This window comes from Nothobranchius furzeri, chromosome 6, assembly GCF_043380555.1.
Source record: "Nothobranchius furzeri strain GRZ-AD chromosome 6, NfurGRZ-RIMD1, whole genome shotgun sequence".
In the NCBI taxonomy this organism is placed as follows: Eukaryota; Metazoa; Chordata; class Actinopteri; order Cyprinodontiformes; family Nothobranchiidae; genus Nothobranchius; species Nothobranchius furzeri.
In genome coordinates this window covers 58086394-58230572 of record NC_091746.1, presented here as the reverse complement: position 1 = coordinate 58230572, position 144179 = coordinate 58086394, and the positions used below count along the sequence as shown (strand labels likewise).

Genomic DNA, 144179 nt, shown 5'->3' with positions numbered 1-144179 from the left:
AGTCACTTACCCAGCCGTGGCAGACACTCTGCTTTTTGGGTTTTTGTTTTCTTTTATTGGAGGGACAGGGCATTTAAGAGTTGTGAGAAAGCATTTGAGCTGAGATTTGAAGATTACCGGAAAACTAGCGGACTTTGGGCAGAAGGTTGGGTTTCTTTCTCTTTGAAAAAACTGCTTCTGCATCAGTGCAGGAAGGACATGATGCCAGTCCCCCCCCCCCCCCCCCCCACCCCCCCACCCCGTCTCCCTCTCCCTCTCTCTCTCTCTCTCTCTCATATTAACTAAGTGGTTCAGACATTGAAAACCATGACTGCAGGGGCTGGTGGTGATATCTAGGTCTCCTCTCCTCTTCAGCCTGTCACTGTTAACTTCTCGTGTGTGTTTACGTTGAATCGTCGGAAGATTTTGAGTCTATACCGACCCAGAACGGGGACATCTGGCCTCATTATTCACTCTGCTAATACTCTCATCTGGTCAGACGGCATACAGTACGACTACAGTGGTAGGAACGGCTATGCGCTGCTGCTCCGTGCGAATGTTTCTCTGTTTAGTTATGTGTTGTTGTGCTTCAATAAAGGTGCGGCACTCCCTGGTACATCATTAGTGGCGCTCTTGTAATTATAGGTTTGAATTTATGGGTGTGTACTACTTTTTTATGAGAAATGGAGCAGCCAGAATGTATGACTTTGTTTGTTTTATAGAGGGGGAGGAGTCAAATGTTTATATTTATGTGCTCATGCTTTTCCCTCTGTGTTCCTGGCTGTTCATGAGTGGTGCGGGTACAGCACACTTTGGCAACTATGGCCGGTATGATTGTAGATGTGAAGAATTGTAGTTGGTTCTGGTGACAATTAGTCATGATGGCAAACAAAGTCTCCCAAGGCTGTCTGCATGAGCACAACTGGCACGAAATCTGACACAGCTGAAATAAGAGAGCTGACAAATACAACACTTATAATTTATTTACAAAAATGTTTATTTAAATAGTTTAAACCAGTACTTCTGTTGTGGTAAAACTTACTGTGCAAGGTCAAGTCATTAGGGCGGTAGCAACACTTCGCAGTTTCTCACAGGGGAGATAGAATCCACCTCCAGCAGTCACTGGGTTAAGAGGCAGGGGACAGCCTGGGCAATACAAACGCACGCACGCACGCACGCACGCACGCACGCACGCACGCACACACACACACACACACACACACACACACACACACACACACACACCTATAGGCAAAACCCAGAATTTAGATGCGAGTTTTTGGTCTGAGGGAGGAAACCAGAGAAAACCCTCAGATCCATAAGGAGGACATGCTAACGGCTCAGAAAGGTGGTGCAAACCTGCAACCTTCAACAACGGCGCTACCAGCTGCCTCATTGTGTAGCCTTTCCGCGGCAAATGTGACCCAAATGTTGAAACTGTAGCCCTTTTGAGTAGCGTTTTTTAGTAGAATTAATAAATGATTACAATCTTACCCTTTTTAATTAGCTTCCTGAACAACTTTTGAGAAATAGTTTACATCCTACAAGACTGATGAGCTAACGGCTAGTCTGAGCACAGTGAACAGCAACGTGCATTTTTTTAAACTAACCTTTACAACAGCATCAGTTAAGCATGCTATGGTTATTTGCATGAAATTCTGTTTAAAAGCACAAATATTAAGCAGCAGCAGCAGCAACATGCAGCCCCTGGTGTACCAAACTGACATCAGTTGGACCCAGCTTCTGTTGTCAAATTAAAACAGCTTCACTCTGCTAAATTTCACTGATTCGTGTTAACTTTTTTTATTAACATTTTCTCATTTTAAAATATCTCTAAAAATTCACACTAAGTTGTGTTTGATGTCGACATCTTCAGCCTGGTGCTGGGTGCTGCGAAACGTTTGTTTGGTAATTCAGGTTAGCATTTGTTTGTTGTTTTGTTTACTTAAGTCACAAAAAACAACAAGAATCACAAGCGTAATATTAACTTCCCAGGACCCTGGAAAGGCTCTTTGCACATTACTGGGTCCTGTTCCAGTTAGTCCTGCTTTTATTTCTTACATCTGGTTTCTGCCCACAGATCAGATCTTACATTTGTGAGAGTTCCTGTTCAGACTCAGTGTGTGAATTTACAAGAACCCAGTTGTTTTGTTGGGTTTACTTTCACATAACGACCAAACACATTTGTTATCATCATATAAATTATATTTTTGTCATTATTTTCTATTTGAATACCACGGGCGAGGGCTTAAATGATGAATTTTGAGCCATTGTGAGGCTGGTTTAATAAAACGGCATGAAATTTACATTAAACAGATGTTTTTGCAGCAGGAGCACATCCACACACTCATTATGTAAGTGTAATTTAAACACACTGAGAAGATGTGGAGAAATACGATGCAAACTAAATTATCCGTAAGCATAAAGTCATGTGGTGCATAATTTCTGCACAAAGGGAACGAACATTCCTCAAAGTCATCTATCACATTTATGTTGAATGTCAGAGATGTAAAAATGTATTCTCATGAACTTAATGAGGTTGAATTTGATGTTATTAGCCTCTTTTGATGTTGGGGTGCAGGTCCTGAATATTGCTTCAAAGCTGCATTTGTAGACGAGCACATTAAAGTAGTGGTTCAGCTCGTTTGGAGTGGGTTTCTGTGGGAAGGTTGAGAACAATTAATATCCCCTCCTCTCAGGAAACAAACATTTGTTCTGGCCAGATTGATACGCTAAAGGCTAGTAACAGTGAGGCTAATTAGAATGTGGATTCCAGCCCCTTCTATTTATTTTTCTTTCTTTTAGAAAATATTTTTGTTTGCTTGTGAAGCCTTTTGTGATTTTTATTTTGAAAGGTATTATACAAAGAACCTTCTTCTTCTTCGTCGTCTTCTTCTTGTAACGACTCAGATACTGCACTGCAAAACTCATTTCAAATAGAGTAAAAAAGACATTTAATCTTATTTTCAGTCTAAAAATAAAATAAATTCTTCTCTAGTAAAATAAATTTATTTAAAATAAGGGAAACATTCTTAAATTGTTCGTATGTTTTCCTCCACTTATCCGGCTCCGGGATGCAAACAAGACATCCCAGACAGCCCTCTCTCCAGCCACCTCCACCAGGTCCTCCAGCAGGACTCCAAGGCGTTCCCGGGCCAGATTGGAGATGTACTTGCTCCAATGTGCGGGGGGTGCTTCCATCAGCACTTTAGGATTAATTTAGCTCGGCTTAGCTTGTTCGACGTTACTTGTTAGCTTGCTAGTGAAGCGATATCTACAAATTTAATGCTGATTATGTAAACATCCACCAGAAGGTGTTTGAGACCTGGGTTTTGAACAAAAATACATTTTAGGTTAAAGGTAATGTTTATGCAAACCTCTGCTAGCTTTAGTCTGAGCTTGTTTAAAGAGTTATTTAACAGGCAACATTTTATTTTTCCACAGAAACCTCCTTCAAATTATAAGAACTGTCTATTCCTTTAAAGATTTGCTTTAGATTACCTTTTATCCTGCTTGATAACTTGGAAATCTCAAATTTGCAGGTGTAGTGAAAAAGATCATGGCTCAATAACAAATTAGATTTCATATTTTTGTCTACAACATTAGATTAGCAAAGCTTTGCCTGACAAAGACAGCATATTTAGTACAGATTGACTCTGGTTATATTAACCAAAACACCGCCCTCACACAGGAAGTGTCTTTTAATTGAAAATGTGCAGCACGTCACTCTTACCTGTCCTGTTGCTTTCAGATGAAATGTTATAGACGCTTTACTGACCTGAAAATTGCTTTTGAAAGTAAATGTGCATCTTTTATCAGCTTTAGAGCCAGAGGGCCTTAATTACTCAGGACTCAACTAACCAAGGATGTGTGTGTTAATGTTAGTTGAGAGGAGGTTAAAATAGTTAAAGGAGAACAAGGATGCTTTCTTCACTCTGCTCAGCGTCCGCACGGGAGAAAAGCAGTGTGGGAAATGCTTTAGTCATTTAGGGAGTCTGAAAGAACACCAGCGGATCTACACCGGAGAAAAGCTGTTTCTCTCCAAGTAGTGCTCGCTGCAGAGCCACGAAGGCAGAGCTGCACCAGAAGGTGGAGCTGCAGAGTCGGCCCCGCCCATTCACGCAAACTCAGCCTAGACCACTGAGTTCTTTGTTTTTTGTTTTTTAGCTTTATCACAAACTAACCTGACCCACATGAATCGCGGCTGTTACTAGTTTACGATTGTTAATGTTATGTTCTATGTTCCAATTAAGCAAGGTAAATATAATTTGCTACATGACAAAGCCTGAATATATCCCGAAATGAAACGGTTTCTTTCAGCAAACCTCTGCCCACAGCCGCTCCAACAAAAGGCGTCTACAACAGCATTTTAACATTATTGTGGCAAGGTGGAGAAACGAGGGCCGGGGCGGGATTCAATCCCCAGACTCCCGGATGAGGGTCACACACGCTAACCAGTCAGCCAATGGGACATCCCCTTGGCCAAGTAGCCAGGGCGTGTGATCAATCAGGACACTCACTCTGTCACATCTTCCTCCCTCTTTCCACAAGCACGTCCCCGTGCATCACCAGAGGGAAAAACTACATTTAAGTCAGATCGTCATGCTACTGGACCACCAGAGCTCACATTAAAATAATGTTAAAATGCTGTTGTAGACGCCTTTTGCTGGAGCGGCTGTGGGCAGAGATTTGCTGAAAGAAACCGTTTCATTTCAGGATATATTCAGGCTTTGTCATGTAGCAAATTATATTTATCTTACTTAATTGGAACATAGAACATAACATTAACAATTGTAAACTAGTAACAGCCGCGATTCATGTGGGCCAGGTTAGTTTGCGATAAAGTTAAAAAAGAAAAACAGAAGAACTCAGTGGGCTAGGCTGAGTTTGCGTGAATGGGCGGGGCCGACTCTGGTGAAGCTCCACCTTTGTGGTGCAGCTTCGCACCAGAACCAATTCGATTTTATACAAGAAAACAGAATAGGCACACACACACACACACACACACACACACACACACACACACACACACACACACACACACACACACACACACACACACACACACACACACGTATGGCTACATTGTGATTTCTTAATAAATATTTTATCTAGTAAGAGATAAGCTTTACTATGTTTATCTTAGTGAATCCATAATTAATTAAACAGGTAAACTAGTAGTAGCACATTCTATGTCAAAGAGAGTGAAATGTTATTTTCAGGAGAGGGAGAATGTTTAAGTGGTTAGCAGCAGTGTGCAAGCCAATGGCCACCCCCTCCATTAGTGTACCACAGCTCAGCAGAACACCATTGTAACTTCTTCTGAGGAGAAAAAATACAGTTAACAGCTGATAGATGATACAGCAAGAAGAGAAGTTTCATTTTTTGTTTAACCACAAACACACACAGAATTAATAATGGAAACTAGGGGGTGCAAAAAGCAAGTTAAACAGCCAAATGTGTCTTCAAATGCATTGTTGTCCACAATAAATCTAATCCCAAAACATCCAGGGCATAGATAAACATAATTTCTTAATTTTCATTTGAAAATACATATTTTCAGGAAAGGCACTTGAGCCATTGTTCCGCCTTCTTCTCTAAATTCCCATTCAGCAATGGATTGTGGGTAATATCCATAGCCGAAGTCTACGTCGATGTGGACTTGGGTGAAGTGTGGCTCAAGGGAGCAAAAGGGGCATGGTCACCTTCCGTACTTGAGAATTGGGACACCCCACACACTTTCACCCTTTTGGGATTTGGCCTAAATGTGCTGGGATTGGTGATCACAGGGGAACAGGTGTGTTGTTTATCAGATGAGGTGCAGGTGTGTGAATCTGAGTGCCTGGTGAGCTGTGGAAAGGATAAAGACAAAGGGCGCAAGAAACGAATTAACAAAGCAAAAGATGACATGAGAGTAAAAGCTAATGATGTGTTTAGATTTAAGGAAAAGGAAAATACAACCAGAATAATGTCAATAAATCTAAGATGAACAGAATGAAATGCAGCTCAGGAATCCAACACCATGAAGTTAGCAGATCAAATATGTGCTGAATTTGTAAATGTAGTCTAAATATTGTTTGTCACAAAAACTGGACTCATTGTTGTTTTATTTACTTCAACACTAATTTCTCTGCACTGGAAAATAAATTTAAGGTAAAATTCCTAAAATAAACTGATTTGGTGCTTAGAAAAACCTCAATTCTGTATTCGTGACTCGTCCCCAAGCAGCAGACAGGACTGGAGCACAACTGGCAGCCCACTGATAGTGTGCGTGTGTGTGTGTGCGTGTGTGTGTGTGAGAGAGCCTCTAAAGTAGCCCCTGTTGCACACTCATGGCACCCTGATTCGATTATATAGAGCCAGTGCTTTGCCTGAATATTAATCTGGGGGCCCAAACTTAATTTGTCTGGTCATGGGGGGTGGGGGGGGTGGAATGAAGAATCATAAGCATGCACGTGTGTTCATGCGTGTGTGTGTGCGTGCGTGTGACGGGGGTGGGGTGGGGGTGGGGGGTTTGCAGTTGGATTGTGAGACAAAGAGGGACCTGTCTCCCTGCTCTGAGGAAGACAGATCTGATTGTGAGAGGCAGACAGTTACCACAGACTGGTTCATAGTGAAAAGTAGGAAAAGTTCCAGAAAGTTCGTCTGCAGTTACTATCGGTTTTAGGTTTTGAAGCAGCGATGAGAACGAAGACAGCAAAAGTCTCCTTCGCGTGTGATTCAGAATCTATTTTTTTAGATAATTTGAACTTTCCTACACAGTTTTAGACACCATCATGTCTCACAGGCTCAGTCATTGTGAGTACCCAGCTGCTTGTGCGTAGATGAACATCCACGACCTCACCCCGCGAGGTCAAGTCAGCACCCCTCCTCCCCAATGTCACATGGCCTGCAGTCCTTTGGGACGGAGGCAGCGCGCCCTGGGGCATGAATGCAACCTCCCCTTGACCCCTACTGTGTGCGAGTGACCTTTCTCTGACGTGTGAGGTTGGCTTTTATACTGCTGCTGAGGTCAAAGGCAGTGACTGAGAGAATGGTGGTGGAGGGGGGGTGGGTGGGGGCTGAAACAGACAAATAGATAGGAGCCAGGCCTGTTTTTATTTGAAGGAGCCAAATGGGGGCGGCTGCAGGAAGCTACCAGGAAATCCAACGTGTCTCACATTTACAGCCTGGTTTGTTATTGCTCTTCTTGCTTTAGCTGCCTAAAGAGGAGAGGAAGCAAATGGAAACACAAACACACCTCAGTGGGTGTATCACATGACATGTTAGTCTTCCCTTACGAAAAAGAAGTATACTTTAAGTATCTAATTTCAAGTATACTTAAGTGTACAGAAGTTTATTTGCATACTTGTTCTTAAAGTTTACTTAGAAGTATACTCCTTGGGACTAAATTGGGCCACTAAAAGTATACTTGAAGTATACTACAAGTATACTTCAAAGTAATAACTTAAGTTTATTTGTAGTGTACTTCTGATATAATTGAGTATACTTTTCTCTTTGAAAGTATACTTAAAGTAACCACACAAGTGTACTTCAGATATAATTGAGTATACTTTTCTCCTTGAAAGTATACTTAAAAGTAACAATATAAGTTTACTTGTAGTGTACTCCTGATATAGTTGAGTATACTTTTCTCCTTGAAAGTATACTTATAAGTTTACTTGTAGTGTACTTCTGATATAATTGAGTATACTTTTCTCCTTGGAAGTATACTTAAAAGTAACAATATAAGTTTACTTGTAGTGTACTCCTGATATAGTTGAGTATACTTTTCTCCTTGGAAGTATACTTAAAAGTAACAATATAAGTTTACTTGTAGTGTACTCCTGATATAGTTGAGTATACTTTTCTCCTTGGAAGTATACTTAAAAGTAACAATATAAGTTTACTTGTAGTGTACTCCTGATATAATTGAGTATACTTTTCTCCTTGGAAGTATACTTAAAAGTAACAATATAAGTTTACTTGTAGTGTACTCCTGATATAGTTGAGTATACTTTTCTCCTTGAAAGTATACTTATAAGTTTACTTGTAGTGTACTTCTGATATAATTGAGTATACTTTTCTCCTTGGAAGTATACTTACAAGTTTACTTGTAGTGTACTTCTGATATAATTGAGTATACTTTTCTCCTTGGAAGTATACTTAAAAGTAACAATATAAGTTTACTTGTAGTGTACTCCTGATATAGTTGAGTATACTTTTCTCATTGAAAGTATACTTAAAAGTAACAGTATAAGGTTTACTTCTAATAAAATTGAGTAAACTTTTGCCCTTGAAAGTATACTTAAAAATAAACTTTAAGTAGCATTATAAGTTTACTTGTAGTGTACTTCTGAAATAATTGAGTATACTTTTCTCTTTGAATGTATACTTAAAATTATACTTAAAGTAATAATATATGTTTACTTGTAGTGTACTTCTTATATAATTGAGTATACTTACAGTTTTGAAAGTACACTTTACAGTAAACTTGACGTAATATTCTTTTAGTACATTTAAGTATCTCTATTTTTTCTATAAACACATACTGCAAGTAACATTTAACATCTGCTATTTGCTTACTACCAATACATTTAATTTCCACTATTTACTGATACTTTGTCTTTATGCAGAGAAAAAAAAGTAAATAAAATAGCTAAGTCATTTTGTTTAAATTTATTAAACAGAGAGAATTAGAACAGAACAAAAACAGACCTGTTTGCCAGGATTAATCAAAGATGAGAACGCAAACTGTTCTGAACATGACGCGTTAATTCTGTCCTTTTTGAAAGACTTTTTAAAAATGCCTTTAAAAAATCAGTCAATTTTATGGATCCACTTGCTTGGTTGTTGATGCCTTTTTGAAGTTTTCATTGTTGCATTTCTTTCATGTTATTTTTCTTACATCTTGAACGCGCAGAGATGGAAACTTCAACTGAGCATGCCCTGTGAACACACAAAGCAAATAAATGAACACTTGAACTGTTAGGTGAACTCTGACACCACAAAATCTTTACAGTTCGTACACTGTAAACCCGAATAAGTAGGCAGAACTCAAAAAATGTAAGGCAATCACCCCCAAATTCCACTACCTCCGCTCCGCTCCGCTCCGACACGAACGCCGGAGCAAAATCGGTCCCGTTGTAGTCAATCAGAGTAATTCCACTACTGCGGCCGTGCTCCGGCAGTGCGGCGCCGTGCGCCGCCCTCTGTTCCGGCAAAAATAGAATCGATCCTATTTTCGCCGGACGCCGGAGCACCTCCGCAGTAAATGGACAGAAATCACAACGGCCCAACAGGAAAAGGAGCAAGCACAATTTCCGTATTTCACAATAAATCGATAAACAAAAGGCGTTTTTTGTTTCATATGCACAGATTTAACAACTTTTAACCACTATCAATGGCGGCTGAAGTTTAAATGCACAAAATTAAGCCATAAATACAGTTTCCACTATCAAAGTAGTCACACTTTGTTGATCCAAACACTGCTGATCTCTCAACACAAATGATGGGCAGATTAAACAGCTCATTTCGATGCTTCTCCCACACAACGGGTGTTTGGATCTAACTTCCGCGTTTATTGCTCGGACTGTATCGCAAGATCTCGAAAGTCCCACGCATGCCTGTTTGCCCCCCTCAGGTCTCCGCACCGGAGCGGAGCCGTTGTAGAGCGGGTACCAGTAAAAATTGAGTTCGGAAGCGAGCGGCTGCGGAGGGCGGGGGCGGACCGGAGCGGAGGTAGTGGAATTTGGGGGTTAGTTGCCTCATATTTTCTGAGTTTATAAACTCATATATTTGAGTATATCAGACCATAAATAAACTTAAATATTTGGAGTTTATATTAAATATATTTTCAAATTATGATCAAATTAAAGTTACCGATTAAGCCAACTCAAACAGAAAATAAAACAAAATTTGAAAGAAACAATTACAAACTCACACTTTTGAAAACTGGACAACAGCAGTGTGTAGTCTTTCTTTGAGTAGGTGGTTTAAAGCAACATCAGGATGCACATCAATTCAACATTAACAAAATATGAATTACACCAACCACTATCAAGTAAGTCAGTGAGTACTTTATGCCATTTGGCATAAAACCAGTTGAGTATTGAATCGGATTAGCCTATGGGCTAATCCGATTCAATTATTCACGCTAAAGTAAAGCCACAAATGGAGTTGCCAGACTCAGAACGGCTGGACGAACAGAGGAAAGGTAAAACTCAACTGTTCCTCCCACTGTCTTTATGGGTGACCCCGCGAGGAAAGTTGACCATTGAGCAGGGTTGATGGTTTATCCCTTGAGGTCCACGTGGCAGGGGGGAGGTGGTGCTCACTCCTCACCTCTGCCACGTAGACCCAAAGGATGAACCATCAACCCTGCTCAATGGTCAACTTTCCTCGCGGGGTCCTACCCATTAGGACAGTGGGAGGGTTAACTCAAGGAGAAGTGGAAAATGAACATATTTGCCCAAATGGTGGTGTGTTACTTTAACATCAACAATTAAAGAGCAGACAAATAGTAAATTACATTGTGGATGTGGACAATGCTCTAACAGAGTGAGCCATCTGAATCCACCACTCTTTCAGATTTTGAGTTACACATCAGGTCATTTTTGACTCTGCAGCGTGGGTGATAGTTTAGACTCATCAAGACCAAGTAAGATTTTCTGCGTGAAATCAAATGTGTTGGTCAGTCCCTTCGGATAATCTAGATGTAAGGCATAGATGAGGCCGAACATTACCAGGAAGGCATCAGGAAGGCTGGAGAGGTTGACAATCACATCACCCTCGAGGATAACAGATTCTCACTGGGTCGTACGTAACCGGACTCTCGGCATCATCTGTGATGGTTGTCAGGAGGACAACTGCTGCATCCCTGAGGTCCGGCTCATTGGTATCATCCTTACAAAAATGAAAGGGAGATCATACACTAATCACATTTGAACTGAAACTCTGACTGTGGCCATTTTTACTTCAGTAGATTTTCATGTAAATAACAATAAATGCAGTCTGATAGACTCCTGTTTAGGGCTGGGCAACATGTCAAAGATTTATCGTTATCCAAGTTCTTGTCTCTCATCCAGATAATTTTTCCCATGTCAATAAATTTGATAATAAAAAAGTAAAAAGATGTGTAAGTTGGCCACATTTATGTCCCTTTAAGAAGCTGTAGCACCTTGAGTCATGTAAAATTTTAGTCAATGTAATACATGAGACAGCCCCATCTAGTGGACAAATATTGTTGCTACGCATTCCTGTAGTTATCGCCTACTTATCGTTATCGAGGTGAGATCTTCAATATATCGTGATATTGATTTTAGGCCATATCGCCCAGCCCTACTCCCGTTCATTCTGTTGCTTTGTGCTCTCATTTACGAATAAAGTGAGATGGCTTCCATGTGTGCCAGTGTTATGCTAATGAAAGCTACTTGAATTCTTTGCAGTGATTGTTGATTTTTCTCAGTGCCTCAAAGCCTGCCACACATGAGGGCCATCTGCTGAGCAAACGGCCTCGAATGACCGCTTGCTCAGCAGATACCTCGCCATGTGCGCCTGATTTTCACAGAGTTTTCTGCCTCACGAGACACTGAGGTGAATATCTGACCAGTTAAGATATTTTCCGCCTCACAGGGGTAAAAACTCGCCGTGTGTGCATTACCGAGCTGCTGGTTGAGCTGAAATATTCTAGTGGCCAACCAAAGCACGTTCTCCGCTCACATGACCCCAAGATGGCAGCCCCCTGTCTGCATGTCAGAAAAGAAACAACACAGAGACAGAGCTGGAAATGGAGGAAATGCCTATCCTTTTTTGTTGATGAAACGTCGCCACCACCGGCATTTGAAGGATAGGAAAATATGGGTACAGTAGCTGGAAAGATGGACCAGGCAAGGAGTTTATGCCAATTTACTCCAAGAGATGCACCTGGAAGACCCAGAATCCTTCCGAAAGGGTAATGCAACAGTGGGCCCATCGATCCACAAGGTATCGTTTTGTTTATTTTTCAGACACGCAGACAGGGTAAGGGGCTGCATCTGCATACATCTTGGGGTCATGTGAGCGGAGAAAGTGCTTTGATTGGCCACTAGAATATTTCAGCTGAGTAGTGCACACACAGCGAGTTTTTACCCCTGTGAGGAGCAAAATATCTAACTGGTCAGATAATCACCTCAGCGTCTCGTGAGGCAGAAAACTCTGTGAAAATCAGGCGCACATGGCGAGCAATCTGCTGAGCAAACAGTCATTCGAGGCCGTTTGCTCAGCTGATTGCTCTCGTGTGTGGCAGGCTTAAACATCTTGCCAAAGGTTTGTAGTTGAAACAATGGCACATTTTCCAAAATGTTCATGTGTGTTGTCCTTGTGTTGTCTTTATGCATAAATAAATAGAATGATTTGTTCAAATTTACAATACTGGGACTTACCACACATGTCCTCAAAAACCCAGAGGTTTCCTCACGTAGATATACAGGAAGGGCATGGAGAACAGTGGTACGCCTTGTGTGGACATCATGTAATTCCTAAGAAGATTAAGAGTGTAAATACTGTCAAGTATACTAATCAAACTTAATGCCAAACTGCTCTGACCAATTTTCCAAGACAGTGATATCTGCATCTAAATCCAATGATAAACTGCTGAATTCAAAAGTTAATTTGAATTGTTTAACATTACATAATACGGAGGGGTATTAGGGCCACTGAAGAAAAAATTCTGAAAATAAATAAAGTCAGAATTCTGACATTTATCTCAGTATTCAATTGTTTCCTTCAGTGGCCCTAATACTGCCTTATTGCCTAAGAGTATTAGAGTCACTGAAGAAAAAGAAAAGAATTGAGAAAAAAAAAGTCAGATAATTTCAAAATTCTGGGATTAAAGTCAGAATTCTGACTTTTTTCATGAACCTAAAACCAAACAAACAAAAAACTATTCAGGATTTTTTTTTGTTAAAAAAAATCAAAACAAACAAACAAAAAAAGCCTGAATTTTAAGATTTAAGTCAGAATTCTGATCCCCCCTCATAATCTTCCCCAATTTCCCTTTTTTTTTGTTTTAGGTACCAGTCAGAACTCTGAGATTAAACTCAGATTTATGACTTATTTTCTCAGAATTCTATATTTTTTTCCATCGGTGGTTCTAATACTCATAGCATAAAGGCATTACCTGTAAATTGTATACTCACCAGTTTTAAAAGGCAAATCTGTATACATATATACATACATACATATATAGTCATGTTATTTAGGATGTGCCATCAAAAATGCAGATTGTGAGAATTACTCACCAGTGGTCTCACTTGTATGAATCTCTTGGGGGTCAACAGCAGCATGCCATCAATCTTGTGTGCAGAGAGTGGGGTTGGATCATTGAAGTCTGACTGCAGATTCATAGACAGGCTTCCCGGTGTGGCTGACAGCTCATAGGAACGCAGATGCTCTACATTTACACATCTACACCAGGAAGCATAATCAGTAGAGAAAAAAAACATTGTGAATCACAAGGTAGATCTGTGTTAGTCTGCAAAATTTAGGCAGTCCTCCACTATATATGAAGCTAAATCGTTAATCATCTAAATTGTGTGTGTGTGTGTGTGTGTGTGTGTGTGTGTGTGTGTGTGTGTGTGTGTGTGCGAGGAGATTCAAGTGTAATTTGACTTATCCACACAAAGCTAAAAACATAACATTTAAGAATCTGGAGTAACAGTGTACAGTAAGTACAAAATTACAACACTAAAATACTGTGAAATTAATAGAAACAGCGTTCTGTGGTTCAAGATATGTGCAACTGAGCACTATTTAAAAAAACTATGGAGGGGACAAAAATGGAGGGAAGGAGGGAACATAGCATCGAGATACAGCACTGCTTCATCTCTTGCGGTCACAATCCTCTTCTACGGTTAAAAAAAGCAGGCTGCTTGCAAAGCTATCGCACGGGTGCTACGGGGGAAATAGTTTACAACACAGACTAATTTTTTTTATCGCTGTACAAGAGACCACTGCTCATTTGCTTTTAATAAATGGACGTTTAAGTTTGACTTGGTGGCGCTGAGCTCCCGCTTTTATTTTTTTCTAAGAACGTCACGTTTAAAAAATTATGATGGAGGGGACAAAAATGGAGGGAATAAGTCTCTAGAAGTCTAATAAAAAAGTATCTAAAGTAATGCTAACCTTTAATAATGAGATAGCGCTGCTCATTTCATTTAATAAACGGACTTTAGTCACACACAAAGTTAATAACACAGCTAACTCATGCAATGACTTAGCATATTAGCTTGCTACGTGGCCAACATTACTCACCATGTCCGTCTTAAAAACATTTAAAACATTTAAGCAACTTTTATGGCGGCTACTTACGTTTAGCTCAGTGGTGCAGAACCAGTGACTGTCAAGTGCAGATGCAGAACAGAAGCGCGACTTCCGACGGTTAATGCACCTCCAACCCTTGCTCTTCTTCTTGGTCTGCTGAGAAGCTTCTAGAGCTGACTGAGCAAATGTTACAAAATAAAAGCACTTCCTGTGCGTGTAATTTCACAATAATTCGTAATTTCATGCTTAATATGTTATTTAGGACAGACAGACAGAGTAGTTATTTCAAAATAAGGCAAAGTTTCAAGCAAGGATAAACTTAATATGGAGGAAGTGATTATGTTAAACAGAAAGGACATGTCAAAAAGGACTGATTTCAAAATATATAAAGCTTTACAACAGGATTTGATTGTTAAGAATATAGATATTAAAGAAAAATGGGAACTGGAAGTGAACATAATGATAACAGATGAGGAATGGGAGGAAATACTTGAAGCAGGCCATGAACTAACTAATAGTCCGTCTTGGAGGGAATTTGAATGGAAGGTGAAGATGCATGCTTTAAAACTCCACTTATCATGTCTAAATAGTAATGTTTCAAATTTATGTTGGAGAAAATGCGGGCTAGTGGGAGACTTTTCACATATACTTTTGGACTGCCCTAAATTCATACCATTCTGGGAAGGTGTTAGGGAGAAATTGAAAGAACCTTGAAGGTGAAATTACAATTTAAGTTAAAATGGTTTGTACTGGGAATGCTGTACCAAAAATCATACACACATAATGGAGACATACGTAATCAGAATTCTGCTTATGACTGCCAAGAAGTGTATTACAGTTTTATGGCTGGACACAGAACCCCCAAGGGTGGCACAGTGGAGAGACAGAGTTAGACAGGTCTACAAAATGGAACAAATTAATGCAAGACTATGACTGGGACTAGGGAAATTTGAAAAAATTTGGGAACCAATAAAACAAATGTTAGAAAGATAGTACTCTCATGTGAAAATTATTATTATTAATTTTTAATTTTTTTATTTATGTATTTTTGTCTTTTGGGTGAGTTATTTAGCTAGATCAAAGTAAAATGTAGAATGTAGTAGAGAGCAGATAAGATGAATACAGAGAAAGCTTGTCAGAACTATATGTACTGATTGGTGATTTGGTTAAGTTGGATAGATCTTATGGCCACAAGGAAATTCGAACTTTGTTCAGGGAAACACTGCCCTGGAGAAGGGAAGAAGAAACTCAAATGCATCTCCATGTAAATGTTATTGTTCTAATTGAAAAATGAAAAGTTCCAAATATATATATACTTATATATAATATATAAGTATACAGTATATACTTATATATAATATATAAGTATACAGTATATATATATATATACATATATATATATATATATATACTAATATATATAATATATACATATATATATATATATATACTAATATATATAATATATACATGTATATATATATATATATACTTATATATTATATATAAGTATATATATATTATATATATATATATACATACTTAGATATATATTATATTATATAAGTATATATATATTAAGCATACTTATACATTACTTGGTGAAATATACTTCTGATAGAGTCAAGTACAAGTATAGTCTAAATGTAAGTAAACTTTAATGTAAGTATGTATTAAAGTATACTTAGTAGTATTAAAAAAATGTACTCGGATAACTATACTTCTAATAAGTACATTGAAAGTAAACTTGGAAGTATACTGTAATCATTTTTAGTATACTTCAAGTATACTTCAGTGTACTTCTTTTTGGTAAGGGTTGTCTCAATCTATTTAATTAAACAACTGCCAGAACCTCCCTGGGCAACAGATTTGAGTTCGCTAAAGAGTTCCTGCAATGTCTCGAAATATTTGCAAGGATTCCTAATTTTCTTGCTTGCATCTCAGGACCTGAAGGTGTTAAAAAACACGTGGGCAAACAAACTCACTCTGAAAATAGTCAAAAGTACAATGATTACAGTCACCCAAAACCAAGCTTTTCACAACTAAGTTTCTATGAGTCAGAAAGTGCGTGGAATGTGTGGTTGGAGACAAGATGAGACCTGATGAAGCTACGAATCATATTAATGCCCCACATGACCCATCCACATAGACAGCCTTTGGCTAAAGTGTCGAATGCACATTTGCTCAGTAGTTGCAGCTCGGTGAGATGTCTGCTTTAGATGATAGGATGTTTTTTTTTTTTTGTTCAGTATTGTCATAAATATTGTTAATCACAAATTTCAAGGCTAAACAAAGAGAACTACTTTGTTTTTTATGGTTTTTAGTAAATGCAGAAAGACCCAGCCCAAATCATCGTGTTTAGTTCTTATATATTCATAATTATCGGCTTCCTGTTCGTGAGTTTTTCATGAACTTGTTGTAATTTTTATTATTTTTAAAATATCGTTTGTTCTTTTGACTGTGTGTGTGTGTGTGTGTGTTGTTGTTGTTGTTGTTGTTGGTGGGCTAAAAGCACCACTCTACATTAACTAGCTAGCATACTAAATTGCCGTACAGCTCCGTAGATGCGCTATAGGAGTTATGGCAGAAAGGAACGATGAGAACAGAAACATAAGATAACGTGAATGTTTGACAGGATCTGTTGCATCCAGGCAGTGTTTTACCATTTTCTGTGGCCATGGGACTCTGTGAGTCTGCGCAGGAGCCTGATAAAGGGAGTTGAACCTTTGAGTTCTCTTATTTTTCAAAACGTCGACTCCACCTTTAAGAGGTGAAAACAGTTTTATGATCAGTGTGATGATCACTGTTTGTTTGATAATGCACTAATTAACATTAGTGCATTATCAAACATATATAAACTATTAAATAAAGTATTAACAACAGCTTAACTCATTCACTGCCAATCAGTGCGTTTACATGCAGCCAGTAACCCTTTTAAAACCCGTATATTCGCAATAACCCGGTTCCGCAGGTCCTTGTAAACACCGCCAAAAACCCGGATATGCTCATAACCGGGTTTTTAAAAACCCGGTTACTACACCTGGGGTAACCCTTTTCTAACCCGAATGTTTGGTTGTGTAAACGCATATCGGGCTATCCCCATCAAAGCGTGTGTTCTGCGCATGCTCTGTTCGCAAGGAATCTTGGTCTTTTGAGTAGGGAGACGTCGTGTATGCGCCAGAACACCGGAAGTAAACAACAAGTTGGGAGCAACATGGCAAGTCGCGGCACAGCTCCACACTTTTAGAGTGACGAGGAAACTAAAGCGCAAACGTGGTCGCTATCTCTTCCGAACTGGGAAACATGCTGTTGTTTTCATGGATACAGGAACAAGAAGAACCGGGAATGATGCATATTGCGTCTGGACTTAGTCCATACGTCGTGATGCTACCCCAACGTCCGCATTTAAATCGGGTTATGCAAGTTAGAGGTAACTCTTTCTATTTATGCTTGTAAACGGGTTATTCTGATCAACTCAGAAACCCGAATACCGACCTTAACCCGATCATATCCCGGATATTGGCTGCATGTAAACGTACTCAATGAATGTTTGAGCATCGGAACGAGCCCCCGCACTGAGAGAATAAACATTTCAGCCCTGAAGCCGATCTTCAGCCGTATACGTCACACGTCACGTGATCAGGAAGCAGAACATCCATGTGTTAGGAGATCGTTTTGGGCCATTCTTGTAAAAAACAGTGAGGCGCGAACCGGAAAAGCATCTGCCGATCACAATTCGACAACGGATTATGAAAGAACGGATAACGCTCGAAACACGTGGATTCTTCCTAATGTAAGAGGTGAGTCTCCTCTTTGTTTTAGTTGTTTTGGCGTCAACATCATCCTAGCGTGCAACGTTCTGTGACTCTTAAAAAAACAGTAAAAACGGTGAGAAACGCTGGCAGCGAAGGCCGTTAGCAATCAGGAAACGGCTGGCAGCGAATGAGTTAATGTAAATGTTAAAGCGGCTGTGTGTGATTTCCTGGCACTAAGGGCCAATACATAAATTTCAGGGTAGTTTTACACCATATCACCATGACCGTCGCTAGTTTAAACAAACGTTATGGTAAATGTTGTTACCTGTGGAGCAGAAAGCATGCGACCTCTGCGTGACTCCTCAGAATTTGATGGTCCTTCAGTTAACTCCACTGAGAGAATGCAATGCTGATGCTAGTTTTCTGCTGCTGTAGTTTCCAGATCTGCTCGGGGTCCTGCACCTACCGATGAAATCATCATACTACGGCAATACCACTCGGCCAAAATACATTGCATGCATCTCTTTTTAAATTCTGTTCTTTCACACATGTTTTGGAAAGGGTTTAGCAGTTTTGTCATTAAATTTGTGTTTTTTGCTACCTAAATGTAAGTTGTACGTCCAGCCATCATCTAGTGTGATGTCATCAACAGACGCAGGACCCCAAGCCGACCAGAAGGAAACATAGCATCCATTATGGTGTTCCCCAAACAGGCTAGACCTTCGTCTTCGTCTTCGTCTTCCTCCGCTTATCCGGGTCCGGGTCGCGGGGGCAGCATCCCAACTAGGGAGCTCCAGGCCGTCCTCTCCCCGGCCTTGTCCACCAGCTCCTCCGGCAGGACCCCAAGGCGTTCCCGGACCAGATTGGAGATGTAACCTCTCCAACGTGTCCTGGGTCGACCCGGGGGCCTTCTGCCGGCAGGACATGCCCGAAACACCTCCCCGGGGAGGCGTCCAGGAGGCATCCTGACCAGGTTGCCCAAACCACCTCAACTGGCTCCTTTCGATCCGGAGGAGCAGCGGTTCTACTCCGAGTCCCTCCCGAATGTCCGAGCTCCTCACCCTATCTCTAAGGCTGAGCCCGGCCACCCTACAGAGGAAACTCATTTCGGCCGCTTGTATCCGCGATCTCGTTCTTTCGGTCATTACCCAAAGCTCATGACCATAGGTGAGGATTGGGACGTAGATCGACCGGTAAATCGAGAGCCTGGCTTTCTGGCTCAGCTCCCTCTTCCCCACGACAGATCGGCTCAGCGTCCGCATCACTGCAGACGCCGAACCAATCCGCCTGTTGATCTCCCGATCCCTCCTACCCTCACTCGTGAACAAGACCCCGAGATACTTAAACTCCTCCACTTGAGGTAGGACCTCTCCCCTGACCCGGAGGTGGCAAGCCACCCTTTTCCGGTCGAGAACCATGGTCTCAGATTTGGAGGTGCTGATCCTCATCCCAGCCGCTTCACATTCGGCCGCGAACCTACCCAGCAAGAGCTGAAGGTCAGAGCTGGATGAAGCTAGACCTGCACCCCATATACTTTAGACCAGATTTTTATGGTTATATGGTACAAGCCACCAATATTTTTTAAACAACTGGACATGATTTTATTCATTTTCAACAACATTTCAATGGATAGTTCCAGAGATTGAAGGTAAAAATACACATTGTCCATTTACATAATGCATTACTAAGCAGACAGTCCCCTAGCCCTTTGTCCTAACCTTAATAGTTAACAAAACAATAACAGTAACGTTAATAAGGGGGCCCTTTGTTTATTAATGCTTAACAATGCACTAAGTAACATTAATACAAAGACCCTTATTGTAAAGGGTTACCATAACTTTTACATTGGAACAAAATGGAACCATTAACACAGTTTTTATTCTATATTTGACAAAGCATGAAAACATATATTAACCTCAAATCATTACATTTGCAACTAATATTATATATTTTTCCATTTAGTCAAATTGAAAGTGCTATTTAGATAACTCGTTCCTTACACTGAATTTAACAGTTTAGGTGTAAAGCAGCAAAATAAAATAAATAAAAGAATGTTTTGTAAGTAAATGTATATCCAGTTGAGTCCGAGCACCTGTGCGAGTAAATCGACTTGCTTTTTAAACAGGTGGTGAAGTGCTTTTCATTTAGGGCGAAGCAAAACAAACCGTGTTGATATTACTCTAAAAGGTTTCCAAATGCAAACTGAAACGGACCTTCACCCGTGTGGGTTAGCGGGCGGTGTAGGTCTGAGTGTGAACGTGGGTTTATCAGGCAGGCCTGTGGTTGTGTAAAATCCAGGAGCCAAACAGCTTTTTACACCTGCCTGTTCATTCTGACACTTCAGTGTTTCCCTTGGCTCTGACGGGAGTGTTAAGACAAACTGGAGCTTAATTTGCTGGCCTGGCAGTCCCTCCCAAACTCTGAACGCTCAGTAAATAAACACAGGATGTCCAGAACTTTAACCCGAAGAGTGCAAACTCTTTGTTTAAATCATAATTACAGCAGCGTTAAAAATATTTTGGGATTAAATTGATGCCAGAGGAAATGTTGGTGACCGATCGATAACTTAAACAGTCTGTCTGGGAGAGTCGTAAATGATGATGTGCAATTATATCCAATAATGTCTTACCATTAGCAAAACAGCTTGATGGATAAAACACAAATCAATTAAAAAATCAATCAAGCTTCTCTCGTTGTTTAAAAGATTCACCAATAACTCGGATTTGAGTTTGAGCCGTTCCTCATATTTGTGATTAAAGTTTTTCAGTCGATCAACGTCCGCTGATCGATATTTTATAACCAGATTGGACACAGTTTGCTTGTGCTGTTTGCACCAGGTCACAAGCAAACAACCTTTAAAAAAAACAAACAAACAACAAAGAAACCACGACCAGCGTTTTGTGAGCTGAAAAAAAAAAGCCTGTGAAAGAGTAGGGAGTCTTCACCCGCAAACCATATTCTAACTGGGAGTTTGTGTCAGAAGGAAGGTGTGAACTAATCTCACCTTGAATTAGATGGAGGAGGAGGAGGGGGATGCTGTTTCCATGACAACATATCTCTAAACAGCATCTTGGCCAGGACTGCTGAACACTTTCATAACAGCAATGCCTTACTTTGTTTTGGTGCCGGCTTTTGTGTGTGTGTGTGTGTGTGAGAGAGAGAGAGTTAGCATTCAAAGCTGGAGCTTGTTTATTTTTTTTTATCTCCCAGACGAGTGGTGCCATCGTGCAGACACCAAATAATGTGTCTATTGTGGTGCCCGGTGCCGCCAATCTCCATGTCAGCCCCCAGTGTCTCCAAGAGGAGCCCCGCTATGGGCTGAATGGGCCCATAAATGCTCCTTTGTTCCCAGGGCTCGTGTCTGAAGTGCAGCCAGGGAAGTCCTGATACACACAACAAACACACACAGTGTTGTAGCTTCTTGTTGTCTACTTTCAGGGCAGGGTGTACATTACGTCTTAGTGTCATACAGATCACATTACACTATAGGAGTCTACCGGCATGTGCACGCACACACAGGAGATCTAGATAATGAATGACTTTAAATAGGTTCTGCAGCCCACACATTGTAATTATCATATATACTGTATTGGCATACAAGTCAGGGCTAAAAATAAAGCACATATAATGAAAGCATGAATCTTGGACATGGAGTCTGGGACCACGTAAGGATCATCGTGCATCATTAAGTATGGTATTATGGTGATAAAGAATCAGTAACATATACAGTGCTACCTCAGGGAGCCGTAAGGATGCGTTGCCATGCGCATCTCATTTTAATGAGAGCACAACCAGATTTAAAGTCCAAAGAAGATCTTGGTACGCTTTAGTTAAAGCTCAGAGCCTGACATCAAACAGAAAAATATTAGAAGAAGGTTAAAGCTAAAGCGAAGGAGTAAAAGGCTATGTTGTTGTGATCCTAGGTGTGAATGAAGGCATCTGGATTTATTTGGTTCCTCATCCGAGAAGCTTTGTCATCTTCCAAGAACCAGAGAAGTCCAGTTGTCTTCATCTAAACCCACCATGACCTGGAGGACCGAGGACCTTCACCAGCATCTGTTGTTGGACCAGTACACAAAAATAGATGGTGGAAGATCAGTAGTCTGGTGTTTTTCCCTTTTGGATTATTTAGGGTAAGACAGTTAAACCAATTCTTCAAAACAGAAAAAAAAACAACCAATTCTTACTAATAATTGTTACTCATGACATGTCTTGACATGACAAGCCTTTTCAACAGCCTCTATTTGTTAACTCAGTTTAAGTGCAATGACCTGCAACCCTCCCAAACCGTCACGCCGTTTCTGCCTCTACTTCGGTAGACTTACGGTGTGATGATGAGATGAGAGTTTCATCATTTGGTTTAATACCGCTGTCCCTCATTTCAAACCTCTGCAGGGAACACACACGCCATTTTTACACTCCAGAGATTCAGTTCAGATTTCGGTCCAGAATTTTTGGTGCTCCTTCCTTCTCACACATAACCTTCAAAGCAAGTCGCTCCCGGCATGAGATGTGTTCTCACAGCTGGTGATTTTCTCTGACTGATGCCTCAATAGAGAGCAAACAGGGGAAGACATGATGCAAAACGTATGGGGTGGACATCACAGAGCTTTGGTGTGATCTTCAAGTCACAAGAATATGAGTTAAAACAGAAAACAAACACAAGAACCAGATCTTCTTTCCATTAGATGTTTTCTTTCAACAAGGTCAGAGAAAATTTGATGCCTTGTTGAGAATTGTTTGCTTTGATCTATTTTAAAGCCCCAGTGTGTAATATTTTTGCTTGTTTACTACCAAACTCTGTGTATCCAGTGCACAAACTTGCCCTTTTTCATTAATATTCCTCTCAGCTTTAAATTTGACATTTTTAAATGCATGAACTGTGGTCAACGCTCCATGCATGGACGTAATTTTTTTTTGGGCGGGGGAGACATGTCCCCCCCCCCCACTTTTTCCAAAGTCAAGTTTTGACCCCCGCACTTTTTACCATCCAAAAACAATATTACTTTAGATTAAATTGACACTGGTTGAGCTCTAGGACCAAGCGGAAAACAACCGTTTGTGTTGAAGCCTGTTTCCCATTAGAACATACTGTAAAGATCCCACAGAAGTGTCCCCTGCATTTCTAAAGTGAAAATTACGTCCATGGCTCCATGGTCATCCACCACTGTTCTGCGTGTGGTTTTTTTGTACAATTCCAAACTCGAAAAGGATAAACTCACGTGGGAAAAATGGTCTCACGCTCCTGTATCAGGAGGTAGAACTTATCCGGAGCAGAAGAACGCAGAACTTGGAGTCTTATTTCCTGATATTCAAACTGGGGCAGCAGTTGCTCAGGAGGTAGAATGGGTTGTCTAGTAATTAGAAGGTTGCAGGTTCGATATCGGCTCCTGCCAGAGAATGCTTCGGTTGTGTTCTTGGGCAAGATGCCTAGGCCACCATGCTGCTGGTGGCGGTCGGAGAGAACGGTGGCGCCTGTACTCGGCAGCCTCACCTCTGTCAGGGCAGCTGTGGCTACATTATAGCTCATCACTATCAGTGTGTGAATGGGTGGATGACTGATTGTGTTGTGAAGCGCCTTGGGGGGTTGTAGAACCCCAAGAAGGTGCTCTGCAAATGCCGGCCTACATCTCGCCTCTGATTGGCTAACAGCAATGCAACTCTACCACGGACTCTGTTCGTAATGCAGCGTTGATTTTTTTATGTGTTGGGGTCCTTTGAGTCCTTTCTTCAGTCTAGTAGTGGCAGTAGTTGGCCACACAGGTGCCTGATTTATTCATTTATTTTTTATTGGCTTTCAAAAATTATTTCTGCCGATGGTTGATATAGAAAAAAATGAATATATCGGTCAGCCTCAAGTTTGGAGATGCAGATCCATCCATCCACCCATTTTCATTCGCTTATCCGCAGTCGGGTCGCGGGGGCAGTAGCCTAAGTCGAGGAAATGCAGATATGCTGTAAAAATTCAGCAAAACTCCCTGTAAGTTCCGACAGTGGAAACGGGCCTAAAGATGCACTCACAGCTCAACGAAGAGGAAGCATAATAAAACGAGCAGAGTTTGATTCATTAATCTCAGCAACATTGTTGCTGGTTTACTTTTAGTAGCTGAGCTTTGAAGTTTGTGAACAAACAAACAAATAAAAGTAGATTCATAAACAGAAGATTGGGGCGAGTGCAAATGAAATGTTGTTTCTGTTTCGTTCCATTCCTGCAGCTTGGCTTCATAAAAAATAATCTTTCATCTCACTTTTGAACACAGAAAAAAATAATCTTTCTTCTTTTTCCTCTTTTGTCTACCCCAGCTGTTTCTTTCTCTTTAAACTTCTGTTTCTTTTTGTGTAGTTCTTAATTATGGCAAACCCTCTTGGCACCTTCGAGTACACAATGGGAACACATGGTCATTCAGAACAGTAGGCGTCTTTATACTTGTAGTCTTCTAGTTCCCTAGTAACCAAAGTTGGTGCAAAAGAGTTCCTGTCTGCAGCTCCATCTGTCTGAGGCTCTGCTCACAACGCCGTGAACAAATCTAGATATTAACATGACAACCTGGGCTGATGCTTAAAGTGTGTGTGTGTGTGTGTCGACCAAATTAACTGGATGTAAAAGGTAGGACTACCCTCGTCATGCCACTGACTCCTTAAAACGAAGGTGGTGAGAGTAAAATTATTCAAAATTTTCACAAGTCAGCATAAAATGAGACAATTTTCAAATTTCTAGGATTTTAATTAAAGTGTAAAAGATGTCTAAAATCAGGGACGTCCAAACTTTTTAAGCCAAGGGCCAAAATCGCTAACGGGACACTTTACAACTTTTTCGTATTTTTAAATAACTTTCTTGAGCCAGTACGAGCTAAGATGACCCTTTACATGGTTAATAAAAGGCCACCCAGCCATGGTCAGAATATTCCACTTCCAACTTCAGAGCTGCTGGGCCGGTCTGTTGGATTTCGGAAAAAATAGAGCTGACATACCTGGCGCTGCAGTCTAGTTCCAGCTCATTTCCTGCATGTTTTAGATCATAAACACAGCTGGTTTGTTTAATTTAAAGATGAATCACTCCTGTAGACACTAAAGAAGCCTGAAGAGGCATTTCAGCTGTTAGATTAATTAAGATGTTAAAAAGATGAACGCACAGCGAGGAGATAAATTTTGCTTTTGGTTCTTAAACAGACACTAGGGGGTGCTAAAAGCAAGCCAAAACTGTCTCCCTTTAAGTTAAAAGTCCTGCTGAGCCTCAAAAGTGCGACCTTTTTTTAATACTAGAAAAGTCAAATTTATTTTATAATATCTAATTGCCCTACTCAAACATCTTAATAATGAACATTAACCTAAACGTGTCAATCTACATCAATGGCAGCTGTGTGGTGCCCTGGTCATGCCCTTAGACATGAATGCATTAGATGAAAATAAAAACAACAACGTATGGAAAACCAGCTTCTGCAGATTGAGAAAAAAGAGCAAATATATTAACAAAATAAAGCGCGCTAGTAATTTGGAGTTGCAGTTGCATAAATGTAACAATGATCCACACGGTTTTCCGTTGTGGCTTCTGTCTTTTCTGGTAAACATTTTTCAAATGGATGGATGATTCAGAGCGAATAATAAAGAGTTACACTGCTAAAACAAAGTTGTGTAGAAACGTTGCAGTGAAAAGATGTTTTGACCATTTGACTCAAATTGTCTGATCAGAGAAATGACGTCCTAAATGAGCCCAGACATTGCTGTCATCTTAAAGCTTGGTTTATGCTTGACGCATTCACTTTCCGCGCGGTGATGCGGCTCGCGGCTGGAACGCGCTTCACAACTCGCAGCGTTTATGGTTTGTGCGGCTTGTCTCTGCGGTGAGCCAATATTCTCCCAAACTGTAGGGGGCAGCATGGAGCTCTACGGCATGCATCCAACACTACACCATAGTAGAAGTAGAAATTACTGTTTACAACACGGCATTTCAGCATTTTTAACAGCATCCTCGTCTTTTCCGACAGTGCGAGCTATTTCTCTCCAAGAATTATTAACAACATGTTGATCACGGTGATCTCTGAGAGCTGAATCATACAAATGTCTGTATTTACGAACCTCTGCCGTGCCGGTCCGCCATGTTTTTCCGCGTCCGACCGTCCGCGTGGTTAGAAATTTTCTGAGGTGCGCGTTGCGGAAATCTTGGGCCGTGCGGAGACGCGGTGGAGGGGCGTGGTTGTTAAAATGACGCAAAATGACGCAACTTTTCCGCGCGGAGCCATGCGGACCTCGCGGACGCGTCAAGCATAAACCAACCTTTATGCAGCTCCTAAATACCACAGCTGTCCATGCTAACTTCATTCTATTGAACTAAACATTGACAATGCACTGTTATTAAAGCAGAAATGTTAAACACAGAGTTCACAATTTTGCAGGTGCCTCTAGTATAAATGAATGCCTTACGAGTTGATCTCTGTGGGGAAAAAAGCTCTCGTGCTCCTGTATCAGGAGGTAGAACTTATCTGGAGCAGAAGAACGCAGAACTTGGAGTCTTATTTCCTGATATTCAAACTAAAGGAGCAGTTGCTCGGGAGGTAGAATGGGTTGTCTAGTTATTGGAAGGTTGCAGGTTCGATTCCCGCTCCTGCCAGAGAATGCTTTGGTTGTGTCCTTAGGCAAGATGCCTAGGCCACCCTGCTGCTGGTGGCGGTCAGAGAGAACGGTGGCGCCTGTACTCGGCAGCCTCACCTCTGTCAGGGCAGCTGTGGCTACATTATAGCTCATCACTATCAGTGTGTGAATGGGTGGATGACTGATTGTGTTGTGAAGCGCCTTGGGGGGTTGTAGAACCCCAAGAAGGTGCTATGCAAATGCCGGCCTACATCTCGCCTCTGATTGGCTAACACCAATGCAACTCTACCTCGGACTCTGTTCGTAATGCAGCGTTGATTTTTTTATCTCCACAAATAACACAAGCTGGAGGAGGTCTGCCGTGCTCTGGAGTTGCTAATGCTAATGCTAGCTTTTACTAGAGTGCTCTGTTCTCTCCTGGATGCTAAATCAACTACAGCATTCCCAGTTTTGAGTCAAGATGGGCGAGTCCATGAATGCAGTGTTAAGTGGATCTAACTGGCGTTTTTAATCCCTTCAGGAAATATTGGTAGAAGTTTTCACGCTCTGTCTTCATGTGGAACTCAGTGATTAAGCTTTATTTCAAAAATAACAAAAGTTTCTCAGGGAACTTGGTCTTTATGAAATTTCTACCTTCTTCGCTGCTGGCGATATTTACGCTCACAAACCCCAGCAAACTGAACAATTGTGTAAACTGTGTTTATAATAATTACTATGAAACTTTGAAGATTAGAGCTCTAATTTACAGATAAATCACAACGATTATATCTACTATTTGAGTTCACTCAATATGCTAAAATTCTGCTTACAGCAGTGACCAGCACAGAACCCAACTAATGCTGCTACAATATAAATGCTGCTACTCTGTGTATATATTAGTAAATATTACTGCTGAATTTACATCTATATTATTTCTGGGGTTTGCTGTGTTCTTTTACATTTTGCATCAAAGGGAGTGGCACTCCAATGTCTCTGTACCCGGTACAATGATAATAAATGCTATTCTATTCTCTTCTATTCTACGCAGCATCTTTATTCAGTTTCATTCTGAGGCCAGATGAGTGGATGAGTCATTATCAGTTTAATGTGTTAGCAGTTTGCTAGTTTGATATTTTTTAAGGCAAAGTTGTGGTTTGTGATGATATAATTGACTCAGCTCGACTTACCGTTGGCATGTGTGTTTAATCAGAACCAGGGGAGGCCGTGGGAGGGTCTGCATGTTCACAGACAGAGCGGTACCTTGTACCAGAGTTCATGTGATCCCCTCGACGTGCTCTGAGCTCTTTTATGTGCGCGTTTACACACACAGTATGCTAAGAACACGCCTTGCGCAGTATGCCGCCTCACAAATCAAAGGACTGCTGGCATGCAGGGGAGAAGGTCTGTGAAAACAGGAGAGGGCAGACAGCTGCAGCGGTTTGAAGACGTGTTGGAGTTGAAATGTCAGTTCAGGCTGATGCTGCCCTTATCTTCCTCTTTTTCCTCTCCTCCTCATAAAGGGTTGAGTCCAGCACTTGAATCTTTTATTTCCAGTTGCTATCGCGCTGTAGAACTTTCCTGCTATGTGTCAAAGAAGTTGGGTTGCCTGGCAACAAGGTCATGCTTGTCACAGCACGTTTCCACTTTGACAGTCGTGAGGCGGGAGTCAGGCAACAAAGACATCAGGTGTTGCTTCTCACCGATTGTTTGCAAACGCTTCTGTCCACCTCCAACGGCTGCTGTCCCTCAGTGTGTGTGTGTGTGTTTGCTGCTTGAGTGGTCGGTCACTGAGTGCAACTCTCTGCGGAAGCTTTGCTCACGTCGTATTGTCAGACACAAAGAAAGACACACTTCTGGGTGGCTGGTCTGGTTAGGCTAGGAAATCTTACACACACACACACACACACACACGCACGCACGCACGCACGCACGCACACACGCTTCTAAATTACAGTGTGTAGATGTGATGAACCCTGAGAGGGAGGCAGATTAAAAGAGACCATGAGGCAGTGATCTAATGATTTGTCTCCATGCATTTGTTCAGCTCCACTGGTTATTTTTGTCTCCAGGTTCTTCCATTTTCAAAGATTTTCTCCTCTGTTTCACCTTCGCTCTCCTCTCCCTTTTTCTGATTGTTGACATTGGCAGTGTGAGTGTGTGTGTGCTGCTGGCACCAGCTAAGTGAGAGCAGCACACTGCAGCCCACTTTTCAGTCCAGGCCACTGCAAGGGCACGCATGCTTCATAGCAGCAATGACATCATGCATCCTCGCCTAAAAGCAGGCAGCTGTAAGACCTTGCAATAGTTCATGTTAAAGTGTGCAATTCACAAAACTTTTCCTTCAAACATCCACATAGCAGTTTAGATTATGTACTGGTTGACCAGTTTGTCATTAACATCTAAACAGAGGCACATTAAATCAGTGACACATGCATTTTACTGATCAGTAACCTAAATGATACACAGCTGCAGAATATTGATCTGATTATCGTCTCAGCTGGTCCTCCAGTTGTCTTCCACTGGAGGCCAGGGAGTCTGCACCAACTGGTCCCATTTTTCACCAAAGTGTTTATTATTTTACATTAAAAATGATCTATTTTCCTTTATTAATTTTAGAGTACCAGGTTAATCCTGTTAAAGGACATTTTTTTGTGCTAATTCTCCTAAAAGCTTCTCGTCTTTTCATTTGCTAGAGTTTATATTAACCTTATCAAATGTGATTACCCATCTCAGTAAGTGACGGTACAAATTAGGTAATGATGTCACTCACCGCCACTCAAACTAAATACATTGGCTAATTTGCTGACTCGGTGACTAAAAAGAGCTACAGAGGTAGTTCATACAGGAAGTGAACAGGTCATGACATCATTTCCTTAATTGCTTGCCTGGACAGGAAGTGTGCTGACAGTTATTTTTAGTTTCCACTGAGTTAACTTGTTAAAATATTAATGTTTTTTAGTTTATTCATATTTTAATGAGTCTGCTGACTTTTTCTCATCAAGGTTCATGTTTTCTATCCTGCCATTTGTGTTATTGTTGCTATGGTAACTCTTTAATTTCCATGTTAAGAAGACATATTTTTACATTTTTATTCATTAGAGGCATTAAGTTTAGGCTGATAAAATATTACTTAGGGTAATAATGATTTTTTTATCTACTAATTTTAGCTCAATTCTGAGATGTGAAGAATATCAGAGGAACTAATCACTTTCTGATGATTATAACTTTGATTTTTGGTTTTTACACCACATCTTTAACCTTGAAAGTTCATAAAGCTTTATTGAAATAAGAATGTCTCATGATGATGCGGCTCTCTGTCAGATTTACATTTGATTCTAGAATCTCTAAAAAGCAAAATCCAGCTGAAATGTCTGACTCCAAATATAGCAGAGATAGTGATTTTTTTTTTGGCTAATGGTGAAAACTGCAGCGCAGTAGCTGCTGAGATGGAAAGGTCAAGAGAGCAAGCTAAAACCACTCCATAGCCCACAGTTATTGATTTCTTCCACAGTAAAGCTTTGCTGAAGAAAAACATCTGGGGACGCTTCTGTGTGTTTTAACTCTACTTTGTTTTACACAATATCTGGCCTGTGTGCCCCTCAGAATAAACTGCATACATTTAAAAGGGCTCAGTTTGCTGCTGCGCTCAAACACACACATGGTGCAATCAAATGCTTGAATTCAGGATGCTTGCATTGTTTGTTTGTGTGTGTGTGTGTGTGTGTGTGTGTGTGTGTGTGTGTGTGTGTGTGTGTGTGTGTGTGTGTGAGCCTTTATCTTAATGTGAGCCATCAGTGGTACCACTGACTCGGATTTGGTTAGGGTTAGGGTCTGAGTGGCTGTAATTACCTCTGTAGTTATTATCAGGGTGGTGTAATGATTATATTTACACATTATTTAATGATCCATAAGATGTGAGATTCCATAGGAAATATGATCAATCTTAGGGATCTTTGGATAACTTAAACCAGAAGATTGGAACTTTTCATTGCAGGGATTATGTAACCACTTCATATTAACTCAGAGACAAAAGAGTCAAGTTTTAAAAGTTTAAAGATTTATTACTAAACATATTTAAACTAGACTAACTTTAAACACTAAATGTATGGTGTAACTAAGGTGAAGTGAGACGGAGAATGGTGTAGTGTGGAATGTTGTTCAGAACCAGCAAATCCAGAGAAACGATGGGAGTGAAGATGATGCTTCACACTAAGCTTTGGTTTGGAGATTTATAACACACATTGAGATGCCATTCTGCTGGCCTACGTACCCTTTGCGGAAGTCCCCATTAGATCAGGAATGTCGAGGTCCAGCTTGACCTTCTCTGGAACCGAAGCCGGTAGGAAAAGCAGCGGTTGCCGACCAGACCAGTCTTGAGATACTTCCGAGTCACGACAGTTTTATTGGCATCTAGCAAGACCCAAAAAGGGGTCGTGATGGTTCAGCTTTTATTCTGAAAGGAACCGTTGCAGCAGGTGGAACATGCAACAGATTTATCCAGCTTGTCGTTAGGTTATTTCGGCTGAAGAGGAAAGTTAGGGGTTGGCCACTCCGACAACTTCTCTAGAAAGCTTTGAACTGAAGTTTAAGGTGACGTGGGCATAGTTTTATAATTTGGATGTTTTGATTTACGGCCGAATCAAAAAGGGACAGATTTACCAAGCACCAACAAAACCACACCTCCATCAGATCTGGAAGATTCTGATTGGATCAGAAAAGGAAATGTGTCACGTGACTTAACCTCACGTGTGATCAGTCTCTAGTGGAAACATTTAAAGTTATATTACTTATAACTACTGATTATAAACATTTTCATTTCACAGATTGGTTCACATTTTATTATTTGGCTAACACTTTGTTTGATTAGCTTTATTAAAAATAGTTCTTCTGATTTATTAAAAAGAAAGAGTTTGTCTTGTTTCTTCTCTTGAGCTGGAAAGGAAACAGTTTTAGAAACAAATGCATGACCTTGAGGCAGTCTCTTGCAGATTAGTTCTTCTTGAAGAGAGGGAAATAACCTTCAGTGGAATAGCTCCTTCATCACGTTACAGTGGAAACTAATGATTGTTGGTATAATAATCAATCTACCACCTGCTTATTTCTACTAGAACAACTTTGTCTAGAGGAATGTGTATTTTTTTAAATATAAAATCAGTCAGCTACACACACAAACATTTTCTCTGATTAGATTCATTTTGGCTGAAGTAAACACTTTGAGCACAAAACTAATCATCCATTGGCTGATATCTGTAATACGCAGCTAGCCACTTCCTTTGGAAACATTCTGTAAGAATAATTCTGTCACTCCACACGTCAGAACCTTTTGTATAACAAAGACGACCAGCGCAGATAACTCGCTTCTATAAAGAAATTGGGCGTTCCAGGAGCAAGTGCTCACTGTGTAAACACTCCTGTAACTTCTATTAGACCAGATGGATGAATGAGCTCCAGCCCAAGGACATCGACAGCCATGAAGGAAGGTGGTGGTCCATCCTCCCAGCAGCAGTTAGAATAGATCCATCACAGCTCCCAACAAAACCAGTCAACCCTTTTGCATCCCTGCTGCTTTTGTTGTTCTAGTTGTATTCTCATCACCTCGTCTCCATCATGCCTTCCTTCATCTGCATTTTCTAATAAAGGGGTTTACTATTAACTCTGAATAGTGTTTCATGTCCTTGGGTGATGAGCTAATGACCGTTTGAAAGCAGATCTTATTGTGAAAACTATTTCATGAGAATATTCAGGCCTGGAGGATGATGTGGATCAATGTGGATGAAGGCCGAAGGACACCTTCAAGGTTTTTGAGGAGGGGGCGATGGACTCAGAGGGGAGGTGGGCCCCACGGAGACACCCACAGCCCCAGGCATGTGTCAGGGCTCACCAAAGGCAAAAAACTGTCCAAGGACGCTGTGCAGCCGTCGCAGGCATCAACACACACCGGGTGGTTAGAACTCTTGAAGCGTGGGCTGCCTAACGCGTGACCATGTAAAGCAGAAGGCATGTAAATGAGGAGCTCCACTGCACACACATTTTTGAATAGTTCACTTAATGACCGACTGCGGTGCAGCGATTAGCCACGCGGCCGGCGTGCTAACGGCCGAGGCGACCACGTGTCCATTATTGTGATGAGTGAGTACATCTGACTCCCGCCTCTCTGCAGCAGACAGAAAACACACACCACACTCTGTTCCGTTACATATCTTATTCACTTTATTAGTTTATTTTTGCGGCAGCTTTGCAAAACAAACCCAAGAACACAGCGGATCCAATCGCTGCCTCCTTTTTCTATATTCATGAGGATTTTGCAAATGACGGCGGGCCTCATTCAGTTGTCGGGTGAGTCATGTGACCAGAGCAGAAGGGTCTAAGGGCACGTGGGTGGGGGATCCACACCTGCTCCAATCTGCTGAGAGGGAGCTGCTTTTTGCATAACAGACACTGACTGATGGGCTTTTTAAAAAAAAAAAACTCCTTTCACCAAATAAAACAGAACACACTTTGCAGCTGCTTAAACGCTCCTATAAACCCACCAGAGGACACACTTCTTTATATATAAATGAGTTAGATATAATTTAAATGACACATGTACACATGATGATTATTTAGCTCCTGCAAAAATAAACAATAACAAAAAAGATTTTAAAAGACTGTTGTCACCCCACTAATCTGCTGGGCTGTGCTTCTACCACACAGGATCTTTATTCTTGATGCAAGACTTCAAAAATGATATTACAAAAAGCTAATATTAATAACATGAATGAACATGCATGAATGCATGTGACTACTCCCAAGTCCATTCCTGACAGAAATGTGTGAAGAAGGCAAGTTTCCAACCGCTCGGCTGTTCCTTCTCTCAACATCTAGAACCAAAAAGGAAAAGATCAAACACACTGCAAAGAAGGATTTGACCTTTGTGCCATGCTTTTTCATATTTTTGTCTTTAATGTATTCTCCTGCGATGGAGTTCATCTGGTTCCAACTGGGAAAAACAGGAAACTCCTATAAAAAGGAATAACTGACAAGGCCACTAGTCAATTTGAACATCCTAGAACCCCCGTTCCAGGAGCGTCTTCGTCTCACTTTGTTTAAATTATAAAGCAAACTGCATCACTGCAATGCAAAAGGGATCAAAGCTGTGCAATAAGGCCTACTGCTAGATTATCTAGGTCTGACCATAAAGATGAGGTTTCAAAACCAACTGTCGATGATAAAAACAACAAATGATTCAAATGAATTCTTACATCAATGATGTGGTTAAAAATTCATGCTGAACAGAGGAGAATCATTCCTCTGCAAGACAAAAACAAAGGAATTATCAGACAGCAGTGTCTGCTTCAATTTACTAATGCACCCCACTCCTACTGCTGGGGGGTGGGGTGGGGGGTGCTGAAAGCTGGGGTGCCTGTGGGGGTGTGTCGGGACCCTGGAGCAGCCATCTGCCACCCTGCTCCAGCCAGCCTGATCCTTATTCTCAGTCCGGCCCGGCCCAGCAGGCCCGCTGTCTCGTCCCCCCAGAGGGGCTCCTGCTGGGGGGGTTTTACAGTGAGGGAAGGGGGGAGGAGATGTGGAGCTCTACTGAGGCCCTTTGACCTGGTCCCTGGCCCGGCAGGGCAGACGTCCCAGACAGACAGCATCGTGTCTACACCCCGCCGCCTCTCCCGCCTCCTTTATCAGCCTTTCAGACCCCAGGGGCTGATGGGGAGACAGAGGAAGGGGGGTCAGGATGGGGGGTTTGGCAAATGAACACAATGAAGAGACTGACCCCCCCCCCCATTCAGCTTTGGGCACAGATCTCTTTATGGACAAGGCTGACCCCCCCTCCCCCAAAATCCCTCAGCAGCTACAGCTGGTGGAGCTCACAGACTGTGTGTGACCAGTCACGCCAAAAACAGCAGATAGTTTTCAGACACGTCCTATGTTATGTTTTCTGCTGGATACCCTTGTGGCTGCCCCCAGCAGGTGTGGCGTTTAGTCGTCTTCACGAATAATTAAACTCGGGGCATCAGCAGGGTGTGTGTGTAGGGTAGTCTAGGCAGTAGTGGTTAGCTTTTGGATGGTACGGTTGTAGTACTGGGTGGTGAGAGCCTCCAGAGGGCTCCAGTGGTGCGCGTGCAGCTCGATGACCTCCATGAGCAGAGAGCGAGTCAGCTGAGACTCGACCGGACTCAGCATCTTGTCCCTCACGGCCGCTAAGAGCTCCGTCATCATCTCAGGGAGCTGCTCCTCCAGGAGGCGCCCCGTACTTTGCAGCTAGAGGAGGAAGAGGAAAACTGGGATAAAGGATGGGTAGAAGTTACGAAGATAGAGACAGAAGGACTCTCTCCCTCTTCCTCTCACACACCCTCAGGACATGAAGCTGTGTTTTTAACATCTAGGAACTGTTTGTGATTCAGCACTCGACTACCTTCCCTCTCTCTATCCCCAAGGCCTTCCTCTGCTTCTAAAGAAGAAACCCAGTTTATTTGAATTTGCTGCTTCCTGTTGGTCTGGTTCTATACGGTTTGTAAACAGTATGACGTCAGCGAGAATGCGCGCGCATCTTGGCAACAAAGAATGGCGTCGTTTCAGGCTTTATCAAGCTACGCTGCGGGGTTATTTGTGTTTATTCACTTAGCAGATGCTTTTATCCAAAGCGACTTACAATTTATAACCTATAGGGCATGTTGTGAGCTGTGAGGGAAACCGGAGTACCCGGAGGAAACCCACGCATGCATGGGGAGAACACGAAACTCCACACAGAAAGGCCGCAGCCGAGTTTTGAACCTGCAACCTTTGTGCTGCGAGGCAACAGTGCTAACCACTGTTATCACCGACAAATCTTGACAGTTATATTATTAAACTCACTTTAACGAATGGCAACAGACTCCCGGATCCCTGTGGCATTACGGAATGGGTGGAAGATGTAGGTGCGTGGCCAGATATCACCCAGTGGCCCAATATATATACGTTTTTAGTGGAGAGGCCCAGTAAGTACCCTCGTGAGAAGCAACGGGCATACAAATCGTTAGATGCATACAACTATGTTGTCTGTGGCCACGTACAGAAAGTAAAATATCACGACATAGACTCTGAGTTTTGCGTCTTGAAGGCAGAAGTCCTTCCTAGCCAAAGACAAGGACACAAGACTGCTATGTACGAGGCTTGGGTCATAGTAAACAAACCAGAGAACTAAGTCTTCACAGCCAACTGTACCTGTGTGGCAGGGTGAGTACTTTAATAGGTTTCTTTTTTAGCGTGCTCAGAGCCCTTGACTGCTTTATTTGACACTACACTCAGGGAGCTCTCACCACAGGAATTAAATATAAAATGTGAAGAAACACTTCAAAGACTAAAAACTACAACGCAGCATCATCAACTAGAAAAACTACAAGGCAGCAGTCAAAGTCACATGACTGGTATATCCATAGGGCTGGTAGGATCACAAGTACTAAATTTCACCATGTGGCCACAACAGACAAACACAGCAAAAATTACATAATGGACATAATGCAGTACAATGAGACCACATTAAATGTCCCATCTGTTATCTGGGGTGAAAATATGGAGCAAACCGCTAGACAACAGTATAGTGATTTTATGGCAAAAACATCACCAAGGACCCCTGGTCAGCACCTGTGTTTTAGTTGTTCAGCCATCCGAGCCACACCTAGGATCATCCCCAGATGGGATTGTTACACGTGCCTGCTGTGGTAAAGGAGTGGTGGCGATCAAATGTCGTACCGAGAGTCTTCAGGGAAGTACAGAAGACCCCAGGTTCTGCCTGACAACTTGTTAGTGTTGAAGCCCTCACACCCATACTACTACCAGATTCAGCTCCACATGTTTGTGTGTGATGTAAACTACTGTGACTTTGTGGTGTGGACAAAGAAAGAGTTCATTGTGCAGCGTGTTGATAAAGACCACAAACTTCTGCGGGACACTTTGCCTAAAGCTCAGGAGGCCTTCATTTCCCACGCGTTGCCAGAGCTCCTAACGAGAAGATTCGATCCTGCATTGCAATCACAGAGAGCATGCTAATTCTGTGGAAGGCCGGATTTTGCCAAAACAGGAATGTAATAAATGCAGCAGTCGCTTTCATTACAGCCGTGTAAACATCAGACGCAAACCAACAATGTGGTTATGTCTGGACTGTGCTGAGTCTTGATCTTTCCAAGTTAATTTAAAACAAGCCTTCTGGCTAATTCTTGGATTTAAAAGAATGGTATTGATGCTCAAATAAATTTCAAATAAACAATTCTTTAGGATTCAACGATGTTTGTATGTGTATTTTAGTTTGCATCTAATGTTGAAACCACAAAGATTTAATTTGTGCACAATCAAAATGTTTCACACAAAGGAAATGTAAAATTGTTTATTTAGTACAAAAAAACCATAGCAGCAGCTTTACATTTTTTCTTACAGTAATTCAAAATCAGTTTTACATATTCTAGCAAATGACAGTAGCACTGTTTATAGTCTGCATGGGATCATAGAACTGGATATTATTGGTGTTTTTTTCTTTTTGGGAACAACACTCTTACAGAGGTTTGTTAGAGCAGCACACACAATCACAATGTCATCTAGAACATTGAGCTGTGGCACAGGAATTACGGTTAGCAAATTCTTACAGTTCTTCCAGCGTCCTATTACTCGTTCAACGTGTATCCTGACATGAGACAGTTGTCTTGATGAGTCTACCTCCTGAGCAGAGAGATGCTTTTTCCCTTCTGTGAAATGACGTATACGGCGAGTGGCTCCAGAAGCGGCAAGTTCATCTCAGATTTGAAATCCTCTATCAGCTAGAATCTCAGCATTGCGTTCTAAAAGATATAAAAGCCTTTTGTTATTTGTTTGTCTGAAACCCTTCCACCCCATCCAGGTGACAGAAAGGAAATTGCTCCAGCTGGGGTGATGCCAATCAAATATTTAATTGTGTTGCTGTGTTTGTGATTTCACCATGTCTGGGCCCTAGCAGTTAGATTGCTAGGTCTAGCAATGAACATTTCTGTACAGTCTATTATGCACCGACATCGTTTGAAATTCCGTCTGAAAACTTTGGGCATGTTCTTTAGTACGGCTCCCTTACTTGGCCATTTAATGAGTGGTTTAAGGATTACAGACATGGCAGGTATCCAGCTTCGACAAATATTTGATATAGTTGTTTTAGAAACATTAAATCTGTACGCCAAATCCGTGTTGCTTAGACCCAGTCTTAATTTCATTAGCACAACCAATAGATGATCATGAGCTGTGAGTTTTTGGCAAATAATCTCCACACTGTCTGTTATTTTTATTAGCAGCCAATCAAAGACAAAAGTTGTAAGTCCTGTGAAAAAAAAATCAGTGCTCCCCTGTTGCACCTAATATTTGCATAGGAAAACGCTGCATTTTTCAGCTCCTCATTAAGTTTACAATTTCCTGCCTTAAGTTATTCAAACTCCAGCTGCAGGTTGACATGGTTTTTATGAAGCCCAGCATATCTTTGTTGTAGGCCATCATATTCCCTCCTTGGAACAGGGAGGTCCTCTTCAGCTTTAACACAGAAATGTGAAAAGTTAGCAAATGCAGCAACAAGTCCACACAAATATTTTTATTGTAAAAGAAAATACAAAATCCTTACCGGCATGGTGAGCCAATGATGGTTGCTGATCTGTATTCTCTGAAGCAGCCAGCTGATCTGATGGCGTGCAAGACATTTCATCTCTTCTCCTTTTCCGTTGACACCTTAATGTAACAGGTCTGAATTACTTAAGAGTTACACAAATCAAGAGTCATGATATAATAACACTGAACATCATGAATAGCAAGAATTTCTAAATATTTAATATATCTGTGATGGGAAGGTGTAAACATTACCTGTCCATCTTTGCACGGGGGTTTTGACTTCGCTTTGTGTACGTAAACGCAGAAGGCACAAAATCAGGACTCGAGGAGTCCAATGACGCCTCGCCTGTAAATAAATAGACTGCTTAAAAGCAAACCAGCAAACACAACTTACTTTATTTAATGGAACACACGTTAACCAGCTTTCTGCTGTAATCTTAGTACATAATTACCTTACCTGATATAAAATGGGCGCTACAAACTCGAGCATTTCAGATGGTGTTTTCAGTCCAGTTTTCATCAACCCTTTTGATGGCCTGCAGCCACAGACGCCTCCGATTTTGTTGAAATGGATGTGCTCCCTTCGGAATTCTGTAAAATTTCAGTCCACTGCTTGAAGAGAAGCGATTCTGGCATCCACACACGGAACAACCCGACATTTTTCATGTGCTCAGAACTTAGAAACAAAGGGTTTAAAACGCTGTTTTAGTGTCGAGTGTGAACGAGGAAGCGCTTCATTCTCGTCACCAGGGTGCACGCACAACTTTTGATGAAGTGGGTAGTAAAAGGGTCTATAGGTGGAGATGACTTTTCACTGAGACGAGTGTCCGCCACATAAACTTCTGTCTTTATTAGACTGACTTCTGTTTTTTGTGTGTGTGTAAAAATCAGATCAAGTATATATAATGGGAAAATAAAAAGCTTACCTAAAGGCCTCAGTTCAGAAAAAGAGTATATGTACTTTAGGACTGATAGGCTAACAGCTAGTCTGAGTACAGCCAAGACCAGGATGGATTGGTGCCGTCTTAAATGCCTCTAATCTCCAGAATTTAATAACATCTGATATTAAATGACTTATAAACCTTAACTGAGGACATTTCTGCAGAACTTGACCTCTGGACACCTCAGAAGGTCAATATTTTACTGCTGACATTAACAACTGTAAATAACCTCGTCATGCTAAACTGTCATGATGCTGTTCAGGAAGCTATTGAAGAGAGTAATTATTTATAACGTTACACAGAAAAACACCTTAAAATAGATCAAATGTTAAGTTTCCCAGGTAAGAGCTTGTTGTTGTTGTTGCTTGTTTTACACAAAAACATTTCCTAGAATCTTAATGAAAACAATACCAGAAACAAAACGCAGCTAGTTCCTATCTAAAAATAAACTAACCGTTAAAGACTTTTTATTTATAACCTAGAGAATGGCACAGGTTAGCAGAATAACACAAGCTGTAACCCCTCTCCTGGTTTTATTTCAGCTCTATTATATCACAAGTTGTGTTCTTTGGAAGGACCAACTGGACTTCTGTGGGACATTTCTGCAAACTTGTCAGAGGGCTGGTTGAAGGTTAAGACCTTTAGGTTGTGTGTGTGTGTGTGTGGTCCATACCTCCATGGAGCAACAAAGGACCGCATCTTCTTTAACATCTGTTGACTCGAGGAGCTGCAAAGAACAACAAACACTCCATGACTATCCAAGTGGGAAAATGCCACACAAACTCGAGTAGAACAGCAGCCACCTAAATGTGGCGACATCAGGGGCGCAGATAGGATTTTCAAACTGGGGGGGGGGGGGGGGGGGGCAAAGTTCCAATGTACCCTCCCCCAAAAACATACACACACACACACACACGCACATTCACATATACAAACTATTGCAAGAGCCTTAACTAGAGCTCAGTCAGTATGTGTAATTTCATCCAATGGTTTACGACAAAACTAACTATTATATATGTGTTTGAAGCCATTGTGTACAGTGGCCCTGAAGTGCAAACCACAAAAACAAATCACTTAACGCAACAACAAATTGAAACACGCAACAACAAATCACTTAATGCAAAAACAAATCACAAAACGCACAACAAATTGAAGAGCGCAAAAACAAATTCACTAAATGCAACAACAAATCACTTAGCGCAAAAAATCCTGCCATGTGAATTCATGGATTTTTTTTTCACATTCTGTCTCTCACAGTTGGTGTACCTATGATGAAAATTACTGACCTCTGTCATCATTTTAAGTGGGAGAACTTGCACAATCGGTGGCTGACTAAATACTTTTTTGCCCCACTGTATGTATTCGGATATATGTATGTCGATGATTCGGACACTGTTGTATACTCATTGTTTGTTAAATAAAGTAAAAAAAATAAAAAATAAAAACACGTTTGGCAGAACAACTTCCGGTTCAAAAGGCCAACGGATCCATCATCCAATCAGTGATGCCTGTTGTTGCAGCATTGGTACCTACCTTTTCCGGTTTGTGTTTTGTTGTTGCGCTTTTCAATTTGTTGTGCGTTTAGTGATTTGTTAGGCTTTTCAATTTGTTGTGAGTTTAGTGATTTGTATTTGCGCTTAGTGATTGTTTGTTGCATTTACTGAATTTGTTTTTGCGCTTTTCAATTTGTTGTGCATTTAGTGATTTGTTGTTGCATTTAGTGAATTTGTTTTTGCGCTTTTCAATTTGTTGTGCGTTTTGTGATTTGTTTTTGCATTAAGTGATTAGTTGTTGCGTGTTTAAATTTGTTGTTGCGTTAAGTGATTTGTTTTTGTGGTTTGCACTTCAGGGCCACCGTAATTGTGCAATGGAACGCTGCCAACAAAGCTCTGCCTGATCAACACTATCCAAGTCAGTCATTTGTTATTCTCCCAATCAATTACTAAGCAAAACCTCATGCTTTTATGCAAGACATTAAATGATTTTCAGCAGAAAACATAAAAGCCCTAAAAAACTGCACATAAAATATATTTAAAAACAATATTCACTTATAGGGTTGGCCATTGTTTGATTTTGAACGATTCCAATTCCTTGTTTCAATTCCGGTTCCTATCGATTCCCGATTCTGATTCTTTCAAGACATGACATGTGTTACGTGATCCAGCTAACCACAGGTCCTACTTGATGAAATAATCTTAACTTCAACATGAATTTTTATTCTATGAACAATAACATCACCTTCATTTAGACAAACACATGTTTTGGAGAAAAAAAGAAAAAGACTTGCAGCACAACCAGTGTGTTTGTTTCTGACCACAACCAAAGTCTGGAAGAAGCCTCTAGGATGAGAGGCTAAATGTCTCCAACACATCCAGAAACGTCCAGCTGTTTTCAGCTAAAACTCTCAGGATGATCATGTCCAGGATGACTGAGAACTACACCCCCATGCTGCAGCAGCATTCGGTCAGAACAGGAAGTGAAACTTAAATGTAGCTGCTGTCAGTAACAATCCAACAGATTTTAAACATTAAAACTCTCAACAGAAATAGTTCAAAAATGAAATAATTTTATTTATTTATTATTATTATAATTATTTATTGTGGCAGAAGCTGGTGTGGTCCACCACAGACAAAGCTGCTCTAGCATGATGACTTTATTCTACAGGTTATTGTTCAGCCTTCTGACGCACACACACACACACACACACACACACACACACACACACACACACACACACACACACACACACACACACACACACACACACACACACAAACGAGTGTTGGTGAGCGGCTGCGTCTGACTGCTGATGCTCCGTGTGTTTTTATTTCTGCAGTGAGACAAACTCACCTCACACCGTCCAGAGTTAGTTCTTTAAAGCTTCTATTAAATCCACCGTGTTGGCGTATTTTAACACGTTTCCTCTAAGCTGCAGGAGTTACAATTTACATTACGGAGTAAAAGTTCAGCAGACATGTTTGTTTATATCTGGGTGGGGGAGGGGTACTTGTGCTGCACACAGACACCTGGTGTGATCAGCTCTGAAAAGCGTTGATCACAATCTGCTCGCCGGCCACATCAGTTGGGTGCATCACCGGAGGACAAAGTGATGCGCCTCATTCCACAGCAGCGAAAAGCATCAGGCACAAATAGAAGACAGAAAAACATAAAAGGAAATGAGCCGACATGAACGATCAAGTGTTAAATTAGTTTTTGAGATGGCGACACCTAATTTGATAATGTTACTGTGGCCGTGCTCAGGACGCAGATGTCTGGAGCGCGTCAACAATCAGAGCTTTGCATGTGAAAGCTGGTTAAGGTTAGGATGGGGTGAGGGGAATGTTAAATTGCAAGAGGGTAAATGTCACAATTTGGTTAAATGTCCGTTTTACGGCGGGTGTCAGTACCAACGCTCTGGCACAGCGCGTTGCCCCCCCGACGCGCAGGAGATTGTCACCTGCTGACAGCAGGCTGCTGTCTTTTCCGAGGGCTGCATCTTGCCGGTCATTGTCATGTGACAGCGACTAGTCGATGACAGGCATAAAAAGTCACTATAGTGAAGTCGACTAGTTCATACAACCCCTATTGCTCCTCAGTGTTCTGCAGCATAATCAGCACGTTCTCTTTGAACTTGATATCAAATTTTCGCCTCCTCTTCGTCTCCGCAACTGCCATGGTTAAAGTTACCCTCGTGGCCTGTCACTGGCAAATCAAAAGTGAGACGGATGACACAACCGCCGGCTTCTTCAGTTCTAAGGTCAAATGGTGGAGAGTCCCAGATTTAAACCCAGTGGGAGTTTCCCCCCGAAGAGGGAACAAAAGACCCCCTGATGATCTTCTACATAAACACATTGAGGGTGGGTGTGGGTCCTATTCAGCCAGAGTTTCGGGTGAGCTCATTGTGAAGCCTGGCCCCACCCTATCATGTGAATTCCTGAGGTCAGATGGCCCAGGATATGCGTGGGCGTTGATGCATCTGGGAAGGGATCTCAAAACTGGATTATAGATGGCAGACAGTTAGTGTCGTAAACCACCGCCTCTGTTCAAAGATGGTTGCTCACAGTGGACATAAATGGCTTTCTTTACTCCTCTTTCAAACCATCTGTCCTCTCTGTCCAAAATGTGAACGTTGGCATCCTCGAAAGAGTGACCTTTGTCCTTTAGATGCAAATTAACTGCTGAGTCCTGTCCCGTGGAGGTGGCTCTTCTATGTTGTGCCATGCGCTTGTGAAGTGGCTGTTTGGTTTCTCCGATGTAGAGGTCTGGGCATTCCTCGCTGCACTGTACAGCATACACCACATTGTTCAGTTTGTGTTTAGGAGTTTTGTCTTTCGGGTGAACCAGTTTCTGTCTGAGTGTGTTGCTGGGCCTGAAGTACACTGGTATGTTGTGTTTGGAGAAAACCCTCCTGAGTTTCTTTGATACACCAGCTACATAGGGGATGACAAGGTTGTTGCGTCTGTCTTTCTCGTCCTCCCTCGCTGGTGTCTGGTCTTCTTTTCTGTGCATCTTTGCTGACCTTATAAACGCCCAATTAGGATAGCCACATGTTTTAAGTGATTCCTTTACATGTGTGTGTTCCTTCTTTTTCCATTCCGGCTTAGAGGGAACATGTTCTGCCCGGTGGTGTAGGGTCTTGATTACTCCAAGTTTGTGTTCCAGAGGGTGATGTGAGTCGAAGAGGAGGTACTGATCAGTGTGTGTGGGCTTCCAGTACACTTCAATTTTGAGGTTGCCATTTTCTTCAAGGTGCACAGCGCAGTCCAGGAAAGGCAAGCAGTTGTCCTTTATGCTTTCCCTGGTGAACTTGATGTTTTTGTCCACAGCGTTGATGTGCGTAGTGAAGGATTCCACTTCTTGTGTTTTGATTTTGACCCAGGTGTCATCCACATATCTGTACCAGTGGCTGGGTGCTCTCCCTTTAAAAGAGCCAAGAGCCTTTCTTTCCACTTCCTCCATGTAAAGGTTGGCTACAATAGGTGACACGGGGAAGCCCATGGCGCAGCCATGTTTTTGTCTGTAGAAAGCTTCGTTGTATTTGAAATATGTAGTGGTGAGGCAGAGGTCTAACAGTGTGCAAATCTGATCGGGTGTGAAGTTGGTCCTGTCCTTCAAGGTGCTGTCTTCTTGTAGTCGTTTTCTGACTACATTACGTTCTTCATGTTGCTTGTATCTCCTCCTCTTCCCAACTGGGAGCCTCTCGGCGGGAGGCATTTTTCAAACTCTAAAAACTCCAAAACTTTGCTCAGCCTGAAGGATACGCATCTCCACTATCTTCTGATGTAAAGCAGTAACTTCTTGAGGGATCATTTTGTATTTGTAGATGAGACTTGTTAAAGTCAGCAATGAGGCTTTGGCGCTTATAACAAGTCCCAACACTGACAACAATGTACTGAATCTATAACCAACATGCATAAACAGACAGATCGGTCCCGTCTACTTACACTGTTGGTCTTTTTTAAATACGCAGTAATCGTTGCTTGCCTTTTTTGCTTCATCCTACATCCTAGCAGCAACCACTTTGGCGCCTCTGGAGTCAGTGTTTGTTTACGTCACGCTGCATTCAATGTAATTGGAAAAAGGAGCTTTCAAGCACTTAACCTCTGATTTTGTTTTCTTTCTGGCCTTAGTGCAGGGGACGGATCGGGGTCGATCTGAATCTGGGGGGACATATCCCCCCCGTCCCCCACCCTAACAGTGCGCCTGGGCGACATGAATGAGCAGAGCAGAGCAAACACAAGGCCAGAGGATGTCATGTATAAATACACTACATATGCGTGTTTGGATTCAGACCAAATGGGAAACACGAGTGTTTGTGAACATTAATCACCTCACGGGAGGAGAGAAAGACGACATAATCCCAGCTGTGAACTTATTCTGTATTAACATTTGAAATTCTGAAATACAACAGAGCGTCCTTTTGGGCTGACGAATCAGCAAACATGACACGTCAACGCCTGCCTCATGTCCGTGGAACGAACACACACACACACACACACACACACACACACACACACACACACACACACACACACACACACACACACACACACACAGCAACCAAAGACAAGCAGAGGGAATGGTATGAATGGAAGTTTGAAATGTAAATGTCAGCATCTAATGTCAGATTAATGCAGAGATTATTTGAAGACCCAGCATTTTAAAATAAAGATCATCTCATGTTGAGAAATGAAATAAAAATTTATTGTGTTATCCATTGCCACTTAAAGGAGTGTTTTGGACAACCCTTGGTTACTATGACAACATAATTTACCTCACTACCTGTGAAACTACTTTGAGTTATAATCAGCCATGGCTGTTGTTCACGTTCCACAGTGATGCAGGCGTTGTGCGGCCTGTCCTGATGAAGAGAGAGCTCACCTATGGTCACGAGCTTTAGGTAGTGACCAAAAGAATGAGATCGCAGATACAAGTGGTCAAAATGAGTTTTCTCCGCAGGGTGGCTGGGCTCTCCCTTAAAGCTTCTTTCTGGAGTATTTCTCTTATCTGATGACACCATCTAGTGGCTGACAAGCATCTCACGCAAAAAGTCTATTCCTCTTGTTTGTTTAAGATGGCGACTTCACGTTTCTGTTTACAAATGTGCTTCTTAGCCGACAAACGGAGCTAAAATACATTGTTTTACGAGTAATATTCTCATGTCATGTTGTGTTTTCATATATTTATATTTTAGAGACTTACTTGTTTGTGAAAAGTTCATCAACTCCGCAACAGCCGAGGTATTCCTTAAATTTGAAGCAAATCAGCGGTAGTCTAACGCTATTGGTTAACTCTGGTCGGCGCTCAGTTCCCTATTGAATGGAGCTCTGCGGGATGGGGGCGTGCTTAGCATAAAAAAAGACGTATTGCTTACATTTTATCACAGTACATGATGAGATAATCACTTTTACGGATTTCTGAAAAATCATACATCATTTCTGAAAGGGGAAAACTCTGGAAAGCTGCTTTACGCCGGGCATTCACTGTACGAATTGTTTTTGCACTCTTTGCGCTGAGCGTTGTGTAGTATACAGGGGGTTACGAGAGGCGATTAACACCACGTGACCAGCTACCAATCATCAATCGTGAGCTTGCACAAAATTCTGGTGAATTTTGATGTTTTTGTCATCCTTCATGTTGGCATCCCACTGTCAAGTGATGCTGCAAGCAGCTGCGACGCAAAAAGTACCAGAACCGCTCACGGCGCATGCACAAACATGCGTCAACACGGCTCACCAGCTGTTTCCCTACTAACACACGTCGGTTGTTAATATTTATACACTATTTCTGCACACAGTGACAAAGATTTGTCAAGAAAGCATGTTTAAGTGAAATTAAACAGATAAACACAGATTCACTTTCTTCCACCTCCAACCATGTAAATCCCTGTGTGTAATCCTACAGAACTCCCGAAGGACAACAGACATCAATAACAACACAAAAAAAGTCAGACGTATTGTGTAAAAACTGCTATTTTTAGCATATTTGTAGGTCTGACGTGTGGCTACCAGACGTACAGCGTGAGCACAAGACTTGTGAGATTTGCTCTGCCAGGAAGTCGTACAGTTTGAGCTGAATGCTATGAGTGGAAAAGTCGCGTAGTGTCTGCCCAGCTTAAGGGATAGGGTGAGAAGCTCTGTCATTCAGGAGGGGATCAGAGTAGATCCGCTGCTCCTCCACATTGAGAGGATCCAGTTGAGGTGGCTGGGGCATCTAGTTAGGATGTATCCTGGACGCCTCCCTGGTGAGGTTTTCCAGGCACGTCCAACCGGGAGGAGACATAAAGGAAGACTCAGGACACGTTGGAGGGACTATGTCTCTCACCTGGCCAGGGAACACCTTGGGATTCCCCTGGAGGAGCTGGCTCAGGTGGCTGGGAAGAGGGAAATCTTGGCCTCTCTGCTTAGGCTGCTGCCCCTGCGACCTGACCCCGGATAAGTGGAAGAAAATTGTTTGTATATATATATATATATATATATATATATATATATATATATATATATATATATATATATATATACACACACACTCACCTAAAGGATTATTAGGAACACCATACTAATACAGTGTTTGACCCCCTTTCGCCTTCAGAACTGCTTTAATTTTATGTGGCATTGATTCAACAAGGTGTTGAGAGCATTCTTTAGAAATGTATGAGGTGGTCATGAAGGGATGGACAATGCTCAGGTAGCCTGTGGTATTTAAACGATGCCCAATTGGCACTGAGAGGCCTAAAGTGTATCAAGAAAACATCCCCCACACCATTACACCACCAGCAGCCTGCACAGTGGTAACAAGGCATGATGGATCCATGTTCTCATTCTGTTTACACCAAATTCTGACTCTACCATTTGAATGTCTCAACAGAAATCTTCAGACCAGGCAACATTTTTCCAGTCTTCAACTGTCCAATTTTGGTGAGCTCGTGCAAATTGTAGCCTCTTCTTCCTATTTGTAGCGGAGATGAGTGGTACCTGGTGAGGTCTTCTGCTGTTGTAGCCCATCCGCCTCAAGGTTGTGCGTGTTGTGGCTTCACAAATGCTTTGCTGCATTCTTCGGTTGTAACAAGTGGTTATTTCAGTCAAAGTTGCTCTTCTATCAGCTTGAATCAGTCGGCCCATTCTCCTCTGACCTCTAGCATCAACAAGGCATTTTCCCCCACAGGACTGCTGCATACTGGATGTTTTTCCCTTTTCACACCATTCTTTGTAAACCCTAGAAGGGGTTGTTAGTGAAAATCCCAGTAACTGAGCAGATTGTGAAATACTCAGACCAGCCTGTCTGGCACCAACAACCACGCCATGCTCAGAATAGCTTAAATCACCTTTCTTTCCCATTATGACATTCAGTTTGGAGTTCAGGAGATTGTCTTGACCAGGACCACACCCCTAAATGACCCCGTTGTAAGTCGCTTTGGATAAAAGTGTCTGCTAAATAAATAAACATAAACATAAATGCATTGAAGCAACTGCCATGTGACTGGTTGATTGCATTAAGGAGAAGTTGAACAGGTGTTCCTAATAATTCTTTATATAAGTATGTGAAGTAATTATGCTTTTACTTTGGTAGATGTTTGCAGTATTCAGTAATTTAACTGAAGTCTACATCGTTTTGATGCTAAAAGAATAAACAGATGCTTAAAGAAAAAGAAGTGCCCTGACAAAAGAGACCGGCACCACTCTCTGATTGGGTGTTGTACATCCAGGATGAGCTGGCCTCTTCCTTCCACGCTGTAAGCTTCTTGGTATTTCACCTCTCATTCAGGCTCGGCGGTCCCACACACGTCAGCTCCTCAGTGCGCTGAGACAGGCGTGGCGACAGAGAGGCTGTTTGAAGTGAGAGCTCAAGTCCCGGCATTTCCAGAGAAGGAAAACTATCTGACGAGCTGGATTACCTCATAATGAGTTCTCCAGGGAGCTGAGGACGAGGTTCAGTTCAGTGCTTTTAAAACGGTTTGAATCTGTGTCTTCACAAACTTTCCTACTCTCTTGTTTTTGGTGAAACAAGCATTTTCCTCTCTGTTGTTACATCATAATCTACATCCACTGCTGCACACAACCTTCTTATGATGGAAAATTATTCTGTGAATGGATGACACACCACTCATATTAGTGAAAATTACTGGACATTTTTTTTCCTTTTTTTAACTACCAGGAACCGAATTTCTGAAAACCTCAAGAAGTTTGAACTATAAAGAATCACAGACCCTTAAAAACCTATTTACTCAAACAGATCAGCCTAAGTTGAGACTTGCCGACATATTGTACCAACCAGAGAAAGATTAGGCTGAAATTAAACTTTAACCATCTTTCCAGTTGTTGCATAGCAACAGCAGCTTGAGGATTAGCTCCACTGGTAGTTCCATTATTTATCGTCACATTTTTTCTGTTAAACTGTTTCTGACTGCTGAACAAACCAAGCTAAAAGTGGAGATTTTACAGTGAAATACCACACCCCCATATCGATAACAGCTGACGTTGCTGATGCGTTCTGCAGTGTGCCGCTGCAAACCAACAACCCGCGACACGTTAGATTAAATATGCTCCGTAATCCCAACACCAGGCTGCTGTAACCAGTTCTGTCCAGGTGGATTTTGTGTTTAGTTGTGTGCATTTTGCACATGTTTATTTGCTAAGAGGTAAAAGACAGGTAAATAATAACAAAACACCTCATGAAGGACAGGACAGATTTAAAGGAAACTCTTGGAAAGTAATCACTGATAGTTTATTTAACTTTTGGAGTGAAATCTATTCAAGATGATCAACACAACAAACTTGATTTTAGCAAATGCAGAAATGTTGAAAATCCAGTCAATTAGAAAATGATTGTGTTGGAATCTGATGTTGCTGTACCTGAGAGTCATTAACAAAACAAACTTGAGTGCTAGCAGAATTCGACAACTCCGTATTTTCAGAAAATGTCGATGATTTAAAACTGATGGTGGGTGATACGCATTTGTTTAAGAAGTGGAGGGCCCCCATTTCTGCTTCTGGCTGCTAACAAGACGGCACCTGTGCATGGCTCTGCTGCAGTAACACGCCAACGCTGCAAAGTTTTCATTATTAAAAAAAAATTGTGCTTGGGAAGCACATTGTGATGTTCCACTTCATCTTAAATGTATTTGCATAATGCCTGTAAGTGAGTCACTTGGTAGGTAATGGTGTAAAACAACAAAGTTTATGAATGGCCAGTTTTGTAGCCATTTGTTACAAATCAGTAAATGCATTTTGTCCTCACAGGCTTCCGTAGAAGCAAACATGGTGTCTAATCTGGCGTCACCCACAGACTTAGACCCGCTCCCATGTATTTTAGACCCAATATTTATGGTTAAATGTTACAAAGCCACTAATACTTTTTTTAACAACTGGGCATCATTTCATTAATTTTCAACATTTTGATGGATATTTCTAGAGATTAACGGTTAAAAACTACATACTGTCTCTTTAAGAAGATAAAAAGAAAGGTAATTTTACACAGCACCTTACGAGATAGAAATTACAAGGTGCTTCACAAGCACAATAAAAATAAATATGACTAAAAAGAACATAAAAAAATATAAATCAAATTGCTGAACAATATGTTGTAACCTGTTGCTACATGCTTTTGTAAAAAAAACGCTGAAACTGCAGCTACCTCAATAAGAAAGACAACTTTTGCTACAGAAATGTTCAAAAATCTGCAAAATCCAATAACGAGATCTTCTGGAAATGTTCAACTAAAAATTTTGTGTTAATTGACAATTGTGTAAATTATGTGTAAGCTTAAAGTTATTGGTGAACGTTTCTACATGTGTTAATAGGGATGGATGGGTCAGGCGTCATCATTTTTATGTATGAGTGTGCATAGGCATGTATGTGAGAATCTATGTATCTGTGTATGTATGGGAATGTATGTGTGCAGATGTGTGTGTGTGTGTATATACATGAGTATAAGTGAATGTACGTTTGGAAGTATGAATGTGTGTTTGTATGCTTGTATGTGTAAGTATGATTCTATGTACAGATACAGATGTGTATATATGGGTATTTATGGGTCATTTACAGATAAGCAAACATCTATTTGCACCAACATGGACTCATGCTGTCTGAGCTGGGATAACTGCACTTTTAATCTGAACAGAAAGGGGTGGGATCTAATAAGATGCTGCTTCATCCTACTTCCTGTTTGAGCTTTGTATAATTTACACGGAATACAGTTTCCTGTTTGTGAAAGCACACATGTTTGAATGAACTTAAACTTATGTAGTTTTTATTCCACATATTGAGGAAAGACTGAAGAAAACAGGTGATCTTGTGCGGGTAAGTGTTACCAACACACCATGATGGGTTATGTGAGACAATCAGAAAATTTGGTGTCAACAAAATTAATAACTAAGATTACAGCTCATTCATTTTCTCCCTTAGCAAACCCATCTGCCATTTATTCTCAAACACCCTAACCTTTGTTTTTCTCCCATTTTTAAAATGCATTGATATTTTTATTTTCTGACCAAAACAACTTGGCACGCATTAGGGATGTGCTTGATACACACACACACACACACACACACACACACACACACACACACACACACACACACACACACACACACACACACACACACACACACACACACACACACACACACACACACACACACTAATATGACTTGAGGCGACTGTTTTTTGTAAATATCAATTATTCTAAGCTTAATTTTTAATTTAGAGACAGAAAGTGATGCAATTAGATATTTTTTGCTGCTTTCCTAGAAAAGGGGCAACACCTGCTTCAAGTTCAAAGATCTCTGACTCAAAGTTCTCAGAGCGGATTTGTTCACCGCCTCTGTCAGAGACGTACGCAGGAAGACGTCTGATTGTAACCGCTGGATCCTGACAGCCACAGTAGAGAAATGAGCATAAAGGTGATGGTTCTCACAAACTGACTGTCAACAGAATGTGTGGAGGCTCACAGAAAAACAGTTTACCGATGAACCGTTTGAATTTGTACAGGTATGTTAGGATTTCTGAGGAAGATGCTGCAACGATGCAAGAAAATGTTTCTGGTGGGTTACAGCACCACAATGCCGAGATGATGCCCTGGGCTTCCCCTCAGACAGTGGCTGTGTTTGTAAAAGAGACAGCAGGTATGCATTCAGTTCCAGGCTGGTGGAGAGGTGTGAGTGTGGGTGGGTAAACCTAACACAATATTCCTCATTTTAGTCAAAAGACGCATTAAAAACAGCATTCCTACCCAGATACTGCTGCCTTATCTCCCTTTGCCTTCTACCTGACGTGACGCAGGTAAACTGTCAACCTGACCACTGTCTCCCGCGTTTCCTCCTTCCCACTCACTTACTTCCCCTTTCAGTACTCCATCTGTCATTAACCACTTCTGTATTGTGGTGTGTCTGCTGCGGCTATCTTATATGGTTTCCATGGTGACAGGGAGCGGACAACCGGTTGATGAGAACTGAAGCTGGGGTCACGTTTTTTCCTGGAACTGAGAGTGTCCTGGCTGTTTGCACTACAAACCAAACCCAGTTGTGGTGTCTGCAGTCTAGACTTTTTGTGGTGAAAAACAGGAAACCAGATTGCAAAGACAAGATAAACAAACTGCTGACTGTTTGTGGATGACTGGAACAAGTAAGGCTGATTGATTGGCTGTAAGGATAAGGATGCAGCATGGGCGGTTTGTTCACTGGGGTGATGTCCTGCTCAAGAAGAAAGATAAACTACTTTTTATCCTATCTAGTCCCTCAGCACACAACTGTGACCATTCGGAGACATTTGTCCCTCAACTACATCATCGCCCAATCAGCATAAGAGCCTGCTCAGACAAGTACCATGAGTACAAAGATAAGTTTCAACTTTCTTACCGTGAAGAACTCTAAATAAACTCTTTTGGTTTTGAATCATCGATTGCACTTTTCTTTAGGAGCGATAACTTATTAACTCACCCAATTCTACGGCATTTGAGATAATCCAGTGGCACCCATCCAGTAGGTGATACTGTTATACGTCTCGTTCTGCTGACTTTATGTGGTTTATGCAGATAAATATCACAACTCCAACCAGAAAAAAAAAAAAACAACCAGCATCGCCACTGGGATACTAACCTCTCGTAAACACGTGTAGATGGGACACACCAGAACCCTGAAGGGCTCACCGGAGCTGCTCCTCATGGTGCCAAACACCTCACACAGGAAGGTGATGTAACCCAACCACTGCTCCACATCTGCCTGCTGCAGGTCCTCGCGGCGGGAAAAATCCCTCTGATCAGGTGAAGAGAGAAAGGAAAAGGTTCTTCATTTGGGGAAAAACACAGAACATGTCCTGTGTGACCAGCTACAAACCCACAATGGTCTCTGAAATTACTCAAAAATGAGTAATGTCTTCTTGCATAACAGCAAGGGGGGGCACCCTAGACAGATCACCAGTCCGTCAAAGGGTACGCACTCACACATTTAACAACAATAGTCAACAATAGGGGTGTGTATTGGCAACAACCTGGTGGTGTGATATGTATCACCATATAGGCGAGATGATATATCGTGATACTAAAGGCCAGACGACATTCGCAATTTTTAAGAAAACTCAAGTGAGACGCTTCCATGTCAGATCCAGTTTTATAGGGAGCCTAAGTCCCTTCCGGACCATGGGTCTCTGGAAGAACGAAAAATGCACGTCAATGGGGCTAAAAATGCTATTTTCTAATTCAGCTTGTTTTGTGCCATGGATTTCACATATGATGTCCGTGAAATTTCAAGACACATTTTGATACCAAGAACGTGCTTATTTTCTAACCGGGGGTGGGGTGGGGGGTGGGGGGGGCACACGGTACGTTAGGTTTTGTGTGAAAATAAGTCCAAGACTACAAATGCGCTTCACGAAAGTGACGTCATCGAACCAGACACGGAGAAAACTGAGGGAAAAGGGCTGTAAGTTCAGCAAACTTCCCACAGGAGGAAAGAACCACCACAAATCTGGCCATTTGGTAAGTAGCAGCTACTTTGGGGGAGAGATGATTATGTGGTGACGTCACATATGCGACGTGCCAATTTCTAGTTTGTAGTCATGTTAATTACGAACTTTTACAAGCTGATAAATCTCAAAGTACGGAACTGGAGTGGTCGAAACACCCATCATTACTTTTCATTTAAGTTCCAGTACAACACGTGCGACCCAGGGCTTAAGGCAAAGCGATTAGAAAACAGAGTTTTTAGCCCCGTTGACTTGCATTCATTTTTTCGTTCTCCCAGGGACCCATGATGAGGAAGTGACCCATGATGAGGAAGTGACCCATGATGAGGAAGTGACTATAGGTTCCCTATTGCAAGATCTCGTTGTTCCGTCAGAATGAAGGTGGTAAAAGCTGCTGCCACATAGCAGTCAGAGTTTGAACTACACCACACAAAAGAAATACAGCAAGTGTTTGTATGTAAATTCTCAATAAAAAAGTCAATACTCTTTCAAATATAAAGTCAGTCAGCAATGAACATAAAATGCATGTTCCTGGTCTGTGGGATGAAATCACATTAGTTTTAGTAGAAGTTATTTCAGTGACAGCTGTGGGTTTCTCTTTCTTTAACAGGAATATCAATATCATGGTCAAAACACGTAACCAGCAGGAGTCCATCTTTCCTAGTTCACTCATTAAACATCTTTGTAATCTCTCGAATGTGAGTTTTGACAGGTGGTGCAAAAATTTAACTCCAGCCTTAAAGCTGGTTGGTTCAAAATGAGGCCCTGGGAATGATTCTATGCCTTCTTCCCACTGCACAGAGGATTTTAACATTTTTATTGATGTATTTATTTTTGAGCAGTACCCCAAAAAATTATCACCATAAACATTTTTTTTTGCTTCATCTTTTTAATGAGAAAAAAAAAACAGCCCCATTGTTAATTTTGCTCTAACCTTGAAAGGTTTGGACGCCTCTGCCGTAAAACGCGAGCCAAAACTTAAAACTAAATTTCTTTTGTTTTCCCGAAGGAGAGTTTGCTTAGTGTCAGAGTGACACCAGCGAACGGTGTTGTTGTGAAGCGTCGGCGTTAATGCTCTCATAAAGGTACTTTTCAGCAGGCTAGACAGAAACTTTATTAACAGCTGGTGCAACTGCTTCTTGTATTTTTCTCTTCAATGTGGTTTATTTTAATACAAAAATAAATATTACTGATTCTTATTTAAGAGACAAAAAGAAGACTCATCCCACTACACAGGTAACAAAAATGATGAGTAAAGCGTGAGAGGAACACTTGCTTAAAACGATCTTAAGCTCTCTTCAGTTATGCTACAAACAGCCGTTAACGAGTAAAACGGTGGCGCTGGGTAGCAAACAAACCCTCATTAGCCTCTTTAAAACGGCACAGCAGTTAAAATAATTGCCCCCATATTGAGATCTGGAGTCTAATGGCGACATACTTAATAAAAGCCTTCATGAGGTGATTGTGACATTTAAAGAATGTTTTATAGTGAAAAAAGCTAAAATGTCAAAAACAAGTAGGGGGTTCATGCTGGCTGGGAAGTAGAGATTAAAGTGAGAAATAAAAGAGGAGAAGCGACCGCACAGCTGTGATCCGGGAGGGAGTAAAAGATGGAAGCTGTTGGGTTTAGGAGAAAAAAAATCTCTAATTTATTAAAACAAAGATTTTTTTTTATTGAAGAAGAAAATATGTGACAGACTTAGGAAGGAAAATAGTTCAATTAAAATCCAAATTTTATTTATTATCTGGTGACATATCTTATTTTCCAGGCTTCTGGTTTGTTCATCCGCTCTTGTCCAGCCCTCAGCACGGACATGAAGACTGGAAAGAAGGAGCAGGACACAGAAACTGTAGCAGGAGAAGCTGCAAGGCACTGGTCCGTGTTGTAATGGGTGAGAGGAGGTGATAAGACGTGGAAACATGGGAATAGAGAGCTCATGAGGGACGAGGAGGGCGAGCGGAAAGGAGGTAGTGAAGTATGTAACGACTCGGAGGATGTTTTCATCGAGGGTGCAATGCTGGAACATGCAGTGAAGTGAAGGGATGGAAGACGGAGGGGGAAGCAGGTCTTCCTGCCCCCGGGGAGTTCAGATTAGCAATTTCATCAAAAGACTTATGTTTCACAGTCGGTCGGCCTCCACCTGGAGGCCCTCAGCCTGAATCAAGCCACTGAAGTTAGGTTGGGGCTTTGCAAACGTAACACAAACCATGAAATAAAACCTCAATAAATGATCAGGTTTGACTAAAAATACTGGGTTATTAATTATTAAGCCATTATACAGTTTAAAACTCTTCAACCTGCTGCAGTTTTTTGTTTCATCCACAGAGAGAAAAACTTTATTTTAACAAGCAACCCGTTTGTCACCTGCAGCATGTTGAGTAGCAGCGATCTGAACTTGGTTCCCTCCACCATGAACATCGCCATCTTGTCACAGAGCTTTGCTGCCGTCGAGGCGAAGCTCCTGTCCGAAACGGCCTTGGAGTAGATGGTGCCGACCACCTGAGTCAGCGCCTCCTCGGACCGCGCCGAGCACTGCGCCTCCTCCATGAACGAGGCCAGCTGCTGCTCCACCCCGCTGCTGTTGCTCCTCATGCTGTTGAGAAGATCCACCAGCCGGTCCATGTTCGGTGGTCCCATCTGTGACTTTTCCACAAGAGTCTCCTCCTGAAGGAGAAGAAAGGTCGAGTTAATAAACGCTGGTTAACTTACTTCACTCTCCTGGACCAGCTGGGTTAGATCCACTATTTCCTCTCAGGATATTTTCTAATTCTCAGCTGCCTTCCTCTTGAGGAAGGAAGCTCAGGGCAGTAACTCATCAGTTCAACACACAGCGGAGAACATCAGAAACTGTTAATCTAATGCTTCTTCTGTCTTCACCTCCTCAGTGAGAACACGTGCTCCCCTCCCGTGTGAACGCTGAACAAACACGCAGACAAATTAATCATGCCGGGCGCTCAGACACAAGTGTGTATGAGCCTCTGTGTGTGAAGTTGCTGCCTGCTTGTGTTTTTAATGTAATAAAGGCAATTATGAAGCCAAATGTTGGCGTGTGTGTGTACAGATCGAGCCACTGCTCTAATACTGACTAACGGGCGCTAAGCAGCTTTTCGGTACCTTGTCTTTTAGCCTCCTCCTCAGCCTCTCCTTTGACGACTGCAGAAGGCTGATTTTTGGCTCCTCCACCTGGCCTTCGCCTGCTTCTCCACTTGGTGGTGGCTTGGGACTTTTCTTATTAATTGTCAGATCTGTGGGGACATCAGTCCTGGGCGTTGGGTCAGTTTTGGGTGATTCATTTGGACACTTACTGCCGGGTTCTTGAGGTGGTCTGATGTGCTCATCGCCCACTCTCACACCCTCAGTCTCCTCGTCTTTGGCTGTTCTTAGAGGTCCTTCTTTATCACCTGTAGGGGGTGTGTGTCCGTGCCCCTGGCCTTTCTGACTGTGGTGCCAGCGCCGGTTCTGGCTGTATCCATGGTGCGGGGGTCCTCCTTGGTTCTGACGTGGTGGTCGACCCGCATTGTGGTTTTTGCTATCTCCCCGTTCTGTTAAGTCGGACTCCTGTTGGTTTGGAGACAGCTGCAGGGTTTGATCCCTCTGCTGCTGTTGCTGTGGTGACTGTTGAACCTGCTGAGGGTGGTTCTTGCCACCTCCTCCTCCTTGAGGTCGCTGCTGTCTCCTGAAATCAAAGCAAGGTTAGTTAGCATCTTCAGCTGTACGCTGTCCTCAACCTGCAACCTTTCTAATGTTGTCCAACTAATATTGCAGCAAGAACCCATTACCTAAAACGAACCTTGGAATCTCTCATCTTCAACACATTTATAACCGACTGAACTAGAAACTAAAAGCTTACTCTGCACACATTTGGCTGTCTGTGTGTCGTCTGTAAGCCCAGCCTGCTGCTGACATATGGTTCAACGGATTAGCCACCTTCACACTGAGGAAGCAACCTATCATCTGCCTGAGCTCATGAACTTACATGAACCCAGCTAGCAGCAGCCATCTCACCTTTATTTAATATAAAACTGACTCAGCACATGAGTCAGCACCTCCCATATTCCTGATTTCAACTAAATAAAATGTAGGCTTTTATTCTCTAAAATAATACAACCACTCGGGTGTGTAGGTGCCTAACAACAACAGGTGCAAGGGTGCAGAAGACTTCCTATAATAAATATTAAATCCTGAAAAGGGTGTCAAAGCTGTAGCTCATTCCTCTGTACAGCATATAAAAGCCAAATGAAGCAAATTTGAAAAGCTAAGCTTTATACCCAAAATATTGATTCCTTCATTCAACACTCCTCCAGGCAGCTGCCTTTTACTAAACTACCTGCTAAAAAACTGAAGAAAATAAAACATTTTAGGTAACTGTAGGGAACATAAAACGTGGGGGTTAAGTTAAGGTTTTGAAAGAAAATGTAAAACATCGTGGGTTAAAAAGGAATAGTTTCATGCTTTCATCTCCGAGCACCAACACAGATGAACCCATCTCACACATAACACATCATGAAGCTTTAACCAATGTAAATTTAATCCCCCACATCAGCAGAGATTAAATAATAACATAGAAAAAGGCTGTTTGTACTATAATGTGTTTGAATAAACAAATAACTGTACTTTAATAGTAATCATATAAAACAGTACACAAAACAGTACAAACTCCTCTGAAGCTCCTAAAGTTAGCAGATTTTTTTTACGTTCAGACAAACATTAAAAGTCATTAATGTGAACTGACATTTGACATGTTTAATCACACATAAAATGTTCATTCTTGAAGACGTAGTTCATTTATTACACTCTACTTTAGCTTGAGCATTTCTGTGACTAGCTGTTAGCTTGTCAATCTGGTCAGAGCAGATCTGTTTTGCTTGAAACTGAGGTGGTTCAAAGGGCTATAAGATAACTCTTAAGATATAAGAGATAACCTGTATGTGTGTGTGTGTGTATCTGTGTGTGTGTGTGTGTGTGTGTGTGTGGGGGGGGGGGTGCAATAGCATTAGATCTTGTTCTAAACAAGTGCTCTTTTAGCCACTAATGAACTTTTTTGTAACTTTAGAATCAGATCTGATTCAGACGTTTTTAACCATCCAATCAGATCAGACATGACATGACTCAAGCTGATATCAGTGATTTATGTTGCACGACAGGTTGCAAAACCTTAATAAATCTAATTTTCAACACACAATCTTCTTAATTGGGGCAGCAGTAGCTCAGGTGGTAGAGCGAGTTGCCTCATGATCAGAGGGTCATGGGTTCGATTCCAGCTCCCGCCATGGGTATCCTGCTGTTGTGTCCTTGGGCAAGACACTTCACCCAACTTGCAGGTGTTAGTGGTGGTCAGAGGGGCCGACGGCGCCAAATGGCAGCCTCGCCTCTGTCAGACCTCCCCAGGGCGTCTGTGGCTACAAGCAGCTTACCATCACTAGCAGTGTGTGAATGTGAGAGTGTGTGAAAGCGTCTTTGGGTGTCTAGAAAAGCGCTATATAAGTTCAATGCATTATTATTATTATTATTATTATTATTAAACATCTTTTGTACGTTCATTCTGTGTTTCTTTTCCCAACTGCATTACTTGCTTCTTTTTCCAACACAGCAAAAGTTGCTTTACATTGTTTTTTGCGGACGTTTCAGCTAACACTGTAGCCGAAACTCGTTTCTATTGATCATGTGTTGAGTTGGTGTCCGGTTTCTCCGATGTATGTTTTCTTGCATAGTTTGCATGGTATATGTGTGTATGAAATGCCATAGATCAAAACAAAATAAAATATTAAGTCATGAATTCTTAATGATCTTAAAACAGAAATAGATTAACATCAGAAAAATAAAGTAAAAACATTATTAAATGCCAAAACAAATGAAAGATGTTTACAAATTTGAGTAAAAAATAAGAAAACTAAAGATTTATGTAAAAGCAGCTATGTAAGTGTCCAGACTGTCAATCCTACATAAGGATAAAGGAAGATCATTCCAAAGTCGGGGTGCAACGAGTCAGCTCCTTGGTATGCCACACCTGTGAGGTGGGATGGATTATCTTGGTAAAGGAAAAGTGCTCACTAACACACATGTAGACAGATTTCAGAACAATATTTGAGAGTCATGGGTGTTTTGTGCATGTAGAAAAAGTTTAAGATGTTTGAGTTCAGCTCATGAAAAATGGGAGCAAAAAGAAAAGTGTTGCGTTTATATTTTTGTTCTGTGAATCTGGTCTTTGGAACTTTTAGAAAGTGACGCCAACAACAGCGGCGAGCTCTGAGGAAACGTCAGCAAAAACAAGGTCAAACAGCACTTTTTCTGTAATGGAAAAAGAACCAAGTAATGCAGTTAGAAAAAAAAACACAATCTTCTCATTTTGAACTTTCTGAAGATTTAATAGGAACAAATAAATAACGGATAACCATTAGAAATGTTGTTGAGAAGAATAAATCAAATGCAATGTGTGCCATTTTTGATCAAACGTGAAATGTAGCCAGGCTGACTTGATTCGTCAGGATCGTGCTTGTTGTCACTAACCTGGCTGAGACTTGCCGTTTCTCCCCCGGGCCAGAAGGCAGAAGTATGGTTAACTGGTCTCGCGTGTTGTGATCAAATGCTCTACAAGCAGGAATGCCAACATGCAGGTGGGTGGAAGGATGGAGAGATTGAGGGCAGATGAAATAGTGGAGAAAGGAGTGGAGGGGCCATTTAGTGGGGAAAAAAATGGGAATTTTTATAAATGACATAAAAGAGAAAATAAAAGATCAAAGAGAGAAAAAAGCAAAGCACAAAAAAAGAAAAAAATAACTACAGGTTCATATCACAAAAAACAGGAAGTCTAAAGAACACTACAATGTCAAAAAAAAGCTGAAGTTAATGGACAGACTTGATCATGGGAGGGGAGGATAAGAATGATTAATCATGAAATTATCTGTGTGCGAGTGGAGGGTTCGTGGAACTATTGGTTGACCCAGACAAAAGAATCGATCGACCTGAGGGGAAGAGAAGCCTGCAGGCCAGACAGTCAATACCCTGGCTAAAGCTTTACACAGGCCACAACACACTGACTTAATGCACTGTGGGGAGACGGGTTTCAGCCGCCTGACTGAGCATCTGCATTATTAAATCTTTGGAGTCAAAAATCAAAACTCGGAGCCGCACTAATTTGTGTGTGCATCCAGGCATGTAGAACTCTAATCGATTCCTCCTAAATATCTTCAAGGAGTTGTTGTCAGAAGTTGTTTGTGGAAAAGCAGGCACTTCAGTCTAGGTGCAGACAGAGTCGGACCTGTTGTCTAGAAAACACAGAGGCCTGTGTGCTCCAGGGCAGCTGTGGGTACAGTGTAGCTCATCACTATCAGTGTGTGACTGCTTGTAGTGTAAAGTGCTCTGGAGTCCGTGCATTATACAGGTGCAGATCATTTACAATCTGAAAAATCGTTTTTAACCTGGGCTCATGCTGCTCGTCAGAGGCAGGGGGCATGCTGGGTTTCTCGTCTTTGTCTCCATGATGGCTAAAGGTGGGCTACTCTGATGAAATGATCATTTAATAGACTTTATACATGTACAAGAATGAAATTTGGAATTACACAACAAAAAAAATCAAGAAAAACTCACATAAACTTGTGTTTCTAAGCAACCACATACACAAGTCCAACCAAACGGTAGTGTGTGTGTGTGTGTGGTTGTCTATATTTATAAAAAAAAGAGGTGGTCCACAGTGTTTTTGGCTAGTTATAAAGTGAAGGAGTGGAAATAAGACCTGAGCACATCCATTCAGTCCCCATGTGATTTATGACAGAAACAGCCAGGCGCCTGTGAAGCCTCATAAAGACAAAGAATGCATGTGCAAATTTCTGTGCATGAAAGCATTTTTACATCTATGCCAAGTATCGTGCACATATCCCTGTTACTGTCCCTTGATCACAAACATGCAGGCACAAATTTATGAATGATGCTTAAATTCTTCAGCTGTGATGACAACACCAAGTAACATAAAAGACAAAATAAGGCCAAACTCCAAGAAGCGCTTCAATATTTGGAAAAGTGTGAAGGAAGAGCTGACACGCTCCTTCTTTGCCCTTCTTCTGTTCTGAAAGCAGTAACCAGCACATTCCAGTAAATCACAACTAATTTCAGCCCTGCTTGACGTGCCTACTAAAGTAGAAACACATGCACAGCCTCCCCTTCCCTTTTCCATTCTGCGGCGGCCAGCCTACACTTTTCCTTCCCTCAGTCTCACAGTCTCCTTCTGGTCCTTTCTTCTGCTTTGTTCAATACACAACTCTCATGTTTCAAACACCAACTGATCAGTAAGATCCTTTTTCTTTTTCATCTAGTGGGGTTTAATCATCTGATGATAAAACACACAATACAATGGCTTGTGTTTTGAGTATGAACAATAAGTTGAAGTTGCATGTTGGATTGACTATTCCAGTTCATGCATTTGATGCACATAAGACTTTCATGCAGTTATGAAAAGCCTGGCCACTCTGATTGCACAGCATTCCTCACATTTACAAGTGCTAGGGTGCGTGGCTGATAAATATGTCGATACACTGCCAACAGTCCACTTCAATAAACACGATACGTGAGCAGCTAAAACCAACGTGACACTTGCTTCTAGAGTACATGGCTGTTTGTCCTCCACCAGAGAGAAGCACCTTTTACCAGTGACCTTACACGACATGATGCAATGCTATTCAACAAGTTTGATTCAACACAAAACTACTGGTGCATTTCCATTAGTACCAACTCAGCTGGGCTGAACTGGTCTCGGTAGGATTTCAAACCATTTCCATTGGTATTGGGTCTGTGGTTACCGCCTCTTCATAGTAATTATTTCAAAGTGGTTCCAGGTGTACCGAGCCGGGCCTAATATGCAACGTCAGAGACTTCGGGATGGAGTAGCTGGTTACTTCAGTGTCCCGCCTGCTGCCTGCAGCCTTTTCAAGGTTCAGAGTCTGACAAAATGCAAGTGACTAAGCAGAATGCTTAACATCACAGCCATGTTTGTGTCACATACAGATCGTACAGATAACCCTGCACTCATGGACCACAAAACTGCAGGATCCGACCTACCTAGTCCACGTTAGCTGATGTGGGTAGCAGATATCAGGTCCTTTGCTGATGGGGAAGACCGGAAGTAAACAGCTGTGGCACTGGATGGACTAGCCTTCAGATTTATTCCTGCATTTACCTTGGTGTAAGTCCTGTTTCCCAGCAACCGTGACAATGATAAACAGCTGTTCAAAAGTTTTAACTTAGCAGCAATAAAGGAGCCGCCATACGAGCTACCTCTGTTCTTAGCAAAATGTTATTTTCTACATCTGGAGACATCAAACCTTCCAACAGATCTGTCCTTTAAGCAAATTTATATTTTTAGCCAAAAATAGGGATGATCTGATCCAATCACGTGATTGGAAATTGGGCCAGATCATGTGATTTTCAAATGATCAGAAATGGGTGAAAAATATCAGATTTGACCTTAAAACAACAAACATGACTTTTTAAATTATCCTTGAGGTAGAGATTTTTCAAACAGAATAACAATGTCTTAGTTTAAATTTCAAATATTTCCTCGACATCAATATTCTTTCTTTCTTGAACAAAAACAACACCGTATCATCTTACAATTTACAGCAGGCGGGATTCAGACACCATAACTTGTAGCTGTTAGCTAGTAGGCTAATGCAGAGCTAACATGTCGCCTCAGGAGAGCGAAAATGTCTGGAGATTTGTGGTATTTTAAACCGGACAGCGAAGGCAGTGTTGTAATGTGGGCATACTCATCATTCAACATGGTGGAAAAGACAGATGCATGATACGCAGCCTTAGAAACAAAATAATTGATTTGGTCTTTTGGTTTTTCCCTTCAGGATTGCCAAAGCGAATCACTTATCTCCATCAAGTTCCAGTTTGCCACTTAACAGTCCTGGATCACTGCGGCAACTCAGACAAAAACATGGAGCCAGCCAATCTTGAAAGATACACTAATATGTGGGGCAGCAGTAGCTCAGGTGGTAGAGTGGGTTGCCTCATGATCGGAGGGTCATGGGTTCGATTCCAGCTTCCGCCACGGGTATCCTGCTGTTGTGTCCTTGGGCAAGACACCTCACCCAACTTGCCTGTGTTAGTGGTGGTCAGAGGGGCCGACGGTGCCAAATGGCAGCCTCGCCTCTGTCAGACTTCCCCAGGGCGGCTGTGGCTACAAGTAGCTTACCATCACTAGCAGTGTGTGAATGTGAGAGTGTGTGGAAAGCGTCTTTGGGTGTCTAGAAAAGCGCTATATAAGTTCAATGCATTATTATTATTAATAAACAAAGAGAAATTTTTGACTGAGTGCAAAACATTAGGGTTTCTCAAGCCCTTTTTAGAAGACACACGATGCCGGCAAATCCGTGTAATACTGCTTCTACAGCGTGTCTTATGAAAGTGCTGTGGCGGCATGGCGTTGCGGGAATTATGAAAACTCAAATTCAAAATCTCATACTATTAAAATATTACATGAAATCAATAAAACAAGAATTTTTAAATGGAGAAATGTCAGACCTCTGGAAACAATCATGCATATGTACTCAGCACTTGGTTTGGGCCCCTTTAGCTTTTACTCATATATTTGCACAATATCTCACCTGTATATAAAAATGTAACTTGAAGTTGAATAGATCTTTGTTTTATTTGTGCAAAGATGCGATGAGGGAGGAACGTTTTTAATAAATGACCTGATTTTAGATTGTAATCTTCACTGTCTGCTTTTAACAGAAACATGGCTGAGTTCAGATGCACCTGTTGTTCTCACAGAGGCCTCTCCGTCAGATTTTAATTTTAATTTTTCAACGAGGAGTAGCAAAAGGGGAGGCGGTACTGCTTTTATTAGTTCATCAATACTTTCTGCCAAACCAGTTTTATTTGATCATTTTACCACTTTTGAATATACAGTGGCAGTTTTTAGCTCTCCTCAGATTTTATGTGTCGCAGTTTATCGGCCTCCTAAGCAGAGTGCCATTTTTATTCAAGAATTTTCAAAGTTTTTATCAATCCTTCACAACTCCTTTGAAAGGATCATTTTAGCCGGTGATTTTAATTTACATATAGATAATCCTTCTGATCCTTTTTCAAAGGAGTTTTAAATATTCTGAGTTATATGGATTTTAGTCAACATGTCACACAGCCAACTCACAACAGAGGACACACCCTGGACTTGGTCATCACGTATGGCCTGTCCACCAGTGTGTCCTCTGTTATTGATTTGGCTGTATCTGATCACTACTGTGTATTTTTTAGCATCACCAGTTTTATCCAGCTGGAACCCTCTGTGAGAACTGTAAGGAAGCGTCATCTCACCCCTGAAGTGGCTGCAGGTTTTCTTGAAGTTTTTAGAAAGATCCCTCCCACTCCGGTAACTGCCTCTTGTGATTTTACTGTCAATGATTTTAACAATAGACTGAAATCCGCTCTCGACCTGGTCGCTCCACTTAAAATAAAAAGTTTTTATTCAAAACGTGCTTCACCGTGGAGAAATGAAAATCTAAAGAAACTAAAGAGAAATTGCAGGGTTGCAGAGCGGAGATGGAGAAAGAACAAAACAACTATAAATCATCAAATATATACAGAGCTTCTCAAATCATATAATAACGCAGTGAGAAATTCAAGACATTCATACCTTTCCAAACTCATTCTAGACAATAAACACAATCCCAGAATACTTTTTTCCACCATAAACAACATTTTAAACCGTACCTCCAATTCACTTCAGAAAACACCCTCAAATGCACTCTGTGAGGAGTTTGCAGCCCACTTCAAAGGGAAGGTAGACACCATCAGACGGAATATTTTATCCTCCATAAGTAATAAGGTTTTAGATAAATCTGAATGTGTGTCTATACCAGAGGAAACACTGGACAGCTTTGTCCTGGTAGAAGCTGAGACTCTTAACAAAGTTTTCTCCTCAGCGAGACCCACCACATGTGTTCTGGACCCAATTCCAACTTCGTTCTTTAAACAATTTTATGGATCTTTTAGTGATGAGATTTTAACCACGATGAATTGCTCACTTCAGACGGGGGTCTTTCCTGCTGCCTTTAAAAGGGCGGTGGTGAGGCCCCTGTTGAAGAAGAGCAATTTAGATTTTAATGAATTAAACAATTATTGACCGGTATCCAACTTACCATTTTTAAGCAAAATTTTAGAAAAGTTGGTTTTAAATCAACTAAATGATTTTATAAATACTAATAATGTCCTAGAGAAATTTCAGTCTGGTTTTAGGGTGAACCACAGCACCGAGACAGCCCTTCTGAAGATTTTAAATGATTTTAGAGTAAATTATGATAAACAGAAGTTGACAGTGTTGGTTCTACTGGATCTAAGTGCTGCCTTCGATACAGTAGACCACACTATTCTTTTAACTCGTTTACAACAGATCGGCCTCTCTGGTGCTGTACATAGATGGTTCACATCCTACCTCACAGACAGGACTTTCATGGTGAGTTTGGATACCTGTTCCTCTAGAGTCCATGGGATTACATGTGGTGTGCCCCAGGGTTCAATTTTAGGCCCAGTGCTTTTTAATCTTTATATGCTTCCTCTTGGCGGAGTCATCAGGAGACACGGGGTTAACTTTCACAGTTATGCTGATGATACACAGTTGTACATCTCCGTGTCTCCGGATGACTCTCGGTCAATGGATGCACTTTTTAACTGCATTTTAGACATCGAATCCTGGATGGCAGAGAACTTTCTCCAGCTCAACCAGGACAAAACTGAAGTTTTAGTCATTGGTCCTGAGGCCCAGAGAGAGAAGCTTTTACCGAAATTACAATCTCTGTCTTTTAATCCATCTGAACAAGTGAAGAACCTGGGTGTGATTTTTGACTCTGAGCTGACTTTTATTCCACACATTAAAAATATCACAAAAATTGGTTTTTATCATCTAAAGAACATCGCCAGAGTCCGCCCCATTCTCTCTCGGGCCAATACGGAGATGCTGATGCATGCTTTTATCACCAGTAGAATAGACTACTGCAATGCCCTGCTTTCTGGTCTTCCCAAAAAAGAGCATCTCAGGCTTACAACTCCTACAAAATTCGGCAGCACGTGTCCTGATGAAGACCAGGAGGCGGGAGCACATGACACCGGTTTTAGAATCATTGCATTGGCTCCCCGTATGTTTCAGGATCAATTTTAAGGTTCTTCTAATGGTTTTTAAGTGTCTTAACGGTCTTGGGCCTTCTTATCTATCAGAACTGCTTTTACAATATGAACCCTCGCGGCCTCTGCGCTCCTCTGGCAGGCGTCTCCTGGTCATCCCTAAAGTCAGGACACAAACTCACGGCGAGGCGTCCTTCCAGTGTTATGGCCCTCGCCTCTGGAACGAGCTGCCAGAGGACCTCAGGGCCGCAGAGAACGTTCATGTTTTTAAGTCAAGACTCAAGACCCACCTTTTTAGGTTAGCTTTTATCTAAATATTTTCTACAGTTTTATTTCTCGTTTTACATGATTATATTTTATTACTTGTTTTGCATGTTCTATATAATTATATTTTAGCACAGTTTTATTATTAAATTATTATTTTACTGTCTATATCATTTTATTTATTACTTATTTTCTAATTTTTGTCATTTATATTAGCTCTTTTATTACATTTTTACTCATTTTAATCCAGTGTTTCCTCTGTGGGGGCCCTCTGGCCCGGGAGCGGTGGTCGACTGTAGCTTCCTGGGCGCTCTATAGGTGGGGGTCTATGCTCCCCCTCCACTGAGCGCCCTGACTTAGTGTGGAAGACCTGATGCTGCCGGGGCAGACGGCTCCTCTGATGGCGTTTCCTTGCGTTACCATACTTGGCACATCTGGACTCAGCCTAATATAATTTTTACTTGTGTGTGTGTGTGTGTGTGAGTCTGTGTGTGCGTGTGCTTGCATATGCTTGTAAATGTTTTTAACCTGTTATGGGAATCTGGGGTCATTTTGTAAAGCACTTTGAATAACACTTTGTTTGAAAAGCGCTTTAGAAATAAAATTTGATTGATTGATTAATTGAGGAAAGGTAGCAAAATTTAGTTCCAAACAGCATTGTGAACCATAGAAAGTTACAGTTATTCTACAAACCCCTACCAGGTAATAAGCTGGTCTTCTTGTATAGATTTTTATTCCCAGCCCCAGTTATGTCATCTTTCTTCATCTTATGCCTCATCCTGCCTTAGATAAATTTTTCTACTTTACCTTACATTTTTGTAAAACAAGTCATTTGATCTCTCGACTTTTATGTTCTTCAAATGATAATTAGGAAACTAGTTTGAGAGACTGTTGTAGGAAAAGTCACGCATCAGCGGAGGGAAAAACAAAATTTAAGTCAGATCGTCATGCTACTGGACCAACAGAGCTCACATTCAAATAATCTTAAAATGCTGTTGTAGACGCCTTTTGTTGGAGCGGCTGTGGGCAGAGATTTGCTGAAATAAACCGTTTCATTTCAGGATATATTCAGGCTTTGTCATGTAGCAAATTATATTTATCTTGCCTAATTGGAACATAGAACATAACATTAACAATTGTAAACTAGTAACAGCCGCGATTCATGTGGGCCAGGTTAGTTTGCGATAAAGTTAAAGAAAAACAGAAGAACTCAGTGGGCTAGGCTGAGTTTGTGTGAATGGACGGGGCCGACTCTGGTGAAGCTCCACCTTTGTGGTGCAGCTTCGCACCAGAACCAATTCGATTTTATACAATAAAACAGAGCAGGCACACACACACACACACACACACACAAGCACACACACACTTGTACTTTAAGTGAAAACGGTATACAATAAAAGCAGCAGCAAGAGAAAACAGGATGGCCTCTTGGTAACACTGAAAAGTTTCTAAAACAAATCAACTGAAACTTAAGCAAACTGCTGCTGGTCCAAGTTGATATTTCTTGTTTTTCTCTTTTGTTAGGCTTGGGCTTTGCCTATTGTACAAAAACATATCAGCTGCAGAGAGACATTATTATTCTCTGTACTTAAAAACAGGAATGAAATTGCTTTTGTCCATTTGGTTTAGATACAATTTCCTTTTTTTTTTCTCAAAGAAAAACCACAAATACAACCAAAATATTTTCTCTTTGCTTGTCTCTTAGCAACTGAAAAACAGTTTTCCAGTGACATCAGAGCAGGGAGCGAGAGATTTATTTCTCTCTCTCTCTTTAAAGCATAGTTTCACTGAAGTCAGACTCTTGTGGAATGAGATTTTACAGAATACACAATCAGAGCGGACGTGTGCAGTGGAAATGTAATTTAGACTCCTGGATCAGGATGCATGTAGCAAAGCAGAACAAATAAAAGGATCAGAAAATAAGCTGAACGTGTAGTCTAACACAACTGACTGGAAAAATTGGTTTCTTTTTATCTGTTGTGATTTGTGGAGCCAGCATTACTGTCTCCAACTTGCTTTGGCCGCAAAGAAATGTTCAGGTTCTGGTTCTGGCAGTGCAATTACAACAATAACAACAACAACAAAAATGAACAGACTATCTGAGGCAGACCTCAGAATTGTAGGACATGCATGTAAGACTGGAATGTATTTTTACCGTCGGTCATTCCTCCTGCGTCTGAAGAGCTTTTTGGTGTGTGCAATCTCAGACTCATTAGCAAGTGGTGGGAAGACCTGAAAGATAAATCATAGTATAAAAGTAAGCTGCTGTCAATCAAAACAGCCATTATTTATCATTCTGTAGCAACGTTTGAACATTTAAACTGGTGTTTATACCCCAAACTTAAAGTAGACTTTAAGGCATTGTTTATAGTGGAATGTATAAACACACTTCCAAGTCTAAAATGCATAATTTCCAACTATAGCTGTAATCATTCCCATGGTAACAGCTGACCCACACACTGACAAAGAAAACAGAGATTCAAAAAAGGCCTTCTCTTCAGGAATGAGGCAAAGATGGACCAGTCGATCTACACCGTCATCATGATCATCACAAATTGTCATTACAAGGGCAGTAGCCTCTAAATCCTGACGACTGCTCAAACGTCAGATTTGTGCCAGAAAATGTACAAATTTCACTCACTATGATAGAAACTAGGGATGTGAATCTTAGAGCAACTCATGATTTGAATCGATTCTCAATTTAAATCGATTCACAATCAGTATTAACAAAGAGTGTCAGCTCCAGGATAAACTACTTTGTTGTGCAAGTTAGTTAAAGTTATGGGAAACTTTTAATTGACTTTAAACCGGTCTCCAAAAATGCAAATTTACTATGTAAAATAAAGTGATTCTAAAACTGTAAACAGAAGCAATCTTTTGACGAAAAGACAACATTTATTTTTGCTTACCTTGTAAAATTAGTTACCTAACAGTAGCTTTGAAAATAATACAGTCAAATACTTTTCAAGTATGTGTAGAAACAAGTTACATGAGTAATCCTGAGTACTCATTTATCAACTTAGAAAATAAATATGAGAATATCTCAAATTTCTGAGTATGGAAAAAATTACATTCAAGTGCCCTCTTATCAGCAGATTCAAACAGAAATCATTTCAATTTATGGGACCACAAAAGTAAACGGAGTACTGACTCTCTTAACAAAGATCAAAAAAGTGCATCTCAAACCTGTAACATGCGAAATATTTGAGTTATTGGAATCGATCGATTCTGAACCTCTGTGAATCGATTCTGAATCTTTACAAATTAATTAATTCCCCCATGGGGACCAATAAAGTTTTCTGATTCTGATTCTGATTCAAATAAGAATCCCGATTCAGACTTGAATCGATTTTTTTCAGCACCTCTAATAGAAAACCGTAGAATAAGGTTAAAGTTCAATCTGCTATAAAAAAAAAAGCTTGATGTGTCAGAGCTGCAATTGTACATTTGGAAAACAAGCTAGCTGTCTGATAGTCTGATATTTTCATGCTAATCCTATTCATGATGGATACATCCATCAATATATCCATCTGCTGTGGTGGCCCCTGAAGGGAATGTAAAAAATAAGCTTCATATTCATGATGGACATAAATAACCTTTGGAGCAGAAACAGGCCATGTTAAACCAAAGGAACAAAGAATAAATAAATAAATAAATAATATAATACGCATTTAGTATTTTCTTTTTCTTACCACATTAGTTAGTTTTGCTGGCAGGTAGCAGGAAAGCTTGTATTTATGACAGAAAACTGCTGGCCTACTGGACATTACTCCTCACTCATACAGTTCACCTCTTCTAAAAAGGAAATAAGAAATCTGCCATCCATAAAACATCAGCCCTGTCAGTCAAACAGCACACTTTCCCTTCGCTCATCACCGCTGTGTGCTGTTGCCAAGGTTACGGGCAACCCAGGACGAGTGCTGTTGAGTAAATATGCAGTGTGCAAAGACGAACATGTTGTGAAAAGGATGAGTGCATAAATGAGCCCGACCATGAACAGCTGTGCATACAACATAGTGTCCAAGACATGACATGCAAGTGAGTACGCACAGCCTGCCCCGGTAAAGTCAGCTGAAGATGTAAAGAAACAAAGTTACATCACCTACTTTATTTTTAGTAGTGCTTTACATCACATTTCACTCACTTTGTCACAGACACACACCGTCTTTCTGCTGCTTTGTAAGAACAATATGGATCAAAACAATTTAGTAATTTATTGTGTGTCTCTTGTCCCTCAGTCTGTTTACTCTTGTTTCCAAATCAAACAAGGTCTTTTGACTAATAAATGAAAAAAACTAACTATGCAACAGTAGGAGTATCACACACAGATCCATCATTTAAACTTGTGTGTGTGTGTGTGTGTGTGTGTGTGTGTGTGTGTGTGTGTGTGTGTGTGTGTGTGTGTGTGAATTAAAGACTGCAACTCTGCTTCAGTCAAGGTATTTTTGTAGACACTGCTCGCTCTATGATAGACATCTGCACGTAAACAGATGTCTAACGCTATTGGCCAATGCTGGGCGGTGCACATTCTGTAATTGCATGGGGCTCTTTATATGTCGATAATGGGGCTGAGTTATAAAAAATATTGATGTATAGCCTAAATTATATCACAGTGCAATAAGACTTTTATGCATTTCTACAAAAATTCTACATAATTCCTGAACGGGGAAAACTCCTGGGTTTAACTTCTTGTACAGCTTTCTTCTTTTTGAATAAAAGATAAACAAGGATTTCAGGCACTTTGTACAGTTTCCAGTTAGAAATTTTTGTAGGACGTGTCTTTCAAAAAGGCCCATGAAAGAACAGAAGCTGTACTAAAAGATATTAAGATCTGCCATGTCTTCATACATTAACACCTTCAATATGCATTTAAAAACTCTTTGAGCAGAATTAAAATATACAGACTAATGTGTAATTTTAATATATTTGACATTATAACCTAAATCTCTCAAAGAGAATGGTTGGAATATAAACTCCAAGTCTACAGTGTGTTTATGGAGGACATCATTAGATGTAAATCTGACTTCAGATGGTAACCAGATCACTCACTCACACAATCAGACGTTTTCCTTTGTCTTATTGACATTGCACTGCATGACTCAAGATTTTCAGGAAAAATAAAAAGTTTGTGTAGTGTTAGTTGTTCGTGTACTCAGTTCATGGTGCTTATGAGAGGACCAGAATGTGAGAATAAGCTTTCTGCAGGTAGCAGTGAATGCTGGGTAAATCAAAGAGAGCCATGAGCATTCCTGGTCCCCAGCCAGATGACCTCTCAACTCAAGGCAGGCAGTGGGACAACTGTGGACGTGACAAAGATAGTGACGGCTGGGGGGTGGGGGGTGTTTGTAGTAGGTGGTTTGGCTATGTGGGTGGGAAGAGAACAGAAAACTGACAAAGACACAGAAAATCTGTGCTGTGACTTCACATTTGTGTATTTGTGGGACAAATGCAGACAGTATGAGACAGAGATTAGTGTTTTCTTTACAGGTTCATTCAGGGTAAGTCAATACGGTCTTGGAAATTTAACAGAAAACAAGGAAACACACCTCTAACTCATTAGTGTTCAGACTTAATAAGCGACATTAGGATTGAATTAAGCTATGTCAAAAATCTGAAAAACAGGTTTCAGTCAAGCAGCACAACACAGTTTTGTTAGGGAAAACTAGAAAGAAGACCTATCATGTTCACCAGATATCATGTATTTGCAATTTCTGTGTGATATCAATTGAAAATGTGTATTTTCTCACAGTTTCCTGAACATGTTGCCTAGTGAGATGCTGGCTTTAAAGGGCCTATATCATGCTATTTTACACTTTCCAGAGCAACAGTAGGCACAATATATGATATATTACCATGGGCACTGTTGAATTATTTTTAATGTTAGTTTTGTTAGACATTACTTCTACTTAGAAATAATGTTGGATTTGATTAGATTACGCTTAAATGTATTATTTTTCCCAACCAACTCACTTTTGTGAGCCAGACACAATGATCCATCAGTCACAAACATGTCTTAATGAGTTTGTGGAAGCAGACTGAATTTGGTCCTCATGTGGAAGATGACTGATGATTGAATTTCATTGGCTATTTGATGTGACAATCAACAGCATCCTGCAATTGGTTTGAGCTACACAAGTGTCACTTTTACCTGTCGGCTACTAAAGATTTTGCCTCAGCAGAGGGGGCAACACTTCACCTATTGGATCAGGTGTCAATCAAAAGTTTGAGGCTAATATGGGGATGCTACAGGTTGTTAACGTGAAAAAGAACATTTTTTTTTTTTACATTTTTAGAGTCATATTATATTGGATTATGGACAAAATTTTATTGGAGTAAATTATTTGGACCTTTGTGGATTAAAAAAAGACCATCTTTGTTGTTCGACCATACGCGGTTTTGCAAAAGCATTTTCTAAATCTCAGTTATGGTTGTATTCTTGATTGGCATACATCATTAGAATCACAAGAATCCTAGCCTTCCTATGATGTTTAACATGTATATGTACATAGAGTTTTGCAAATAAGACACTGATTTGACCAGTAACCTGTTTGACTAATTCTAACATTTTTTCTCTAAAAAAAAAAAAAAAAAAAAAAACAATTGGCAAAAGGCTTGGTCTATCGTCAGTGGTCAATTCGTTTGACCAGTTGCCCAACCTTAATGTGACTCTGATGTTATTGTTGAATATTGTAATGGACTGACATTTTTCCATCTATTTTCTTTCTCTTCTATTATCTCAAAGGTCACAACCCATTCTGTCAGGATCATTTCAATTAGCTGTGAAAAATTAGGACAACAACACTACATCTGATTGGTCAAACATGTTGTTAGGATACAATTCAGGGGTTTTAATATAATGTGCCATCATAAGAAAAATGTTGACAAACTCTGTAGCATCGATCACTGGTAGGGGAATAGGGTTGTCACTGTGTGAAAATTTAACCTCACGGTTATTGTGACCAAAATTAACACGGTTTTCGGTATTATCGCAGTATTTTTTTTAAACGTGTTACATTTTTAGACAACTAAATAAACCCTGTATATCAGGAAAATATTGTCCTTAGTTTGTGTCTAAATTTTGCCTAAAATTTGTTATTTTGTAATTATGTTGTTTATTTGTTTACATTTTCCCCTTTAGTCTTTAAAATAGCAATATTTGCCCATAACTTATTTTTTGTCTGTTTGATGTCATCATTTTAAAAATATTAGATCAGAAGACACTCAGTACTCAAGTAGCCTTCTAATCAGATACTTTTTTTACCCTTACTTGAGTAATAAACCCTATATCAGGAAAATATCATCCTCGGTTTGTGTCCTTCCAGTGAGCTTTGCAGATTTGGGAAAATGTCATCAGGCAGTAATCATTGTTAAATTCATAATTATTCTCAGAGAGAGACCAACTCTTATCTGCTCCTGGGAGCCCCATAATGCATAGTGTCATTTCAACATGGGGGTGTCCGCGACACGGTTTATATGCAGGTAGCGGTGCTGTGGCTGCTTTATATATCGACTCGTTGTATTCTCCCTCAACCCAAATCCTCGGAGCACGCATTTTTGCTAAAACGCTAACGTTAGCTTGCCTTGCGTTGACTGTAGAGTTGTGGGTGATGGTCAGATGTGTCATGAGATTTGAAGCGTTGCTGCCTTTCACAGACACTTTTTCTGCACGTGCTGCAAACAGGATAGCCATCTTCTATCAACTGTCCCTCGGCATTCTTCAAATATCCAAAAAATGCCCGTACTTCCCACTTTGTCTTCTTTGAGGGATAATAAATGTCCTGAGTGCTGCCGTCTCTTCCTTTGGCCATGATTTCAGCTTTAGCTTCAAGAAAGCTTTGGTTGTAAACAACAAAGTGCACATGTGCCGCCGGCAACTTCAGCAGATGATACGGTGGCTGGTAAGGGTCACCGCACCTACACCCGCAGCCACGGTAAACCCACCAAGATAATATATCTTTTTAAAAACAAGACGTTATTATTGTCCACTTTGTTAACGGGGTTTACGCTACACCGGTTTCCGTGATAAAACTAAGAAGTCCTTTTAATGTTATGAAAAACGTCTAACGGATGTGTTTTTAAGGGTCACGACTTGGATCACATCGCCGATCCATTCATTACAAAAACACTACTTTAGTTTGCTAGAGAATTAAGTAGCAGGGAAGGAAAGCAGGGAAATGAGAAAGGCTATGGAGGAAGGAAATGTGAAAAATAGAAACAGAAAATAATGACTGCAGAACTTTCCCCATGCAAATGCATACAACGTGAAGTGCATGCTTTCCTGTTACTTCTAATGTGCAGCAACTCTGGTATGATGCTCAGTCGGTCAGTCCATTGTTTCTCTCAGCTTATTTATGTTGCAGGGGCCGTGAGCCAAAAGCAATAAATTTAAAACTACCCCGGGGGTGGTATTACAGCACAGGTTGTTGAGAGCAGAGGAGACGGCAAGAGCAAGAATGACTATGAGAGACTGCAAATACAAGATAGCAAGCACGTACAATAAAATACAGCGAGGGAGCAGGAAGGCAGGCGTTGATATCAAGCCAGAATAAATAATGCTCTTGTCTGCGTCTGGGAGGAGATCTAGCTTTTTAACGGCTGAGAAATCCAGCACAGAGATAAAACGTCTTTAATTTATTAGAGACAGGTACTAGAGAGTTACTAAAACATATTTAGAGTCTAATTAAAGCTGCAACTTCTTTAGTCTCTCTTTGATAGCTAGTCCTTTTGAGTCTAATGGAAAGCAGATCACATGGAGATACACCACATCAGATGACTGGAGGATGTTGTGATTGAAGCCTTTGTTCATCACTCAAAGGGATGCCATCCATGTACATATGAAACATACTCCTGCAGCAGCAGGTTTTCCTCCTTTCTTTGCCCTCTGACACTTTAAACCCACAACGGCTCCATCTCCTGTTGCCAGACCACCAAGTTCTTTGATGTACCCATCAATCCGCCTGTGTCTGCAGCCTGAGACTGCTTATTAAACGAGACGTAGATGTCAGGATCTCACATCTATGCCTGTTATCACAGATCACCTGATGAATCTGACTGGGAAAGCTCTATATCTCCTCTTTATGTCTCACTGAGAGACACTAGCTGCAGATTTAAGTTACATGAAAGGCCTGAAGCAGATCGGGAGAATCCTGTACCGAGAAAACTTTTGGAGAAAATCCGTAAAATCCGTTATGTGACAGCTGGAAAATAGATCAGCCCTCCCAGCATGTTTCTTTCATGTGTTTCTCTGAGTTGTTACGGCAAGTGGTTTGAATATTTATTCAAAACATGCTACAAACCAAAGCAATATGATGCTTTTGGATTGACGTCATCACTAATTAATATTAATAACATTTGCCACAAAGAAATATAAAGAGAATTTTTCATGTTTGCTTTATTTATTCATTCATTCATATTTACCTCTTCTAAACATCCAATTACCTTTTGATTGGCTCACTCACATTTATAATTTGAGATACATAAAGTATAAGTATGCAATTTAATTCTGTCTATTAAATAATTTTTTATTGTGAAATATAATTTTGATACCAAATACCAAGGGAATATTAAACATATATGCTTGGTATGAACAACAAAACTAAGATAATTATTCTCTCCTGATTAACCATGATGATGAAATGTTTATTTCACATATCAAACAACAAAGAAGTTAAACTAATGTAAAGGGAGATGAATAAAAAAGGGAATTATAAGTATTATTTCTTTTTAAATGCATATTTTTGCCTTTGTTTGGTGTATGCTATGTTTTTAGTTATTATGTTTATTTGGCAGACGCTTTTATCCAAAGCGATGTACAATTGTTAACCTATAGGGCATGTTGTGATTTTTAAATCTAATTACTGTATTTTACTATCACGGTTACATTTTACAGGGGACAGAAAAGGTGCAAAGGGGAACAAACAAAAATAGAAACGGAGAGGAAGAAGAAAAAACTACTCATCATAAAACATTTTTTACGTTCTTTGTTCGCCATTATACAACAGCTAGTTCTGACCGAGTGATTTGATTGGTCAAGAGACTTTTCAAGAGTGCTGATACTGGACTATAACAGCACTGGGACTGTTTAAAAATAATATCACTCCGCTGTGCACAGGCATTCTAACCGTTATTACAGTGCTTTGTAGAAAATGTGTAGAAAATGTTTGTGTTGCCTAGCAACAGCCTTGTCTGAGTCTCCGTTTCGTGTTGGGACCATTTGTGTTGGCGGAGCCTGATAAATGATGAAATAAATGCTGTTGTTGCTTATTGTTGTTATAAAAATAAAATGAGCAGGTAGAACTGTTGTATAAAAGCAATATCACACTGGAGGTCGTGTGTTTTTGCTAAATATCAGCACTGGTGTGATTTTCTACAGCACTCGGCCTTCGGCCTCGTGCCTACGACCGAGTCACGCCAGTGCTGATATTCAGCAATAACGCACTCCCTCTTGTGTGACATTGCTTAATTAAAAGCTAATCGACTCAGATCATTAAGGTAAGAGCCTGCTCCAATAATAAGTTTAATAACTTTAAAGAGCCATGGTGTAGTTTTTACCATTCATTTCTGGAAATATCGATCAAAATGTTGTTGAAAATAAATAAAATGATGCTCAGTTGTTGAAAAATATTAGTGGCTTCATAACAACTAACCATAAAAATCAGGTCTAAAATACATGGGAGTGGGTCTAGGGCCCAACCCCAATACCCGCACTTGTACCCTTGCGCCCTTCAATTGCGCATTCCCGGCCAGGGGTGCGAGTGTGTAGGGTGTCCCAATTCTCAAGTACAGAAGTTGACCATGCCCCCATTGCACACTTAATCTGCACTTTACCCAAGTCCACAGCAATGTGGACCTCGGGCAAGGGTATTATCCAAAAGTCATAACTGCAGGAGAAAAGGCTCAAGTTCCTTCTCTGAAAAATATGTATTTTCTAATGAAATTAGTTGATTTTAGGATGGTTAGTTGATGCTCTGGATGTTTTAGACAAAGTGTCAATAAAGTTGCATTCATTTCAAATTATTGCTTTGTTGTTTGTTTTAAAGTTATTAATAAAGGTTTTTGAAAAAAGGTTTCCCAGCATGCGTTGCGATCATCGACATATATACTGGACAATTCTTGTCCATAGGCTCCAATTATAAGTTTTTGTGCCAAAATGGGAGGTGGCCACCACCGCCAATTTGACCGTGTCACAGGTTCCGTCAAGCCCAGACAATTCCAAAAAAGGGAAAAGAGGTGGAGCTGAGGGTGGGGCTGGAAGGCTGGATCAAATGACGATAACCGTCGAACTGAAGTGATGTAGCTGAAAGCTAGCCCAAAGCTAACGCGGAGGTGGGAGCTAAGCTAATGGAGATAGCTACCTAGCTACAACTGGAGTAAACTGTGCACAACACCGGAGCTTCTGAGTCAAAGATACGCCAGGCTGTCGCTGGGGAGAACCAGGTGGAACACAGAGGTCTCCCGAGAGCTCCACAAGCCAGCAGCCCACACAGTAGACAGGCGCCGCTGCGATCAGAGATGCGCCAAGCTGCCGCTGAGGAGAACAGGGTGGAAAACATCGGTTTCCATCCGAGAGCTCCACAAGCCGGCAGCCGCACAGCAGACAGGCTTTGGTCAGAGATGTGCCGAGCTGCCGCTGAGGGGAGAGGACCATACCGATAGTCGGAACCCAGCACCACCAACATGTTATATTTCACCCATTTTCAAAAATGCAGCGTTATGTTAAATGCACTGGGTTTTACCCTATTACATTTAAATTTCATGGTTAAACAGTACATGTTAAAATCTAAGCTCAGCTAGTGCAAGAGCGGCAGTGACCTAAAATCATCGAAATAAATACATAAATATAATTTGACTTACTGAAAAAAATTAAGTGGAGACTCCTTGGACGCCCTATTCGTGCAATTAATACCACAGCAAGTAATTTAGTCAAATAATTGCACAAATAATATCCAAAAAAGAACGCACAAACGCTACAACTAATGGTTTAAGTTAAGAGACAGAAAATGGCACAACAGTTTTCAGGCGAGGCCGAGGCTCAGGCTGAGGCCTTTCCCTCTTGCGGTCAAGTGGGTCTGATGCTCGTTAATTATTCAGAATTTTAGGCATTTAATACACTTAAACAGAAGAGTGACAAAAAATTCACCCCCCACAGAGTTGTCATGAGTGTAAACTAGACCTATTAAACCTAAAACATGTTTTGGAACCAGGCTGTAAACATGTTTATTTCTGCTGTGAAATTGGTATTTTTAACATGGGGGTCAATGAGGATTTGCTCGCTTCTGACACCAGCCCCCAGCGGATGAGGGTGGAACGGCAATTTTTGTCACTTCCTGTTTTGCTTCATATCCAGACCCAAATTATGGGGGCTTGGTTGCGATCGATGACGCAATGCTCCCCATCTCAATTCGGCAATTATTTGCACACTTGTGTACTACGCACTCAAACCCTACTGCACACTTTATCCAAGTGCACTTTGCTGAAGTCCGCAGGGCGCAGTGTGAGTATTGAGAATGGGCCTAAGTCTCTGTGCAACGCCATATTAGATGCCATGTTTCCTTGTACGGGAGCCCATGAGGACAAAATGCATTTACTGATTTGTAACAAACGGTTATAAAACTTTCGTCATTCTTAAATGTTGTTGTTTTACACATTTTCCTTCACTTGTTGCCAGTGAAGAAAGGGAGTCTGATGTTCTTGTTATTTTGCTAAAGTTTGCACTCCCCGGGTTTTTTTGACTCCAACTAGCTTCCGTTGATAAAGTCTTACTACAACACTAAAATACTGCTTGCTTGCAACAATTTTAAGTATCCACTGCCCCCTATCGCCAGGAAAAATACACACTGTCACTTTAAAAGGAGACTCACAGTTTTGGCTTTCATTTAGCACCCCCTTGTGTCCATTAATTAGAACCAAAAGCAAAACCTCTCTCTTTGCTGCCTGATCATCTTTTTCAAATTCAAATTCAAATTCAAAAATACTTTATTAATCCCAGAGGGAAATTTATTTTGACACTTTAGTCAAGGGGTATTCAATTCCGGGCCTGGAGGGCTGGTATCCAGCACCTTCTAGTGGTTTCTCTAATCAAACACACTTTGTTCAGTGGTTGAATCACCTCTGCACCAGCTCATCACCGGCTCAATAGAAGCATGTTAATTGCCTGCTGATTGAAATCAGGTGTGCTGAAATAGGGTTATAACTAAAACGTGCTGGATACCGGCCCTCCAGCACCCGAATTGCAAACCCCTACCTTAGTCTAACAGCGGAAATATCTCCCAGCCTTCCTTAGTGTCTACAGGAGTGAGTCATCTTATAATTAACTAATCTGATGTGTTCGTGATCTAAAACATGCAGGGAATGTGGTGGAAGCAGATTTGAACCGCAAGTTGTGAACAATTATGGTCGACCACAAATATCTGAAGATATTGCATATTCACATGCTGAATACCAGTTTGCACTCAGAAGGTCCCTAATCAGCTGTTATCCTGCTTACATGCATATCCTCAGGTTCAGTCTCTAAAGAACATCAGCCTACAGCAGTGATGAAGCTGGTGTGTGAGTGGCTAATAAAGTGTAAGAGCAAACAGGCAGAAAAAGGAGGAACAATGGGAGGAAGTAACAACAGGGAGGGGGCTACTGGTCACCCTGACCCCCTGGATATTGTTCTGCTGCCTACCAACACTTGAAGGATGGAAGGGAGGAGTGAAGGACATCTTAAGGAGAAGGAGGAGACCACAGCATGTTAGGTGATGGTTAAAAGAGAAGAGGAAAAAGGAAACAGCAAATAGGAAGAAGCCAAGTCATATGAAGTATGAAATGGTAGAAAAGACATGATGGTGACAGATTCACTTACAGGGTTTAGTAACTGCTGAGAGGACCTCAGGTCATAGAAAAAACTGGCAGCTGACAGACAAGGCTACCAAGGAAAAAAAAATAATTTCTACCCGCCCCCAGTGTCCCTCCACAGCCAAAGTCCTGCTCAGCAGCACGTACACATCCAGACAGAGGGGCCGACTGGTCTGCAATATCTCACCTCCAGACTCCTGCTTTGTCCACACACACCAGAGACCGGATATCTCCTTAGTCACCAGCCACTTTTTCCTTCTCCCCACTCAATCCCTCTGCTTCTTCCCTTGTGCCCCCTACGTGTCATGACAACTCAAAATGTCTTACTGGCACAAGCTTGAAGGAAACCACCTAAGAAATCGTTCAAAATTTGGCTAATTTGTCTGAGACTGTCACATTAGTCCTTTGTTGTTAAGGTGAGTCATCTCCTCAGTAGTTATGATCCAGTAAAAGCAATCGTATTAGTTTCATTATTACATAAAAGCCATCATTTTAAAAAGTGAGTGCTAAGTGTTATGTGGCAGACTTCTTCATCATATGTTAACATGACAGCTTGATGTGCAGTCACACCAGCTGTACAGAAACAGTAGCACCTACTGGACTACAGATGCCACCTCCCACCAAAGAAAGCATCAAGCTGGTATTAGGTATTAGTCAGCACATAAATCAAATGTAACACACAGCTGCTGATGTGTGGATAAGCACATTTTGGCTGGTATGATTCTAAATGCTGTAAGGGCCGAGCGCATCTACATTAAACATGTTTCGGTCACAATACAGATAATCTGGTGTTAATATAAAACCTACATCCTTCAGTGGGTGTCATGAAGAAAAGATGTGGGAAAAGATAAATCAACACTTGTAGGGTTTTAATAGCAGCTATTAGAATAATATTCTCAAAACAAGCAGACATTATGTTGTTAGGTGTTGAGCACTCATTTAGTTAACACATTTTCAGTGGTCCCTAGAAGGAACTAATGCCTTGTAAATCATACGGGGAGGGGGGTATCACCACACTTCAGCTGGAGGAAAAACTAGCTTCAGATGGCAGGATTTAGTCTTATTTCCTGATATTTGGACATCTCGCCTCTGATTGGCTAACAGTCACACGACTCTACCTCTCACTTTAGTTGCTTTGCAATGTTAATGCTTTATCTCCACAAATAACACGCCTAGAGAAGTTCTGCCATGTGGTGGAGTTGCTAATGCTAATGGTTAGCTTATACTAGTCAAGACGTTTGCTGCCGCTTCCTGGACTCTAATCCAACAACTGCCATCCACGTCACGAGCAAAGATGTGCGAGTCCATGAACATTCAGTGACAGTGTGAAGTACGAGTCCATGAACATTCAGTGACAGTGTGAAGTACGAGTCCATGAACATTCAGTGACAGTGTGAAGTACATCTGTGACTGCAATCAGACACAATCCCTTCACGACCCTGTCTTCAGCTGCCATTGACAAAAAAACATCAATGTAATCTGAGGAAAATACATAAAGATGCTTCACCGATTCTTCTTTAAGCAGTAGCTCAACAGGTTGAATGGGTTGTCCAATAACTGGAAGGTTGCAGGTTCGATCCCGGCTCCGGACAGAGAATTCTGCTGTTGTGTCCTTCAGCAAGACACTTAACCCACCTTGCCTGCTGGTCAGAGGGACCGGTGGCGCCTGTGCTCGGCAGCCTCGCCTCTGTCAGTACACCCCAGGGCAGCTGTGGCTACATCGTAGCTCATCCCCACCAGCGTGACTCTGTGTGTGTGAATGGATGAATGATACAATGTAGTGTAAAGCGCTTTGGAGTCCTCTGACTCTGAAAGGCGCTATACAAGTGCGGGTCATTCATAATTTATGTCTGCTGAGAGATATTTCATTCACCCTGTAATGGGCCATTTTAGCACATACTGCAGGGTTTCCCCCAGCGCTTTATAAGCCTGGCGGCCCGCCAGGCTTTGCTTGGCCACCCGCCAGGCTAAGCGTCATGCCCTGCCCCCCTCCCTGACCCTACTGAGTCCGCTGACATGCAACGAAACTAAAGCCCTCCATCAGCTGATACTGACGAGAAACAGCAGCGGAACGTGTGCAACCCCCCCCACCCCCACTGAGGAGCGCTGCTGGATGGAGCGCGTGAACCCCGGCTGACGGACGAATCCGCCAGGCTAAACTCATTTTCTGGGGGAAACCCTGTACTGGCTTAAGAAACAACATTAGTTTTAATCTGTAGAAGAAAAAACTGTTTATCTGCCTCAGTGACACACCTCGGGCCTTAGAAAACAAAAACAGGCTGAAAAAGGCTAGAGTAACAAACTGAAGAGGACACAAGGACAATCTATTAAAACAATCTTTACTTACCTAATCAATACTTGTACTATCAGCATACACTCTTCAGGATGAGTTTATTATTGATTTTTCTGGGTAAAACCTCACATAAAACATACATTACCTAAATGTTTTCAATGTGATGAACATCAACTTGATCACAACTCTTGGTGGCACCTGGGCTTAGAAGATTAGCCATATATGGTAAACGAAAACTTTGTAGGAATCAAATTTAATTAACTATAATCATTATAACCTGTTATTCCTATAAAATATAAAATAGACAACCAACTCATGGTTTTTGTGTCCATTTTATAATTATTTTCTACCCTCCATCTCCTACGTGGTGTGAATCCACAGATCAAATACTTGCCCTCTGACCCCTGAATGCTTCTGTCATTACAGCCTGACATCGGATGTGAGAGCAGGGTTATTGTGTGTGTAGGTTAACATTCCTGAGAGGCCACATGATGTCCGACAGAGTCTGAGAGCAAAGGGAGGAAGCGCGCGCACACACACACACACACACACACACACACACACACACACACACACACACACACACACACACACACACACACACACACACACACACACACAAGAATAGGTTTTATATATCCCAGGGCTATTTGGATGCCTATTCTAGCTCCAGGAAAAAGGGAAGTGACTGTTATTTTGAAGTGTGGAATACAGAGCCTGATTTTGGATGATGAAGTTTCACTATTACGTGGATGAAAGACAAAACGCTTGTAATTACAAAAAAAAAGCAGCGTTAGCCTATGCCCCCTATGGTTTAAAATAAAAGCCCAGTAGGTGGGATATTTTATCTACCTAACACTGATGCTTGCTAACGTCATTAAGAACAGGAAACTGTCATCGGCCTTGTTAGAATAAGAAACACCTCCACGAATAAAAACGGTAGATATTTAAGACAAACCTTCTTGGAGCCTGAAGCACAAAACTCACAGGACAGTAAGTGAGGAGGAGTAAGTAAAGCCTGCAAAATGGTGACAGGATGAAGATGGTCCCAGTAAGAAAAAGCATCTCTGACTTTCTGTCCTTGAGCTCACACACATTTGACTCTAAGTAACCTGACAAACTCCACAGACTCTCTTTTGCTTTTGAACAGAAACAACGTTCTGGGAACTGATGAACAAGCCACAGTGTAGCACAGCTTAGACCCATCTTAGCTGAGGCACCATTAAAGTTAAATAGTGAAGCTCAAGAGCCAGAAGGGGAAGGGAGGAGGAAGACACTGGAGCACCGTCACCGTGACAGCAGGGCAGGAAGAGAAAGAAAAACACCAAGAGAACTGAATAGTTTAAAAGTTATCACTCCAGTGTCTAACACCTTTACACTGCTGCTGAATCAAACACACACGCAGAGGTATGATGACATCAGGAAGCTGTTATTGTGTCTACCCTTTTGACTGCAGGACATGCAGAACTGAAAGAACTTGGATCCGTATTTAGTCACCACTCAGTGCTCCTGATGCAGATGTCAGTGAAACAATAAGCTGGTGTGTTCCTTTAAAACAGTCACAGTACAGTACTTATACATTACAATTAAAAAATCTAGCTAGATATATATAAATCTACTTATAACTTTGAGCTGTTTTTATTGTGAGTGAGTGTTAAACTCGGTCTTGATATTTGGGCTCAGGCTGTCTTGGGTTCCTGTAACCACTAGGTGGCGGTAAAATATTGCATTGTGAGTTCTTTGTAGAGCCACGTTACCACTGGGTGTCCTCAAAGATTTAAAATTAAAGACCCATTTCATTTCTTTATATGTATAAAAAGAAAATATTGTGTTTTGTTTAGCAATTGTTTCTGACAGGATATGTGTGTTTTCCCTGAATAAAAAAATATTAAAGATTTCTTTTCTAGAACTGTATTTCTTTATGTATTAATCCATGTATGGACTGCAGAGTGTCTATGCAAAGGAGACAGTGTCTTGATGTCCACACACTAAAAGCTTAGAGGCGCCTGTACTTCCTGTGCCCGATGAGAAGAGCTGTCCTTCCCCCTCACATACTCACCACCATCCAGAGACAGCATGAAGAACCCAGCTGCAGGAGCTTTGGGACCAACGCAGGACCAAAACATTCACCAGATTGTCTGCATTTCTAACTTTTTAGAGTTTGGTTTCCTTTTATAAAATTTCTAAATTAATATTTTTTCCTCAACAAATGTTAAGAATTTTTGCATCCCTTCATTTTTCTTTCAAATTAGTTTTGTTTGAATAAACTTTGTTAGATTTCTTTTAATCTAGTTTGAGTCATTACAACAACACTTAGCTTATCGTGTGGATTGACTGAAAAAAAAAATACATTTTTACCTATATGATAATTTAACCACATTAAACCTCATTTAACACTGATTTGAGCTCCACCTGATCACCAAAAGCTCCATCTTTCTACACCACTAGGGGTCACTCTCCAACAGCTAGAGAAAATCACAAAGTGACTCGTTTTGAAGTTAGTAGAGCCACATTCACATTTGTTTAAACATGAAAAGTTTGATTTCACACCAGAGTGGATTTAGTTTCACAACAAACACACACAACAAAAAAAATCTGTAACTTACAGAGCGCAGATGTGGCAGGAACCCTTCTAGGCTGTTCATGTCAATACTATCTTCTTCTGCAAACTTGTTTTTGCTCATGCTGAAAACGTGGATGAACACAGACAGATCCAGCAGATTTTATATGAATGTTACCACATCAATGAGATCAATAGGAGTGACCAAAATAACTTGCAGAGTCAAATCAAAGCTTTCTAATAAATGAACCTCTCACCCCTCTCTGTCGATGTGTGGCAGGTGCTTTGGCATCCCTCTGAATTGTTTCCTGTGAAAGTGACTGAAGTCCAGCTTCTCTGGCTGCACATCCCAGCCTGCACCTCTACAGCAGAATCACAGAGATACAGCCGTTTTTAGCAAAGAGCATCAAAATCACTGCAGAGGAATTTAAGATGGTCCAACATCTGCCTTCTTTACTCAGATGAGTTGGATTTAAACTAGAATAATATATGTGTTATAATATACGTGTTTATGGAATTTATCTTTGCTTTGAGCTGACAAGCTTGTGTTTGCCAGTGTAACTCTCTTGAAATAAAAAGTGAGTTTTCTCCAAGGGTAATGAGCATTAAGGATAATCTGTCCTATTTTTAATCACACAGACTTAATTAGAAGCTCAGAAATGACTTAAGTAAAATCATTTGTTGCCTGTGGGAGTGCAGAGATGCTCAGATCATCCCACTGATCTGACTGCAAGCTCAAATGTGCCAACGTGGCCAGATCTTGGGTAGGTGACGTTGTGTTACAGGCTACCATGGCTACCCAATCATCCTTTAATGCCACTGATGTCGATCTATTTTCCCTCAATCCAACCAATCAGCGCAAATTTTGGATTAAACGTGTTGAGTTGAAATCAGATGGATTTGTGGTCTTTGTTTTCAGAGTTTCTATGAAGTTTTTAATCCTTGAGTTCTCAGAACAGGCAGACTAGTTTATTTCTAGATGTGACTAAATAGATAAAAACTATCTTCAGCCCCCAAAAACCTAACTGTGTTTTTAAAACACAGAAGTTTTTTTTTTTTTTTTTTAGAATTTTTACACATGAAAATGTAATAATAATAAAATGTAGGCATCATCAAGCCTCAAGCTCTGAATAAAACAACTGAAAACCAAGGCAGGTAGAGAGCTGAAACAGTCTTTTATGATCTGTAACAATGTAAAGGGCACACAGGCTAAACAGATGAGACAACACGTTTGTCACATGATTCAGAAGCAATGTTTGGAAACATGAGGTACTCACCCACATGAATCCATTGTGTTTGCAGCCCATATGTCCGTCCCCAAGATGTCAAAAGAGACATCTCTGTTCCCATTCTAGGACAAAACACGGGAATCAGCATTTAGAAACTCCACACATCTTAAAAAAAAAATCACACCCTTGTTATTGATTTTAGATATTCCAGCAAGTGCTGCTGCATCAAAAATTAAAGCCACTGCATTTTCCTGCTCCCATTCCAACTTTTATTTTTGTTTTACTGACCATTGTATCTTTCAAAGATTAATGTTTTCCCCTTAAAAAAATATTCCTGAAGTAAAAATGAGTATAACGTCATGATTAGAAGCCACAAAATACACTTTGGTACCATGGCAGGGCCTTTGAACTGGTTGTTTCGGCCCCTGCTGCCGGAGCGAGAGCCAGATCCAGGTCTGGACCCTGAACTGGGCCTAGAACCAGTACTGCCGTTGCTGCTGTGTTCCCATTCATCCTGCAGCAACAAGAGCAAACAAGAAAAACACTGTTGAGTGAAGGAAACTTCATGAAACCGTAAAAGAAAAATCAAACACTATAAATGATAAGATGGTAAACATGGTCTGAATTAAAAATGACAGCTGGGACTTTTAAAAGTTGATAATCATCTGATAACACCTTCGGTTTCAGGCCCTTTATGCATTCTGAACCTTCCACTACAAAAAGTGTTTGCTCATTTAAAGCATCTTGCTACAAACTTAGTTTAATAGTAAAAATAGTCAGTGGAATTAAAATGTGAAAAAGCTTCTTAGTCAGTTTTAGGAAACACATTAAAACAGCAGCAGCTGGACTCAACACCACTCAAAGTGAAGAGCTGTGAAATGCCCAGGGCTGCTGTTACCACTCTCCTCTCATCATATGTTTAATATAAACAGTTAAAACACCAATTACTGTAGCAATTCAGGTAACATGAAGGTGGAGGGAGAATCAGGGCTAAAGAGCTCATTAAACTTTTGAATCTTAAATAGCTTTTACAAAGACGATATAACAGATGAGAGAAACTGCCACCAGGAGTCAGGCCATATAAAAATTTGTTTTTGTGCTTGGAAATAGAAAATGAACAAAATGAAGGCATATTTTCTAGACCACTAATGTATTTTGCCCTCATTCTATCTCACACATCAGTTTAGCTTTCAGGAGTTGAAATGCACGTCATTTAGGAGGCAAAAAATACAATTAAAATACCCGTCTCTAGTTAACCCCCTGACGCCGGTGATATAATAAGCCGTTTTGAAAATAATTTCGGCCAATGGCCGACATAGAAGAAATTGAATACATCAGCTCGACATATCGGCTGGCCTCTACAATAAAACATTCAAAGGAGAAACCGGATTCCAACTCAACACAAGAATTATAGAACATAGAATGGAGTGTGAGAAGGAAACAAGCCAAAGACACACGAGTAGCAAGACAAGAAGCAGAAAGCACAGTAAAGAAATCAGCCGTAATGGACCACTGCACAAGGGAGAATCATATAATGGACTGGGACAACACAAGGATCATAAACATGAAACAAAAAAATATAAAAGATGGATTAAAGAAGCCATAGAAATACGGAGATGTGGGCGCAGAACCATGAACAAAGACGATGGGGTCTACACATTAGATCATGCATGGAACTGCGTCATCGGTGAGGAGAGCGTGGGCAGCAGAGGGCGACACCGTCCTCTGCTGCCCGTGGATAAATGGAGAAGGAAGTGATGTTGCTTTTAGCAGCTAACTCTGATGAAGATCGCAGGAGTGGCTGAAACTGTCAGCATGGTAAAAAAAAAAACTTTCCTGTGTTTATGAGTCGACGCAAGAGCTCTCCGACGAGCTCGCAGAGGGTGACTGAGACAAATCCATCAAAAGTGACAGAGACAGCAAGCTTGTGATTGGTCAGGATGCCGTTTTCCTGTAATTTTGTCAACAGCACCGCCTATGCCCTCTCAAAAAGTAAAAATATCTAGCGGCAGACACAGAACAGATTGAAGAATGCATTGTGGAAAATGTCTGAAAATATGAACGTTTGTTCACCCGAGACTGAAGGAGTACAGAGATATGCAGCAAGCGTTTATTCATGGACGGAAAAAAGAAGAAACGTGAGTTTAAAGGTGTATGAGGGACTAATTTCTTCATGTTCAAAAGTCTCTGAAATACATTAAAATGATGTGAACACAATAGTAGATTGTAGTAGATAGTAGTAGGCACTATTGTGGACCGGATACGTGACTGTAATGGTGGCAGGATGCCTCAGAATAGCACTACGCCCTCTGTTGTCCTGATGTGGGGAATTGTTTTGCAACTATCCCCAGCTGACAGAGATGTCCGAGAGCAAGACGTCTCTGTCAATGCGTGTGTGTCTCTCACTCGCAGAGTTGACGGAGAAGTATAGATTAGGCTTTATTGCTGAAATGTCTCCCCAGCCTTCATTAGTTTCCACAGGATTGATTCATCACTAAATCAGCTGTGTTCATGATCTAAAACATGCGGAAAACATGATGGAAGCAAACTGCTGCGCCAAGTATGTCAGCTCCATTTTTTCCTAAGTCCAACAGATGGTGGCCACCAGTCTGAAGTTGCAAATGCGATTTTCTGGCCACAGGGGGCGGTGGGGGGTCTGAGTGACATTTTATTAACCTTCTAAAAGGTCACTTTCGCACATGCTGGCTCAAGACAAGGATTTTACAATATGAAAAATTTGTATAGTATGACTTTAAAACATGATAGTTGTGTTTTATCTGCTGTTGTTTATGACAGGAATAAAGCTACCTACCGGTTTTAAATCAGAAATTTTCATCAAAACTTACAGGTTTGGAGGAACCCCTTCCATGTGATGATGTCCAGCTACCATCTCTCTTGTCAATGTCATCTGTCCACTGGAACAAAATAAAATAACTTAATAAGATTTCTGACTTAGAACTTACATCAATGCCTTGAAGATGTGATTCACTGAGCAGTTTAAATAAAGTTTTACACACTCACATAATGTATTCTACAAGTTTAGCAAGTTACTCCATCTCCTTTAGATAATAATAGAAACAATAAAATAAAAATAGAATGTACATACATACATACATACATACATACATACATACATACATACATACATACATACATACATACATACATACATACATATATATATATATATATATATATGTATATATATCAGTGGTGGGCAGTCAGGGCCAGCAAAGCCTTCTCTGCTGGCCTAAACGTACTCAAAAACGTAAATGTATTTTTTTTTTATTTGGTAAATATTTTTAAATAAAAAATTTTTTTCACTGGTCTATTTTCTTTATATCCTATTATACCCACTTGGCTGCGCTGCTTCCAGTGTTACAATACCAAGGCTGGGTGTTATCCAATCAGATTTAAGCTAGCTTGTGTTTTCAGGCAGATTTTGTCTGCTCTAGGCCTTCAGAATCAATCGAGAAGCCCGCTGTCCGCTGTAAGTGAACAGAGACGATCTAGTTGCGATAGCCCATCAGCTCACGAGTCAGCTTGGCCCGGGCCAGCTAGCTGGCCTCACGCAAAAGTTGACATGAACGCATCCTGTGATTGGATAAGCAGTAGTTAGAACTTTTCTAGCGGCATGAAGCAAAATATCAAAACTAAACACAGAGATTTGTATCTATAGGCAGCTATCGGTGTATTTTTGAACGCATGATGGCTGAAAGAGGAGAAGGGACGGACTTGGTGGCAGATTTACTTGCCACACCATTTTCCAGACGGACCTTTCAAGAAAAAATGGATCTTGTGAGAACAGGTCGTCCGACTCCAATGCTAGCTGGCTTGTCCCAGCAGGGGAAAGGATTTGTTCGTCATTTTCAGGCAAGCAACTATGAACGGTACCCATGGCAAACAGCTTCAGAGAACCGCTGCAGGTTATTCTGCTGGGAATGCCTGTTGCTCGCATCAGATGGATTTGGTAGCATTAAAGCGCGTTAAAACGTACGCCAGAAACACGACCGGACAGACACGGCTTTCAGCATTAGCCTCCATGTCCATAGAAAAGGATCTACTCATGGACCTGAAGCGCACAGATAAAACTGTACAGAGCCACTGAGGTTTTCCTGAGGAAAGAAAGAAGGATGGATTTTATTTTCAAATGAGCAGGAGAGGAGGAGATCCATGCTGGACATTTATGGTGGTGAGTAGAAAGTATTTTTTAATTGTCATTTCATTTTGTTAATAATAAATGGTAACAAAATAAAATGGCTAAATGAAATAATTCTATGTGTTCTGTTTCTATGCAATTTATATTGTGTATGACGTGGTGTGTGCAGCTGCGCCAGCATGTTCAATTGTTTCGCGGTGCAATTTTCTCCAAAACAAATGCAAATAATGTGTTTGCTTTACTTATTTATTTTATTGTCTCATCTCTTAAACCCATCTTTCTTTTCTGAGATTTGACGGTATCCGTGGTCTTAGTTTCCTACTCTCAATTGGGAATGCAAGTTTGATTTTAAAGGCTCCGGAAACGACGTCTTGCCCAGCCACTGGTGTGTGTGTGTGTGTGTGTGTGTGTGTGTGTGTGTGTGTGTGTGTGTGTGTGTGTGTGTGTGTGTGTGTGTGTGTGTGTGTGTGTGTGTGTGTGTGTGTGAGAGAGAGAGAGAGAGAGAGAGAGAGAGAGAGAGAGAGAGAGAGAGAGGTTTCTCCAGCTGTGATGTCCTATTGATGGTATTTTAAGGTGTGTTAATTTAGATTGGACTGAATAGGAAATCACTGAAGGCCCAGGGGTGGAATGCACCGCCCGCCACTGATATATATATATATATATATATATATATATATATATATATATATATATATATATATATATATATATATATATATATATATTAGGGCTGCACGATATTAGGAAAACCTGCGGTATTCGATAACAGTGCTTAATATTGCGATATCGATATTACTCATGATAAATGAACAAATACTAAAGTATGCAGTGTTGATGTCGTCTGGCGTGTGACGTCTGCTCTGGGTTCAAAGCAAACAAAAACTAATGCATGAATTCCATGACAACATATTTATTGCAAAAATATGCAGCTGCACCTGCTACTGTATTAGCAGCAAAACAACAAACTGCATGCATGCAGTTTCTCAGTGACTTTAATACATCACCTCCACCATAAAACCTTTTCTGATGCTCCAAATACAGAAAAACATCCCTTACCAGGGTTTTTGAATAAATAAAATCAGAAAATAAGTTTAAATGTTAAATAATAGTTAACATCACTTAAATGCAACAGCAAATTCTCTCATTGCTACTGAACATTTTCTCCACTTATGTGGTTATAATATAAGGATGTTGCTGCAATTGGGAAGTGATCTGTGCTGGGCCAAACTAGGAGAAAATTAAGATTTTCTGAGGGAAAGAGAAAAACAATTGTCTACCTTTCAGAAGAGGAACTGGCAAAAAAAAAACTACATAGAAAATATGTGAAAACGTTTGTTTTTAACGCCAAATTGAACAAGTTTACCTAGATCTTAAAAAGCAGCTCAGATGATGAAATTGCAACTATGATTCTGATAGCAAGCTAACAAACTGAATATGCTCCTTGAACCGTCACCTTATCGTGGTGGAGGAGTTTGAGTGCCCTAATGATCCTAGGAGCTATGTTGTCTGGGGCACTTAGTGCCCCTGGTAGGGTCTCCCATGACAAATTGGTCTTACGTGAAGGGTGAGACAAAGAACGGTTCGAAGGATCTTTCATGGAGGTTAAAACGAAGAGTCGGAGTACCCGGCCCGGAGGGTTACCGGGGTCCCACCCTGGAGCCAGGCCTGGGGTTGGGGCCCGTGAGCGAGCGCCTGGTGGCCGGGCTTTCGCCCATGGGGCCCGGCCGGGCCCAGCCCGAACCGGATACATGGGCTCGTCCAACTGTGGACCCACCACCCGCAGGAGGAACATGAAGGGTCCGGTGCAATGCGAATCGGGTGGCAGACCAAGGCGGGAGCCTTGGCGGTCCAATCCCCGGACAAGAAAACTAGTTTTTGGGACATGGAACGTCACCTCGCTGGCGGGGAAGGAGCCGGAGCTTGTGGCAGAGGTTGAGCGGTACCGGCTAGATATAGTCGGACTCACCTCGACACATTGCATTGGCTCTGGAACCCGAGACCTGGAGAGGGGTTGGACACTCTACTTTGCTAGATTGCTCCGGGTGAGAGGCGGAGGGCTGGGGTTGGCTTTTTGTTAGCCCCGAGACTCTCTGCCTGTGTGTTGGGGTTTACCCCGGGGGACAAGAGGGTAGCTTCCTTGCGCCTTCGGGTCGGGGAACGGGTCCTGACTGTTGTTTGTGCTTATGGGCCAAATATCAGTTCAGAGTACCCACCCTTTTTGGAGTCCCTGGGACGAGTGGTAGATAGTGCTCCATCAGGGGACTCCATTGTCCTGCTGGGGGACTTCAATGCTCACGTGGGCAATGACAGCTTGACCTGGAGGGGTGTGATTGGGAGGAACGGCCCACCTAATCAGAACTCGAGCGGTGTTTTGTTATTGGACTTCTGTGCAAGCCGCAGTTTGGCCATAACGAACACCATGTTCGAACATAAGGATGCCCACCGGTACACTTGGTACCAGGGCAGCCTAGGTCACAGGTCGATGATAGATTTTGTAGTCGTATCATCTGACCTGCGGCCGTATGTTTTGGACACCCGAGTGAAGAGAGGGGCGGAGCTGTCAACTGATCACCACCTGGTGGTGAGTTGGATCAGATGGCAAGGGAACATGCCGCGTAGACCTGGCAGACCCAAACGCATAGTGAGGGTCTGCTGGGAACGCCTGGCAGAAGAACCTGTCAAGACGGTCTTCAACTCCCACCTCCGGCAGAGCTTTGACCACGTCCCGAGAGCAGTGGGGGACATTGAGTCCGAGTGGGCCTTGTTCCACTCTGCGATTGTCGAGGCGGCTGTTGCTAGCTGTGGTCGTAAGGTGGCCGGTGCCAGTCGTGGTGGCAACCCCGCACCCGCTGGTGGACACCATTGGTTCGGGGAGCCGTCAGGCTGAAGAAGGAGGCCTACAGGGCGTGGCTGGTCTGTGGGTCTCCGGAGGCAGCAGACAGGTACCGGATAGCCAAGCGGGGTGCAGCAGTGGCAGTTGCCGAGGCAAAATCTCGGGCGTGGGAGGAGTTTGGTGAGGCCATGGAGAAAGACTATCGATCGGCTCCAAAGAGGTTCTGGCAAACTGTCCGGCGCCTCAGGAGAGGAAGGCAGCAACTCGCTCACACTGTTTACAGTGGGGATGGGGAGCTGCTGACGTCAACTGAGGCTATAGTCGGACGGTGGAAGGAATACTTTGAGGAGCTCCTCAATCCCACCAATGCGCATTCCGAGGAGGAACCAGAGCTGGGAGGCCTGGGGATGGACTGTCCGATCTCGGGGGCAGAAGTTGCTGAGGTAGTCAAACAACTTCACAGCGGCGGAGCCCCGGGGGCTGATGAGGTTCGTCCTGGGTATCTCAAGGCTATGGATGTTGTAGGGCTGTCATGGTTGACACGTCTCTACAACATTGCGTGGTCATCGGGGGCAGTTCCTAGGGAGTGGCAGACCGGGGTGGTGGTCCCCATCTTTAAGAAGGGTGACCTGAGGGTGTGTTCCAACTATAGGGGGATCACACTCCTCAGCCTCCCTGGAAAGGTCTACTCCAAGGTACTGGAGAGGAGGGTCCGATCGATAGTTGAATCTCAGATAGAGGAGGAGCAATGTGGTTTTCGTCCTGGCCGTGGAACTGTGGACCAGCTCTATACCCTTGCAAGGGTGATGGAGGGGGCATGGGAGTTTGCCCAACCAATCCACATGTGCTTTGTGGATTTGGAGAAGGCTTATGACCGTGTCCCCAGGGGCACCCTGTGGGGGACGCTCCAGGAGTATGGGGTGGGTGGCTTTCTGTTAAGGGCCATTCAGTCCCTTTACCAGAGGAGCGTGAGTTTGGTCCGCATAGCCGGTAGTAAGTCGGACCTGTTCCCAGTGAGGGTTGGACTCCGCCAGGGCTGCCCTTTGTCACCGGTTCTGTTCATCACTTTTATGGACAGAATTTCTAGACGCAGCCGTGGTGTGGAGTGTGTCGAGTTTGGTGGCAGGAGAATCTCGTCTCTGCTTTTTGCGGATGATGTGGTCCTCCTAGCTTCATCCAGCTCTGACCTTCAGCTCTTGCTGGGTAGGTTCGCGGCCGAATGTGAAGCGGCTGGGATGAGGATCAGCACCTCCAAATCTGAGACCATGGTTCTCGACCGGAAAAGGGTGGCTTGCCACCTCCGGGTCGGGGGAGAGGTCCTACCTCAAGTGGAGGAGTTTAAGTATCTCGGGGTCTTGTTCACGAGTGAGGGTAGGAGGGATCGGGAGATCGACAGGCGGATTGGTTCGGCGTCTGCAGTGATGCGGACGCTGAGCCGATCTGTCGTGGGGAAGAGGGAGCTGAGCCAGAAAGCCAGGCTCTCGATTTACCGGTCGATCTACGTCCCAATCCTCACCTATGGTCATGAGCTTTGGGTAATGACCGAAAGAACGAGATCGCGGATACAAGCGGCCGAAATGAGTTTCCTCCGTAGGGTGGCCGGGCTCAGCCTTAGAGATAGGGTGAGGAGCTCGGACATTCGGGAGGGACTCGGAGTAGAACCGCTGCTCCTCCGGATCGAAAGGAGCCAGTTGAGGTGGTTTGGGCATCTGGTCAGGATGCCTCCTGGACGCCTCCCCGGGGAGGTGTTTCGGGCATGTCCTGCCGGCAGAAGGCCCCCGGGTCGACCCAGGACACGTTGGAGAGGTTACATCTCCAATCTGGTCCGGGAACGCCTTGGGGTCCTGCCGGAGGAGCTGGTGGACAAGGCCGGGGAGAGGACGGCCTGGAGCTCCCTAGTTGGGATGCTGCCCCCGCGACCCGGACCCGGATAAGCGGAGGAAGACGACGAAGCAAATCAACTATCCTGATTAACAAGGTTATAAAAGCTCATAAATGAAAAATCACTTTGATGTGTGGGGGAACTTTTCCAGGCCTTCTTTAGCAGGGTGGGACTGGGAGGAGAGTGCTGTAGCCTTTTAGCTGGAAGCTAACCGGAGCCACCACCCGGTGGAACACTAGCGACATGGACGGAGGTGGGTTGGTTCACCGGCACGTGTCGGAGCCAGCCCGGTTATTATCAGCTGCTTAACGACACCGAGCAGACTAGCGTTCACGTTTGAAAGCAGCGCTGATTTCAGAAACATCAGCACAAAGTGCGTTTGTTGCTCTGAGCCAGCATGACGAACAAGGGAACGGCTCCGCTAACTCAGTTCGGGTTAGGGCTGTAGCGAAGCCTCGACGAAGTCGACGTCTCGATTCTAAAAATTTGTCGACGTCAGATCCGGAAGTCGACGCACCGCGCCCACTTGTTGCATCCCCAGGAGTTTGTAAATAGAGGAGGAATCTGCCTGTTTTTCCTCCAGTTCGCCCTCTTCTCCGCCTTCACTAACATCTCCGCCAAATACCGAAGACCCGGAACAACGTCCGTCCACTACTAGATTATTTTCCTGTTTTGCCCGCCTTCGTCTCCCGGCAACAGACAACAACTTCCGGGGTCAGATGCGCTGCTTCGTGTCTATCGCAGATGTAGAAAATCACCGGGAGCGCTTCTCCCTTCATTAAGGAGCTTCTTTCAGACACGAGGAGAGCTGTTTTGGTGGTAGCAGTCTCTCCTCCATGCTGGTCTGTTTGCTGCTGGGTGTTTTTGGTTTATTTAAACTTGGTAACTTGAACTTAATGTTGGTAAAGCTACTGTTAGCATCTTCGCTAACAGCTTCTTGCGTTGGGATAAGCTGTTACGTTTTGGTTTAGAGTTCATCTTTTTTGTGGTGTAGATCTCCCTTTTATTACATTTAGAGTGTTGTGGGTTTTCGGTTTAGTGTAAAATATCACCTGAGTTTGGTTTAACCCGTAAGACCACTCGCCTCACGCACATAAGTGACCAAAACAAAGCAGCATGGAGACACTCCATCTTCTACCACCTCTCAGGCAGCAGCCTGCACTCCCAAGTTCTACACGTCACCAGAACATAACCAAACAACACAATAAACGCAGTGGTATACAAAATGGAAGGCCTGTAGTGTTTATTCTCTTACAGTAAGAATTTATCAATTTTTTTGAGGAATTTATTTGAGATTTTCTGGTTTTTGTTAATTGTGCAATAGAAAAATAATCATTAGATTAATTTTCTAAATAGTCATTAGAATAGTCGACTATTCGATAAAATAATCGTCAGAATAATCGTTTTAAAAATAATCGTTTACCCCCAGCCCTAGTTCGGCTGTTGCTTTCCATCCTTAAGGGTCTACGTAGGGGGCGGGCGTATTACGTGAACGGACCCATCTGATTGGCCGCATATCAGAAGGGCTACATTTGATTGGTCAAATAATACTTCCGTGTAAAAAAGAGCTGGTTTACAAAAAGGTGCTGTTTGACACGGATGGAAATGTTTGAACCAAACATTTATTGCCACTTTTGACGTGCTTTGCGATGGGCCTATCGCATGTCCTGTTATCGCGATGATGATAATTTTTCGATATATTGTGCAGCCCTAATATATATATATATATATATACATACACATACATATATATATATATATACATACACATACATATATATATATATACATACACATACATATATATATATACATACACATACATGTATATATATATACATACATATATATATACAATGTGGGTATTTGTTTCAGAGAAGGTTGCTGTAAACAGATACGAGAGAGCTCAGGTTAAAGGTTGAGGCTCTGACCTGTGGCACTTTGCCACCGTCGTCCTGGTCCACGTCTCCGTCTGCCTTGTCTTCCAGAATCCCCTGCACCTGATACTCTAGCACGTAACTGTCAATGAAGCGCTCCAGCTCTTCGATCTCCTGCGAGCGTGTGCTTCCTGCCTCGGACGACGCAGAGGCCACCGAGGAGTTCTCCATGGTAACCGCTGCAGCGACTGGAGGAGGAGGGGATAGGAAAGTGGCCTGTGCAGAATTAAGATACAGAGAGAATGAGAAGTGAGATGAAACAGCTCTTATGTTACCTGAGGTGGGGCTACAGCCAGATCACTCAGAACTTTTGAAAAGCCTCCAACCTTTTCTGGTGTGTCCGCTCACACACCTCTCCATGCCTACCTGTTTGTATTTCTATTACCACCTTCCTCTCACTGTGTTTCTCCTGTCAGATTTGTGTGATCACCTGACCCCTGACCAACAGCGAAGCGGCTTCCCGCCTGCCTGTCTGTTGCGGCTAATCTCCTTTACATCATGGCTTGATCGCCAGCCATGTAAAGAGGATTTATGGCTGGAGCAGGCAGAATGCTATCTGCTGAGCCCTGGGAACTTGCTGGTGAGTCCTCTGCATGTGCAGCCGACAAGTCAGCCACACAGAAAGTAAGCTTTTGTTTTGATTCAGGCTGCAGGACTGTAAACGTTCACCTTTTAATGAAGTGATATGCCCTGAACGCTTTCCAAAATGGACTTTAACAAATGATTAGATTTCAGTAGACTACAGCGTAAGAACGTCAAGACATCAAAGACGCAACACATCAAATATCAACAACACACAAATGTGAGTTACAATAAAAGGGTAGCTTTTAGTTTTAACTTTCTCCCACTAAAGAAATGGTTTTCACATCTAGAGGTCAACATGTTCTAAAGTAATCCGTAATCTGACCTTAAGTCTGAACTCTAATCCATCTCTGTCAATATCGTAGCATAATCCATTCACACTTTACAGTCGGGCCTGGCGACTAGCAGAAATGGCTGCGGAACATTTAACAGAAAACAAAGTTTTTACCAAAAGAGAAGCTAAACTACTCAAAGCAGGAGTGATGAAAGAGCACAGTATTTAACAGCCTAAGCAAATGATGTTTTGTAAAAAAACAAATAAACGCAGAAGTGAAAGGTGTTAAAGTCCTAAGTTGTGGTGTCCTCAGACACATCTGTCTTTTAATTGGCTAGAGTGCTAAATTTAGGTAAAATGTAAATGTTTTAACTACAGTATTTGATAAATGTGTGTTATAACACCAAATAATTAATATAACATCACAACTACAGTAATTTCTGATTTGTGTGATGTTTTCTGCATGGATAAGTACAATAACACTGTCATTGTAATGAGTCTTTAAAAATGATAAACAATGGTGGTTTGTGCCTGCAAGCTGTAGTCCCAGACAAAAAAAGTATTAATTGAAATATTGTGACGCAACGTTGAGGCTACAGGTGAAACTTGCTGTGTTTGCCTCAAATTCCATTTTTGGCTCTTTTGACCTTGCTGACGATTTCGTTTGTGGCTGCAAACATCCTCAGAGCTGACGCTGATGGTGGCATCACTTCCTACTCTGCTTATCCGCAGGCAGCAGAGGATGTTGTCGCCCTCTGCTGCCCGCTCTCCCCTCTCCGATGATGCAGTCCCATGCGCGATCCAATGAGTAAACTCCATCGTCTCTGTTCATGGTCCCACATCCACGTCTCCTTATCTCTATAGCTTCCTTTATCCATCTTTTGTATTTCTGTTATTCGGTGTTTATGATCCTTGTGTTGTCCCAGTCCACTATATGGTTTTCTCTTGTGCAGTGATCTGACTTCTTTATTGTACTTTCTGCTTCTTGTTTTGCTGCTCTTGTGTGTCTTCGACTCGTTTTTTTCTCACTGCATCATCGGAGAGGGGAGAGCGGGCAGCAGAGGGCGACAACGTCCTCTGCTGCCCGCGGATAAGCAGAGTAGGAAGTGATGCCACCATCAGCGTCAGCTCTGAGGATGTTTGCAGGCGCAAACGAAACCATCAGCAAGGTAAAGACAAATCTTATTTGTGTTTTAAAAAAGAACAAAAAATGGAATATGGTGCAAACATTCATTTATTTCAGTAATTCTACTTAAAATAAAAACTAATTAGATAAAACCAGATACTTCAAGTAGGGCTGCAACAAACGATTATTTGGATAATCGATTAATCGGATGGGGTCTCGACACGATTAATCGATTAATCGGATTACATGGGGAAATTTTTAAAAACTGCTAGGGAAACGTTATTTCTCTCCTTCCTTCACTTTATTTAACACAACATTATTAGAAAACAGTTCAATAGCAGAAAAACAACATGCCATCACCTAAATTGTCTTATAAGGTGTATAGACAGAGACCCTAAGCTACATCTATCTGTGACCTAAAATGCTTGGTCCAAGTTAAACAGCTTAAGGGCAATTCTCATCTGTTTTGTTTGATCTCATCTGTTGACATTTATTTTAAATGTAATTAAACATAGGCTGTGAATTAATCAAAATAGATCACTATTTCCAAAAATGACTGAAAAAATACCAAATAAAACAAAAGTAAATGAATGCCATCCTCCTTGTGATGATGCCCTGGGCAACTGCCATAAAGTCACATCAAGAAATGCTGCTGATCATTCCAATGATCCCAAATAGACTCACATTAGGCCACATGAAAGCAACTGAACCCAAAAATATATTAACCAGTATATAACTGCACTCTCACACAACACGCCTGCAGCAACAGTTAGGACTCCTCCCTCCCTTTTAAAAGCGTTTTTGCTTCCGAGGACATTGTGGTTGTAAAACCACACGCTAGTAGTCTGGCCCCGGTGTATCAACCAGTTTCTGCGGGAATGTGACGGCGGAACCAGGGCCAGATTAACACTTTGTTGTACCCTGGGCAACAATATTCAAGGGCTCCATCATCACGACCCGAGGATCACCATAATGTGGTCACATACAGAATATTTTACTGTAATATGCAGTAAATATACTCAATACTTGAATGCCTGACAACACGTAACCCGCCCAGAGTAACCTTTGACCCACCTCGTGTGGACTGACCAGTGAGGAGAGGGTCTTAACTTGAGGCCCTCTCTTCATTGGTCAGTCTGCATGAGACTGACTCTCAACTGACGTTCAAAGTCGTAGGCAGCGAAGCGTCTCTGTGCAGCGCAAAAGCCCGGGTGGACAGGTTGTTTAATATAGGGTGATCATATTTCCATTTCCAAACAAGAGGACAGGGGATCTGTGCCTATGACATCACACTATGGCAACGCCACACAAACCATGTTGGGACCCATTTTTTGTAAGAACTAAATTAATATCAGATTCTACCAGTAAAAGGGCTCTAAAACAATTCATATGTAAATATTTTGCATATTTAATGCAAAATCTAATTTTTATGCTTTAGTGCTGCAACAAGGTTTTATTAATAATAAATTATTATACCTTTTGTTTTACTACAGCATTGGTAAGCTTCCTGTGCACAGATTATTAAGGATGCTTGTTTCAGCTGTGAGATTAGACGATAGGATCAATGAAAAAATAAGTTGTCACACACTCCATGGAAACTTTCAGAGAATCCACAAATAGTGGCTTTCAAATTGTTTTGTTACTTTTTGCAAGTTTAGAAAAGAAGCAGATGAGACAGCATGTCTGATAATTTAGTTTTTCATCTGATAATATTAGAACATGTCAGTAATGTCTGAGGGGATTTTATAAACGCTGTATAACTAACACTACTGGAGAGGGTATGAATTACACAGAGGCTTCTGGGGAGCCCAGTTATGGGGGGGGGGGGGGGGGGCATTTTGCCTTGGCCCCCAAAATGTCTTGAAACGGCCCTGGGTGTGTGACTGAGTTTTGAAGGTGATCTGAATTGTATCAGATGTATAAATATGACATGTGTATAACTTATTGTTTTTTACTGGTAAAAACGTGTAGTGGAGATAAATCTACCTACATTTTACTGTGTTTTCTTGTTTTTATTTAACTATTTTCCTGTCCTGTCTGTCTCTCATCTTCCTGCATCTCCTCATAATTCTCCAGAAAATCTGTTGCCTGGATTCTTACCTTTTCACCTCATCAGTTACTTTTGAGCAGATCAAAGAGATCTCCTGACCGCAAAGCGCAGAGCGCGTTTTCGATGCTGCGTGCGGAGCTCATCACCACAGCACAGGTGATGAGCTCCGCAGTAGCGCGCTTCAGGCACAAATAAGACAGAAAATAGAGAACATGTGCAGACAAGAATGATCGTGTGCTAATTATAGTTTTTTGGTTTTGCCACTGAGAATGGACCGTGCGCTGGAAGCAGCTGCCTGGATCGCTGCGCAACAATGCGGAACCAGTTCGCAGCAGCGCAAGTCTGCAGGCTCTCCCTCGCGCTGATCTGCCGGCTCTCCCTCGCGCTGATCTGCCGGCTCTCCCTCGCGCTGATCTGCCGGCTCTCCCTCGCGTTGATCTGCCGGCTCTCCCTCGCGCTGATCTGCCGGCTCTCCCTCGCGCTGATCTGCCGGCTCTCCCTCGCGCTGATCTGCCGGCTCTCCCTCGCGCTGATCTGCGGCTCTCCCTCGCGCTGATCTGCGGCTCTCCCCCGCGCTGATCTGCCGGCTCTCCCTCGCGCTGATCTGACTTGCTCTGGTCTGCGCGCAACGGCGGGCGGGAAGGGGGGGGGGGGGCTTTTGGAAGAGTTGTGCGACACAACGAATCGATGACGCAATTCGTTGCCAACGCTTTTAGTAATCGATTTTCATCGAATTTATCGATTCGTTGTTGCAGCCCTAACTTCAAGCCTTTGTTATGATTGTGATGATTTTTGGCTTCAGGTTCAATATTCTAGACTCAAACTGCAAATGGTTATTGACATTTTGATTGACTGACTGGCATTGAGTTCCTTCTCTTTTAATATGAATAGTTGTATGTTTTTTTTATTGTATCTTTAACAGATTGTGCATTAATAAACAAAACAATACTCAAACAACCTCAACTATGATATCCAAAGTAAGCAACTGTGTGGCATCATCACATATCTGACCATTTGTCTCTGAACACTAAGTCCAGCAGTATTTTGTAATACATCAGACCCACAGTATTCTGACAAATCATGGCAAAGTCCTCCAAGCCCCTTAATATGGGTGCTTAAGTGAGTAGCGTATTCCCAGTTGGGTGCACACTGGAAAAGGAGATTCTAGATGAAGGATTTCCATCTGACCCAGACATAAGACACAATAAAACAAATCTCTCTCTCTCTCTCTCTCTCTCTCTCTCTCTCTCTCTCTCTCTCTCTCTCTCTCTCTCTCTCTCTCTCTCTCTCTCTCTCTCTCTCTCTCTCTCTCTCTCTCTCTCTCTCTCTCTCTCTCTCTCTCTCTCTCTCTCTCTCTCTCTCTCTCTCTCTCTCTCTCTCTCTCTCTCTCTCTCTCTCTCTCTCTCTCTCTCTCTCTCTCTCTCTCTCTCTCTCTCTCTCTCTCTCTCTCTCTCTCTCTCTCTCTCTCGAGCATCTCTCTCTCGAGCATCTCTCTCTCGAGCATCTCTCTCGAGCATCTCTCTCTCGTCACAGAGCATCTCAGAATAACCACATCAACCCAGTACACACCAATCAGATGTTTTAACACAGTTTCTTTGATTACAAGATAAAGTAATGACCACTGAAAGCCAGCCTGTGACCAATAAAGCAGTATGTTGTTGTTTGTTCACTGTTTTGTGTACTTTTTGTGAGTTTTAATGTTGTTCTGATTGTGGCAACACAACACAGATAAGTCACCATAGTGTGATACTCTACATGTGCTACCTCTCTTCTCTACTACACATTTCTGTGTGTCAGCCCACAACATGCCGCTCCTCCTGCTCCTTCCTGTCTCCACCCTTTCACTCTCCCTCCTTCAACTGTACCAGCTGTTCCAACAAAGAGCCGTCTGCCGTGAAATATGCATTTCAGATGTCTAGACTTTAAGATGCAGACTGCTCGGACTGGACACATAACTGCTAAAGCCTCTGAGGTATCTGTGACAGCCTGGTAGAGGCGTGAAGGCCTACAGTGAAAAATCAACACAGAGACATGCAAAGCAGCTTCAGTGGAGCAAGATGAACAGTGTGCCTGAGGCTCAGCACCATTCAGACAGATACTAAACTGGCCAGACAGCCAGAGCGTGGCACCAGACAGCACAGTCTCTTTGTTTGAGGGGTAGTGATGTGGCAAATGATAAATACTACATGCACACCATGGTACCACAAATCCCATAAAAGTAGAATATTTTAGACCAGTGCTTATCTTTTGACTACTTTTAACTCATTCACTGCCTTTGACGACTAAAGTCGTCATTTGCATTTTTTTACTGTTTGAGCATCAGAACGAGCCCCCGCGCTGAGAGAACAAACATCTCAGCCCTGAAGCCGATCTTCAACCGCATACGTCACACGTCACATGATCAGGAAGCAGACCATCCATGTATAAGGAGATCGTTTTGGGCCGTTCCTGTAAAAAAAGTCAGGCGCGAACTGGAAAAACGTCTGCCGATCACAATTCAACAACGGATTATGAAAGAACGGATAACGCTCGAAACACACAGATTCTTCCTGATGTAAGAGGTGAGTCTCTGCTTTGTTTTGGCATCGACATAATCCTAGCGCGCAACGTTCTGTGACTCTTAAAAAAACAGTAAAAACGGTGAGAAACGCTGGCAGCGAAGTTGGCGATCATGAAACGGCTGGCAGTGAATGAGTTAATTGCAAGTACCTCCTTAAAAAATACTAAGATAATACCAAAGAGTGTAATGACATTATAAAAAATTCTACAATCCTACCAACATACAAGTATATCTGATACAATCAACCAAATTGGTTTAAACTCCAACTGAGCTGAAGAATGTGATTTAACGTGTGATTCATTCATAGACAGGAACAACCACTGCTGTGTTCGTCTCTTCTTCTGTCTGATTAGCAGTGAAGGCTCGTTTGAGATCACTGGAATCAGATTTTCTCAGTGTTCACCTGTTGTTGCTAACAGATTTTTCTGCAGCGCTGCACAGTAGTTAAACGTCCACCGCACGGCGGTCTTCAAAATACTCCCCAGCCCTACTTTTGTTTTAAGTAGTTTCCATTAGAAGTCCAGGCTGTTAGTTTGCTTGAACCGCATATTTAATAGGCTCTCTTATTTTTAACTCTACATTATCATTCAGCTTTTTATAAAACTGACATCAACTTGTCCAAAAGAAGCATGAGTGTTCAGTAAAAATGTTTGCTTAATATACTAAAATAAGTAATTACATAATTGTTTTGGATTGCAGGAGGCTTTATGGGTGAGATGTTTTATTAGTGTAGCTGTAGTTTATGTTTCTAAAGTTTCTATATATATATATATATATATATATGGTCTACGGCTGGGGTATTCAATTCCAGTCCTTGAGGGCCGGTATTCAGCACGTTTTATTGGTTTCTCTGCTCCAGCACACTTGATTCAGTGGTTCAGTCACCTGTGCAGCAGCTCATCAGGCTCTGCAAAGCCTGTTAATCACCTGCTGATTGAAATCAGATGTGTTGAAACAAAGTTAAAACAATAACGTGCTGGATAACGGTCCTCAAGGCCCGGACTTCCCCGGTCTATGGTATATATGTCTAAGGTTTCTACTGATCCCTTCAAATGCACATTTTATTTGCACCTACATACAAACAGCTCCTGTCTACATAAGCGTAGGAAAAGGTAAGAAATGGTTGAAAAGCTCTAAAGTGATTTCACTTGTCCTTTTAATTCTCTCATACTGCCCCTGTTAAGAGCTGAGCTGACAGAATTTTCTGTAAAGAATCTGAAACCTGTGCGCAGGTGGTTTATGCCTGGACTCTACAGAAGTATCAGTCAACAATTTAAGATCAACTTACAGCAGATGAGTCCACCAGTGATTTACACCCTTTGATATGGTTACCAAAACCCAACCAGTAACAACCCTAATCCCTGCAATCTAAACAGAATAGAACACAAGATCCGGTCTCCCCAGTGGGAGTCCACCTAGAAGTTCTTAACTAACGCAGGCAGAGCTGATAATTCATCTAATCTGGTCTACTACCGACTGAATGGATTAACAAAATCCCACATGTTTACATATAATTCAGAGTAGTAAATTTTTGTAATAGATTGTCTTCTCATCTGTTGTATAAACATTTTTAAATATAGATGGAGGAATGTTTTTTTAATTAGATGTACCTAGGGCTGCAGCTATCGAATATTTTTGTAATCGAGTACTCTATCGAATATTTTTTTCGATTAATCGAGTACTCTAATAAATTACCCTTTTGTATTTGTAAACCATTATATCAAATAGCATGTTATAATTATGAAAGACCTGTTAAAATGAGCAAGCAATTGCCAGTTATTCTTCAAGTTTTATTCAAAATTAGTTTGCAAAACTTCAGCACTTCAACTTTACTTCACAGTAAACAAATGGCTGTGCAAAAAATAAGTACACAACCTGAGCCGATTTTCCCCTCGTGCGAGAATCTGCTAGCCTGCAAGCCAGACAAAAGCTAGGAGGATAACTGTTGAAGTAGCGCTGCGAGCGGCTGCGGCCCAAACAGAACCAGAACCGCTCACAGTGCATGCGCAAACAGCTCGCCGGCTGTTCCCTATTAACACACATCCGTTTTAATTTCAACACTTTTTTTCTCACACAATAACAAGGATTGTCGAGAAAGCATGTTTGCCGTGGTTTTGTCAAATTATACTGATCACAAAACATTTATTTACTTTCTTTCGTTTTCCTCTCATAAATACCTGTCCTCCTGCAGCAATCCTGAGGGACAACAAATATCAATAACAACACAATAAAAAGTCCGACGTGTTGTGTAAAAACTGCTATTTTTAGCACATTTTAAGTCCGACGTGTTGCTACCAGACATACGGTGTGAGCTGAAACTGAGTGCTACAAACGAAAAAGTCGCACAGTGTCTGCAGAATATATAGAAATACAGGCTAAAATGCATTATCTTGTAGAGGCTCCGAGTCCGCTTGCAGAAGTGACATTTACAGGTGCTGCAGCACGGAGGATGTGGTGTTGTGGTAGGCTTAATCCATTTTACAGTATTTATACTGGACTGCGTTTTCCGCCTAACGACGTGAAAAATGGTCCCACATCTTGACATTTTCTGTCTTTTTCGCACTCCACCGGGGTCCACGTTGTCCGCCATGGCTTAAGAGAAAGTTAAGTTACATTCGCTACTCGCGTGTGCAGTCCAGTGGGCATGTGCGTCACTTATTTCAGTCCGGGTGAAACATGACCACGGGCGACTGCAAAGCCACGAATTAATTAAATATGAATTAAACGAATCCTCGAGGCAGAGAATTTGACTCGAGGATTTTTTGTACTCGAATTATTCGAGGTACTCGAGGAATCGTTTCAGCCCTAGATGTACCCTAGTAAAAAGTTTTTGCAATGCAACAACATAAAACATTTTCAAGGCAACACCAAGAAATCTAAATTTCTTAATCGACTCTTTTCATGCTTAATGCTTCTGCTCAATGAAAATAAAAATTAAACATATTTTACAGCACACTTTTGAACTTTAGAGGTGTAAGAATGAAGTAAAAATTAAATCCTGTGGTCAGTTTTGGGTACTGCTGTCCCTTTTTCTAAACTAAATGTCACCATCTCACTCCCGTTCAGTGAGTTTCATGGCTGTTGCCAGTTTTGAATCAGCACCAGAAGATTCTAGATGACAAGTGAAGAGGAGTCATTAACAGTAAGTTGATAAATACATTGTGATATCTGGTGTTAGAAGAACTCTAGGTTGTTTTAGGGTGAGGAGCATTAACTACACTCAATATTGTAACATGCCTCCGGGATTAGAGGAAGTGGGGTTGTTTGCCGTCTTGCTGCTACCTTGCTGTAATAGTTCTGAACGACTCATTAAAGGAAGTAAAAATCATCATCATCATCATCATCATCATCACCTTTATTTATAAAAGCACTTTACAGAAATATATTATGTCACCAAGACTTAACTAAAAAAGATAAAAACAAAGAATATATAGGAAACTAAATAAATAAATAAATAAATAAACAAACAGCAAAATACAAAACAACATCAGTTAACACACAGATTTAAAAGCCAGATTATAATAATGGGTCTTCAGCGCCTTCTTAAAAACCTCTACTGACGTGGAGAGTCGCACAGATCATGGAAGATCATTCCATCATTTCGGGCCTGCTACCGAAAATGCCCCGTCTCCTCTTGTTTTGAGCCTATTTGCAGGGACTAGAAGCATATGATGACTCTCTGAGGGGAGCGATTTGACTAGGTATATATGGCTGTAACAAGTCAGATAAATATTCTGGTGCCATCCCATTCAATGCCTTAAAAACCAACAAAAGAATTATTACAAAATAGACTCATTATTCACGTCATACACATATTTCACTGGCACAATGTTAGCCTCTAGCCCGCTTCACCCAATATTAGAGTAAAACAAAAAGATGCTATGGCTTCTTAGGGGTACAAGAAATAACTTCAGGGTCGCTCCTGTTAACAGGCTTCAGTTCTATAAACAACACTGGAAATTTTTGCCGGCAGATGTCAAATTACAAATGTCGGCAACGCAGCGTTAGATTGGTGCCAACTTGACAACACCGCAGTGGGCTTGGGCGGTATTACAGTAATACCGTATACAGCCAGTGTCAGTTCCAATACAGTCATGAAAAAAACAGTGCATGGAGGAGACAAAGATTTTTAAAAGAATAGATAAAAAAAGATCAATAAAGGTCATTTAATGTATCAAATGGATGTTTGGTTAAATTTTCAGTTTTACTTAAATAGTTTTAAATGGTTTGTCCAACTTTTAGAGACGTTCCATTAAGTTTATGAACATGTCATCACGTGGCAGCGCCGAGACGACACGCCGAGAGAAAAATGGCAGCTTGCGCACCAGCTGACCTGTCTAAACACAACTTCTGCACTTTGGGAGTATTTCGAGTTCAAAGCAAACCTAAAATGAGAGCCGGTAAACACTATTGAGATCATTTGTGCAAACAAAAGAAGACAGCGAAAGACGCACACCCGTCGGCACAGTAGAGGAGCGAGCCGTGGCTGAAAAAGCAGCCTTCTGTCTGGAGCCTGTTATTAAAAGAGAAAGTAACGCGCTTTTCTGGTGGAAATATGCAGCCAGCCTTCCCAAGATGATGTGACTAGACCATGTAACGGAACGGAATGACTTCCGTTACAACCAAAAGTACCAAAATACTAGTATATCGGTGCCACAAGCTCATCAAAACAGGTTTTCAGGCAGCAGGACCGGTCCTCACTGTCCTAGGTTGAAGCCAGAAAAGGTAAACGCTTGTTTTTTTCAGGCGAAAATTCTTTTTATAAGCTACTTGTTTTTTGAGTTGTTAATATTATGTGTCTTATGTTGTTTTTGTTTTAGTAATAGTGTTTTTTATTCAGTTTCAGAATGGTGAAGGTCCAAGCCAACAGTTAGGTCATTCCACTTGTGGCTTACGTCATCATTTTTTTTATTGTTACTGGTAATACCGTACACCTTGGTGAAATATAGAGGAAGCTAGATGTTACTAAAATTTGGATACCGCCTAAGTCTACCCCGCAGGCTTACAGATGGTAAAAAGTGACCACGCCCCCTCCGGGAGAAACACCAACAGCTCAGCCAGCTGAGCAAAAAATCTGTTTCAGTTCAACTTTCCTTCCAACATGACTGAGAAATTGGGCTGGGCGATATGGCCTAAAATCAATATCACAATATATTGAGGATTCCACCTTGATAACAATAAATGGACGATAACTACAGGTCCACTAGATGGGGCTGTCACATGCATTACGTTGAGTCACATTTTTTACGAGAGACACATGGTGGGTCAGCTTCTTAACACTAGAACTACCCGGATTTTCTGACCCCCTCAGCTCTACCAGAGGTAGCAAAATGGCTCCTTGATTTGAAAATCACAACTCAATCACTGACAATTAGCTGCCTTTCAACAGAGCACAGACAATGGCCCATTGGAATGCGGAGGAATGCTGGGGAACTTGAAAATTTTCAGTCATTTAGGTTGGCCTCATTTTGTTTGCCTCTAGCCCTGGTAGAAAATGACTCACAAGCCCTTTTTACAAGACACACTGTGCAGGCAAATCAGCGTAACATTACAGCAACAGTGTGTTTTATAAGCAAACCATGCTGGCATGGCATTGTGTGAATTTTGCTGCATTTGCTGCGCCTCGCTTGGTAGTAATATTGTGGTAACTGTCTGTCCTATAGACAGCGATTGTGCCTTGGCACAACAGAGGAAGATGTCAAATGACGTAGCAAATGTGTGGCAACCCCCGACTGGAAAGAGTATATAAACCACGTAAACATGGTAAAGTTAGTAAACAACCAGCGGACATGGCTAATTGAAGTGACAACGAGATCTGTGAACTTCTGTCTCCATGAGCAGAGGCAAATGTAGCCAGACAAATCTCAGGAACTGTGACGGACAGCCACCTCTTTGAGAGTTTGTCTAAAAAACTCAAGGAGTGTGGCTTCAGCAGAGACAGAGAACAGATCACGTCAAAACTCAAAGAACTGAAGGAGTTTCACTTTTCACAGTTTCTTTTTACATGCAATTGCAGCCAGGTAATCTGAAAAATAAATTCTATTCAGATTTAACTGATCACCTGAAGCCTTTTCAAGAGGCTGGCTTGTTTTCAACACCTGAAAAGCAGCTTCATCACAGCTGTTATGAACCTTCTTTTGGAATCTGGACAATCGAAGCCTGCATTGCATAACCTGCATTATTCCCACAAAATTGTTTGAGTGGCAATACAAAACATTCACAAAAGGCTTGTGAATGTGAAGGTTTGTTGTTCTAATAAAACCATAATGCTTTCTTGGATTGCCTGAGCATTTTGTGGCCCTTTTGTAAAAAGGGCTTCTGTTGAATCTGGTCAACTGAACTTACCCACCCAAAATAATTTATGACTGACTTTGTGAAGACTTCAGATAAGCACACAAGTTGTGAATGCAACATAGGCTATAAAGGCTACAAACATAGTAATTAAAAACAAAAATCACGTTTTACAGATGCCTGTATGCTCTGTCATTATATCCTGCATGTAGCCTCTGACTGAAGACACTCTTGTTGAGTAAGTAGTCTTGTGTCTCTGGTTTTCCTCTAGCTGCCTCTGACTGCTAAAAAAACAGGCAAGAGGGGGAGATGAGGGAAGCACCAGCATCTCTTGAAGTGATTTACAGAACAAAGGCGAACGTTTATAAGTGATTAAGAATGCTAGGTGAAAAACAACGGTGCCAAATGGCGGCTCTCTGGTAGATCGAGGGGGGTGGAGCCAATTGGCGGCTCTCTAGGAGTTCTAGTGTTAAAGGAACATGAACGTTGCCAGCCTACACAACGTTTCATTTTTTATTATCAAATTTATTGACATGGGAAAAATTATCTTAATGAGTCATAAATTTCAATCATGATAAATTTTCGACTTATTGCCCTGCCCTACTGAGACAATGTGATTATTTCAATGAAAAATTCTTACATTTTGCTCATTTAAGGCTGTAAATTCTGCAAAAGCAACCACTCAACAAGCATACCTGCAGGTAGAGTAATGGGGCAAAAATCTAGTATAAAAACTGAATTTACAAAAATGTTCTCAATGACCACAAAAATTGTAATGAATAAAAAATTCTCAATATGCTTTTACAGAAACCAGACAAATAAACTCAACAGGAGTATCATTTAAGCTAACGTGAGTAAACTAACTGACTAGATCAAAACAAATATAGTCTTAAAATGCCACACGGGGTCACAGGGATACATGAACTTGTGTGTATGTATAAAACAATAACCCCATTGTCTTTCTGTGTCCATGCAGTGGCCTAATTGAATAGAATTTGACAGAACAGTGAAACTGTTGAAACTGTGGCTGAAGAAAGACATTTTGTGCAGATCTATGGACACAATGGAGCAGAGCGGCTCCCTGGCTTTCCAACATGTTTGGAGGTGAACGTGCAGAGGGACTTTGAAGCTTAGCAGACACAAATGTGAAAAGAGGCAACAAAGGGTGGTTGACACTATGACTATGTTTGTTTGTTGGTCAGGCCTAGGGCTGCACAATATATCGAAAAATTATCGTCATCGCGATAACAGGACATGCGATAGGCCCATCACAAAACACGGCAAAAACAGCGATAAATGTTTGGTTCAAACATTTTCATCCGTGCCATACATCAACTTTTTGTAAACCAGCTCTGTTTTTTATGCGTAAGTATTATTTGACCAATCAAATGTAGTCCTTCTGATATGCTGCCAATCAGATGGTTCCATTCACGTAATACGCCCGCCCCCTACATAGACCCTTTTGGAAAGCAACACCCGAACAGAGTTTGCGGCGCTGTTCCCTTGTTCGTCATGCTGGCTCAGGGCACCGAACGCACTTTGTGCTGATGTTTCTGGATTCAGCGCTGCTTTCAAACGCGAACGTGAGTCCGCTCTGTGTTGGTAATCATTTTTACCGGGCTGACTCCGACATGTGCCGGTGAACCAACCCACCTACCTCCATGTTGCTAGTGTTCCACCGGGTGGTGATGTTAGCCCCATGCTCCGGTTAGCTTCCAGCTAAAAGGCTACAGCACTCTCCTCCCAGTCCCACCCTGCTAAAGAGGGCCTGGAAAAGTTCCCCCACACATCAAAGTGATTTTTCATTTATGAGCTTTTTAACCTTGTTAATCAGGATAGTTGATTTGCTGCTGCACATAAATTGTCACTCAGAAGCTCTGCTAGCCGGTTATCTTAGAGGAGCTAGTTCAATTTGTTAGCTTGCTATCAGAATCATAGTTGCATTTTCATCATCTGAGCTGCTTTTTAAGATCTAGGTAAACTTGTTCAATTTGGCGTTAAAAACAAACGTTTTCACATATTTTCCATGTAGTTTTTTGCCAGTTCCTCTTCTGAAAGGTAGACAATTGTTTTTCTCTTTCCCTCAGAAAATCTTAATATTCTCCTAGTTTGGCCCAGCACCGTTCACTTTCCAATTGCAGCAACAGCCTTATATCATAACCACATAAGTGGAGAAAATGTTCAGTAGCAATGAGAGAATTTGCTGTTGCATTTAAGTGATGTTAACTATTATTTAACATTTAAACTTATTTTCTAATTTTTTTATGTATTCAAAAACCCTGGTAAGGGATGTTTTTCTGTATTTGGAGCATCAGAAAAAGTTTTATGGTGGAGGTGATGTTTTAAAGTCACTGAGAAACTGCATGCATGCAGTTTGTCGTTTTGCTGCTAATACAGTAGCAGGTGCAGCTGCATATTTTTGCAATAAAAATGTTATGTTGTCATGGAATTCATGCATTAGTTTTTGTTTGCTTTGAACCCAGAGCAGACGTCACACGCCAGACGACATCAACACTGCATACTTTAGTATTTGTTCATTTATCGTGAGTAATATTGATATCGCAATATTAAGCACTGTTATCGAATATTGCAGGTTTTCCTAATATCGTGCAGCCCTAGTCAGGCCTGAACACAAAAGACAATGACTAACCCCCAAATTCCACTACCTCCGCTCCGGTCCGCCCCTGCCTTCCGCAACCGCTCGCTTCCGAACTCAATTTTTACTGGTACCCACTCTACAACGGCTCCGCTCCGGTGCGGAGACCTGAGGTGGGCAAACAAGCATGAGCGGGATTTTCGAGATCTTGCGATACAGTCCGAGCAATAAACGCAGAAGTTAGATCCAAACACCCGTTGTGTGGGAGAAGCATCGAAATGAACCGTTTAATCTGCCCATCATTTGTGTTGAGAGATCAGCAGTGTTTGGTAGGGCTGCAACAACGAATCGATAAATTCGATGAAAATCGATTACTAAAAGCGTTGGCAACGAATTGCGTCATCGATTCGTTGTGTCGCACAACTCTTCCAAAAGCGCCCCCCCTTCCCGCCCGCCGTTGCGCGCAGACAGATCAGCGCGAGGGAGAGCCGGCAGTTGTTTGGAAGAGGAACATGGCAGAAGCAGCAAGAGTCAAAAAAGTAAAAGCTTTTTAAGTTTGGGAGCATTTTCAGTTAAATCAGGCGAAGACATGCGTTACCTGCAACGTTTAGGTCAGACTTAGCATGGCACGGGATGATGCAGCGTCTTAAACGCAAGCATGTTGGGATCATCAGCGAGGAAGGAGAGAACTCTGTGTCCGGGTACATTAAAAACTTTTCAAAAGTGATTCATCCAAGTCCCGGATTATTACACAGGCTAGACATGCCCTAAGCTCGTAAAAAGAGTCTAAAGTCGTGAGCGCGACGCTTATTAGATGAGCGGGGGGGCTCGCGCTGCTGCGAACCGGTTCCGCCCAAGGCCGGATTAACTGGGCAATTGCCCAGGGCCCACGAACTCTAAAGGGCCCAGGGCACGAGCAAATTACTGTATCTATAATTTCCCGCTTTATGAGGACTATGGTGACCGTACGTTCCGTTTTCCCCGGACGTGTCCACTTTTCACTCTCTGTCCGGCGCGTCCGGACTGCGGGTTCTTGTATTGATGAAAATGTCCGGCTTTTCATCCAGGAGCAGGGATCGAATTATGGGGGAAATGTATATCCTACACATCCAGGTGAACCAGAAAAAGTTTTCTATATTATATCATTTTTGGACTCTTGAGCAGAGAGCGGCACAGCGCATTTTTGCGCAGCGATCCAGGCAGCTGCTTCCAGCGCACGGTCCATTCTCAAAGTGGCGCAACCAAAAAACTATAATTAGCACACGATCGTTCATGTCTGCACATGTTCTCTATTTTCTGTCTTATTTGTGCCTGCAGCGCTCTGCTACTGCGGAGCTCATCACCTGTGCTGCGGTGATTTCACCTCACGCAGCATCGAAAACGCGCTCTGCGCTTTACGGTCAGGAGATCCCTTTGATCTGCTCAGAAGTAACTGATGAGGCGAAAAAGTAAGAATCCAGGCAGCAGTTTTTCTGGAGAATTAAGAGGAGATGCAGGAAGATGAGAGACAGACAGGACAGGAAATAGTTAAATAAAAACAAAACAAAGTGTTGAAAAGTAAAATGTAGGTAGATTTACCTCCACTACACGTTTTTACCTGTATAAAACAATGTTATACACTTGTAATATTTATAAATTTGATACTATTCAGATCACCTTCAACACTCAGTCACACACCCAGGGCCGTTTCAAGACATTTTGGGGGCCAAGGCAAAATGCCCCCCCATAACTGGGCTCCCCAGAAGCCTCTGTGTAATTCATACCCTCTCCAGGAGTGTTAGTTATACGGTGTTTATAAAAGCCCCTCAGACATTACTGACATGTTCTAATATTATCAGATGAAAAACTAAATTATCAGACACGATGTCTCATCTGCTGCTTTTCTAAACTTGCGTCATTTTTGGAAATAGTGATCAATTTTGATTAATTCACAGCCTATGTTTAATTACATTTAAAAATTAGTTGTTTGACATCCCCAGTTATAATAAATGTCTACAGATGAGATCAAACAAAACAGATGAGAATTGCCCTTAAGCTGTTTAATTGGACCAAGCATTTTAGGTCACAGATAGATGTAGCTTAGGGTCTCTGTCTATACACCTTATAAGACAATTTAGGTGATGGCATGTTGTTTTTCTGCTATTGAACTGTTTTCTAATAATGTTGTGTTAAATAAAGTGAAGGAAGGAGAGAAATAACGTTTCCCTAACAGTTTTAAAAAATTTCCCCATGTAATCCGATTAATCGATTAATCGTGTCGAGACCCCATCCGATTCATCGATTATCCAAATAATCGTTTGTTGCAGCCCTAGTGTTTGGATCAACAAAGTGTGACTACTTTGATAGTGGAAACTGTATTTAGGGCTTACTTTTGTGCATTTAAACTTCAGCCGCCATTGATAGTTGTTAAAAGTTGTTAAACCTGTGCATATGAAACAAAAAACGCCTTTTGTTTATCGATTTATTGTGAAAAACGGAAGTTGTGCTTGCTCCTTTTCCTGTTGGGCGGTTGTTATTTCTGTCCATTTACTGCGGAGGTGCTCCGGCGTCCGGCGAAAATAGGATTGATTCTATTTTTGCCGGAACAGAGGGCGGCACACTGCGCCGCACTGCCGGAGCACGGCCGCAGTAGTGGAATTGCTCTGATTGACTACAACGGGAGCGATTTTGCTCCGGCGTTCGTGTCGGAGCGGAGGTAGTGGAATTTGGGGGTAAGAAAACAACTGCAGGCTGATAAACACTCAATGTAAATGGAAACATTGCTGTGACACCATGTTTGATCTGTAACCCTATAAAGCTTCATCAATATTTTATATCTCATCTATTTCGACAATTTTTTTAAACTCTTGCCTCTCGTTTCTTCCATCCACAATGCAACAGAAGCAACCTAATGAGCGGCATTTTGCACTGAAACAAGGCTACATCTCTGAAGCGAAGTGACTCAGGGTGCTCCAGTTTTATGCAAGCTACTCCCACAGTTGCTCCATTATAGGCTGCTGAGCTCTCAACAATGCATGCTAACAAGTAACTGTTCATCACAGGCCTGTGTGTGCTACCTGGTGGAACACAGGAGCAATGAATGTACCAGCAGCAACAAAAGTACTCAAGTGTGCCAGGACTGCAGATCACAGGGATGATGACGATGCACAGACTCCAGCTAAATAGCGTGTATGGTATGTGGCCTAAGCTGAGTTTACACATCAGCCACTCTTTTCTGTTATTAAGAAGTCTGGTATATATGCAAGATTTAAACTGAGGACAGGCGAACGTGGCGACTAACCAATGGCAAGTTCTATCTCTGACAAACATTCACCAGACACTTTGAGAATGCTTCTATAAATGCTTGTAAACAGTAATAGCTAACATGCTAATCAAATGCTAATCACACGGCAGCAACTGAAGGTGGTTAGGTATCAAGATAAATGAAAAAGACTGGTTGACGTTTGAACAGAATATAAAGAAAAGGGGACTGAAATTACTTTGAAAGAGGAATGGTCTCTAGGGTTTAAAGAGAATGGTAACAGAAAATATCCAGTGAATGTTAGTTTTGTGGAGGAAAAAGTCTTTGACATCATAGGTTATAGGAAAATGGTCAGACTGGTCCAAGCTAATCCAAAGGCAACAGAAGTCCAAATATGTCTTGTTTCAACCAGTCTGTAGAATCATAATCAACCATCTTTTAGTGTGTGTGTGTGTGTGTGTGTGTGTGTGTGTGTGTGTGTGTGTGTGTGTGTGTGTGTGTGTGTGTGTGTGTGTGTGTGTGTGTGTGTGTGTGTGTGTGTTTCTTCTTGACTGTCCCTGCACCAAGCATCAAAACAAATTCCCTATGAATGTAAGAACTGACTTGGCAATAAGTAGGCCTGGGACAATAACAAATTTTGCTGGAAATATTGTCCAACAAATTATTGACGATAAATGACATTATTGTCAGCATCGTAGAGACCAAAATAACCACTTAAGTAATGTTAATATATCATAATAATACAAGTGCATCCTTTACACTGCAACAATTAAACCATTATTTTACATTGGAAAGTCCAGAGGCAGAACTTCTAAATAAATAAATAAAACAAACTAAATAAAAATAAAATTGCACCAAAAACAATTAAATGAACCCTGTTTCTCCAAAACAATATATACAATGGCCTGTCCAGTGTAAAACATAAATAAATAATACTGCACTTCAATAATGATAATAATTAATAATGATATAGTTGTACATTTCTTAACCTCAATATATTGAAGTAGGAAAAATTATTGAGTTAATTTTCATCTATTGTACAATTAATTGATTTATTGATTATCGTCCCAGCCCTAGCAATAAGCCTCATTCTGATTCTGAATGCACAACACATGCACACAATCTTGGAGCTGGTGGACTACAATAGCAGAGGTCTACACCAGGCGCTTCCCCTGTCAGCTAAGAATAGGAAACTGAGGCTAGACTTCACACAGGACAGGACCACCCAAACTGGACACAGAACTCTCAAAGACATCATCATAAAAGAATGGATCCATTATTAGGGATTGGAATAGTATTTGGTTTTTTCCTTTTTTAGGGAATCAACAAAATTCCGTGGTATCTACTAAGGACCGATTTGTGTGATACAGGGTATCTGCAGGTTTAAGGGAGCCAAATTTAAGACTTTTTAAGACCTTTTTTAAGGCCATTTTGACCAAATTTAAGCAATTTTTTAAAATTAAATTTAAGATATAATTTCCAGCTATTGCCTGGAACATCGCGAACGTGGGATTAGCCATCCAGTTACCATTACACTTGCACATCCCCATGGCGCAAGCTCCCACTAGCTTAACCAGCTAATGCGCTCATCTAAAAATAGCCCCCTTTCACAACCAACTGAATGTGTACGGTTCCGCTTACACCAACATCGTACACTAAAAATGCTGAACACTAACTAGAAATGTATGAAAATTGTATAGAAATAAAAGAATCTTGTTTATTGGTTCTTTGGACATTTAAGACCTTTGGAAACTGTAGGATTATTTGTCATTTTTAAGGATTTTTAAGGCCTTAAATTTGGAAAAGCAAATTTAAGACTTATTAAGACATTTTAAGGACCCGCGGATACCCTGGTGATATGAAACGGTGCCGTGTTTCGGTACCTGTCCTTCATTAACAAGAACTTGCAAAACAGCAATTTGCCAAGATAAACAGCAGCGCTTGCGCAAGAGCGTAGGGCGAGCTGGAAACAGAGCAAGTAGCTCTAAAGTTTGGGTCCACTTCACTAAATGCGATGGGTGACTGGGTGATGATGACAATATTTTTTTCCATTTCCATTTTTTATTTCATTTCATGCAATCAAACAAAATTTACATTAAAACAATCCGCGTTCACAAATAATCATAAATGAAAAGGAGCAGAAAGAAGCAAAAACTTACAATATCTGCCCCCTTTACACATCAGACATTAGCTGTTCAACTCGAAGACTGTCATTCACCTACCCCCCACCACAAGTCTATCAGCCTACTTAAGATCTTATTATTTCATCAAGATACGTTTGACACTTTTTTTAAATACAGGAAATGTTTTAGATTGTTTTATTTCACTGTTGAGACTATTCCATAAACCGACACTTTAAACTGAAATACATATTTCCATTATCACTGTTCGGAATCTTGTTTTTTTTTTTAAACTATAATTTACTTTAAAAATATAATTACTTTATCGTTTTACAAATCTCTTTTGAATATTTATTGATAGGACTTCTTTATGTGCTTTGTACATAAGTTTCAATAAATGATATTCTACTAATTTGTCAAATTCCATTAGGTCTAGCTGTGAAAACATCGGATCCGTATGATCCCTACATCCACTTCCACTAATAACTCTCACTGCTCTATTGTGTAAATACAATACAATATGTCAGATATGGAAGAATTAACGAGTTACACAGAATATACAAAGCTTTTTTGTTCAACAATTCCTTCGTCTTATTTAGTACTGCAAAATTTCGAGATATTTTAATTTGAATAGCATTTATGTAAGACTTCCAGGACAAATGTTCGTCAATCATAACACCTAAAAACTTTCCTTCTCTTACTCTTTCTATCTCAATTCCTTCAACATATAATGATGCATCAGCACTGTTTTTGCTACTATAAAAAAACTATTGACTTAGTTTTATCAATGTTTACAGAAAGCCTATTGATATTAAACCATTTTTTGATTTTTGTAAACTCATTTTCAACTACATCTAACATAACGTTTGAATTTTCTACTGAATAAAATAATGTAGTGTCATCTGCAAATAGTATAAACCTGAATAATTTAGAAACCATAGCAATATCGTTAACGTACAAAAGAAAAAGTAATGGTCCTAGATGACATTGACAATGATCTAAGTGAGGAATCATTGTCTTAATCTGCTCCAATGGGTAAATAAACAGTTTACATTAACGTTAGCTTGATATTTTAGCATCCATTAATGAAAAATGAACAGTTTGAAAAAGAAAGATAAAATGAAGACACACAGTAAATTTAGTTAGTACTACAAGGACCCACCCATCACACAATTTGTCCATTGAGGAAAGAAGAGGAATGAGAGTACACGGAGCTGGGTTTTAGTTTGTGAAACATCACAATATTAAAATACAAACAGTTGTATGGTATAAAAGTTTGTTTTAATTTCATTTGTAGTCTATAATACCTGGTCTCCTCATCATAGTTATTCCAGATGGCATAAAAGAGGAGTAGGAGTACATGGAGCTGGGTATAATGTTTAGATCATTTAGAAACAGTTGTAGTTAAAGGTTTTCATTTTGAAAAATTTTGTACAACACTATGATGACAAAATACAAAAAGTTGCATGTTATATTTATCATGATAAAATATATCAAAAATAGTTATAAATTAAGGGAAAATATATATTAAAATAAAAAAGAGTTTTATTTAATTATTAAACACTCAAAAGTATCAGACATTGGTACCGGTATCGATTCCTAGGTATCGGGCATTGGTACCGTATTGATTCAAAAGTCAAATGAACCTATCCTACCCACCATGCCTTGACAGTTACAGGCCACTCGTAGCGTAATGGTGTGGGGGGTGATTTTCTTGACTCAGTTCAAACTCACCAAACTGGAAACAAATTAAAACAAGAGTTGTTTGGATAGAACATTTGCTTTTACTGTGTTGTAAATCATGAGTATGTACCTTATTTTCTAACTTACTCTTCTGGCTGAACCTGATTTACCAACTGAAAGACTTTTAGATTAAATTTAGCCTCAAGCTGAAGTTCCATTTTCACTTCATATTGAATAAAACTTACACACCAGACAGATTTTTAAAAGCATAACAGTTTTTGCTTTCAGAAGAATTTTATTTGTTCTGTTTAAACAAGTTAAGTACTGTTTGTGGAACAAATCTCATTCTAATGAGACAGCATGCAAACATTCCTTTAAATTAATAAAGTCCGTCTGATGTATCTTTTGTGCGTTCATTCTGTGTTTCTTCTAACCGCATTTAACAAAAAAGAAGGTAAAACAACCCTTCTCTGTGTTAAAAAAAGAACCAAGTCTGATGTAATGAGTCTCTGAACAGCAGAAATTCCAGGAATGTTGTGGATAAACTGAGCTTGAGTGGAATCTAAAGAACTAACTGACCAATACATATCCAACCAGATGATCTGCTCCACCTCTTATTTTGAATATCTGTCATGGATGCCTCCATGTCCTACAGTAGCAGCTGCGATCTCTTTGTTGTGAGAGTCAACAGCTGAGCGGAGGCAGTCTGCCGATCCGTAGCTAGCTCCGCTCCTTTACAGGACAGCTAACGAAGAAGACATAATTCCTGTTAAGTTGGTACAACCAAACGTGAGTGAAACTGAAATAGCACATCTCTCTGACGTGTGAGTGATCTTTACGTTAACCACAGGTTTGTTTAGAACGTTTAACCACACCCATTTGCTATGGGTTGTAGCCGAGCGCTGCTGCTTCCTGACAGGACGCCCGTGATCAAAACCACAACACAATAGTTGTCCCTTTAATTATACTAAAACCACATCTGGAGACACCTCCACGCACTGATGTGTCTGCTCGAGTATCACCGGTAACACAACGGTGACGCAAGCTCTGCGGCTAACCATCCGGCTAGCTTACGCTAGCCATTAAGTACAACAACAATTAACCACAGGCCATACATTTTGGACTCAAACCCCACTGAGTCAACAATGAAACACCAACAGGTGCACCACAACAGACAAAAGGGCAACAAACTCATCCACAAAAGCAGCGTGCGGTGAATGCAGCCCTTATAAAACAGTTGCAGCGGTTGGAAAACACCAGAAGAAATACCTCTTTAACCGACGTAAAATGGGATAAATCCTTACCCAAAGCGAGATTCTGACTTCCAGAGAAGCTGGGGTCACCCCCTGAGATCAAATCCGCCGTGTCATGGGTGCGTTTGTCAAAAACAAGCGGGGAAAGAGGATTAGCTGTGTGCTGGTAACTCCAACATCTCTCACGCAGTGAAAGGGGAATGCAGGAATGTGACGTTCAGTCCCGGTCTGCTGGCAGCGGTGACACGTGCAGCAAGACGCACGGCACTCTGGGAAATGTCGTCAAGCCAGACCTCCTTCGATTTTTACATGACTACAAGAGATCTACGGTGTCTTCGGTCGAGAGTGACTTTCAAAATAAAAGCGCACTTATAGGACATGTGTCTGGTCTGAACGTGCTGATGGACACTTTCTAAGTTTGTGTAAAATTGTGTCTTAAGATAAAACTGCGTTTTAAATGATTTTATCTATTAAAAAACACAAGACAGAAAACAATGAAAACATTTTTTTATTTGTGTGCAAGCTAAAACTGCGTTTAAAATTATTTTATCTATTAAAAAAACACTTTTAAGACTGAAAACGATTAAAAACTTTTCTTTTGTAAAATTGTGTGCAAGATAAAACTGCGTTTGAAATGATTTTATTTATTTTAAAAACTTTAAATTAAAAGAATAAACAGGAGTTAATCGTTTTTTTTTTTTGTAAAAATGAGTGCAATATAACACAGCGTTTTAAATGATATGATCTATTAAAAAGACCTTTAATTAAAAGAATGAACACGATTTAACCCTTTTTTGTGTAAAATTGTGTGCAACATAAACTGCATTTTTTATGATTTTAGTTATTTAAAAATACTTTAAATTAAAAGAACACATTTGTGTAGGTTACTTTGCTATTCTTATACATCCCGTCCCATTCATCCTGATCTGATGTGGCATTTCTAAATAGTTTCACTATATTCAATGGTTTCTTTCTCAAAGTCTGTCTGATTCCACAACATCATTCCACTTCAGTATTACAGAACACATCAAGTACTAGATAGATATAAAAACTATTTTGACTATATTCATTGGTTAATTTCTTTAAAAAAATGTTCGATTCTGCAATATTATTTCACCTCAGTCTTAAAGTACACATCAGGTACTACATCCTCCCTAAGGTTCATGAAGATCTTATGTGGCATTTTAAAATAAAGTGCAATCAGATTTGACCATAAAAGCAATTTAGACTAAATTCAATGGTAAATTTCTCAAAAACTGTCTGATTCCGCAACATCATTCGACCACACTCTTAAAGTATACAACAAGTACTAAATCTTCTCCGAATTTCAAAAAGATATGATGTGGCATTTCAAAATAAAGTGCAGTTAAATTTTGCCAAAACAAATAAACAATTTCAACAATTCAATGGTTAGTTTGTCAAAAACTGTCTGTTTCTGCAACATCATTCCACCTCAGTCATAAAGTACACTTCGAGTACTACATCCTCCCCAAAGTTAAAAAAGATCTGATGTGGCATTTCAAAATAAAGTGCAATCAAATTTGGCTATAAAAACAATTTTGATTATATTCAATGGTGAATTTTTTTTAAATGTCTGATTCCACAACATCATTCCACCTCAGTCTTAACGTACACATCAAGTACTACATCCTCCCCAAAGATCATGAAGATCTGATGTGGCATTTTAAAATAAAGTGTCACATTAGACCAAAAATATTTCCCTTCAGTCTGATGTCGATGGTCTGACCTGACACCCCTTCTGTGAACGTAGGACCTCTTGTGGACAAAAGTGGAACTGCAGAACGTATGCGATTCTCTTCTACCTTCTTTTATGACCAAGCAACATTTCCAAATACAGAATGGATATTATATTAGCATCATTATAAAAAGGTAAAAGCTATTTGATGACAATCAAGTTTAGACCAACAGATTCAGAAATAAAGAAAATATGTCAATACGTATCCAAATGACTGAAATTAGAAATGCATGAAGGTCTTTTTTCTTCCAGAAGACTGCTGAATTGATCACAGTCAGAGGCTAATAAAGAACTCAAGTCTTCAGCAGGTTACTGCTCTCTCAACCGACCCAATGCCCTCCTTTTATTCTTCTTACTTTCTCCTCAGTCTCGCTCTCTCTCATCTCTCCCAGCCCCATGTCTATCCTTAGCTGTCCCATAATTACTTTGTCTTCATCATAACGCCCGCAGCACCACAAGTTATCCAGTGCTCTGTTTCGCTCCCATGCTGCTGTCTCTGAGCAAACGGCCCTTTTTACAAGGCTTTCTCCCACACGTATTCATCTACAGATTAAATAAAAGATGCCATTATCACCCCTCTTTTACAGAGTTAGGTCTTTGAGATTCGCAGCCCTTTGTGAAGTTAAGTTATAAATGAACATTTAAAACTAATCTTGTTGCCAAGGAAACTATTGTTTCAGGCTTATTGCTCTAAAAATATCAGCAAATTTGACAAAGGCTGAAGAAAATATATGAAGATTTCATTTCTCTAAATACACTGAACAAAAATATAAATGCAATAATTTTGCTTTTTGCTCCCATTTTCATGACCTGAACTCAACCATCTGAAAGTGAGCACTTTTCTTTTACCAAGATAATCCATCCCACCTCACAGGTGTGGCATATCAAGGGGTTGATTAGACAGCATGAATAATGTTTAGGCGTGCCTTAGACTGCCCACAATAAAAGGATACCCTGAAATGTGCAATTTGACCATTCATCCACAGCCATCACCTCATGTTGAAGTTCGCGGATGATACCACCACAGTGGGTTTCATAACAAACAACAATGAGACCCTCTACAGAGAGGAGATCCATCACCTAACTCAGTGGTGTTCTTTGAACAACATGGTGCTCAACGCCAGCAAGACCAAGGAGGTCATAGTGGACTACAGGAGGTCCAATAGGACAGAGCACCCACCTCTACTCATTCGGGGGGAGGTAGTAGAGCGTGTTGACAACATCAAATTCCTGGGCATCCACATCACCTCAGACCTAACCTGGTCACTAAACAACTCCTTTCTGGTAAAGAAGGCCCAACAAAGACTCTTTTTCCTCAGGAAACTGAAGAGAGTCAGCCTTTCTCCCAGCTGCTCAAGAACTTCTATAGAGCCAGGACTGAGAGCATTCTATCCCTCAGTATGACGGTGTGGTACGGGAGCTGCACAGTCCAAAACAAAAAAGACCTGGCCAGGGTGGTGAAAACTGCCCAATGGATCGTGAGGAGTCTGTTACCAGATCTGGACTCAGTAAATACTATTCCACCAATCAAATTTTTTGTCATCTTGTCTTGTCTTATCATGGTGCAGTATGATAACGCACGGCCCCATATTGCAAAAATCTGTACACAATTCCTGGAAGCTGAAGCATCACAGTTCTTGCATGGCCAGCATACTCACCAGACATGTCACCCACTGAGCATGGTCAGACATTCTTCCTCTGGACTTTGTGAGAACAGAATTCAAAGTTTCATCAGTTACAGAAGTGGTCCAGGCACTGAAGAAACTAAGCAGTCCCAGACTCTCACACCACTATCACCATGTTTAACTCCTGGTTTGCTATGTTTCCTGAAATGTAGAATGTTTTACACTGTATGTTGCGTTTATACATTTCTTTAGGTCAGTGCATGATGTATTGCTTTTTTAGATCAGCTCCACATCATCAGAATAGTTCAGTGAAAGCAATCTCACCATTTGCATCATTTTGTGATGTTGGCCTTTACAGCCATTACAAACACTTCAGACTTGAAAAAGCCTGTCAATCCGTTTTCTGCCAGTGTTTTAAAAGTCGCAGTTTGTGACGGACCAGTGACTCTACTCAAGCCCCTCCCAGACATTAGAGCTCCTCAGCTTGCAGGTGAAAATCTAAAACTGACAATATGGTGCAAAGTCCATTTATGTCAGCAATTAAACTCACACTAAGGGACCATCTAAAGGCTCAGGGACCCTTTGCAAATGTTTTGGATTAATTACCTTATTAGAGTGTCACACTTTGAGTCTAGATTATTGAACCTTTTCACAATTTTTTTTTTAAATTTTGTATGTGGGGTTCTCACAATCTGTAAGCCATAATCATCACAATTAAAACAAATAAAGCCTTGAAATATCTGGGTTTGCTTGGAATTAGGCTAATATATTAGTTTCACCTTTTTAAGAGACGTTATGCAACTTTTTCATATTTTTAAATCATTTTTTGAGTCAGTATGTGCTAAAATGACCCTTCACATGGCAACGAAAGGCCGCCCAGCTCCTATTGACCCCTGTGGCCAGAATATTCCACTTGCATCTTCAATTGCTCTGTTGGACTGAAAACAAAATTGAGCTGACATACCTGGCGCTACAGTCGGCTTCCAGCATGTTTCCTACATCTTTTACATCACAAACAAAGCTGATTTGTTTAATTTATTGATGAATTACTCTTGTAGACACTAATGAAGGCGGGGGAGTCATTTCAGCAGTTAGAATAAGGTGTTAAAAAGACGAACGCATAGCGAGGAGATAGGTTTTGCTTTTGGTTCTACTACGCAAACACTAGGGTGTGCTATAGAGGCAAGCCCAAACTGCCTAGTCTCCTTTTAAGAGAGAAGAGAATCGCTGCAGACCCAGAGCCCACAGTTTCAGGCCGACCACAGAAAGTATAAGCGCCACCCCTTGGTTTCACAGCAATCTAAACCTCTTCACACGCTCTCACGCCACACCTCCAATATCCGTGCTGAAGATGATTGGGAGTGGCCAGAAACCGCTTGTCTTCCTTAAAGTAACAGAGCCCTAAAATGACTCATTCTGGTACAGTAGGTACTTAAGATGTCAAGGACAAGTTGCTGAAATCACTTTATTTGAGACTGATGTGGGATAAATAATGTCATTGACCTTTCAGTAGGCCATTATAACTTTAAATAATTATAGCATGTCCCTTATAACTAAAGGACCAGTTACACGTAGAACTGTTTTTTTTACCTCAGCCAATAAAATCACCACTTGAAAACAACAATTTGTTCTCTCAGATTATCTTTGTCTGAGCTGAAAGATTTTAGTGTGACCAAAAAAAAAATTATTAAAAATTTCTGATGGACCACAAACTTTTTCACAGCATGATTTGAATAGATGGGGGAGCGAAACATCTGGAAACGGGCAGAAGCTGAGCTGCCATTGGTCGGCCTGCACAAGGCTGAATCCTCACTGGAGGGATGTTACCAGGCACCAATCAGTAGTTAAGAGGGTTCATGATGATATTTCCATGTGTTTGTGGCCTGGACAGCTCCGTCTATGTGTGTTATAAAAGGCAAACCATAAACACGGAATTAGACAGCACAGGCCCAACAGCTCTCAGGGTCACAGACTCTCCCCTCCTGTGGCTTCCGAGAGCAACGATGTGATACAAACAACAGCAGCTAGCAAACTGTTATTACAGAACATGTGGGTTTCATAAAGGCCAGCTGATTATTTGCGCCTGTCAGCATGTGGAGTTCATCAGGCCAGCCAGCCTGGTGCAGTGGTCTTCTGATGTTCTGCTCTTTTATTCTTGGGTTGAATGGCTGCAGGAGATACCGTAGGTGTGGGAGAACGATAACTGCGAGGACAGAAACTAAGTGGGTGGAAGAGATTCAATGTCTCTTTGTGTAAAACACACACACACACACACACACACACACACACACACACACACACACACACACACACACACACACACACACACACACACACACACACACACAACTTCAGTTTGTTGGGTAACATGATAGCTTTCTCACCAGCAGGTGGGGGCAGTAGACAGTTCATGGGGCTATTGTGTACTGAGTAATGCTGATAAAATGTGCAATAAGTCACAAACAGAGGGTGGAATTAAATGTGTTAGTATTGGGTTCAAGCTAAAATAATTAAATTAAAATGTTGCAGCAGTAAGTCTGTTATTTTAAATCAAGCGTTTTATGACTGAATAAGTGTCTGTGTCAACCTGAAGCTGAAGATTGCAATGTTATAAATACATCCAATTTCATATGAATTAGAGTGAAAATGTAAGGAAAAAAAAGAGAAATTACAATGAAACTTCTCACATTTATACCTGCAGGTCTGTAGCTGGTAGAAAAAAACATTTTTGTTTCAATGTCTGAAAAAAAAACATTAAAATATACATGGTTAGGGTTAAGTTTTATTATCACAATTATTACATTGAAATTACTAATAAAATACAAAATACCCTCTGAAATAAAAAAGTAGGATTCTTTTATTTATGTGCTTTTTTTTCTTGGCATGGGCAATAAACAGAAACAGAATCATTTGGACGAAAGTTTTGTTTTTAAATGCTGTGAATTCCAGCTATAAAGTAAATGGCTGCTTTTTGCTCATTAGGCAAATAATTGTTATACTTAAAATGTCTTTTACCTTTTTATAATGCATCTTCTGTTTCAGGCATGCACATGATAGTTTTTCTTTACATAGTATCAGACTTCTTATTCTGTTGTCCTTCAGCCTCATTTTGCAGAATGTGAGGTTGCAACCCCCCCACCCCCACCCACCCCGCAGCAGCCTGACACTCCCCCTGCTGCTGAGCTAATGTAGAGCGGAGGACAGTCCGAGGATCATGTTGACAGCTCTGGGCCACGTCGTGTGAGCTCGCCTGCGTGCATGGTGAGCACCCGTTGAGTAGGTGGGTCTGCTGGAAGGGAGTGGGAGAGGTGGGAAAGGGGCAGATGGAACACAGAAGGAAGTTCACCAGCAACACTTTCTGAGTGTCAGAAAAGTGGAAAAAGGACAGACAGGGCGGGGACAAGAGAGAGAGAGAGAGAGGGGGGGGGGGGGGTTGGTATGCAGAAAGACAAAGATGGAAAGAGAGGAGGGGTGAAAGCATGCGGTGGAGTCGGGGATGCAGAGTAGTGGGAGAGGTGAGAGATGTGTCAGGTACCAGAGGGAGAGGTGAGAGGGATGTGACAAGCAGCAGGGGCTAGAGGGTGACAGGTAGGGATGCAGGGCGGAGGAGTCGGGGTTTGGGGAGTGAGATAATGATAGCAGGTGGAGGATGGAGGGAGGGAGTGAGGGAGGAAACACACTTCTGACCTTCAAAATGTTTTGAAGGCTGTTGTGGACAAAAAGGACCCAGAATCTTCCCACGTCGGAACCACTTCTAATTGTCAGGTGTATGATTCTGAGGAACTTTCATTTAAACCTTCCTGAGCGGGACAGAAACAGTCAAAAACATCTTTCATGAAGATATGAGAGAATAAAACACAAATATAAAACTTCATTTTCACACAGATATTCATCTGTACTTTTATTGTGAAGAACTTTGTGATTTTATACCTTGAACAATATTCAATAAATAAAGTTTTGCTCACTTGATTTTTCTGTCAAATTCAACACCAGTTAATGATTACTGCCAAGGTTTGTTTGAAAAACCAGTTAAAAGGTGTAAAAATAGAAAGATTTCTGGCCAAATATGTGTTCTTGGTTTGCAACAATTCTCAGATGTTAAAAAGGAAAAACAAAAAAACATCGTGATGGACACAAAATCTAAACGTTAAGATGTTTTCACTGAATTTTCACAGGTTTTAAGGTTTTGACAAAAGCCATAAAAGCCTCTCTGTAGTTGTTAAAATCATTCTCTTTAATAAAATATTAAAATCTACTGTATTGAGTGAGCCGAGGAAAATTTTAATGAACTAAAAGTTGTTAAGTCAATCCCAGATTTGATGTAATAAATCCGAAGATACCCACGTACAACACAATGTGCTGTTGGAGTCTGGTTTTGGTTTGGACATTGTGGCTGATGGAGTGATGACTCTGGATTTCTCCAGAGTCACACGTGTTTGAAAATTTTTCTAGTTTGTCATTTGTAAGAAATGTGATTGTGAAATTCCAGATTTCTGTCAAATATGAATGAAAAAAAATCCTAAAAGCTGTTTTCCCATTTTCCCATGATATTAAAATTTGAATAACTGACTCCCAGATTTACTGGTTTACTGACGAAATCTGCCCTTTTTGATAAAGAATAACACTTTTTAATCAAACTAACTTGCTTTCCCATGGGTACTTCCCTGCATTAGGATGCTACATTGTGTTTAACATTCTCTCCTTCCCTCTTGTGTTAAAACAGCAACGGGTGCAAAGTCAGAAATCTCGGCCTACTTAGTGACCTTGTCTGAACCATACAGTGTACACAGTGAAAGCATGAGGTGCCTTTCGGCCAGAGATGGGCTGTAAACTTATTCAACACAACATCTGTGAGTGTGTGTGTGTGTGTCTTGTCTAGAAAGGAAAAAAGTACCGATGGAGGAAGGGTGTCTGGTGTTTTCGTGTCCCTAAAACTACATCCAACACAAGGCTGGGGCACTGTGGTCTTCTCTGAACTAGACTTTTATTTCCTTAATTAAAACTCCTCCCATTGCTGTGCATGAGTGAGTGTGTGTGTTTGTGTGTGTGTGTGTGTGTGTGTGTGTGTGTGTGTGTGTGTGTGTGTGTGTGTGTGTGTGCCAGGGTTGAGATTACTATTCAGTTTTACTGTTTTCTGATGCAAAAAGTGTTCATGGTTGTCACACAAGCCTCAGATTTGGATTTGAACCCTACTTAAAAATCGGTGAATCAAATATATTTGGGGATATAAGGGTTAAAAGCAAAATATTAATAAAACAACAGACTTAGAATCTTCTAGATTGAAGAACTAAAGTTATTTTAGATTATTTAACTATTTACCGTAAATCCTCTAATACAGGCCGGTATTCAATTAAAGGCCGGGTCTCCAATTTTGGCCGGTGTCGGAGTCGGCGGAGGTGAATGATGGCCGGTCTCTTATTGTGGCCGAGTGGAATGTGGTAACAAGCAAGTACAGGGGGCGGTTGTGTCATTGTCTCACTTTTGATTTGCCAGTGATAGACCGCGAGGCTAACTTTAACCGTGCGGAGACGAAGAGGAGGGGAAAATTTGATATCAAGTTCAAAGAGAACGTGCTGATTATGCTGCAGAACACTCTGGGGAGCAGTAGCAGGGGTTGTATGAACTAGTCAACTTCACTATAATGACTTTTTATGCCTGTCGTCGACTAGTCGCTGTCACGTGATAATGACCGGCAAGATGCAGCTCTCGGAAAAGACAGCAGCCTGCTGTCAGCAGGTGACAAGCTCCTGCGCTCGAGGGGGGCAACGCGCTGTGCCAGAGCGTCGGTACTGACACGTGATCGTTCATGTCGGTTCATTTCCTTTAATGTTTTCTGTCTTTTATTTGCGCTTGATGTGCTTCGCTGCTGTGGAGCGGGGCGCATCACCTTGTCATCCGGTGACGCACCAATCACTGATGCGGCCGGCAAGCAGCGAGCACTCCGCTGTTTTTGCGGTCGGTAGATCTGCCTCCTGAGCACGGCCACAGTAACAACCAGGTGTCGCCACCTCAAAAACTAATTTAACACGCAATCGTTCATGTCGGTTCATTTCCTTTGATGTTTTCTGTCTTTTATTTGCGCCTGATGTGTTTCGCTGCTGTGGAGCGGGGCACATCACCTTGTCCTTCGACGCACCGATCACTGATGCGGCCGCCAAGCAGGGAGCACTCCGCTGTTTTAGCGGTCGGTAGATCTTTTAGAACTGCAGTTCAAAGGTAACTCATAAGGTGAATATATATGAACCCAGGTAGCAGTTTTTCTTTAGGATTGAGCGGAGATGCAGGAAGATAATAAACAGACAGGACAGAAAAATAGTCAGATAAAAACAAGTTAGTTTTTGTACCTGGTGGTTGCAACAAACAGACACCATTGAAGGTAATCAGAAGTGAGGAACAGAAAATGAAATAATTATTTTAATGTTTAGAGCAGCAGGAACTCCGAGAGGCTGCAGGCGCATCAGTGAGTTTGCGGCCGCTGCGCAGGGGGAGGAGGGAGAGGGCTGAAGCAGAAACTACCGTTGTTAAAAGAGATGTGTTTAACTTTGAAAATGTGGGCGCAATCTTAATTGTCAAAAACTCCAGCGAACCATTAGTTCATTTTGCTCAAATAGAAATAGAGGCCTGCCTCTAATACTGGCCCTCCTTCCAGTAAAGGCCTGGAGCTTGATGAGCTTGAGTCAAATACAGGCCCGGGCCTGTATTAGAGGATTTACGGTAGTTTTTAAAAATGTTGAGTGCATCCTGTGAGTGAATCAGTCTGCTAACATCATCATGCTCTGCGTAGAACTGTTAACAAGGCTGACAGTGAGCTGAATTTTCCTCTTCAGACATAAAATAAAAGTTATAAACTCCCATCATGGTTCACTCAGGTGAGCTGTTGGAGCAGAGTTGCTATGGTTTTCATTTGCATGTCTTTACTGGCTGAACTGTGAGTTATTTTTAAACTCATCATTGCAGAACACAGATGATGATATTACCTCTTTAACAGGCTATTAAATCTGATCCACAGCAAGCAGTTTAATTATAAATTATAAACCTTCTCTTAAAGCAAATGATGCACAAGCAGCTGATCAGTTCAAATGAAAAAGCTGAATCTGAAATGTAAACATAAAGTGAAGTTTATAAATCTCTGTTTTTGAACTGAAGTGGGTTAGTTTGGACTCAGATTATATTCCCATCTTTGTTAAAGACATTTTTACTATGAGAATGTGATTTATTCGTTGGTGGGCACTGTAACGTCCAGGAATGGTCAGTTTTCACCTACAGATTGACCTACATGCCACCGGTCATCTACAGACATGAATCTGCCTCTGTGTGTCTCTTAATCTTCCAAGCTGCAGGAAAAGATTCGACACTGCGTGTTTACACTCAGATTGCCAACATCATGTTTCCTTCTCAAGGTTCTTCTCTGCCAAGCCTGTCTGCTTATCTAGGCTGTCCTGCACAGAATAAAGGACTCAGCTGTTATAATAGTAAATAATCGTATGGTTGAATGAATAATAATGGTTGATGAATAATAATAATGTTTTGATTAATATGTGCTTAAATTAATAAGGTTGATTAATCTGTACGTGAATTACTGAAGTTGAAATTAATATTATTATTACATTGAAAGATTTATATATGGTGGTCAGTAATGTTTGATATGACAAGGCAATCATGATCTACACTCACACACACATGCATATCTTACTGACACAAGGTTAAGTTAAACGTCATGACACAAATGAATTTCTTATCCACAAATCAGAGCTCTTTTATCTGAAGGAGGAGTGTTCTGAGGTTTGTTTGGTAAAACCTTTAATAAAACTAAGGTCACTTCCTAAGTGAGTCAGTTCTAGAGAAAGCTATGAACCGGCCATCCGGAGTAAAAACCTCTTTGACCTAGAGCATCTTTTGACAAGCTGTCAAAATCGCTGAAGCTGGCACAGCAAACGTTTCCTGCAGAACAAAGCTGATACAGTTCCAACTCCCTAAGAGTCCTTCTAGACGCAAACTAGTTCCAACCTGTTGTGCCTGGAAACATCTCTGGACTGGAGAGTCGGTGCTGCGGTTAATCTACTGAACCTCAGTGCCCAGAGGTCATCCGACCTTCCTGATCTCCGGATCCTCGAAGAGGGTCTCCCAAAAAAGGTGAGGTAGACACAGCATGAATTGCGTCTGATGTGGTTTTGATAAGAATCAACTTCCTAGTTAATGCAAAACAAATTAATTTCACACCCAGAACTCAGTTCTTCTAGATACAAGGTTCTGATGAACACACACCATTCAATCACCATACATCACATCCCATCCACTTAGATTCATCCATCACAGTAGTCTTAGTTAACTTGTCATGTTTTTAATTGTTTAGAAAATAAATTCTTACCTTTTATAAACTTGAGTCTGTCTGAATTGATACGAAGTGTGTTTGATCCCTGAAAAAGCAAAGAATCCTAGAATCTTCTGATTAAACATCCAAAGACCAAGCAGGTTGATATTCAATATTTATATAGAATATCACATCTTATTGGTCATAAGTAAAGGTAATACATTAAGCTTGAATGCAACAATATTTAACCCTACAGCACAAACAAACACAATAACGAGAAGATGCCAAACCACAAAACAAAACAAACAACAAAATAAAAAAAACTAGAGCTAATACCTGTTTTAGCTTTTAGAACAGCATCACTTCCAAGAAATTAAGAAGAGCTCTGGCCAGACTGATGAGATATCGGCTAGTGAGAGTTGGACCAATAAAGTGAATTACGGCTATTCAAAGAACCTAAAATCTCAGACATTGCGGTTTCTACTAAAATATTTCACAAACCACCACACTGCCATGCAAGGCTATTTAGATAAAACTTTATGGTTGTTTGTAAGCAGACATTAGCAGACGATCCTTAAAAATTCCAGTAAAAATTTTAATCCCTTCCAGAAGAGCCTAGATTCAAAATAGTGTAAAACTCCTTCATTTGATCAGCTGTAACATTTCTTAAGGTAAGAGCTGTTTTATTATTATACGTCTATCTGAACAAATCTCCGTTTCACACAACTGAGGTTGTTCTAATAGCTTTCACTGAAAGATTTTTACAAGCTTTCCACAGAAACCCACTTTGAAAGATGCAATGGTTATATTTTAATCTCCAAGCTGTTAGTGCTTTAAGCTGTTAGTGAGACCGAAATGCAGACGTTCAATCAAGATCATCATTAGGGCATAGGGAAATGAAAAGTTAGTATAATGTTTATTTCATTTTTCTTTACGTAAAATGTTTTAGAAATATTTTACTACATAATAAAATATTTTTAATATAAAAAACATTAGAGTCAAACGTAAAACCTCTATTAGTTTAATAATTTGTTCAAAACCAGTGGAGTAAAAGTGAAAACATTTGATATAACTGTTAATATCTCTAGCCTTACAATAGCTTTATTATTTATCTGTTCACACATTTTTCTCTCTCTCTCTCTCTCTCTCTCTCTCTCTGTGTGTGTGTGTGTGTGTGTGTGTGTGTGTGTGTGTGTGTGTGTGTGTGTGTGTGTGTGTGTGTGTGTGTGGTTGACCTGTGGTTGTCATGGTGATGGGAGTTTGGGGGCTTGCACTGAAGTGGTGGCTAAAGCGGTGATATGATCAAGAGCAGAACGTTTTACAGCATGTCTGTCTGTGGGTCGGGGTGGTTTCGGTGAACCTCCCCCGTACCCTGAGGTGTGCTGCTTTCTGGGTCCCATGTGCAGCAGGAGCAGGGTGTGTGTTGCTCCTCATCATGCATGAACAAAGAGGAAGGATGCAACGGCGTGGCTCCACGCTGAGGCTTCAGGCTTTGCAGAGGAGGAGGATGGTATATGCTGACACAACACAGCAGGCTGATTGTGGTTTATTGCCAATAATCAGTGGGTCCAACTACTTGGACAGCCTGTGATTGTGTTTGTGTTTGATTGTGACTCATGCTGAAACATGCTTACATTTTAGAACTTTTCTAGTTAGTCATGTTTTGTTGGTTGGCAGAAGAGTCTGTTCTTTTTCTAACTTCATTCAGTGTTTCACTATGGGAATCGCCCTGCGTGACCAACTACGGAAGCTCCAATGACATCACGTCTGTCCCTGACAGACCGGTTGCGCCGTGCCCAGGCTCCGCCCACCCAGTATATACACGGCCAACCAACCCCTCCTACTCATTCTCGCTTTCTTCCCGTGAGAAACTACACTTTGCTCCCTCAGCGATTTTCAGGCTATCTTTGGTTAGCTGCTTAACTGTTCCCAGGCGTACCGTTAGGATACGTCGCCTAAAGCAGTTCCAACGCAGTCTGGATTTGAGCTGAGTAAGTGCTTCTAAGTCACTTGGAACACCACCAGGAACAGTCACCGCGTCACGGCGAACTGCTCCCACGGCTACTCGGTTGTCATTGACGGAGTAGCATTAGCGAATGTGGCTCAAGCTAACGCGTTGAGGTGAGCTTGTCCTGTGCTTATTTAGCATTTTCTAGCTAATGAGCTACTTTGTTGCAGCTAACGTGTCACGACGAGTTGCCCTACACATAAAATATAGCTTTAGTTGCAGACTTACACCTGCTAACTAGCTTGCTAATGTTTTTCAGGCTAACGTTTCACGACGAGTCAGATTTCCAGCTATGGCTTACACCCCTACCCTGACTGACGGGTCGGAACCGAAGGCTAAAGAGGCTGCATCCCGCCTGTGCCCGGCGTCATGTGGGGCTTCTATTTCAGGCAGGGACCCTCATCCTATGTGCATAGCGTGCACGGGTGCTGCTAATGCCCAGGAACTCTGGAGACGGGGACTCTGGACACTCTGGAGACGTGGACTCTGGACACTGGACACTCTGGAGATGGGGACTCTGGACACCCTGGAGATGGGGACTCTGGACACCCTGGAGACGGGGGACTCTGGAAGGGACGAAGACTCTTGAGGGGACGAAGACTCTTGAACAGGCTGGACCGGGAACGAAGCCTCTTGGACTGGCTGGACCGGAGACGGAACCTCGTGGACGGGCTGGACCGGAACCTCAGGGACAGGCTGAGCAGGATGCGATGCGACCTCCGGGACCACCACTGAAGCAGGATGTGGTGTGACCTCCGGGACCACCGCTGAAGCAGGATGCGGTGCGACCTCCGGGACCACCGCTGAAGCAGGATGCGATGCGACCTCCGGGACAACTGCTGAAGCAGGATGCGGTGCGACCTCCGGGACCACCGCTGAAGCAGGATGCAATGCGACCTCCGGGACAACTGCTGAAGCAGGATGCGGTGCGACCTCCGGGACCACCGCTGAGGCAGGATGCGGTGCGACCTCCGGCACCACCCCTGAGGCAGGATGCGGTGCGACCTCCGGGACCACCGCTGAAACAAGATGCGGTGTGGGCGGGTGGTTTTTGGATGGAGGTTACTGGCAAAGATTCCGGCGTCGTCGTCGGGTGGAGGTAGAGACGGCGTCTACAGGGACAGGGGAAAGGGAAAGGAAACCGGATCTGATGGGAGCAGGAGAGTATTGATGACTCGGGACAGACAGAGTGGATGTGGACGAGGTGACCTGATGTCCTGGGGGTGTGGAGTCGGAGGCATGAACAGGAGACAAGCAACAGCCAAAGGTCTCCTGCAGACGCCTGGCAAACTCCCAGAAGGACACCGATCCGGACGGACGCACAGAAATATAGTCCATTGCCCACACCAGGGCGTTACCACCCAGATTAGATATCATGAAAGAGACTTTTCATGATCCGAGGAAGCCAGGTCCAAGTAGCGAGCGCAGGCTTCGATATAAGTCCGGCAAGTCTCTGGGTCTCCACAGTATCTGTAGTGGAGAGTTGTTGGTGTAGTCCAGGATTCTGCTGGATCCATGACAGGTTAGATGAAAAGAAAGAAGAAAAAAAAAACTCCCAAGGACTGTGTCGGCATCGGGTCAAACTTTTGGCCTGATTATTCTGTCACGAGCAGAACTTCAGAAGACCCGTGAAGACACCAAACACAGTAAAAGTAGATAAAAAATCTTTTATTCTTTGTGGAGTTACCAGAGGTGGGCGAGGCTGGAGACAGATTTGAAGAGGAGGTGAGGGTCAAAACCAGATCAGATATGCAGAAACAGGGAACAGGCAGTAGACATGGTAGAGGACAGGCGAAGGTCGTGGTGGAAGGCAGAGTACTAGGCAGAGGTCAGGAGAAAAAACGAGGTCCGGAGGCAGAGATCAGGCAGGGTAGTTGGCTGGAAGATTTACTTGCAAATGCGTTCAACAATCTGGCACTGAATGACTGGATGGCTGGTTCTTTTGTAGCAGGGGTAGCAGGTGTGAGTGATGAGCTGAGGAGTCAGGATCAGGTGAAGTGGATGAAGCTGATTGTGGTTGCCAGGGAAACAGGGCATGTCTGGAGCTTAATGAGAGGAACCAGGTGAACTGCATGAAGGCTAAATGAGGAGGGTGAATGACTGAGGTCATGACAGTTGTACAGACTTTGCCTGCGCCTTCTCGGCCTCATGGTGTCAATGATTTCTGTGGTGCGACTGGGGCTCTCCTCCTTGAACTGTCACCTTATTGTGGTGGAGGAGTTTGAGTGCCCTAATGGTCTCCCATGACAAATTAGTCTTAGGTGAAGGGTGAGACAAAGAACGGTTCAAAGGATCTTTCATGGATATACAATCAAAGAGTCGGAGTACCTAGCCCTGAGGGTTACCGGGGTCCCACCCTGGAGCCAGGCCTGGGGTCGGGGCCCGTGAGCGAGCGCCTGGTGGCCGGGCTTTCGCCCATGGGGCCTGGCTGGGCCCAGCCCGAACCGGATACATGGGCTCATCCAACTGTGGACCCACCACCCACAGGAGGAACATGAAGGGCCTGCCCCCAAGTGTCATTGACGCCATTCAAAATGCTAGGGGCCCTTCAACTCGCTCTATTTACAGCTGTAAATGGAGGGTTTTTGAGGTGTGGTGTGAAGAAAAGCATGTTATCCCATTTCAGTGTTCGGTGGTGGATGTACTCTGTTTTTTGCAGTCTGATGGACAAGGGTAAAGCTTTCTCCACTATCAAGGTTAATCTGGCTGTGATTTCTGCATGCCATGTGGGGTTTGGTGACAAACCAGTGGGGCAACACCCATTAGTGAGTCGCTTCATGAAGGGTGCTCGTCATAAGCTACCAGTCTTTAGGTCACTGGAACCACTGTGGGACCTCTCTCTTGTTCTGGAGGCCCTCTGTCATCATCCTTTTGAACCTGTAGATGGGGCTGGATTTAAATTTCTCTCTTTAAAAACTGCACTGCTCTTAGCTTAAACTTCAGCAAAGAGAGTGAGTGACCTTCAGGCATGGTCAGTCAGTCCCTCTTGTTTACGGTGGGGCCCTGGCTACATTAAGGTGTGTCTGCGGCCCAATCCAGCTTTTGTGCCTAAAGTAATGGGGTCGTCTTATAGCTGCACCCCTGTGGAGCTGCTGGTTTTTCACCCACCTCCTTTTTCCTTAGCAGAAGAGAAGAAGCTTAATTGTCTCCGCCCTATTCGAGCTTTAAGGGCTTATATGGACAGGACTTCTGGTCTCAGAAAATCAGACCATTTGTTTGTTTCTTGGGCCACGTCCCATAAAGGCAAACCTGTGTCTCGCCAGAGACTGGCACACTGGATTGTAGAACCAATCAGCCTTTCATATAGGTGTAAGGGTGCTGAACCCCTCTGGGGGTGAGGGCTCATTCTACAAGGAGCATGGCCACATCTTGGGCCCTGTTTCGTGGGGTGTCAGTCCAGGATATTTGTGCAGCAGCTAGCTGGGCCACGCCGCTAACTTTTGTGCGGTTTTACGGGCTGGATGTGTCTCAACCTTCCTGGCGCATTCGGTGCTGGAGGCAGGATGCTCAGCATCTGCTTAGCAGAATTTTGCTGCAGCTCGCTTCGGGATGCCCACCCATCCCATGGTCAGGCTGCTATTAGCTGAGAAGCTCCAATATCTGGAAGGGGCTCAGAGTAAAGCTGCTGCTCCTCCAGCAGTAAGAAGTGGTTCTATTCTAATTTCCTCTTTTGTGACATCACAAACGGGGAGTTTTTGAAACTGCTTGTTTTAGGCTCATAAATCCTGCAATCCATCCCTGACAGAAAACAGATGTTTCATGTTTCTAGTGTTTATAGAGACAGTAGACACACATGGCAGCATAAACGAGTGAAAAACATTAGTGTTGCATAATACGTCCCCTTCAATATCTGATAGGAGCTTCACTGACAAACTCGAGTCATGGAAAATATTTTCTATAAAAGGCAGGTTTTAAATCTTGATTTAAAAGAATATAAAGGAAAAAATAAAAAGTAGGAATCAGAACTAGTGAGTAAAAAACAACAAACATTTTTGGAAATGGCCCATAGCTAGAGTTAAAAGTTGTAACATTAAAATTTTTCATAATGTTGGAGATGAGTTGTAAATAGCTTGAGGAGGAATCGGAGGTAAAATACTGAAGATTTATCTCTATTTGATATCGTGCCTTCTAGAGTCCTGGACCCCCCAAGGTACAGTACTTTACAACACACCTGCGCTCTTCCCAGCCTTACAGCCCCACCCTCAGCTCCACCTCACCATAACCCTTTTATGGAAGTGTCTGGACTTGACGGAACCTGTGACATGGTCAACATGGCGGTGGTGGCCACCTCCCATTTTGGCACAAAACTTCTATTTGGAGCCTATGGACACGAATTGTCCAGTATATATGTCGATGGTTGTAACTAGATATAAAATACTGAAAATTTTTTTCCAGACTCGTTAAATGTATAAATAAGCCGCTTATAAAATAAAAAGTATAAATGATTGGAAATCTGATTGAAACCTGGTTACTATGGTAATGTATGAAACAGATCTGACTTATAATAAAACCTCCATGATGATGAACACGGCTACTTCTACCTGTGTGCTAATGGTCAAACTAAGAAAAGGTGGTGATCGTTTAAAAAACCCCACTGACCATCTCTAACTTTATAAACATCTGTGAGTGTGTGAGAGCTGCACACATTCTGTCTTCTCAGTTTTACAGGCTAACTATGCGATTAATAATTTAATCCTCTCAGGTCACGGCTTTCTGTTAATCACTGAGACACAACGGTCTGCATCCCTAAGGGTGACCTCTGAGCTTGCAGTCAAAAAGATTTTCTTTAATTTATCACTGTGTAAACAAGTTTCATTGTTTATTATTTCCATGCTGTCGTTGGATAGACATTAATGTTTTTGAGCGTCATTATTGGTTTCTGCACTTGTAAGGTCACTTCACCTTACACTGACAGCTCTGGGTTCAGACTAAAAACACAAAACGACAAATAATATTTAGTTCCAGCAATTGTATTTATCAATTATTTTACATTTCTTTAGTTGTTGGTATAATCAGAACTTATACTATACTAGCATCATTAATTAGAAGGCTGATTAATCCTAATTTTAAACCAAAACTAAAAATTAGGGTTTCATTTTTGTTTATTGTCTAAATTCAGAAACCCTTCACTGCTTAATTATAATGAAATGATCTATTCAAAACTTGCTTTCATTATTATCATTATCATTTCTTGGTTAAAGTGTTAAAATGCACACATATTATAAATAATTAATGAATTATTGTTGTGTGGCAAGGTGGAGAAACGAGGGCCCGGGCGGGATTCTATCCCCAGACTCCCGGGTGAGAGTCATGCGCGCTAACCAGTCTGCCAATGGGACATCCCCTTGCCAGGGTGCGTGATCAATCGGGACACTGTGACAGGACACTCACACTGCCACAGTTGTGCTAGTAGATTTTGGTGCTTTTATAAAACAAGCGAAGGACCTCATTACATACCTGAAACAGACAGAAAATATTTCTGAGACAACAAAACCATGTTTGATTAAAGTCTTGTCAGTGAAGCATAACAAAATGTGAGAAATGTTTTGAGATTCTGAGTGACGTGCTAGAATATTTTTTGACTCTTTTTATGAAGAGAGTTTTTAGTAGCAGGGAGGCTGCAGGCCGAGCAGCCACTGTGGTGAGAGAAGCAGCCATGAGGAGTCCTTTTTTCATGACCTGTTTGGGTAAGGAGCTCCGCTGACACACGGCCAACATTTATGTGCATACAAATATACTCGTGCACAGACACACCCATCCTATAATATGCACGTACACACACAGAATGCATGGAGCACACAGACACACACATGTGGACAGGAGAAATCAGGATGTGCAGAGAAGTACAAAGATATACGCGCACACACACACACACACACACACACACACACACACACACACACACACACACACACACACACACACACACACACACACACACACACACACACACACACACACACACACACACACACACACACACAGTTTTTTTCTTGGAGTGTGTCCCTCTCTGGAGATGAGTGCTGACCAATTCAAGTAATTCTACAGTTGATTTACTGTCCCACCACCAGTTCACCACTGTGTAATTACCCTAACACACACACATGCGTGCACACACACACACGCACGCATGCACGCGTGCACACACACACACACTCAGAAAATACTTATTCAATTTACTCATTCAATAAATTGTATTGTCAGGGGCGTAGCACCAAATTCTGGGCCCTAGGTACAAGTCTTCTAGGTGGGCCCCCATGCTCAGTTATGTAATATCTCTCTTACACATGTTTTGTCATGCTATAAGACAAGATAATAAATATGATCTTAGTTTAACCTCTATATTGAGCAAATACAAATGCCAGCATAATAAAAGTGAAATGCCCAGACTTCACATATAATTATTTTTATTTGCCAACAATGTGTTCAAACAAAAATCCTGGAACTTATTTTCCAGTAAATGCCAACTGACGGGTCTTCATGTTAGCAAAATCACTTATGAGATCTTTAAAGTCCAATCCTTTGGCTAATTGGCTTTCAATAGAAAGAAGAGCTAGGCTGTTTAGTCTATCCTGGGACATTGTTGATCTCAAATAACTTTTCACCAGTTTCAGTTTGCTAAAAGCCCGTTCACCCCCAGCAACAGTCACAGGTAGTGTGCAAAAAATCCTCAGTCCAATACAAACTTCTCCAAAAATGCTCTGTAATTGCATCCTGTAGATGGCATTAAGCAGCTCAAGGGGAGCCCGAATGTGTGGAAATGTGGCACCATATATTGTTCTCAGGTGTAGCATCTCATTCTCAAATTCAGCTGTGAGATCCTTGTAATATTTTCTCATCAGTGCCTGGCATGATATCTTCATCTGCTCTTCAGTCATGTCTGTCATGGTTCATGATGTTAAGCTTTGCTGATATATATTGATATATTAAATACATATGACATGAAATAAACCAGGTTCTCTCTGTGAATGTAATGTACTCTAAATTTTATAATCCCTGCATTATCAGCCAAATTATGAGATTGTCCGTTTTCAAGATCAAATATAAAGAAATTTAAAATAGGCTTAAAATATCTAACCAAGTCAATAACAATCCTCTAACATCAGTGTCATCATGCTATACGAAAAACAGTGGCAGCTTCACGTTCCTGAGATTACCATGAATCCATCGATACCAAGTTTGTCCTGGTCCATGACTGGGAAGAAGCTGAAATATCCACACAGATTGAACCTGTTTTTACTGCGAGGTCCGCGAAATAATTGGCGGCGGCCGCCCGCGATAATAATTCTGATTAATATATATATATTAATTAGTGTTTTCACTGATAACACAAATTTATTTATATTTGATCTTGATGGTGAAACTAAAGGCGTTTAACACTGAACACCTAACATGAATGCAGCTTCTGAGAGCTAGCTAATATCAGCTAAAACTGTGTTCTGCTGCTGCTGCTCACCGTCCTTCTACTTGCTTCTGTTCAATTAACTTTTCCTCCTTCTTTTCTTTTCTTTTCTTTTCTTTTCTGGAAGCCAGATTTCCCTTTCTTGGGAAAAGACATGACTGACTCTCCTGCCTCCAGCTCTGGCTGTCGGCATCTGCGATGTCTCATAGCTGTACATGCGGCCGTGCAGTCCCTGACCGCAGGTGTGGACTAAACCACTTTGCACATTTTTAAGGGGTGATAGATGCCTCAGAGATTATTCAGTTATTATTTTTTAGGCGAAATTCTGTTTCTTAACCTCTTTATCCAGGTAAAGGGAAGTTTATTAAGACATTAAGTAAGTTGGGGGGAAAAAAACAACAACAATAAAACATTTTTATTCAAAGCTGTCTCAGGGCCCCTCCCTGCAGTGGGCCCTGGGTAAACGGTACCCCCCCCCCCCCCAGTCCGACGCCCCTGTGTATTGTGTTAAACCAACTTGCTCTACTTTCTAGGCCGGGGCTATTCAATTCTTGGCTTGGAGGGCTGGTATCCAGCAAGTTTTGGTTTTAACCCTACTTCAACACACCTGATTTCTATCAGCAGGTGATTAACAGGCTTCTGCAGTGCCTGATGAGCTGCCACACAAGTGATTCAACCACTTGTAACATACCAAAAGGGTCAATTTTCACTTATATGTTGACCAACATAATAACCTTTCATCTACAGAAATAAATCTACTTTCTATTTGGCCTTCCAAATCTAGAAGGTTCTGCTCAATGCTTATTTACATACAGAAGACAAAACATCCAGACAAACACTCACCCAAGGTCCTACACTCTCTGCGTAAAAGCCAGGCTGCTGAAGTTCTCACCATCTACTTGAAGACTCCATGACTTTTACAACTCATAAGCTTACAATAATCATGTGTGATGAATGAACAAGTTGTTTAAATAAATGTTTTAACAATCTGTGCTTAAATCAATGATGGTTTTGAAATGAATATTACAATGATCCAGTTCAGATCTTATGATCAGTATATGTTTGATGTAACAAGTTAATCATTGTTTGCACTCATACATGTTACAATAGGATACATATTAATGTCAATATTCACCTCACATAAGAGTTTTGAACATTCTTATCCACAATGCTTTGTATCTGAAGAAGGCGTAGCTTTCTGAGGGATGTTGGTAAATATTCAGAAACGTGTCAAATTCTGATTTGCCAAACTTGGCCAAAACTCATAACATGGTGGTTTATTAAAACAAGAATTACTTCCTGATTAAGTCAGTTTCCAGCTGACTCCCGCTTGGATCCGCGATCTCGTTCTTTCTGTCACTATCCAAAGCTCGTGACCATGGGAGGGTTGGAACGTAGATTGACGGGTAAATTGAGATCTTTGCCTTCTGGCTCAGCTCTCACTTCACCACGACAGATCGGTACAATGCCCACATCACTGCAGATGCAGCAGCAATCTGCTGATGTCGCGCTCCAGCTTTCCCTCACTGGTGAACAAGACCCCAAGATACTTAAACTCCTCCACTTGAGGCAGGACCTTGTCCCTGAACTGGAGAAGGCATTCTACTCTTTTCCGACTTA

At 41.6% G+C, this 144179-nt stretch overlaps 1 protein-coding gene across 3 annotated transcripts; it reads right to left on the bottom strand.

Annotated features, from left to right (window-relative positions):
* Positions 1–34443: 34443 nt before the first annotated feature.
* On the bottom strand, positions 34444–121648 carry ctif (CBP80/20-dependent translation initiation factor). Of its 3 annotated transcripts, XM_070552365.1 has the most exons (15): positions 121509–121635; positions 120181–120259; positions 97676–97897; positions 89717–89785; positions 87262–87384; positions 86919–86992; positions 85899–86003; positions 85688–85766; positions 69105–69181; positions 60074–60154; positions 56681–57242; positions 55931–56230; positions 52701–52856; positions 39780–39833; positions 34444–34832 (listed from the first exon to the last, which is right to left on the bottom strand). In XM_070552365.1, exons 2-15 carry the CDS (start codon positions 120181–120183, stop codon positions 34611–34613), a joined length of 2127 nt encoding a protein of 708 aa, XP_070408466.1. In that variant the 5' UTR covers positions 120184–120259; positions 121509–121635; the 3' UTR covers positions 34444–34610. The 3 variants fall into 3 exon arrangements, with proteins under 3 accessions (XP_070408466.1, XP_070408467.1, XP_070408468.1); XM_070552366.1 differs by lacking the exon at positions 120181–120259 and having other exon boundaries at positions 121509–121648; XM_070552367.1 differs by lacking the exon at positions 60074–60154.
* Between the last annotated feature and the right edge of the window lie 22531 nt (positions 121649–144179).

Excerpts from the sequence above, each read along its gene's own strand:
- ctif (XM_070552365.1), bottom strand. Across the intron at positions 86,993-87,261 it reads AGTTCAAAGGCCCTGCCATG|AATGGGAACAGAGATGTCTC; the intron begins GTACCAAAGTGT and ends GTTTTGTCCTAG. Across the intron at positions 85,767-85,898 it reads CCACACATCGACAGAGAGGG|CATGAGCAAAAACAAGTTTG; the intron begins GTGAGAGGTTCA and ends CCACGTTTTCAG.